The sequence below is a fragment of the Dama dama genome, chromosome 12 (assembly GCF_033118175.1).
Source record: "Dama dama isolate Ldn47 chromosome 12, ASM3311817v1, whole genome shotgun sequence".
Taxonomy (NCBI): domain Eukaryota; kingdom Metazoa; phylum Chordata; class Mammalia; order Artiodactyla; family Cervidae; genus Dama; species Dama dama.
The window spans coordinates 6,103,244-6,247,422 of NC_083692.1; the positions used below are offsets into that span (position 1 = coordinate 6,103,244).

General features: G+C 38.5%; 1 pseudogene; it reads left to right on the forward strand.

Annotated features, from left to right (window-relative positions):
• The first annotated feature begins 17,148 nt into the window (after positions 1 to 17,148).
• Positions 17,149 to 121,215, forward strand: LOC133065894 (ferritin light chain-like; annotated as a pseudogene).
• The last annotated feature ends 22,964 nt before the right edge of the window (positions 121,216 to 144,179 follow it).

Sequence of the window (144,179 nt, forward strand, 5' to 3'; positions counted from 1 at the left end):
GTGATTGCAGCCATGAAATTAAAAGATGCTTACTCCTTGGAAGGAATGTTATGACCAACCTAGATAGCATATTAAAAAGCAGAGACATTACTTTGCCAACAAAGATCCATGTACTCAAGACTATGGTTTTTCCAATGGTCATGTATGGATGTGAGAGTTGGACTGTGAAGAAAGCTGAGTGCCGAAGAATTGATGCTTTTGAACTATGTTGTTGGAGAAGACTCCTGGGAGTCCCTTGGACTGCAAGGAGATCCAACCAGTCCATCCTAAAGGAGATCAGTCCTGGGTGTTCATTGGAAGAACTGATGCTGAAGCTCAAACTCCAATACTTTGGCCACCTGATGCGAAGAGCTGACTCATTGGAAAAGACCCTGATGCTGGGAGGGATAGGGGGCAGGAGGAGAAGGGTACAACAGAGGATGATATGGCTGGATGGCACCACTGACTCGATGGAGATGAGTTTGAGTGAACTCCAGGAGTTGGTTAAGGACAGGGAGGCCTGGTGGTGCTGCAGTTCATGGGGTCACAAAGAGTCGGACACAACTGAGTGATTGAACTGAACTAAACCATCTAGCCGGGGCTTCTCCTTTGTTCTTATATGTGGGGTATCTTTTTTTGGTGCGACCCATCATTCTCCAATCAATGGTTGTTCAGCAGTGAGTTGTAGTTTTGGAGTTCTTTCAGGAGAAGATGAGCAGATGTCTTTCTACTCCGCCATCTTGTAGAAAAGATTATATTTTAGGAGAGAGCAACTACTTCCTAACCCATTCTGTAAGTCTAGAATTACCCTAATGTAAGAAAGAGACAAAAGATTCAAGAAAAGAAAACTATAGACCAATATCTCATGTGAGGACAGATACAAAAGTCCTCAACAAATCATTAGTATATAAAATTAACATATAAGATCCAATGTTGTATAAAAATATATACCATTACTTTTTCAACAAAGATCCGTCTAGTCAAGGGTATGGTTTTTCCAGTAGTCTTGTATAGATATGAGAGTTGGACTATAAAGAAAACTGAATGCTGAAGAATTGATGCTTTTGAACTGTAGTGTTGGAGAAGACTCTTGAGAGTCCCTTGGACTGCAAGAAGATCCAACCAGTCCATCCTTAGGAATATCAGTCCTGGGTGTTCATTGGAAGGACTGATGTTGAAGCTGAAATTCCAATATTTTGGCCACCTGATGCAAAGAGCTGACTCATTTGAAAAGATGCTGAGAAAGATTGAGGGCAGGAGGAGAAGGGGACAACAGAGGGTGGGATGGTTGGACAGCATCACCAACTCAATGGACATGAATTTGGGTAAACTCTGGGAGTTGGTGATAAACAGAGAGGCCTGGCCTGCTGCGGTTCATGGGGTTGCAAAGAGTCAGACACGACTGAGCAACTGAACTGAACTGAAGCAAGTGTAATTTGTTCCAGCTATGTAAGACTGGTTCAACATTCAAAAATCAGTTATTGCAATTCATTGTATCAACAAACTAAAGAATAATCACGTGATCATATCAATAAATATGGAAGCAACTTTTGGCCAAATCTTGCGCTCATGACTAAATATCTCAGTACAATAAGAATAGAGGGGAATTTCCTTAAGTTGGTTAAAAAAAAAAAAAAAAAAAACTACCCAAAAAGTCTATAGTTCACATTATACTCAGTGGTGAGGTACTTGACGTTTCTCACTAAGATCAGGTAAAAGACAAGAATGCTCCTTCTTACCACTTCTTTTCAAAATTGTACTGGGAATTTTTACTAATGCATTAAGGTAAGAAAAGGAAATAAAAACCATACAGATTGGGAAGGAAGAAAAAAAAGTGTCTTTGTCCAGAGATGACAACGTGGTCTATGTAGAAAATCTAAGAGGATAAGCAACAAAGTAATCTCTTGCAACTATTAAGTATTTATACTAAGTTGTATGATAAAGATTAATATACAAAAGTCAGTTCGTTTCCCATATTCTAGAAATAAGCAAGAGAAATTTGCACATGAAACACAGTACTATGTATAATAAATGCCACCAAAATAAAAACACTTTCCTATATACAGTGTCAAGAGAAGGAGAGGACAAGCCACAGACTGAGAGAATAATAATTGCAAAATATATATCTGATAAAGAACTGATGCAAAATGTACAGATAACTCTTAAACCTCAACAATAGAAAACCAACAACCCCACCAAATTATTGGTCAAAATCCTTAGCAGACACTCCACCATGGAAGATATACAAATGACAAATAAGCATATGAGTAAATGCTCAACATCATATCTTATTAGGGAAATGCATATTGAAACAAGATAGTACTATACACCTTTTTTGTATGTGTGTTTTCAGTCATTCAGTCGTGTCTGGCTCTTCATGACTCCATGGACTGTAGCCCTCCAGACTCCTCTGTGCATGGAATTTTCCAGGCAAGAATACTAGAGTGGATTGTCATTTTCTCCTCCAGTAGATCTTCCCAACCCAGGCATTGAACCCCCGTCTCTTGTGTCTTCTGTACTGTCAGGAAGATTCTTTACCACTGAGCCACTTGAGAAGTCCACACATGATTAGGTGATCAACATCTGGAACAGTGTCAACATCCAACACTGGTAAGGATCAGGAGAAGCAGAAACTCATGCCCTGCTGGTGGAAATGCAAAATTCTACAAACCACTTTGGAAGAGAGTTTGGCAGCTTCTAACAAAACTAAACAAGTCCACATATAATCCAGCAATTCCCATTATTTGGTATTTATTCCAGAGAGTTGAAAACATATGTCCATACAAAAACTTGCACACAGATGTTTATAGCAGTTTTGCTCATATGCCAGAATATAGAAGCCATCAAAATGTCTTTCAGTGGGTGAATGGATAAATGAACTCCTGTATACCTAGACAATGGAATGCTATTCAGCACTAAAGAGAAATGAGCTCTTAAGCAACACAAATACGTGGAGAAAACTTAAATGCTTATTATTACATGAAAGATGCCAATCTGAAAAGATGACATTCTGAATGACTCCAACTTTTACATTTCCTAAATCAGGCAAAACCATGGAAACAGGAAAAAAAAAAAAATAAGTGAATTCCAGGGGTTGGGAATTAAGTAGATAAATATGTAGAACAGGGAAGACTTTTAAAACATTGAAAATACTCTGTATCTGGTAGTGATGGATACATGGCATTATCCACTTGTCCAATCCATAGAATGTATAACACCAAAAGTCAGCCTTGATGTAAACTCTAGACTTGAGGTGATGATGATATGTTAATGTAGACCCATCGATGGTGAACAAATTAACCACTTGATAGGATATGCTAATATTCGGAGAGGCTATACATGTGTGGAAGGAGGCTTCCCAGGTGGCTTAGTGGTAAAGAATCTGCTTGCAAATTCAGGAGATGCAGGAGACATCTGATGCGAGTTCAATCCCTGGGTCAGGAAGATCCCTTGGAGGAGGAAATGGCAACCCACTCCAGTATTCTTGTCTGGAGGACCCTGGTGGGCTACAGTCCATGGGGTCACAAAGAGTTAGATATGACTGAGCAACTGAGCAGGCATGCAGTCATGTGTGTGTGGAGGCAAAATAGACACAGGGAAACACTATACCTTCCTTTCAGTATACTGTTTAGCCAAGACTGCTCTACTGCTCTGTAAAAATAAAGTCTTAATAAAAAGCTCTAGGCAAATGTCTCCTTGGCTAGAGTCAATATATATGTGACATGTGCTTGATTCTGAGTTATAACGAAACACAGGAAGTGCTCCTTGGCCGCTAGCTAAAGTCATTTCCTTCCCTTATTCTGCCTTTATTGTACTGGATAATATTAAGTTTCATGTGGTTAATGCTATCATGATCAATAGCAAAGTACCAATGACAAGAATAAATAGTATGTGCTTAGAAACTAAGAAATGGTTTGTTTCCTAATGGCTCAAAATGTTATCCCGCCAGATGGAGAATTTCATTGAGTTTTTGTTTCCCAGGAAATTTGGTAGAATTGAAAAAAGATCATGTGATGAAAGAGAAAGAAAAAAGGAAATGGAGAGCAGGTGAAAGAGTGCATACATTATTCAAAGAAGATTATTTTTCTCTGAACATGAATAACATCACTGATATTGTTTCTAAGGGTTATGCTACTGAATTTCCAACAGTTACTCGTCAGGGAGTCTGGATATTGGAGCAAATAGAGAAAAAGACTCCAATTCAAGTCACATGACTGCAAAGACTTATTTGGAACCTGATGCAATGGATGACCCAAGGTAAGACTGTGATCTGCCTCCTCAAGAGTGCTAGCAGGACAGATAGGTGGCTATTTGTTTTCACAAGCTTTTGTTTAAATAGATTGGTAGCCACCATTTAGACACACACAGACTGCTCACAGAATCATACTTTAAGTGTAACACAGGCGCGTTTTTCTCCTATATTCTCTATACAGCTTAAGTTCTCAAATGTGACAAATTACACACGTATGTTTCCTTCTCTCTGTTTCCTCAGACATATTCCCAGATCACTTCTCAAAAGGAGGAAGCATAGTATCACATTACAGGTGTTTCCAGTGAGTTCTGGTAGTACTGGGAGGGACAGATGTTGATAAGATGCAGATTTCTCTCCTGCCTATAAAACGTTAGTCACTCAGCCATGTCCAGCTGTTTCTGACCCCAAAGACTATAGCCCACCAGTCTCCTCTTTCCATGGAACTCTCCAGACAAGAATACTGGAGTGGGTTGCAATTCCCTTCTCCAGGGGACCTTCCCGATCCAGGGATCTAAGCCTGGGTCTTCCACACAGCAGGCAGATTCTGTACCATCTGAACCCCCAAAGAAGCCCTATGCTAGTGGTGAAATGTTTTGTTTCCACCCAATGGTGTTAGAGTATAAATTAGTGCATCAGTTAAAATTTTTGTTCATAATAGGAGAGAATGAAAAAAAAAAGTGTGCATTCTCAAGTACTTTTTTTCTTATTGCCCTCATTGCTCTGACACTTGTCATAATTTTGTTCAGAGTGAGTATGTATTAACTCTCCTGGTTTCCCTGGTGGCTCAGTGGTAAGGAATCCGCTTGTCAATGCAGGAAATGCAGGTTTGATCCCTGTGTCTAGAAGATCCCCTGAAGAAGGAAATGGCAACCCACTCCACTATTCTTCCCTGGAGAATCCCATGGGCAGGGAAGACTGGCGGGCTGTAGTCCTTGGGGTTGCAAATGAGTTGGACACAACTTAGCAACTACCCACAAAGAACAACTCCCACACATGAACACAACAGGTAGGTTCAAGTGTCTTAATCTGATCAACATTTGCAGTGCATATTTTCCTTTTCTTGCTTTCACTCTGATCAAATATTTTGAGGGTAATTCCTCTATGTTTTTGAATATATACAAGAATATGTTCTAAGTATGCTCCTCTGTCCAGGGAAAATCTCAGGCAAGAATACAAGAGCGGACTGCCATTTCCTTCTTCAGGGAATCTTCCTGACCCAGGGATTGAACCTGGGTCTCCTTCATTGAGGTGGATTCTTAACCAACTGACTCACCCTAGCTCTGTTCAAAGACATAGAAATCACCTATATGGGGACATTTATAAGTGGACACTTCTCCTCTAGCAGTGGGTAGATAAGAGGCCACTAAACTGATCTCTTTCCTGGATACTGATTAAGCCATTAGGGGGAGTGTTCTAGTCTCTAATATGAGACAACTATTGATAAATCCATCTAAGGTGCATATATTCTTCAGGTTCCATTTAATAAGAACTGTTTTGCGGCCCCTAAATCCTGCTTCCTCAGTGCACATCCTTCAAGTTACCACACAGAGGCGCCGGTCTCCTCAGCCTGTGTGTAAAGCCAACATTTTCAGGAGATTCATCTTCTCTCAAGCTTTCCTGTGTAATTTGTTCTCTTTACGTTCACGTCCTTTGTAATTGGTAACCTCTTCTACTTCTCCTGTGCATACTTATATTTTTAGACTAATTATTCTTAATTTAAAAACAAAGATCTAATTGCATTTATTCAATTTCTTAGAGTTATACAAATACCATGTTGCAATCAAAAGAGAAAATGAATGTTGTCTGTAATACTACTTATTTGTCTTAAATCTTAGAGCCTCAGGAAAACTTAGTCTGTTAGACCAGTCGTCCCCAAAGTTCTTCATTTTATACATGAAGAAACCAAAGCTCTTCAGTTTTAACATGAAAAACTGATATTAATCCATGTATTCTCATGCCAAACACAACTTCTCTTTGCATGAGACTTTGGTTCAGTTATCTACTTGAAGTTTGCGTCCTCTTTTTCAGCAATACAAAAATATTAAGTATTGAACAAGTTAAAGGTGAACAAAGAAACCATATGGTTCCTTCCCTAAGTGTACTCACAGTTGGTCTGATAGAAAAAATTTAAGAACCACACAAATAGGTATAAATCTACCTTTACGTTTGCTGCCCTGGAGTGTAAATACAAGTTGCAATGAGAGCCTATGTTAAGAGAATTTGACCCAGAGCATTAGACTGGAGAGGACTTTTCTAAAGAACTGAATTTTAAAAGGTGAGAATAATCAACTAGGCGAATAAAGAGGAAGAATATTTATTGTAGGGAAACTAGCCTACAAAGGTCATGCACAAAGATGGCCTGGACAGAGAAATGTAGGGTGGACAGTGAAGGGAACAAGAGGAGCAGGTGAATGTGGCTGTGGACACAAGAAAGAAGACACCGTGAAGCCAGTTGAAGGAGGTTTGCTTTATCCCAAAGGCAGCGGGGAACCGCGCCATCTCTGCAGCCACTGCCCTAAGCTCTCCCCAGCTTCTCTCACCCGAATATGCCTCAGTCCTCCTTGCTGCTTCCTCTTTGTGCCTCTCAAGGCCTGTTCTCAGCAGGAGCCAGAGGGCTTGATTAAACTCAGGTCAGATCTTGTTACTTGTCTGCTCATGGCCAGTTACTAACATCCTGCCTTTCCCAGAATAGCATCTGAAGTCCACCTTCTGGCCTTGATGCCTCTGATGACTGTGTCCGTAGCCACCTCTCCAGCCTCATCGCCCGACCCTCTTTTCCCTGGCTCTCCCTGCTGCAGCTAGAGTCCTGTGACTGTTCCAGAGCTTTGCAAGCCTGCCTTTGCCTCCGGGCTTTGGCACTTCTCACCCTCCAGACTGTCCTTCTCCCGGGTATGCACTTGGATTCTTCCCCCAAGTACACCGGTCTCTCTCAGATACACACTCGCCAGAGAGATTTTCCTTGAACTCTCTGCATAAAAGAGCTACCACTCCGTCCCCCTACTCTCCAACACCATCCTCTGCTTTACTTGTCTTCAGAGCACTTACTGCAACCTGGGCCATGATGTCGTTCTGTGTCTTTGCTTTGGCGGGCCTGTCCCAACTACAATGAAGTTCCTTTGAGAGCTGGAACTTGTTTACTGCTTTATTCCTAAGGGATGGGAAAGTGTCAAGTACATAGTAGGTGCTCAACAATGTTTCTTGAATTAATGAATAAATAAAAGGATGAATAAATAAAACACCGTGAGGGTTTTAAAATCACAATCATTTTGCCCCCCAGTTTCCAGTTTTTCTTCTGAATGAGAATGCTCAGTTGTATGCAGACGACATAGAGATATATTTCTGTCATCCATTCAGAGTCATTTCAAATCTGCTTATTTTCTATTTTCTAAAACTTCCTCTTAATACTCAGAAACCTTCTTCTTTAAATTCCCAATAACTCTGACAATCCAAACCAATAATTTATCAATGATTACCGACAGTCTTTTGTCCCTTCTAAGTAGTTCTCATCTGCGGAATACAAGAGCTAGTTATTTGAAAATTTTTATTTGAACTTCCTTTCCTTTTCTTTCATGTAAGATTGTCAATGCAATGCTATTTAGCAAGAGGTAAATACACCCTTGTCACAGCTTGTGATAAATATTATCATTCTTAAGTAAAAGATAGAGAAGGTAGTGAATAGTCATGAAAAAGCAGTCATTGGTTTTAGTTGAGGCATAACTTTTGTATGAAGGAATAGTGAAAATAGACATGGAAGGCTAAGTTGGACAGTTTGATGTTATGTTGAAAATTTAAAGATTTTTTTATGGTAATTAAGAGACATTAGTTATTGCAAGTCAATGACATGGTAATACTGACTCTAGAAAGAGATCTTGCAGTACTGTACGCTAATTGGTTAGAATACAAAGGGAAGCTTGTTGGTTTGAAGGCCATCAAAATAGGTCACGTTGAATGAGGACACTGACAATAAAAACAGAAAGAAATATATATATATATATATATATATTTTTTTTTTTTTTAATGGTCTGCACTTTTATTCAAGCATTTATTAACTGGGAAAAATGCTATACTGTGCTGGCTGTGAGTACTATGAAAATGAGCTGTGAGTTTCATGGACATACCATTAAAATCACTTCATTATCTACACTTTCTCTTTCAGTCCAAGAATTCCAGTTCTAATTTACAATGTCATGATGCATATTCATTAAGACTAACAAAAGTAATTTACATTTGCATAACATTTTGCAATTTAAAAATAGCCCTCATGTGCATTTTGTTCTTTGATTTCACAAGAATGTTGGAAAGTAAGCGGAGTTGTGAAATTCTCTTCAGTACTCAATGTGAAGGTATCAGGTCAGATCTGTTAAATCATTGGGCCAAGGTTACAGACCACTGTCTGTATATTCAGAATTGTGCCCATATATTCATATTCCAAACACAAAATAGTTTTCCTCAGAATGTCACTTCATATATTTTTCTAGTTTATATGGAAGTAGCTTTTTCTCTACTGAAAGTGAAAGTTCTGTTTGCTCAAGTGTGTTGGACTGTTTTGAGCCCATGGACTGTGACCCACCAGGCCGCTCCGTCCGTGGGATTCTCCAGGCAAGGATACTGCAGTGTGTTCCGATGCCCTTCTCCAGGGGATCTTCCCGACTCAGGGATTGAACCTGGGTCTTCTGCACTGCAGGCAGATTCTTTACCATCTGAGCCACCATGGAAGCCCTTCTCTAATGATTCCCCTTTAATTCTCTTCTGCAGAGTTTATAGTTTATTGCTTAATTTCAGTGCAATAGTTATTTTGTTTTTTTTTTTTTTTTGGATTTTTTTTTTATTAGTTGGAGGCTAATTACTTCACAACATTTCAGTGGGTTTTGTCATACATCGATATGAATCAGCCATAGAGTTACACGTATTCCCCATCCCGATCCCCCCTCCCACCTCCCTCTCCACCCAATTCCTCTGGGTCTTCCCAGTGCACCAGGCCCGAGCACTTGTCTCATGCATCCCACCTGGGCTGGTGATCTGTTTCACTATAGATAATATACATGCTGTTCTTTCGAAACATCCCACCCTCACCTTTTCCCACAGAGTTCAAAAGTCTGTTCTGTACTTCTGTGTCTCTTTTTCTGTTTTGCATATAGGGTTATCGTTACCATCCACTTATATATGGAATTTAGAAAGATGGTAACAATAGTTATTTTGTTATTGGATTTATGTTATAGTCAATATGCTGTGCTATTTTACTTTTGTGATAATTGTCAGAGTATAAATGCCAAATTAAAAAAAAAAAAACCAAGGAAACAAGCAATAACCTCTTAACACTTTAAAACTTCTGTTTCTGATCTTTTATTCAAAATAAAGGGAAATATATTTTAGAGATATATTTAATAAATACAATTATATCATCCTTTGGTTTAAACTTTTAAAGTGGAAGTTTAAGATCGCCTTAATTTAAGTTTGGATAAATATTTTAAATGTGTTATTTTGTTCAGAAAATGTTTATAATATGAAATGTTCAAAATTGAGTTAGGTGAAATAGTGAAATATCAAATTCTGGTGGAAAAATGGACTCTATGGGAGTAGGCGAAGATGGGATGTTCTGAGAGAACATCACTGAAACATGTATATTATCAAGTGTGAAACAGATCACCAGCCCAGGTTGGATGCATGAGACAAGTGCTTGGGGCTGGTGCACTGGGATGACCCAGAGGGATGGGATGGGAAGGGAGGTGGGAGGGAGGTTCAGAATGGGGAACACATGTAAATCCATGGCTGATTCATGTCAATGTATGGCAAAAACCACTACAATATTGTAAAGTAATTAGCCTCCAACTAATAAAAATAAATGGGAAAAAAAGTAATATAAAAAAAAAATTAAGCTAAAAGCTGTATTTGATAATTTTGGTCTGTGAGGATATAGTATTAACTAGCTTAGCAGAAAAGAAAATTGAACTCTGCATAGGACATGACTTGAATTTAAGATATTCTTGAAAGTAAGCATCAGTTCATCACCATAGTTTTGTGTGTATGTATGTGTGTTTTAAAGAAAGATTATACCTACCACCTGTATCTTGGTTTCTAAGTAGCATTTTCCAATAAAAGGAACCAGGACTCCTTGGAGAAATGGCAGAATCCAGGGCTGGTGATGGAAATATGCAAACATAGTCTTGAGAATAGACTTTTTGAAAAAGTTCTTTGAAATGATAGCAAAAAGGAATAACAGATAATGTTCTGATATTTTCACCAAAGAGTGTCTCTCTGAAGAACTTATCATTAAAAATGATATACTAAAAGAAACTGAGGCCTTCTCTCATAGCTCAGTGGGTAAAGAATCTGCTTGCAATGCAGGAGACCCAGGTTTGATTCCTGGGTCAGGAAGATCCCCTGGAGAAGGAAATTGCAGCCCACTCCAGTATCCTTTCCTAGAGAATCCCATGGACAGAGGAGCCCGTTGGGCTACAGTTCATGGGGTCATAAGAATTGGACATGACTTAGCAACTAAATCACCACCAGGGAAACTTGAAAATTTGAGCCATAAAAGAGAGAAATGCTCAAATAAACAGATGGTTGGGAACATACTGGGGTTTCCCTGGTGGCTCAGAGAGTAAAGAATCCACCAAGAATACTGAGGACTATGGTTTGAGCCCTCGGTCAGGAAGATCCCCTGGAGAAGGGAATGGCTACTCATTCCAATATTCATGCCTGGAGAATTCCATGGACAGAGGAGCCTGGCAGGCTGTAGTCCTAGGAGTTAATTGTCTGACTCTTTGTGACCCCGTGGACTAAGCCTGTCAGGCTATAACGGTGGTGTTATCTGCATATCTGAGGTTATTGATATTTCTCCCAGCAATCTTGATTCCAGCTTGTGCTTCCTCCAGCCCAGCATTTCTCATGATGTACTCTGCATATGAGTTAAATAAGCAGGGTGACAATATACAGCCTTGATGTACTCCTTTTCCTATTTGGAACCAGTCTGCTGTTCCCTGTCCAGTTGTAACTGTTGCTTCCTGACCTGCATACAGATTTCTCAAGAGGCAGGTCAGGTGGTCTGGTATTCCCATCTCTTTCAGAATTTTCCACAGCTTGTTGTGATCCACACAGTCAAAGTATTTGGCATAGTCAATATAGCAGAAATAGATGTTTGTTTTGAACTCTCTTGCTTTTTCGATGATCCAGCAGATGTAGGCAATTTGATCTCTGGTTTCTCTGCCTTTTCTAAAACCAGCTTGAACATCTGGAGGTTTACAGATCATCTACTATTGAAGCGTTGCTTGGAGAATTTAGAGCATGATTTTGCTAGCCTGTGAGAAGAGTGCAATTGTGCGGTAGTTTGAGCACTCTTTGGCATGGCCTTTCTTTGGGATTGGAAGGGAAACTGACCTTCTCCAGTCCTGTGGCCACTGCTGAGTTTTCCAAATTTGCTGGCATATTGAGTGCAGCACTTTAACAGCATCATCTTTTAGGATTTGAAATAGCTCAACTGGAATTAAATCACCTCCACTAGCTTTGTTCATAGTGATGCTTCCTAAGGCCCACTTGCCTTCACATTCCAGGATATCTGGCTCCAGGTGAGTGATCACACCATTGTGGTTATCTGGGTCATGAAGATCTTTTTTGTACAGTTCTTCTGTGTATTCTTGCCACTTCTTAATATCTTCTTAATATCTTCTGCTTCTGTTGGGTCCATACCTTTTCTCTCCTTTATTGAGCCCATCTTTTCATGAAATATCCCCTTGGTATCTCTAATTTTCTTGAAGAGATCCCTAGTCTTTCCCATTCTATTATTTTCCTCTATTTCTTTGCACTGATCTCTGAGGAAGGGGTGTGTGTGTGTGTGTGTGTGTGTGTGTGTGTGTTTTAACCTCTCCTTGCTATTCTTTGGAACTCAGCATTCAAATGGGTATATCTTACCTTTTCTCCATTGCTTTTTGCATCTCTTCTTTTCACAGCCTCCTCAGACAGCCAGTTTGCTTTTTTGCATTTCTTTCTTGGGGATGGTCTTTCTCCCTGTCTCCTGTACAATGTCAGGAACCTCCATCCATAGTTCATCAGGCACTCTGTCTATCAGACCTAGTCCCTTAAATCTATTTCTCACATCCACTGTATAATCATAAGGGATTTGATTTCGGTCATACCTGAATGGTCTAGTGGTTTTCCCCCACACTCTTCATTTTTAGTCTGAATTTGGCAATAAGGAGTTCATGATCTGAGCCACAGTCAGCTCCCAGTCTTTTTGCTGACTGTATAGAGCTTCTCCATCTTTTGCTGCAAAGAATGTAATCAATCTGATTTCGGTGTTGGCTATCAGGTGATGTCCATTTGTAGAGTTTTCTCTTGTGTTGTTGGAAGAGGGTGTTTGCTATGACCAGTGTGTTCTCTTGACAAAACTCTATTAGTGTTTGTCCTGCTTCATTCTGTACTTCAAGGCCAAATTTGCCTGTTACTCCAGGTGTTTCTTGACTTCCTAATTTTGCATTTCATCCCCTATACTGAAAAGGGCATCTTTTTTGTGTGTTAGTTCTAGAAGGTCCTGTAGGTCTTCATAGAATTGTTTAACTTCAGCTTCTTCAGCATTACTAGTCTGGGCTTAGACTTGGATTACCATGATATTTAATGGTTTGCCTTGGAAACGAATAGAGATCATTCTGTCGTTTTTGAGATTACATCCAAGTACTGCATTTCAGACTCTTTTGTTGACTATGACAGCTACTCCATTTCTTCTAAGGGATTCTTGCCCACAGTAGTAGATGTAAAGGTTATCTGAATTAAATTCACCCATTCCAGTCCATTTTAGTTTGCTGATTCCTGGAATGTCAATGTTCACTCTTGCCATCTCCTGTTTGACCACTTCCAATTTGTCTTGATTCATGGACCTGACATTCCAGGTTCCTATGCAATGTTGCTTTTTACAGCATCGGAATTTGCTTCTATCACCAGTCCCATCCACAGCTGGGTATTGTTTCTGCTTTGGCTCCATCAGTTCATTCTTTCTGTAGTTATTTCTCCATTGATCTCCAGCAGCCTATTGGGCACCTATGGACCTGGTGAGTTCATCTTTAAGTGTCCTATCTTTTTGTTTTTTGATACTGTTCTAGGGTTCTCAAGGCAAGAATACTGAAGTGGTCTGCCATTCCCTTCTCCAGTGGACCACATTCTGTCAGAACTCTCCACCATGACCCATCCGTCTTGCATGGCCCCACACGGCATGGCTTAGTTTCATCGAGTTAGTTCATTCACTTAGTTTATTGAATTGCGCAGTGCTGGAGTGGTGAGGGGTGAAGAGAAAATACCCCTCGTCCAAGGTCAGGAGCGGCAACTGAGAGGAGATACCCCATTTTCAAGGTAAGGAACAGTGGCTGCACTTTGCTGGTACAGCGGTGAAGAGATAGCCCACATCTAAGATAAGAGAAACCCCAGTAAGACAGTAGGGGCTGAGAGAGGGCATCAGAGGGCAGACAGGCTGAAACCACAATCACAGAAAAGTAGCCAATCTGATCACATGGACCACAGTCTCGTCTAAATCAATGAAACAGAATACCTATACCTGCCGAAGAGGAAATGTTAGAAGACTGCAAAAATCAAACTGGAGAAGATTCGTCAGATAACTAACCTGAATAGATGACTATTAGAATATGAAGATGATAAAGCACTTGGTTTTCACATAAATATTAAGACTAAGGACACTCCATCAGCCTATGTTGGATATCAGTCAAATGCTGAACATACCCCTTGCCATTCAGGGATGAGTAAACAGGATACAAGGCTGCACTAGGTCTTTGAAATGATAGTGAGCAGAAAGGAATAATAAATAGTGCCCTGATATTTCCACCAAAGAATATTTCTGTGAAAAACTTATCACTAAGCATGATTTACTAAGGGAAACTGATGAAAATTTGAGAGGATATAAGGGATTAAATTAGTATAAACATAATAATACCTCAGTTAAGAAAGACAATTGGAAGAGAAGCATTATTGTTAGGAAAAACGCCACGGGAGGAAAAAAGCCGCCTCTAAGGACCGGTGGTAAAGGCCTTTTATTAAGCGTCGCTCTCTCGGGCAGAACTCCCGGGGGTGGGTGAGTGAGGAGACAAAGGGAGTCTGCAAGGTATGAGGGGTGGGGAGGGGTTTTATAGTCCGGGCAGGCATCCAGGCCAGGTCTTTTCATATAAGGAAGAAAGCGCGGGCTACAGCGGTGGTCAGTGTCCGAGGGCTTTATGTTGGTACCTGATTGGGCCAGCCTGCAGGGGACCAGCCCCTGGAAGTTTAGCCAGCCTCCGGAATTTGCCTTGCAGCACTTTCCCGGGGGCATGCCCCGACCTTTCATCCCGGCCTTTTTGTTATAGGACAAGGGGCGCCGGTTCTCTCTGGCTATTTCCTGCTGAACGGGGGCGACGAGGGGTAGGGGCCAGCCGGGATGAAAGGTCAGCTTATGCAGGATTGTGAAGTGGGTCTATGTCTTTTTGACTGAGTCGAGTATAAGCTGTTAGGAGCATGGCCCGTCCAGTCGCAGCCCGCGCTATTTTTTGGACCCAGCGAAGAATAAGTTGGATGAGGCAGGGGCCTGTGGTGAGGCCCAGAACCAGCAGGAGTATAGGGCCTAGAAAAGGCAAGAGGTATGGGAGTAAACCATTGAGTCCAGTCCAGAGGGGGCTTTCTTGGAGCTGTCTGCGCCTTTGTTCCAGGCCTGGCGGTTGGGGCCGATAGGGGATGTGGAGATGCCAGTCAATGTCCAGGGCCGTAGCCACCTGCTGGGAGATCTGTGAGAGTATATTTCTTTTTTTTTTAAGAGAGGAGTAGGGCAGGAGGGGATGACCAGAAAGGAGTGGGCAAATAGGCAGGAATCTAATTGACAGGGTGGTGGTTGGGTTTGGAGCAGACATGAGGGTTGGCTGTCAATGCCCATAACCGAAACCTGGGAAGGACGTAAAGTGTCCCTGAAAGAGGGAAGGACCGAATAGGTAGCCCCCGCATTAACCAGACTTTACCCATTACCTGGAGCGTTACCCTGGGCTTGGCTTGGGTTATCGGGGTTCCCGAGTCTGGGCGATGTCAGCCATCGTCGAAGCTCAGCAGCTCGAAGGCCGGAGAAGGGCAGGAGGTCTCCCTGGGGTGCTCTGGTCTCCGGCCCCTAGAGGTCGGGGCCCGAGAGGCCTGGGGACAGTCACTAGCCCAGTGTCCTCGCTGTTTGCACAACGGGCACGGCTTGGAAGGAGGCTGTGGATTGGGGCACATCTTGGCCCAGTGTCCTTCTTGGCCGCACTTGAAGCAGGCCCCCGGAGGGGGGTTTTGGGACCCCAAGCCCGCCGCCAGGCGCAGGGCCACTATTAAGGCCTGGGTTTGTTGGTTTAGGAGGCTTGCCTGAAATTCGGCCTCTTGCTTGAGCCTTGCCTTTTGGCTGGCCTCAGCAGTTTCTTCACGGGCGTTATAAACTTTAAAGGCCATTTTTACCAGGTCTCGAATAGGGGTCTGAGGGCCGTCTTTGGCCTTGGCCAGCTTTTTTTGGATGTCAGGTGCGGATTGGGAGATAAAATGATTGGCCAAGGTAGCTGCCCCAGTGGGGGATTCAGGGGACAGTCTGGTGTATTGAACAAGGGCCTCAGTCAGCCGATCAAGAAACATGGCTGGGTTTTCGTCGGGCCCCTGAGTCACCTCATCTAGTTTGAGGAGGTTTACTATCTTATGGGAGGACGTTTCCATCCCATCGAGGAGACACTCTATCATATAGCGTACCCGCAGCTGGCCGCCACCCCCTTCCTGGTAGTTCCAATCAGGGTCGGCGTCAGGAACTGCCTGAGCTCCCGGGGGGCGCTCGGGGGAGGGGTTGGCACAGTGCCGCTGGTCGGCCTGAGCCCTGGCTGCCGTCCAAATGGCCTGCCTCTCTTCGGGGGTGGTGGTAGACCCCAGGATGACATATATGTCCTGCCATGTTAAGGCATAGGCGCGGGTCAGACCAGTAAACTGCTTAATGTGCTGAGTGGGGTTGGAGGAAAAGGATCCCAGCTTGGCCTCGATCTGTGCTAAGTCCTGGAGAGAGAAGGGGACATGGACCTGGGCTAGACCCTCAGCTCCGGCCACTTGTCGCAGGGGGAGTAGCGGGGCTGGGGGAGGGGAGGGGAGGCCCCTGGAGGGTTGCTATGGGAGCGAGTGTGGGAGCTAACCTGAGACGAGAAGGGAGTGACGGGGGGAAGGGGAGGATACAAGATAGGGTTAAGGGCCGGAGGATCCGGGGCCGTTGGTGAAGCCTCAGGGGCGGGAACAGGAGCAAAAGAGGCCGGAGTAGGGTTAGAGGGGGAGAGGTTAGGAGGGGCCGGAGAGGAGGGGGAGGGGCGAGAGCGCAATGCCCAAAAGGCCTGAACATAGGGGACCTCAGACCATTTTCCCATTCTCCGGCAGTAATTATCCAAATCACGGAGGACGTCAAAGTCTAGTGTCCCTGTGGCTGGCCATTGTGAGCCATTATCTAGGGAATACTGAGGCCAGGCCTGTGAGCACAGAAAAGTGAGCTGCTGGGGGCGGATATCTCTCTTTAGCCTTAGAGTCTGCAGGTTAGCCAGCAGGCACTCTAAGGGGGTGGAGTATTGGGGATCAGGTTTGGAGGCTGTCGATCCCATGGCGACCACGGGGCGTGGAGGCAACCCCCGCTGTCCGAACGTCTTCGGACGAGTCAAGGGGAGCCGGAGGTCCGTGTAGTCGTGGGGAACGTCTTCCTCACGACCGCAGGGACCCGGAAAGGCCGAAGCCGGAGGTCTACTCAGCCGCTGGGGACGTCTCCCCACCAGCTGGTGACCGGAAAGGCCGAAGCCGGAGGCCGAAGCCGGAGGTCTACTCAGCTGCTGGGGACGTCTCTCCACCAGCTGGTGACCGGGAGGGCCCAGTAAGTGCGCACTCGTTACGGGGCCCTAGGAGGTGGTCGTCAGGGAATGCAGGCCCCAAAGCCGAAGGGACTTAGTCCGTATCCTGCCGTCCGGGGGGTTGGTCAGCCGCCTGGGTCCGAGGCTTCCGCGGCGGTGGAGCTCGAGGGGGCCTCAACAGCAAGTGCCGGGGGCCCTCACCTCGGGCCCCACGTTGGGCGCCAGATGTTAGGAAAAACGCCGCGGGAGGAAAAAAGCCGCCTCTAAGGACCGGTGGTAAAGGCCTTTTATTAAGCGTTGCTCTCGGGCAGAACTCCCCGGGGGCTGGTGAGTGAGGAGACAAAGGGAGTCTGCAAGGTATGAGGGGTGGGGAGGGGTTTTATAGTCCGGGCAGGCATCCAGGCCAGGTCTTTTCATATAAGGAAGAAAGCGCAGGCTACCGCGGTGGTCAGTGTCCGAGGGCTTTATGTTGGTACCTGATTGGGCCAGCCTGCAGGGGACCAGCCCCTGGAAGTTTAGCCAGCCTCTGGAATTTGCCTTGCAGCACTTTCCCGGGGGCATGCCCCAACCTTTCAATTATGCAAAACTGTAATTGAAACGTATTTCTTTTTCCTGACCTAATGAAAAGACTGTGTCTAGATTTAAAGAATTAAAAAAAAAAAGATCATTAAATATTCAGTTCAGTTCAGTTCAGTCGCTCAGTCATGTCCAACTCTTTGCGACCCCATAGAATGCAGCATGCCATGCTTCCCTGTCCATCACCAACTCCTGGAGCTTACTCAAACTCATGTCCATTGAGTCAGAGATGCCATACAACCACCTCATCCTCTTTCGTCCCTTTCTCCTCTCGCCTTCAGTCTTTCCCAGCATCAGGGCTGCTGCAAAGGTAACAACATCAGTCTATAACCTGAAGATCCTTTTTTTAATTTTAATGGAAAAAAATATTTTTTGAGCATCAGTTAGTAAAACAGAATACCTACAAAGGAATCACATTCAGAAGAACAAAACTACAAATGTATAAAGCAGTATCTCTAGAATTTTGACAGATACAAGATAAAAGAAATCTATACACAACTAGTGATGTAGAAGGTGGCACAAATATTTAGAAAATAAATTATAGTTTCTGAGAAATGGTACTAGAAAATAGTCTCCTTGTAGCTGAGGTATGTATAAAAAATTAAGAATGCAAAATTCTTGGGATAGAGAGATAGTAATAATTTTGAAAATAATGAAGTACAAATTTTATGAAAGACAATATTTAAGTCAATGAATCAAAATAATTTAGTTATATTACTATTGATAAAGTAGCACTGAGACTTCAGGCAAAGCATTCATGTTTCTTATCTTCACTTTCTCCACTTGTAAAACATTGCTGTGTCTCAGATATGTCACTGAAAGCCACTAAAGATGTTGACTGTCCTCTCTTTTCTACATTACTTTTCTCAGCACAGTTACTTAGCCTGTAACTCTTCCTCCAAATTGTCACTCCAGGACTTCAGACTGTTGCTGTGCTTGATCTGAAATTTTCTAGCTAAGACAAGAATATTTCCATTGATCTCATTTGTATTCAAATGACAGAACACAGAATGAAAGCTATGAAATTTTCTTGATTTTCTGCAAATGAAGTTTCCTTCTACAAAGTCTTTAAAAATAGCTCTTCTAAGCTGAAAGCTGTATGGTGTATTCACCGCCTTCGATGACTGCCTTCTGCCTCACCACCAGCACCTCCTTAGTCTGCTGCTTTCTGAATGCAATGAAAAGAAGATTAAAAAAAAAAAAAAAGATCCTTGCTATTTTCATGCCTGTGTGCATCTGATGTTGAGAGGCTTCTTTCAAAAAAATATTCTTTAATAAATCAATTTAGAGAACATATGTCCATTCTTGTACAATTGGTGGGGACAGAAGCAAATTCAACAAAGAAAATCATGTGAATTCAACTCATAGCATTCTGACATGAAGTTCTTTATTGTCTAGAAAGATAATGCAAAATCTAGGTTGTTGACTGAGGCTCCATAGCTGTGAAAAGATGAATACTTAGTAAAAACTCCATAAATTTCAAGATCTTCATAGAATCAAGTGAAGGATTTAAGGAAAAAAAGGAATATGTCGTCTTTTGAAATAATTTCAAAAAGATATAGTGTTAGCACTCAATTATGTCCAACTCTTTGTGACCCTATGGACTATAGCCCATCGGGCTCCTCTATTCATGGAATTTTCCAGGCAAGAATACTGGAGTGGTAGCCATTCCTTTCTGCAGGGGATCTTCCTGACCCAAAAGTCAAATTTGGGTCTCCTGCATTGTAGGCACCTTCTTTACCTTCTGGGCCACCAGGGAACCCCACTCAAGAAGGTATAAACAACATTTATATGAAGAACCCAAAAGCATTCAGAGGTAATCAGGGAATTGGTAAAACACACTTTTTTTTCCCCCTACACATCTTTATTAATCTCTGAAACCAGTGCCAAGTACGCTCAGTTTTGACTTTATATAGTTGTGTCAGGGGAGGTTATAATTTCCTTGGTTCTGTCTCATTGATTGCAACAAAAAAATTGAAGTGATGGACCAGCGTTACAGCCCTCGGATGAACCAATGTTAAAGCTTTATGTTACAGCTCAGTTTTATTTAGAAAATAAAGGAAAATACATCTTTCAGGTTTGAGGGCATGATGACCCAAAAGACATGAAGAGAAGAGAGGCTTCTCTTTTTGTTTTTTCTCCTCCCCCTGGGCCTGCCCTATGTAAATTGGGCTAGCCAGGAGTGCTGTTAGTTTCACCTGAGTTCCCCACCCCAGTCCTCTGACCTTCCTTTGTTCTATTGTCACAGGCTTTCCCCTTCCTTGCCTTTTAGCCACCACCATTCTGGACTCCTTTTTCCTATTCTAACTACCTGACAGATACGTTTCTAATATTAATAGCAAATATTTTATTGAGTGTTTTTCTATATACTGAGATTCTTAGAAGTATTTTTAAGTATTAACTCATTTAATAATTTCATTAATCTTATGAAATAGATATTTTTCTTATAAGTCTCTTTTTGACACAGCTCTATAGATTAAGTCAAGCCCAGTGCCCCATAGGGTTAGTATGTGGTTAAACCTGAAGGCTGGAACTAGCTCTAGAGTATTATTAACACACCACTTCACTGCCATCCTGTAACATAATGGAGGATGCTATATAATTTCCCAGCTTCATTTTCCTTATTAATTTCATCTGTAAACTTGAAACTGGATGCCAAGATATGTAATTTTATTAATCTAGGTACTTCTAGCATCTTAAAACTTTAACTTCATCATTGCTATCTTTATCTTTCAGTATCCACTGACTTTTTAAAGCAAATGCATCATGTTTCCCCGAAATCTCAACAGATGAATCTATATGGCATGACTTCAGTTCCTATTTTAACTTGGAGGACAACCTTCACTAACTTCAGATCCTGTGAGGTATAGGTGAATATTTTCAAATTCCTCTTGCAAGCACCCATTTGATGGTATCAGTTGTGAATTCTCAATGGAGCAGGACATATAGAAAGGGGGAAGAGGTTGTATTTGTTTCACCAATCTGTAGAGGAATTGGGAGAAGCATAAGTTGGCAAATAATCCCATTGGTGCTGTTAATTGCCATTGATGCTTCAGATCTATCTTTCAAGGACAGCATATTGCACTGAAATTTTCTGGTGGAACCTCACCCTGGGTATGAGTGCTAGTCCCTTTAGTCAAAGGAATTGCCCTCCTCAGACCTTGGCTCCTTTGCAGGTCCTCATTTGTTGGTGATTGTTGGTCCAGGGCTGGTTGACAGCCTCTCAGAGGAGCAGTTTATGCTAACCAGCCACCACTGCTGAGTGGCCTGCACTCCCCTTTGTAGTGCGTAGATGATGCTCTTCCACGAATCAAACAGGAGCTCTCCGTGTGTCCGTATGGTGCATTGGTGCAAAACGTGCATCAGTGCCCATGTCTCCCAGCACCATTTCATCAGAGCATGGATGGGAAGTTATTCCTGACCTCTTATTTCCATGGAGATTGGAAGTGATTCAAAAGGAGAGCATACCACTTTGAACAGACAGTGATGAAGAGAAATTTAAGGATGAATGGATCTGCGCTTAATGAATTTCAGGTGGTAGATCCATCTGAAACTGTGCAAGTGTCTTCCGGGTCTATCAGGAAAAAAAAAAAAAAATTATTGAATATCAGCATGCTCCTTTCTGTTCCACTTCATAGGCTACTGAATGGCTAGGAATAACTTCCTTCCAAAGCTTTTGAGAAGGAAATGGCAACCGACTCCAGTATTCTTGCCTAGAGAATCCTGTGGACCAAAGAGCCTGGTGGGCTGCTGTCCATAGGGTCGCACAGAGTCGGGCACGACTGAGCGACTTCACACGTGTGCATGCATTGGAGAAGGAAATGGCAACCCACTCCAGTGTTCTTGCCTGGAGACTCCCAGGGACGGGGGAGCCTGGTGGGCTGCCATCTATGGGGTCGCACAGAGTCAGACACGACTGAAGCGACTTAGCAGCAGCAGCAAAGCTTTTGAAGCATATGTCAAAACAAGATTTACCAAAAATTAATTAATCTTTATTCAAAAAATACACATCAGGTAAAGTGTTAATTACATATCAGTTAAGAGCTTACACTTCAGTGGTGTGTATTTCTTTTACCTTAATTTTTACCAGTGCTTCCTAATTTAATTCAAGCTTCATTCATATGAGAGTTGACTTAAACACAAAAATATTTTAAAAGGGCAGCAAAGGATGAATGAGGCTAACCCACACTGAATAAAGAAAACTAAAAATGAGATGTGCAGATTTTTATTTGTAACACTAAAGCTATCAATAAAGCCACAAGCTAAACAGCAAGGAGAAAAACCCTATAGTTGCCTAAAAAGGCAGAGGAAATGGCCATATGCTGTTTGTTAACATACAAACTATGAGACTCAGTGGGAATCCAGAAAGAAGGGTAAAATAAATGAAACTTTAGTTAAACAGTGTTCTAACAAATAATCATCACTACATAACACTTAGCATTTGTATTATACTTACCTACTGGCAACCCACTCCAGTATTCTTGCCTGGAAAACCCCGTGGATGGAGGAGCACTGTGGGCTACAGTTCACATGGTCGCAAAGAGTCGGACACGACTGAGCTATTTCACTTTCACCAATCTCACTTCAGTCTTATTCTTTGGCTGTCCCAAGTTCGGTATCTAAACTTTCTCCATAAAAGCTTAAAATATAGATTCAAGTTGAGTAGCTCTCATTTAGAACCAAAGGATAATGATTTCTCTATCTGGCCAAATGATATTGACGTCTGGGCTCTATGAACACCTGCAAGGCAGCTACATTGCTGCTTTAGGAATGTGTTCATTAAGTACAAGATATGTTCTTTTCTTTTCATAGTATAATTGCTTTAAATGGTGTATTCATTTCTCCACAACAAAGTGAATCAGCTATATGCATAGATATACCCCTCCTCCCTCATAGGCCTCCCTTACACCCCCATCCCATTCAGTTCATTTCAGTTCAGTCACTCAGTCGTGTCCAACTCTTTGTGACCCCATGAACCGCAGCACTCCAGGCCTCCCTGTCCATCACCACCTCCTGAAGTCCACCCAAACTCATGTCCATTGAGTCAGTGATGCCATCCAACCATCTCATCCTCTGTCGTCCCCTTCTCCTCCTGCCCCCAATCCTTCCCAGCATCAGGGTCTTTTCCAGTGAGTCAGCTCTTTCCATCAGGTGGCCAAAGTATTGGAGTTTCAGCTTCAGCATCAGTCCTTCCAATGAACACCCAGGACTGATCTCCTTTAGGATGGACTGGTTGGATCTCCTTGCAGTCCAAGGGACTCTCAAGAGTCTTCTCCAACACCACAGTTCAAAAGCATCAATTCTTCGGTGCTCAGCTTTCTTTATAGTCCAACTCTCACATCCATACATGACCACTGGAAAAACCATAGCCTTGACTAGACGGACCTTTGTTGACAAAGTAATGTCTCTGCCTTTTAATTTGCAGTCTAAGTTGGTCATAACTTTCCTTCCAAGGAGTAAGCATCTTTTAATTTCATGGCTGAAGTCACCATCTGCAGTGATTTTGGAGCCCAGAAAAATCAAGTCAGCCACTGTTTCTACTATCTCCCCATCTATTTCCCATGAGGTAATGGGGCCAGATGCCATGATCTTAGTTTTCTGAATGTTGAGCTTCAAGCCAACTTTTTCACTCTCCTCTTTCACTTTTATCAAAAGGTTCTTTAGTTCTTTGTCACTTTCTGCCATAAGGGTGGTGTCATCTGCATGTCTGAGGTTATTGATATTTCTCCCGGCAATCTTGATTCCAGCTTGTGCTTAATCCAGCCAGCATTTCTCATGATGTACTCTGCACATAAGTTAAATAAGCAGGGTGACAATATACAGCCTTGATGTACTCCTTTTCCTTTGGAACCAATCTGTTGTTCTGTGTCCTATTGTAACTGTTGCTTCCTGACCTGCATACAGATTTCTCAAGAGGCAGGTCAGGTGGTCTGGTATTCCCATCTCTTTCAGAATTGTCCATGGTTTATTGTAATCCACACAGTCAAAGGCTTTGGCATAGTCAATAAAGCAGAAATAGATGTTTCTCAGGAACTCTCTTGTTTTTTTGATGATCCAGCGGATGTTGGCAATTTGATTTATGGTTCCTCTGCCTTTTCTAAAACCAGCTTGAGCATCTGAAAGTTCACAGTTCACGTATTGCTGCAACTTGGCTTGGAGAATTTTAAGCATTACTTTACTAGCGTGTGAGATGAGTGCAATTGTGCAGTCGTTTGAAGATTCTTTGGGATTGCATTTCTTTGGGGTTGGATGGGAAACTGAACTTTTCCAGTCCTGTGGCCACTGCCGAGTTTTCCAAATTTTCTGGCATATTGAGTGCAGTACTTTCACAATATCATCTTTCAGGATTTGAAATAGCTCAACTGGAATTCCATCACCTCTGCTAGCTTTGTTAGTATTGATGCTTCCTAAGGCCCACTTGACTTCACATTCCAGGATGTCTGGCTCTAGGTGAGTGATCACACCATTGTGATTGTCTGGGTCATGAAGATCTTTTTTGTACAGTTCTTCTGTGTATTCTGGCCACCTCTTCTTAATATCTCTGCTTCTGTTAGGTCCATAACATGTCTGTCCTTTATTGAGCCCATCTTTGCATGAAATGTTCCCTTGGTATCTTAGTCTTTCCCATTCTATTGTTTTCCTCTATTTCTTTGCATTGATGCACCCAGTATATTGTCTTTATTGGTTTCTCATTTCCTACTGAGAGAACAGAACTGGGAGGATTGCAGTCAAAATGGTCCCATGCTTTAACTTTGCTCACCTCTTTTGTAACATTTGAAAGTGAAAGTCATCAGTTGTGTCCTATGCTTTGCAATCCCAGGGACTATACAGTCCATGGAATTCTCCAGGCCAGAACACTGGAGTGGGTAGCCTTTCCCTTCTCCAGGGGATCTTCCCAACCCAAGGATTGAACCCAGGTCCCCACATTGCAAGTGGATTCTTTATCAGCTGAGCCACAAGGGAAGCCCGAGTGAAAGTGTTAGTCGCTCAGTCATGTGACCCCATAGACTGTAGCCTGCCGGTCTCCTCCATCCGTGGGATTTTCCAGGCAAGAACTCTGGAGTGGGTTGCCATTTCCTTCTCCAGGGGATCTTCCAGACACAGGGATTGAATCCAGGTCTCCCACATTGCATTCAGACTCTTTACCATCTGAGCCACCATGACAAACCTTTGTAAGATTTAGGTTGCTGCTGTTCAATGGCAGCCATCTATATTTGAACTGATTAAAATTAAAGGAAATTAAAGTTCAGTTACACCATCACACTAACCACAGTTAAAGTGTCCAGTAGTTACATGTGGCTGGTGTCTTACTGTATCAGGTAGCACAGACCTACAACCACTGCAGAGGGTTCTGTTGGAAACACTGGGCTTGGGGACAAACTTGTGTGTTGAGTAATACTTCTTATTAAAGAATTTGATGTTCTTTTCCTACAAAAAGACTCTGGAAAGTCAGTTTATGTAAGATTAGCTTTTTCTAGCCCTCCTTTCCTAATTCAATAATCTCCTTTAATCTTAGGAATTCCAGTTGAGCTATTTCAAATCCTGAGAGATGGTGCTGTGAAAGTGCTGCACTCAATATGCCAGCAAATTTGGAAACTTCAGCAGTGGCCACAGGACTGGAAAAGGTCAGTTTTCACTCCAATCCCAAAGAAAGGCAATGCCAAAGAGTGTTCAAACTACCACACAATTGCATTCATCTCACACACTAGTAAAGTAATGCTTAAAATTCTCCAAGCCAGGCTTCACCATTGCGTTAACTGTGAATTTCCAGATGTTCACATTGGATTTAGTAAATGCAGAGGAACCTGAGATCAAATTGCCAGCATCCATTGGATCATCGAGAAAGCAAGAGAGCTCCAGAAAAACATCTATTTCTGCTTTATTGACTATGCCAAAGCCTTAGACTGTGTGGAACGCAACAGACTGTGGAAAATTCTGAAAGAGATGGGAATACCAGACCACCTGACCTGCCTCTTGAGAAATCTGTATGCAGGTCAGGAAGCGAGTTAGAACTAGACAGGTAATGGCAAACTGATTTCAAATCAGGAAAGGAGTACGTCAAGTCTTTATATTGTCACCCTGCTTATTTAACTTATATGCAAACTGATTTCAAACCAGGAAAGGCGTACGTCAAGTCTTTATATTGTCAAACTGCTTATTTAACTTATATGCAGAGTACATAATGAGAAACGCCGGGCTGGATTAAGCACAAGCTGGAATCAAAATTGTCGGGAGAAATATCAATAACCTCAGATATGCAGATGACACCACCTTTTGGCAGAAAGTGAAGAAGAACTAAAGAGCCTCTTGATTAAAGTGAAAGAAGAGAGTAAAAACTTTGACTTAAAACTCAACATTCAGAAAACTAAGATCATGGCATCTGGTCCTATCACTTCATGGCAAATAGATGGAGAAACAATGGAAGCAGTGACAGACTTTGTTTCCTTGGGCTCCACAATCACTGCAGATGGTGACTTCAGCCATGAAATTAAAAGATGCTTACTCCTTGAAAGAAAAGCTATCACCAACCTAAACAGAATATTAAAAAGCAGAGACATTACTTTACCATCAAATGTCCATCTACTCAAAGCTGTGGTTTTTCCAATAGTCATGTATGTATGTGAGAGTTGGACTATAAAGAAAGCTGAGTGCCGAAGAATTGATACTTTTGAACTGTAGTGTTGGAGAAGACTCTTGAGAGTTCCTTGGATTGCAAGGAGATGAAACCTGTCAATCCTAAAGGGAATCAGTCCTAAATATTCATTGGAAGGACTGATGCTGAAGCTGAAACTCCAATATTTTGGCCACCTGATGGGAAAAACTGATTAACTGAAAAGACCCTGATGCTGGGAAAGATTGAGGCCAGGAGAAGGGGATGACAGAGGATTAGATGGTTGGATGGCATCACCAACTCAGTGGACATGATTTTGAGTAAACTCCAGGAGTTGGTGATGGACAGGGAAGCCTGGCGTGCTGCAGTCCATGGGGTTGTGAAGAGTCGGACATGACTGAGAGACTGAACGGAGCTGAATCTTACAATGATTTCATGTATTTAAGGGATTACTCACCACTTATGAGCTCACATGTATATCCTGTAGCCCTTAAGTACTTCTGCACTAATGCCATCACAAGCAATAAGATGCTACTGCAAATAACACTACCATTTTCTCACTGTAAGATCAGTTAAAAGAAGATGATTTCACAATGGGCAAAGAGAGCAAGGTATAGGACATCATGCAGAATAAAATCATTTGTGTCCTTAAACTGCAAGATTTTTCCCCTCATCCTATTTCAGGATCAAGCTTTGAGGACTTTCAGACTGATCCAAGATGTACATGTTAGTTGCTCAGTTGTGTCCAGCTCTTTGAAACCCCATGGACTGTAGCCTGCTGGGCTCCTCTGTCCATGAAATTCTCCAGGCAAGAATACTGGATTGCGTTGCCATTTCCTTCTCCAGAGGATCTTCCCAACCCAGGGCTTGAGCCTGGGTCTCTTGCATTGCAGGCAGATGCTTTACCATCTGACTTACTAGGATAACATCCTTCAACTATATGTAGAATCAGTTTTGAGATCATTTCCTGGATATAGAATATACTGTTACTCAAAAGCTAGTTACCTAGCATGTCACCTGGATATTTATTACGTTCTGGGTGGAGTGAGTAAACATCCTGAGATTCCAAATATGCTCCTTTCCTTTGTTCTATTCAATTGAGCACATTGTTCTGGACCCACTATCAACTCTAATCTAGTAGTTTGGTTTTGTGTGCAGGTGTGTATGTGGGGAGTAGGATGGTCTTTCTCTACCTGAATGAGCAGCAAAATTATGCATGTTGTATGTATAAACCAGTGCTCACTTGCAAGATTACAAGCTCTAAGGGGCAGATGTATGGCAATTAGACAGACTTGATTGCTTAAACAGAGGTCATTAATGTCCTTCATTCTCCTAGAACCCCAGCTCCTGTACCTGCTTGGCCATGAGAGATGCCAGGTAAGTACTGAAAGAGTGAATGGGCAAAGATGTTCTTAACCTGGATATCTATTTATAGTATGCCTCCTCTCAGCTCCAGCCTTTTCACGAGACTTAGAAAATGTTTGTGTTTCAAATCACCATCTTTCTTCTTAACTTCAGAGCCTTCATTAAACAAACATATCGCCAATCTAAATCATTAAAAATCTCAACCAAGCTTCATCCTCAAGATGAACTTTTATATATCAAAAGATTCTTCTCAGGGGAAATGGTCATTCTAACTTTTGTGCACTTCTCTTCCATATCATACGTCTCTATTAGAATTTGTCACACTGGAATGAAATGTTTTCTTTACAGGTCCATATCCACAATTTTCACATCCAAAGAATAGGATGAATCAAACATAACTAGCTTTTTATTTGGCTTGTATTACATCAGTTACGTTGCTTGCATACACAACTTAATTCCACCTTCTGCCCACTTTCTAGGCAATATATAACTATCCATAATATTTCAAATAAAAAAGTTCAGATGCAAAGAGACTAAGTCTCTTGCTCAAATAAGAACTGATGGAGTCATGGTTCATACATGAAACTCCTGATTCTAAAGGCCACTTTTTTTTTTTTTCCATTTTGGCATTCCTAAGATCGTACAAAGCCCCTAATAGGACTTAATATTTAATAAATAAGTAGAGCAAACAATGACCGAACAAAAGCAATCTTATAGAAATCATTTACTTCTTATACCAAATAGTAGCCAACCGTGTGTGTGTGTGTTGCATGTACGGGCTTCCTCGGTGGCAGCAGTGGAAAAGAACTCTGCTGCCGACATAGGAGACATAGGAGATATGGGTTTGATCCCTGGGTGGGGAAGATCCCCTGGAGGAGGGCATGGCCACCCACTCCAGTGTTCTTGCCTGGAGAAGCCCATGGACAGAAGAGCCTGGAGGGCTATAGTCCATAGGGTTGCAAATAGTTGGACACAAAGGAAGCAACTTGGCATGCACACACACATATGTGTGTGTGTGGATGGGCATGTGTGTAAGTTGGGATTATAAAAAATTGAGGATAATAAGGACTTTTCTATCACTTTGATACAGAAACAGAAACATCTGGCAAACAAAAATATCTCCACACATTTGCAGGCTCTAAAATGTTCAGAGTTTGAGCGGTCACTGTTCCTCTTTATCTTTCTTAATTCTCCTTTTCCAACAACTGACAGTAGAAAACTATTCCATATAGTATTGTATCCCAAATGCCATATTTTATTACTTATTTTTTCATCCTAGATCAGTTCTCACTTGGGTGCCTATTACGCTGATATTGATCTCTCATAGTTAATTTGAGGAGTAACAAACAGTCTTTGCTACTCAGAGTAATTCACTAATCCTGCTTAGGATGTAACCAGAGCTACTACATAAACTCCAAAGACACTAAGAGAAAGGGGAACAGTGGATGTTGGTTTGTCTTTAAATTTAGAAATTGCCTCAGTGGTCACTGTATATGAAAGTAGCTAATCCAGTTCAAGGTTACTCTCAGAATATGTGCATGGAATGGGACCTGGGTTTACAGAGATAACATGATTCTTTGATTATACAATGACCAACTGTTTCTGTGCAGAAATGTTTGAGTTAGCTGAAGCTATTGAGTGAATTTGTCCACAGAAAGTCACTAACAGTGATGTCAGAACCCAGAAACATACAGTGAAGTGACTCCAAAATTTTATTTGAGAATCTGTTTAAATCCCCAACTCAAATCATGTTGAGTATCACCAAAAAATTAGCAAAAAGTACACTTTTATTCTAATTAAAGTTTTATTTTAGATTAGGAGTAAAAAAAAAAAAATAAAAGATGACTCTTTAGAAGTTTGAATACATAAAACATAAGGTTTTATTATCCCAAAGAGAGACATTCTATTATGCAGATACATTAATTCAGTTGCTGGTGTGAAGACTTTAAATAGAAATAAAGTTGAAATAAGGAGTTTCATGTTGAGAGACTGCTGAGTAAAATAATGAGCTATTTAGTATGGTTATGTGTCTATATATGCATGTACAGGGAGATATACATATGAAATCTGTGTACATATGTATAATATATATGTAATGCATATATGTAAATTGAGGGGTAGGAAGGACAAATCATTGGCTTCACAAAAATATGAACATCTTTATATGATGAGATCTCTAATCTATTTGGGTAAATGTGCACATTTTGGAGAAATACATCTTGAACTTTTTTTTTTGTCCTGTTCAAAAATCTAAGAAGTTTTTAAGCCTTGAAATATTAGAACCACACTAGAACAGGTATCTGTCATGTTCTTCTTGACCACTTGATATATTTGAGCAACCTTCCTATGTTTGGGGAAATTTACACATTTAAGTAATCCACACCTCTTCAAATTAGAAACCAAATGCATTTCTCTCATGTCCTCTCCAGCTATCTGGACCCAGACGTGACAGAAATTCGCCCAATTAGACTGTTCTTCAAAGAGTGGAGCAGAGTCCCCTCTAACAAGGGTGGTGGCAGAGGCAGACTGTTTGTGGGTGACAATGGTCAGGGTTCCAACAATCCCATCCAGGTCCCAGCACAGTGGTGGGGGCAGGTGCAGTGGGGTGCAGTGGGGTCTCTAACATGGGAGTCCCACATTATAATTTGGGTATTGTTTCTGCTGTACCAACTAGAGATGCTGTGAGTGTCCTTATATTTCATGTAAATCCCTTTTGTCTTAAACTAGAATGTGCTTTGAGGCTTCCCAGGTGGCTCAGTGGTAAAGAATCTGCCTGTCGATGCCGGAGATACAGGAGACGTGGGTTCGATCTCTAGGTCAGGAAGATCCTGTGGAGGAGGAATTGGCAATCCATTCACATATTCTTGCCTGGGAAATCACATTGACAGAGGAGCCTGGTGGGCTACAGTCCATGGGGTTGAAAAGAGTGGGACACAACTGAGCTTTCAGGCAGGCGGGCAGGCAAGAGTAGGTCCTACCATTTGCTTCTAAGAACATTTGCTTACTGCCTGGACACGTGTACTTTCTGCCCTCCCTAAAGACTCTGCCTAGAACTTCTCTCTTTTTTTTGCCTCGCCACCAACTTTTCTCTTTTCTGTCTCTCTAAGCAGCACTCTGCATAATGCTAACCCCATCTTAAAATGTTTCTGTCTTAACCACACTTCTGTATCCAGCTTTTTACTTCACTATCTCTTTTGTTTTTCAGCAAACTCCTGAAAGTTTTATAGATACTCACTCTCTTCAATGTATTTCCTCCCATTTTCTCTTGAATTCACTTCAATCAGGTGTTTGCACTGGGATTGCTCTTTTCAAAATCCCTGGTAACCTCCACATCACAGAGTTGACCTGTTCATTATGAAGCCATCTTCAGTTCTTCCCCTGCTCCACCTATAAGCACCATGCAATAAAGCTGATTGCTCTTTCCTCTTCGAATATTTCCTTAGCTGCCAGGACCGCATGTGCTCCTAGATGTCCTCCTACTGTTTTATTTCTCTGTTTTCATTTTCCCCTCTTAGACCCCTACAACGTGGAGTGCTCCAGGACTCAGTCCTTGTGTCTCTTTTCTTCCATGGCTACACTCAACTGACCTCATTGCCTTAGACCCTAGCAAGCTCATCCTTTTCTCCTTGAATTGCAGACTTGCATAGCTATCTGCCCATTTGACATGCCCATCTGGAGGTCTAACAGATATTTCAAATATAATATGCCCCAAATTGAACTTCTGATCTCCTTCAATCCCTGTAACCCTAATTCCTTTCCATGTTCCCCATCTCAGTAACAAGCAATTCAATTCTTTCAATTGCTTAGGTCAAAATACGAGATTCCTGTTTGGTTCTTTTATTTTCTCCACGGATCGTACCAATGCATTAGGAAATGCTGTCCACTCTACCTTCAGAATATGTCCAGGCTGTGACTAATAATCCCCATTCACCTCTACATTTACCTGTCTGTTTTAAATCATTAGCATCATTTCTTTGTTTTATTGCAATAGCCTCCTAACATTTCTATTCTTAATTCTTTCCCCCTTTCCATAATCTTTTCTCAATAATGCAGCACAGTAATTCTTAAATGTAAGTGAAAGCATATTATATCTCTCCTCATAAGTTTTCAAAGCCCAAGTCCTTACAATTACCCATTTTCTCAAATACTTTGTGGCTTCATTACATTTCTGACCTCATCATCTCAGTCACTTGAGTCAAAACAGGTTGACTTTGCTCTTCCTACAACACTTTGGCTTCCCTGCTAGCTCACTTGGTAAAGAATATGCCTGCAATGCAGGAGACCCCAATTCGATTCCTGGTTGGGAAGATCCACTGGAGAAGGGATAGACTACCCACTCCAGTATTCTTGGGCTTCCCTTGTGGCTCAACTGGTAAAGAATCTGCCTGCAATGCGAGAGGCCTGGGTTTGATCCCTGGATTGGGAAGATCCCCTGGAGAAGGGAAAGGCTACCCACTCCAGTATTCTGGCCTGAAGAATTCCATGGACTGTATAGTCTATGGGGTCGCAAAGAGTCAGACACGACTGAGTGACTCACTTTTCATAATACGTGGGACATACCTTCACCTTAGGGACCCTGGCATGCTGTTTCTTTGATCTCTTATCTCTTCTCCCAGACATTAGAATGCTTGTCAACTCATTCCTCTAATATTTTTACATAAATTCCTCTTTCTCAATGAATCTTTATGGCCATAGAGAGTGAAGTTGCTCAGTCATGTCCGACTCTTTGCGACCCCATGGACTGTAGCCCACCAGGCTCCTCCGACCATGGGATTTTCCAGGCAAGAGTACTGGAGTGGGTTGCCATTTCCTTCTCCAGGGGATCTTCCCAACCTAGGGACTTAACCTGGGTCTCCTGCATTGCAGGCAGATGCTTTATCATCTGAGCCACCAGGGAAGCTCTTTATGGTCATCTTAACTCAAATTAGAAACATTTTCTATAACTATCATATCATTACTTAGTACCTATCACAACCCAATATGCTACTGTCTACTTCCACTACTATATGGCTCCTTAGGAATTTTCTGATAGCTGTCACACAACAGGTACTGAGAGTGAGCAATTCATTTGAGGTTGTTGAAACTTATCCAGGCAAAATGACACAGTAGGACATACCAGCTCAATAAGTACTTGTTGAATGAAAGAATGAGAAGTATAAGTGTGCACTCCGCCTAAATCCTACAACTGTAGGGTATGTAGCCTGGAGTTTTGTGGATGGAAAAATCATCCTGAAATGAATGGATAAAACCACATCAAATGATATGAAGGAAAAATGCACAATGACTACCAAGTGCTATGTAAGAGAAATCTCAAAACAGATAACAACTCTTATTCGCTCCACACCCTCAGGTCATATCCGTAATTCTATTATGAAGGATAATTGCTTATAAGATGTTATCCTTTTGAGTGACAGCAAATTTGTAAAAACTCTGACTACAACAGTAAAATGTACACAGTGTTGATATTCAGCTACATCATTACTAAATGACAGGAAATAATGGTCATAAGTAAATGACAACAGAATTTCAACATTGCTGACCTAAATTATTCTGCCAATTAGTAGCCGTGTCTGGTTTCAGCCATTAGCTCAAATCCATCCGTTAGTCATGAATCTTAGTGGCGTACACAAGTAGTCTCGTGTGACCATTGTAAGCTCATATAATTATTCTAGCACGTCCCTGGTGAAGAGCTAACTGCTGGAGTTCCTGTTACTGCCAGAGAAGCCTCCTTCTGTCCTTCTAGATTCTTCTCCACAATTCTGTCTTGTTAAGTACATAGAAGGATGGATCCTGCAGTTGCAGGTCTCAGATATCTTTGCTGGCTGTTTTCCGTTTGGTGCTATTCACAGAAAGCAGTAGTGTGACAGAGCGAGGTGAGGAAAGTCAGGGAAAATCATTTCTTCCTTGTTCTCTTCCGAAACCAAAGTTCCGGATGCATCTTTGGCAGTAGCTGTATTCTCACAAGACTGTAGCATCATCTTCCGAACGTTCTATTCTCCCCAGACTCCAGTAATTCTATTTCCTCCCTTTGTCTCTTCAGCTTTTAGGTGCTGACTACTTGCCTCTTTTGCTAATTCCTTGGTTCTTCACCAACTTTTGTTGGTCCTCGTAATGCTACCTGCATCTCTATAAAGTGGGCTTTTATTAATGTTTCTATTGTTTGCATGGAAAAAAACATGATAAATCTTTATTTTGCTTTCTATCACTAATATATTTTATCCTTTACCCCCATATGTTGTTTATTCCCTGAGTCATGTCCGACTCTTTGTGACCCCATAAACTGCAGCACACCAGGCTTCCCAGTCCTTCACTGTCTCCCAGAGTTTGTTCAAATCACATCCACTGAGTCAGTGATGCCCTCCTGTCATCTGATCCTCTGTTACCCACTTCTCCTCTTGCCCTTAATCTTCCCCAGAATCAGGGTCTTTTCCAATGAGTCACCTCTTTGCATCAAGTGGTCAAAGTATTGGAGCTTCAGCTTCAGCATCAGTCTTTTCAGTGAATATTCAAGGTTGATTTCCCTTGGGATTGACTGGTTTGATTTCCTTGCAGTCCAAGAGACTCTCAAGAGTCTTCTCCAGCACCACAACTCAAAAGCATCGATTCTTCGGCACTCAGCCTCTTTTGTGGTCCAACACTCACATTTGTACATAACTCCCAGAAAAGTCAGAGCTTTGACTCGAAGTGTATAATGGCATTTATTCTGGCCACAGGAATTAGATTGATTAGTGTTAAATGAACTGCAATGCACAAAACAAAACAAAATCCTAGATGAATTACCAGAAATAGGTGTGTGAGGTGGCAGGAAACTAGTCAACATGAAAACTTATCTGAAAATGAAATTGTCAACAATTGTCAAGTGTTTCAAACAGAGCAACAAAAGCAGCATTATGCTGGAAGAAAGCAGTAGTAGAAACTGGCCCAACAAAGATCAGGAAAATTGCAGTGCTAAGAAACTATGAAAAGGTAAATTTTGCATTGATCATTGTTTCTATAAAAAGTAGTGGGCAATAATGCATTGCTTTCTGAGAGCCCAGTAAGCATCGAATAAAAGGACATTAAATATTCACACTAGTATCTATGAAATATGCTTTCACATGATGCTTGTCATTTGCTTTTGTCATAGGTTCATCCAAAGTTATTAATATTTAAAGTTGCACCAAACTTTTTTATATGTAGTGCATTTTTAGTCTCTGATTTATATAACACTTTTCTTCATAGAGCCATTATATCCTCATTTTCCAATTCAATTGTGCTTATGGTCAAATATAGCAAGCAATATATGTGTGTGCATTCAATATATATAATGTTATATAAGTTTTTCTTGATTATTTATATAACAAGAAATAATATATATTTCCTGAAAATTTTCAGTGGTTCAGATGGCAACTGCAGGTTGACTTCGAATATGGAATATCAATTACATCACAGGAAGACTGTATGTTTCAAAATCATCTCTAAATAAGCAATCATTCTGAAACAAACAGCCTAATCTGTATGAACTCCCATTCTATGTACACTTAACTTACATAAAGTCCACTATATATGCTTTGCAAATAGAGATGGAGAGAAAATAAAAGTTTAAATCATGCAAGTCGTTCCACCACCTGTTCTGTCTTCCTGAGTAAGGCTGGGTTCAGGATGCCAGTTTGACTTCCTTTAATACACCTTAGCCTTCTCACCATTTAAAGGGAGAAAATCTTAACTACCTTAAAAGGCTTGCAGTGCTTAAGACACATGTATTTTTTCATGTTACTCTAATCTTAATATAGATACTATGTCTAATGTTAGATCCATGAAACAATGATCTAATACATAATGAAAGAAAAACTTCTTCGTTGGACTCACTGAACTGTCAGCCTCCAACAAGATATTCTAGGGGATATCCCAAAGGTAATTTCACAAATATGTGACGGTTATCTTGGCACTGACTTTAGATGCCTAATCTCCAGTGTTACCGCATTTTACCCAGTCCAGAATCTCCATGACATACTTGGCAGTTACTACAACCCTTCAACTCAAGTTCTCCATTGCCCTGTGTCATATGGAGGAAAGATTTAGGCACAGGTGGATAGGTTATTGGGAAGAAAATTGTAAAACAGTGAAGGCGAAAAATTACAACGTGTGTTGGAGAATGCTTATTTCTTTGCATTGTTAAAATCCTAAAAGATGATGCTCTTAAAATGCTGCACTCAATATATCAGCAAAATTGGAAAACCCAGCAATTTCCAGGCCACAGGACTGAAAAAAGTTAATCTTCACCCTAATTCCCAAGAAGGGCAGTACTAAAGAACATTCAAACTACTGGACAATTGTGCTCACTTCCCATGCTAGTAAGGGTATGCACAGAATCCTCCAAGCTAGCCTTCAGCAGTGCTTGAATTGAGAACTTCCAGATTTACAAGCTGGGTTTAGAAAAAGCAGAGGAACCAGAAATCAAATTGCCAACATTTACTAGATCATAGAGAAATACAGGGAATTTCAGAAAAACATCTATTCTGTTTCATTGACTATGCTAAAGTATTTGAGTATGTGGATCATAACAAACTATGGAAAACTCTCAAAGAAATGGGAATAATAGACCATCTTATCTGTCTCCTAAGAAACCTGTATGCTATCAAGAAGCAATAGTTAGAACCTTATGTGGAATAGCTGACTGGTTCAAAACTGAGAAAGGGATCCGACAGAGTTGTATACTGTCACCTTATTTACTTAACTTATATGCAGAGCACATCATATGAAATGCTGGGCTGAATGAGTTACAGGCTGGAATCAAGATTTCTGGGAGAAATATCAGCAACCTCAGATATGCAGATGATACCACTCTAATAATAATAGAAAGTGAAGAGGCACTAAACAGCTCCTTGATGAGGGTGAGAGAACAGTGTGAAAAAGCTAGCTTAAAATTCATTATTAAAAAAAAAAAAAAAAAAAAAACTAAATAGAAAGCCCAGAGATAAATCCACGTACCTATGGACACCTTACCTTCGACGAAGGAGGCAAGAATATACAATGGAAAAAAGACAACCTCTTTAACAAGTGATGCTGGGAAAACTGGTCAACCACTTGTAAAAGAGTGAAACTAGAACACTTTCTAACACCATACACAAAAATAAACTCAAAATGGATTAAAGATCTAAATGTAAAATCAGAAACTATAAAACTCCTAGAGGAGAACATAGGCAAGACACGCTCCGACATAAATCACAGCAAGATCCTCTATGACCCACCTCCCAGAATATTGGAAATAAAAGAAAAAATAAATGGGACCTAGTTAAACTTAAAAGCTTTTGCACAGCAAAAGAAACTATAAGCAAGGTGAAAAGACAGCCTTCAGAATGGGAGAAAATAATAGCAAATGAAGCAACAGACAAAGGATTAATCTCAAAAATATACAAGCAACTCCCGCAGCTCAATTCCAGAAAAATAAATGACCCAATCAAAAAATGGGCCAAAGAACTAAACAGACATTTCTCCAAAGAAGACATATAGATGGCTAATAAACACATGAAAAGATGCTCAGCATCACTCATTATCAGAGAAATGCAAATCAAAACCTCAATGAGGTACCATTACACACCAGTCAGGATGGCTGCTATCCAAAAGTCTACAAGCAATAAATGCTGGAGAGGGTGTGGAGAAAAGGGAACCCTCTTACACTGTTGGTGGGAATGCAAACTAGTACAGCCGCTATGGAGAACAGTGTGGAGATTCCTTAAAAAACTGGAACTAGAACTGCCATATGACCCAGCAATCGCACTGCTGGGCATACACACCGAGGAAACTAGATCTGAAAGAGACACGTGCACCCCAATGTTCATCACAGTGCTGTTTATAATAGCCAGGACATGGAAGCAACCTAGATGCCCATCAGCAGACGAATGGATAAGGAAGCTGTGGTGCATATACACTATGGAATATTACTCAGCCATTAAAAAGAATTCATTTGAATCAGTTCTAATGAGATGGATGAAACTGGAGCCAATTATACAGAGTGAAGTAAGCCAGAAAGATAAAGAACATTACAGCATACTAACACATATATATGGAATTTAGAAAGATGGTAACGATAACCCTATATGAAAAACAGATAAAGAGACACAGATGTACAGAACAGACTTTTAGACTCTGAGGGAGAAGGCGAGGGTGGGATGTTCTGAGAGAACAGTATTGAAACAAGTATACTATCAAGGGTGAAACAGATCACCAGCCCAGGTTGGATGCATGAGACAAGTGCTCGGGGCTGGTGCACTGGGAAGACCCAGAGGGATGGGATGGGGAGGGAGGCAGGAGGGGGAATCAGGATGGGAAATACATCTAAATCCATGGCTGATTCATGTCAATGTATGGCAAAAACCACTATAATTAAAAAAAAAAACAAAAAACTAACATCATTACATCTGGTCCCATCACTTCATGACAAATGTAAGGGTAAAATGTTGAAGCAATGACAGCTTTCCTCTTCTTGGGCTCTAAAATCACTGCAGATGGTGACTGCAGCCATGAAATTAGAAGACAGTTGCTTTTTGGAAGGAAAACTATTACCAACCAGTGAAGTGAAAGTCACTCAGCTATGTGTGACTCTTTGCGACCCCATGGACTATACAGTCCACAGAATTCTCCAGGCCACAATACTGGAGTGGGTAGTCTTTCCTTTCTCCAGGCATCTTCCCAACCTAGGGATCGAACCCAGGTCTCCCGCACTGCAGGCAGATTCTTTACCAGCTGAGCCACAAGGGACGCCCCAAACATGCTATAAACCTAGCAGCATATTAAAAAGCAAAGACATCATTTTGCCAACAAAGGTTCATCTAGTCAAAGCTATGGTCTTTTCAGTAGTCCTATATGGATGTGAAAGTTGAACCATAAAGAAGGCTGAGCAGTGAAGAACTGATGCTTTCAAACTGTGGTGCTGGCAAAGACTCTTGAGAGTCCCTTGGACTGCAAGGAGATCAAACCAGTCCATCCTAAAGGAAATCAGTCCTGGATATTCACTAGAAGAGCTGACACTGAAGCTGAAGCTCCAATACTTTGGCCACCTGATGCAAATAGCTGACTTATTGGAAAAGTCCTTGATTTTGAGAAAGATTGAAAGCAGGAGAAGAGAGCGGTAGACAAGATGGTTGGATGACATCACTGGTTCAGTAGGCATGAGCTTGGGCAAACTGATGAAGGACTGACAGGGAGGGCCTGGCACACTGCAGTTCATGGGTTCACAAACAGTTGGGCAGGACTTTATTCTCAGAATAAAGCATCTGAGTGGAAACTCTATATTGCTAGTGCCATTGCATGTTCTATTTAGGACTAATGTTTGGCACATAGTAGGCACTCACTTAATGTCATGCTTAAAAGGAAAAATTGAATGTCTAGATTATTCCATCCACACGTTTCACAACTTTCAGCTGCCAGACAAGGAACTTTTGCCTATGGAGATCATTTACCTGTTCTTTTATGATATAGCCAGGGGAAATTTTAGAATTATACTCTAATGCTGTATGAAAAAAATTAACAGATTGAATTGGTTACAAATAATTGAAAGGTAACTTTCCCAGTATCTTCAAGGGTCAGCCAACCTAGATATTTCTTACTCAGTCCATAATGTGAACCATATTCCTCCACAGAAGCATCACTTTTGTTTTCTGTTTTTTTAATCCTCCCCATCTCACTTGAGAAAAAAGAGTGTGTATGGCATGGAGGATATAAAACAACTAAGATGTTCTTTCCTTGGGAATTTCTTATTCTGATTTATGGCTCAAGAAAGTAGAACACCCATTTCACACCACCACCTACCACTCCTTTTATATTTTCCCAGAGTCACTAAATTGTGGTAGCTAAACCTTGAGAAAAAAATGAAGCAAAAGATTGGTTTTCGTAAAAAAAAAATATTTTTAATATTTTCCCTTCATTTTGCTACTTCATTTGAATAAAAAAATAATGTCCACTTTTTGATATGGCATTGTATTGTGATACCACAAGGAATAAATTAAACAGATATAATGCATACTAATTAATTCTTCCTGAGAATGTTGGTTTTCCTGTATAAGCATAGGAAAACCTTAGGCATATTTTTATTATTATCTCTTTTTTTTATAACTATGGTACACACATGAATATGAACTATCTATATAAATCAGAAACTGTTTTATGAAGATAATTAGTTAAACTATTAATACTTTTACCACAAATACTATGCCAGCACACAAGGACAGATAAAGAGATTTAAAAGTGTCTTACCCTCAAAATGTACTTATTTTTTCCTCCATAAATTAGGTGACTCAAATGCTTTTAGTTTCTCAAACAGCCTCCATCACCAGCACTCCCACACAAATTTTCTGAATCAGGGAGACAAGATTTTCACGTATGTTGGTGTTTTATCTTGTTTTCTGTATCTGCTATACTTTCTTTCAGTTTACAAGTTTATGCTATTGGGACATTCTTGTTTCATGCTTGACTTCGTCAGAATTACATCTGTCTTATAAACCCTGGAATGTGAAGTCAAGTGGGCCTTAGAAAGCATCACTATGAACAAAGCTAGTGAATGTGATGGAATTCCAGTTGAGCTATTTCAAATCCTGAAAGATGATGCTGTGAAAGTGCTGCACTCAATATGCCAGCAAATTTGGAAAACTCAGCAGTGGCCACAGGACTGGAAAAGGTCAGTTTTCATTCTAATCCCAAAGAAAGGCAACCCCAAAGAATGCTCAAACTACTGCACAATTGCACTCATCTCACACGCAAGTAAGATAATACTCAAAATTCTCCAAGCCAGGCTTCAGCAATACTTGAACCAATAACTTCCAGATATTCAAGCTGGTTTTAGAAAATGCAGAGGAACCAGAGATCAAATTGCCAATATTCGCTGGATCATCAAAAAAACAAGAGAGTTCCTGAGAAACATCTATTTCTGCTTTATTGACTATGCCAAAGCCTTCGACTGTGTGGATCACAATAAATTGTGGAAAATTCTGAAGGAGATGGGAATACCAGACCACCTGACCTGCTTCTTGAGAAACCTGTATGCAGGTCAGGAAGCAACAGTTAGAACTGGACATGGAACAACAGACTGGTTCCAAATAGGAAAAGGAGTACATCAAGGCTGTATGTTGTCACCCTGCTTTTTTAACTTATATGCAGAGTACATCATGAGAAACGCTGGGCTGGAGGAAGCACAAGCTGGAATCAAGATTGCCAGGAGAAATATCAATAACCTCAGATATGCAGAGGACACCACCCTTATGGCAGAAAGTGAAGAGGAACTAAAAAGCCTATTGGTGAAAGTGAAAGAGGAGAGTGAAAAAGTTGGCTTAAAGCTTAACATTTAGAAAACTAAGATCATGGCATCTGGTCCCATCACCTGAGGAGAAATAGATGGGGAGACAGTGGAAACAGTGTCAGATTTTATTTTTTGAGGCTCCACAATCACTGCAGATGGTGACTGCAGCCATGAAGTTAAAAGATGCTTACTCCTTGGAAGGAAAGTTATGACCAACCTAGATAGCATATTAAAAAGCAGAGACATTGCTTTGCCAACAAAGGTCCATCTAGTCAAGGCTATGGTTTTTCCAGTGGTCATGTGTGGATGTGAGAGTTGGACTGTGAAGAAAGCTGAGCACTGAAAAATTGATGTTTTTGAACTGTCGTATTGGAGAAGACTCTTGAGAGTCCCTTGGACTGCAAGGGATCCAACCAGTCCATCCTAGAGGAGATCAGTCCTGGGTGTTTCATTGGAAGGACTGATGCTGAAGCTGAAACTCCAATACTTTGGCCACCTAATGCGAAGAGTTGACTCATTGGAAAAGACCCTGATGCTGGGAGGGATTGGGGGCAGGAGGAGAAGGGGATGACAGAGGATGAGAGTGCTGGATGGCATCACTGACTCGATGGGCATGAGTTTCGGTAAACTCCGGGAGTTAGTGATGGACAGGGAGGCCTGGCGTGCTGTGATTCATGGGGTTGCAAAGAGTTGGACACGACTAAGCGACTGAACTGAACTGAACTATAATGGGTGTGAAGAGTCTATTGATGGGTAGCGTTTTATTTGATGCCAAAGATGTTTGTGACCACCTCATATACAGAATAGCATCTGTAAGAGAAAGGGAAGTGTGAAAAAAGCAAATTTCTCTTTCAGAAGCTCCAACTGTCTCTTTCTCTGTCTTCCCGAACTCCCGTGGGCTTTCTTAGCCACCGTATGAAACACACCATCACAATCATCTCATGGCAGGAAGACACATTCAAGGAAACAAATACCATCTTGATAGCCTCCATTGTCAAATGGCGAGCTTAAGGTGAGCAGTGTGCTCAAGTTTTCCCTTTTACTTTATTCTTTTTTTAAACTAAGTCAAAGGCACATATTTGTCAAGTGTGCATTACAAAGACTGAATACAGAAAAAATAAAGTGAGAATTAGCTTCACTGTCTTATCAACTTCCCAGCTTTTATTAAAATAAGAAAAGATGACAAATAATAGATTATTTACACCAAATTGGGGGTGGGAATCAATGGCGCCTTCTACTTAAAGAAATATTACCAACTATGGATAAATTTATATATATATATATAGCAAATGGTACTAGGAAAACTGAACAGCTACATGTGAAAAAATGGAATTAGAATAGCAAATGGTACTAGGAAAACTGAACAGCTACATGTGAAAAAATGGAATTAGAACATTCTCTAACACCATATACAAAAAAGAAACTCAAAATGGATTAAAGACCTAAATTTAGGACAGATTACCATAAAACTTCCAAGAAAGACATAGGCAAAACATTCTGACATTAATTGAACAATACTTTTTTTGGCTCTGTCTCCTAAAGATAAGGAAATAAAAGCAAAAATATACAAATGGGACCTTATGAAACTTAAAAGGAAGCTTTCTCACAGCAAAGGAAACCACTGATAAAACAAAAAGACAACTCCTTGAATGGGAGAAAATATTTGTAAATGACGTGACCAATAAAGAATTAATATTCAACATATATAAACAGCTCATACATCTGAATGTCAAAAAATAAAAACTCAGTTAAAAACTGAGCAGAAGACCTGAACATTTTTCCAACAAGGAAATGCAGAGGGCAAACAGACACATGAAAAATCCTAAACATTGCTAATTATCAGGGAAATGCAAGTCAAAACCACAATGAGATACCATCTCACACCTGTCCAAATGACTATTGTCAAAAATGACACAAATTAACATTGGCAAGATGTGGAAAAAAGGGAACCTTCGTACATTGTTAGTGGGAAAGCAAATTGCTGCAGCTGCTGTGGAAAACTGTAAGAAGCTTTTCATAAAACTTTAAGTAGAACTACTAGCTGCTGTTCAGTGCTTAGTCACTCAGTTGTGTCCCCAAATCTTTGAGACCCCGTGGATCATGGCTTGCCAGGCTCCTCTGTCCATGGGGATTCTCCAGGAAAGAATACTGGAGTGGGTTGCCATGCCCCCTCCTCAGAACTTTGTTTGTCCCAGCAAGTCCACTCCTGGGTATACATCTTCTCCAGAAAAGAATGGGAAAAATTAGAGATCTCTTCAAGAAAATTAGAGATACCAAGGGAATATTTCATGCAAAGATGATGAGCACAATCAAGAACAGAAATAAAGAGTTGGACACGAGTGGGCGACTGAACTGAACTGAATGTTCATGACAGTATTATTCACAACTGCTAAGACATGGAAGCAACCTAAGTGTCCATCAATAGATAAATCGAGAAAAGGTGGTACATATACTATGGAATACTAGTTTGCCATGAAAACAACAGAATTTTGCTATTTAGAGCAACATTGATGGGCTTGGAAGGCATTATGATAAGTGAAATGAGTCAAAGAAGGACACATTCTATATCATATCACTCATACACAGAATTTAAAAAATACAACAAACTAATGAATATAAAAAAAAGAAACACATTCAGAGATATAAAGAGCATACTAGTAGTTACCACGTAGTAGGGCGGGCAAAAACCGTCCACCAGGCTCCTCTGTCAACAGATTTTCCAGGCAAGAACATTGAGGGAGTTGCCTTTCCCTTCTCCAAGGAAGTTTCCCGACCCAGGGATTGAACCTCTGCTCTCTGGCATTGCAGGCCTATTCTTTACTTTCTGAGCCACTGGGGAAGCATCAGGGCATTAATTACTAAAACATTTTCCAATACGAAGTTTTTATAAGAGAAATGGTAATTGAGTTTACTCATGTCAATATATTCAAGAAAATATTCAGAAATGAGCTTTTCCCCAAGAAAGTTCTATTCTATTTATTCTATCCGTTGCTTTGATCTTCTGTTAGATTGTTTGGGAAGAGAAAGTCCATCCAGGCCCAAAGAAACCGACCTGATCATAAGGTTCCTCGTTTTTATTATTACTATTATTCTTTTCCTTTTGTAACTTTAGGCTTCATGCTGTGCCTATTAGTGATTGCTTGGAAGAAAAACTTTCCTGAGAAACAAAGTTTTCTAAGAACAGAATCCAATTTCTTTTTTTATTCTATCTCTCAAGATACAACAGCCATTAAATCGACCTATTGACATCAGAAACTTTCTGCACCTTGGAATCAGCTCTTTCATTGCTCCTTGCCATCCCACATCTTATTCTTTTACACCAAGAAACAGGTTGAGCAATGGTTTTGAACTGATTTTTTATGTTTCTTTACTTGGGAAGATTGATTACTTTCAGCTCTTATATAATTGCATTTTTTGCATGTGAAAGAAATTGTCATTAGTAAAGGGAGAGAGATGAATACACTGCTATCGGGAAATAAGATACAAGAGAAATAGCACTTCATTTTAATTTTGTCTTTTGTTTTAGTTTGTCTCTTAGATCTAGTTTGATCAGGAGCAAGTTGTTTAGGAATGTCACATAATGTTTTTGAATTTATTAAGGCTAGTGGTAAAGAACCCGCCTGCCAATGCAGAAGACCTAAGAGATGTGGGTTCAATACCTGGGTCAGGAAGATCCCCTCAAAGAGGAAACAGCAACCCACTCCAGTGTTCTTGCCTGGAGAATCCCATGGACAGAGGAGCCTGGCAGGGTACAGTCCATGGGTTTGCAAAGAGTCGGACATGACTTAAGTAACTGAGCACATGCATACAAAGTAATTAGCCTCCAATTAAGAAAAAAAGACACATGGAAAAAAAAATTAAAAGCAGTACTAGTGAGAAAAATTCTATTCAAATATCCTAGACTGAAAAATTATAATATGGGTAGGGAAATTGCAAATGAAGCAGCTAGGACAGTGATATGACACAGATTTATCTATGACATAGACTTATTAATCCATTGATTGATTCATTAGTTTATCAAATACTTCTTGAGCACATACTATAGTTCAGGTATTTTAATGTTTTGCTGCAAAAACCCTTAGTAGGCAACCAGTGCAATAGGGAGAGTAAAAAGTCAGTGTTTGAAGAATAATACGTAGGTTGATTAATTAAATCATCCATTCCTTCCTTCCAAAAATGTCTCCTGAATTTCCTGCAGTAGTCACATATGTGTATCAGGCATGTATTGAGTTTTGCAGAGATTGTTGATGGAGTGCACAGAGAATACACTGAAATCACCCTGAAATCGTGGAAGGAGAAATCACTTAGAAATCCAAGGATACCAAGTTTTCCTCCAACTTGCACAGGGCCTGAAGCTTATGCAAGTGAGGAAAATAGACTTTTTAAGAAAAAATGCAGTATTAAGTCCATGAGTAAATATTTATTCCAACTATAAAATCACAACTGCAACAACAAATTACACATTTTGAAATGTTTGCATATTATGCAAATATATTATAAAATGTCTTAAAAGCCCCATCCTAGCTGTATGAATTGACTTATTGACATTCTGCTGTAATATTTCCTTACTTCAATCTGATCATATTTTCTTTGAATAACTCTTCACATGACATTTCTCTATAGAGATAAGAGAAAGATGCTTTATTCTCTTCTCTTGCATGATCAAGGTTTAATTTGTTTTCTCTTTAAATTGATGATTCAGAAAAATTACTTTAGGTTTAATAACTCATTATGGATAATGCAAAAAATATTTTAAGTTTGATTTAAAATTTGGTGAAATCCCTTAAATTTCTTTCACATAGGAGTTCTAAGAGTTCCTAGCATTTCAAGGTTTCCTGTACAATGGCTGGAATTAAATGTCACTTAAATTATTGCCATTCATTAATTAATCTATTTGTTCTTGATGTCTCTGCCATCACAATTTATTTTACGTTTTCTTTGTTGATATCTGTGTTTAGTGTAAATCTCCTTCTGCCTAGCTTCCAAAAATGCTCATCCACACATCAGACCAAGCACTTTAGAAGTGTGATGGAGGACCTGAAGGAAAAAGAGAAAGTACTTTAAACAGATTATGGTTCACCCAGCTTAATTTTGCGGATTTTACATAAACATAGAAATACAATGTCATGGTCCTGCCAAGGCCTGAGAAGAAAACCATGAAAAGTAAAAGTGTTATGAAGATTTGCCTCGGGTTCGGAATTGTCACAGTCATTGAAGTGGAATGTGTAGGGGTTTAAACTAACACAATGGCAAGGATGGTACATATTTGAGGAATATGAAGGAAGCAAAATCTAAAATGTATTGCATCATGAAGATGAATGTCCTTTTTTCACACCTGGTGATATCTCCTTTTTTCCTCTTACTTATCACTAATTTATATAATTATGGGTTTGTACATAGCTGCAGCAGGTGAGTGCAAAGGATGCAGTTTCATGTACCGAGAAGTGGCTGGAGATGAGAAATTGCAATCTAAGCAAGTCCTGGAGCCAGAAAGTAAACAGGAAAGTCAGGTGGATATCATTCAAATTAAGACTGCACTCTATGGCTGCAATAAACGGTGTAAACACATAAACACAATTCAATGGGCTAAAGAGGTTTCCTGAAACCAGAAGAGTTGATACTTGATCCTTCCAAGGAGGAACTGGAAATGAAGCAAGAGATCATGAAGTTTGAGCCAAATTATAACATACTCCAAAGATTTGGCCATGGGGCAAAAATAGAGAAAATTTGTGGAGAGAAAATAAATGCAAGATTTCATCAGATGCTCAAAAGGATATATTCCTCAAGGAAGATTACTGGTGGAAGCTTCTATTTATGACAATATTGAAGATTAGATTCTTCTCAGTGAAGTGCTAAAATACTGATGAAATTTAAAATAAATACTAAAATGCATTGCTGTCTTGGCTCAGGAGGCAATGTGTCTGTGTGTGTGTTAGTCGCTCAGTCCTGTCTGACTCTTTACAACCCCACGGACTGTAGCCTGCCAAGCTCCTCTGTCCATGAAATTCTCCAGGCAAGAATACTGGAATGGGTGGCCATTCCCTTCTTTACGGGATCTTCCTGACCCCTGACTCAAACCCGGGTCTCCTGCATCAATGGACAGGATCAAAGTGAAAGCTAGAATATGTTTATCCCCACAATTATTTTTGTGGACCACTGGACTGAGTCCTAGAAAATTTGAAATTGTACCTTCTCTGTGCTTCAGCAATCCCACTCCAAGGTATTTCATTTCATTTATTCTAAAGTTTTTAAAGTTTTAAAGTTTTTAAAGTTATTTCATTTATTCTAAAGTTTTTAAAGTTTAATAGTCCTGAAATTGAAATGTACTGTCAGAGTCAATAAGAAAACATTATATTGTTCTACTGAAACCTTTTGTTTTCTTGTGCAAAATAATGGTATGTATCTTACTCCTGATAGCATCTTAGACTTGAAATATGACATAAATTCTAGAGAAACTCTGATATGTGTGCATTTGACAGAGTATATTAGAATAGTCATTGAAAATTTTTTGCATAACAAAACCTGGGAATGATCCAATTGCCCATGGATGACAAAAACAATGAATGCATGTGGCATATTCAAGGTAACAGATATGGATGCTCTGTATGTGTACACATCAACTTGGATAAATTCAAAATATCTAGTCTTCAAAAGAAGCAAGACACAGAATAATAGAATATTTCACTAAATGAAGTAAATCGTTAAAGGCAAATCACACACACACGCGGCTCCTGAAGTAGAAATGGCGACCCACTCCAGTAAACTTGCCGGGAAAGTCCACGGACAGCGGAGCCTTGAGGGCTGCAGTCCATGGGGTCACAAAGAGTCAGACACGACTGAGCATGCATGTGCACATGCACACACAACACATACATGGATGGCAGCACTGTAAACATAAAGAAGAAAGTTATTAGCAAGACAATCCAGGGAGGTCACACAGAGTGCTTCTGAGTTCCTGGCAGTTATCTCTTTCTGAAGCTGGGTGGCATGCAGATTGATTTATGCACTTTGATATATTCAAAAATACATTCAGGTGATTAATATATTCTTTTCTATATATACTATATTTCACATGAAACTCAAAATACTATTTAAATGATATAAACTTAAAGAAATATGGCTTCATCTTCTCATCAATTTCATGGACAAAGAGCAAGAAGCCTGATGCAGAATCCGACCGTAATAAAACAGATATTCCTAACAATTTAGAACACATGCGCATAACTGGACCACATAGTGCATTGAAGGCTCATAATGATTTTGCACTGTTGGCAAGATAGTCATAAATTACCATGTCCATTTGAAAATTAGAAAGCAGCCATACCATTCATATTTTAGAAGCCTCAGTTTCCTTTATTGATTAGTGGAAGAGCTGGAATAAAATGCACCTCCTCTGGCCATAAGCCCAAATTCCACAGCTCTGCACAGCTCTTGGGTAAAGAGGCCTAAAATGATATTGGCAGATTTGGACACAAAATACAGAACATCGTCTGCTGGCTGGGTTGCCAATGGTTAAAGTAGGAGCCACTGTCTATTGCATTTCATTTTCGTGCAGCAGTAACTATTGCGTTATTATCTCCAGTTTTGTCTGGATTATGGTGTGATTATAGATAAATTAAATGCAATTGAAATTCTGTCACTTGCAACAGAAGCACAATGAGTTTCTACTATAACCTCCAGGGTATAATGCCTGGAAGGGGATACTCCTAATAAAACATCAGCTCTAGGCTTCCAGTTGGGACAATATATACTTCAATTCCTGTTAAGATATGAGAGAACTTGGTAACTGCCGGGAGAATACAACTGACACATTTTAATGACTATAAAGAAAAATTCTTGCTTTTATGGGCTTTTTCAAGAATGGGCAGGCTGAGATTGATGCCCTGAGAGATATGACATATGGATAAAAGTAGAATAGTAGAAAGAGATTGATTAAAGATTTTGGCATGGAAATATAAGCAAGCAGCCAGGCTTTGGGTTACCTGTCCTAAGCACAGCCGTTTAATCTCAGGGAGCCACACAGAAAGTAATGCTGAGTAAATTTTCCATTAAATTTATGTAAATAATGGGAAGAAATCCAGGGGGATGAGATGCTAAATGGTGAATGAATGAGGTAAAAATACACACTGATCAAATAATAAGAAGCAAAAACATTAATGTGGGGCAGTCCCCAAAAAAGCTTTTTATAAAATTTGTTACTATAAATGATTAGGTTTCAAAATTTTCATGTGACAAAAAGAATATATACAATCCTTACAGGGCAGAGTAGGAAGGTCAATAGTTTGTAGCTTAAAAAGATCTATTAAAAGGGCACACAGTAGTGTGGATCCTGCAAACTCTAGCCCTTTGTGTGCTTACGCTTTCAGCTACTGGCGAGCATCTGGGCAAAGAATTCATGTGACTAAATGGATCCCTTCTAATGTTATTTGATCTTTAAGGGTGTGATATTTCTAACATTTCTAGTGCTTATTTCATTCATTTAATAATGCCAATTAATTTCCCCTTGAGGCATTCCTTTTAGACTTTCAGCCATATAAATCAATGCTCCTAAGTTTTAGATCCATCTCTAAAAATGAGGGGACAGCTAGTGTTTTTCTGGATCCTAAGTAAAAAACCGGCAACAAAATATTGACTTCTTATCATTCTGCTCTCAAATTCTTAAAAGTGTTTCTCGCTTTAAATGTGACAAATAAAGCACTTTCAGCCACCCAGAGCATCTCTCTTCTTGATGCAGGTTTGTTGATGCGCTGGGAATCCCTGTTGCACTTTTCCAATGATAGAACGGGGACCACACCGATGTACAGCACCTGCTTTGCTCTGTTGTATTTAAAAGCGTGAAGGCGCCCTCCCTGAATCCCAAGGGGTTTGTAAGTATTAATGAGAGCCGGGATGTCTTTGGACATCAGCGTATAATTACACAGCTCATTGTTATGATGGCAATTGTGAAGACTATTTACTGACACTCTCAAAAGAGGCTTATGGGATTTCAGGGCTAATTTAACTTGACCTTCACTTTATTACACTGTCAACCACATTTTGACCCTTATCTGTAGGTAGTTCATTGGTATTCCAGCACGCCTGCTGTAAGTTAGGATTATAAAAAATGGAGGGTTTAAAATGCAGATGCAAAACATGGATAGCAGGAACAGTGCAGCCACTTCTGAAATCGTTTGGTAGTTCCTCAAAAGATTTAACATGGACTTTCTATATGAGCCAGTGGTTCCACTGCTAGACATTTACACAGGATAAATAAAAACATATTCACAAAATAATGGAGATTCACAGCAGAAATATGCATAGTAGTCAAAAAGTGGAAACTATTCAAATGCCCCCATCAACTGAGGAAAAAAGAGAGAAATGTGACATATTCATACAGGGGATTGTTACTGGGCAAGAGAAAGGATTAAGGTATTGATACACACTACAACATGGATGAATCTTGAAAACATAATGCAAAGTGAAAGATGTCAGTGACAAAAGGATGCATATTGTATCATTCCATTTATATGAAATGTCCGAGTAGCAATTATATAGGGCTTCTCAGATGGCATAGTGGTAAAGAATCCATCTGCCAATGCAGGAGACAAAAGAGACAAGGGTTTGATCCCCGGGTCAGGAAGATCCCCTAGAGTAGGAAATGGGAACACATTCCAGTATTCTTGCCTGAAAAATTCCAAGGGTAGAGGAGCCTTGCAGGCCACATTCCATGGGCTCACAAAGAGTTGGACACGATTGAGCAATTGAGCACATGCGTGTGCACATGTGCATGCGCACACACGCACACACGCAGGTAATTATATAGAGACCAAAATGAGAGTTATGGTTGATTATGGTTGAGGGTGGGGGCCTGCCTGCTAATGGGTACAGAATTTCTTTTCAGAGGTGATAAAAATATTCTACATTAGATTGTTATAATGTTCACGTAACTTTAAATAAACTAAAAAAAATACACATTTAAATGGGTAAATTTTATGGTGTGTGAATCTCAACTTTAAAATGTTTTCAAATGTGGATAGCAGAGTGCAGACATCAATAGGGACGTTTGTAGCAGCAAATGTTCCTTTGGTTGTATCTGTTCTTCTCAGATAAGCTTCACACTAAATGAATCTAAGAATGCATGTATTTATCCCATGTTTCTAATTAGCTGTGAGATTCACCTTAGTAAGGGAGGCATTGTTCAACACTGTCACTGATTCTTTTAAAAATACCCATCATAAACTTTGGGGAACAATTCATTTTACAAAAGCAGATATATATGTCAGCAAAATGTTCTGTATTTTTTAGTACTTTTACTGCATAGACAGATGTCTGTTCATGGGTTAGCAAACTCTGGGGAAAGGGCTATTTCTTTTCATTCAGGACATGACAGATTTTATCCATTGGCTTATATCAATGCTATCTTTTGAGGGACTGTGTTTTATTACTATTAGATAATAGAGTTTCTTTTCTGTTTCTTCCATTCTGACCCCACTTCCTCTGAGTTTTACTGCTGGCCAACAGCGGTCTCTATAGTTTTAAAACTAGTATACTGCGAGTCAGCACAGCTTCATGTCCTTGCTACAGAGCTTTCCAGGAAATTCAGTTTTCTCTAGTTCTTTATTGACCCAGCTCTATCTTTCAGAATAACAAGAAAATAAAATTGAGTGTAGGGCCAGAGGTTTCAAAGACACAGACACAGAAACCTTCTGAATTTTCTACTTAGGTTTTGAAAATAAAACTTAAGAATAGGGAGTAATAACTATGATCTTCTCGGAACACAACTAATAAAATAACTTCTTATTACGGGAGCACAGGAGCTGACCCTTGAGAAAGACAGGTGGGCCTGCGATGTCTGGAAACACCTTTTTTTTTTCTCTCTTTTCCTTTAAAATAATTTTATTATTAGCTACGACTTAAACCATATACAATCTAGTTGCATGAATTTTCACTCAGTACCCTCAAACTTGCAGTTGCTAACTGGCATCAGCAATAGTAATCAAATTAGGTCTAACTTTCTTTTTATTTAATGGTCATTCCTTCTATTTTAAACTTTTTACTAACCTATTTGTACATATTAGTGAATGAAAATGGCCTATGTGAGGTATAAGAAGTCAAAGTATAGAATTAACTGCTCAGCAATAAAAGGCATTTCTCTATTTTCCCTAGAGGTTATTATTCTACTCTGAGGTTTAGAAAGTAAAAATTCCATACTTTTGTTTCATTGAGCAAGAGACCAAATTGTAGTGACCTCTGTATTATGGTATCAACTGGTATAGATTCCAAGATTGTTTATAAGCATTCTTTCCTCCCCGCTGCCTACACCCTCCCAGAGGACCTCGCATGCACACTTTTGCCTTGTGACTTGCAGAACTTCCCCGTGAAGAAGCACTCGTCTCTGTCCCATTAACATTAGGCCTGTCCACGTGACTGGCGTTGGCCCATGTAATGAGCAGTAACTGACGTGTGCATAGGAATCTCATGGTTCTGCCATTTCTCTGTTCTCTCTGATACTAGAATTATGAACTACAAGGGACTATGTTAATATTTCTAGAGAAGAGAACCAGAACCTAATCAAGGGGCATCCCACACTCTCATGGCTGAAAGCCCTTCAAATATCTGCACAAGATTTCAGAATTGCTTTAGACCAGGGGTTGCCATGCACCTCCCATTACCCAGCTTTCTAAACAGGAATGTTAATTGTACATATTCTGCTCTTTATCCACGACAGAGTATGTTTTCTGGGGGAGGGAACAGATAATTTACATTTGCTCAGATGCTTAGTCCTGTTAGACTCTTTGCAACCCCTTGGATGGTAGCCCGCCAGGCCTCTCTGTCCATGGGATTCTCCAGGCCACACTCTCCTCCAGATCTTTCCAATGCAGGGAGCAATACTGCCTCTCTTGTATCCCCCACATTGGCAGGTGGAGTCTTTACCACTAGTGCCACCTGAAAGTGACAGTCATTGAGTCGTGTCTGACTCTCTGTGACCCCGTGTTCAATAGTCCACGTAATTCTCCAGGCCAGAATACTGGAATGGGTAGCTGTTCCATTCTCCAGGAGATCTTCGCAACCCAGGGATCGAATGCAGGTCTCCTGCATTGCGGGCAGATTCTTCACCATCTGAGCTACCAGGGGATCCCAGTGCCACCTGGGAAGCCTGAACTTTACCTTTAGAGCTCATCACTTTTTGCATCAACAGAAGCCTATCTGCATGCCATATAGAAAAGGCCACAAGATTCCAAACTTTGACCCTAATACTGTGATTGGGTGAGCTCTTTGGAATGCTTTATTTTAAGATTAAGTGAGAGCATTTTATGTCCAGAAGGGAAGGGATCTTTGCGAAAAAAAAAATGGTGGATTTCATTATTACCATTTCCTATTACCTCTGTCCTTCCTGTGAGAGGATAATTAATATACTTCTGGGCTTGGCAAGAAAGACCAGACATAAGGGCAAGGCATTTTATTTAGGAATGGGTGCTGGAAACATCGAGTCTTTAAATCTCATCTGTGCAACCCATTTAAAAAGAAATAGCTGTCAATTATTTCCCTTACTCCCTTTCTGATAAAATCTAGGGAGAGAGGGATTATAAAACTAACCTGAAGATAACCATTTGGGGGTTAGTAGATGTAGGAAAAGCAGGGGACAAAAGTGAATTCTGTGATAGCCTTTTGGTGCTTTGACTTGATCCATGAGGATCAGCTAGAGGACATGAGCTCAAGGACTGTAATTACATTAGGGTATTTTTTGTTTGTTTGCTTTTAATTATGACCCGAACACTGCAGAACAGCGACTCCACTGTGTGCCATTTCTCTTATTATTTGCACAGGAATAAAGCTCCCGAAAGACTTCCCTGGTGGCTCAGAGGGTAAAGCATCTGCCTACAATGTGGGAGACCCGGGTTCAATCCGTGGGTTGGGAAGATCTCCTGGAGAAGGAAATGGCAATCCACTCCAGTATTCCTGCCTGGAAAATCCCATGGGCAGAGGAACCTGGTAGGCTACAGTCCATGGGGTCACAAAGAGTCGGACATGACTGAGAGACTTAACTTGACTTGAAAGCTCCTGAAGTTCTTGGTCAGATCATTCCAAGCCTTGGAAGGTCCAGTTGTGTTGTGGCCAGCGGCCACCAAGGTGAGTCTCTTTGTAGTTATAACTGTGGCAGGAAGAAGGGTTACAGTGTTTGAGGACTACATCTTCAAACTCTCAAACAGAAAAGGGCTTTTCTTCTTAGGAAGTTTGTCAAGCAAACTAAACTCCTCTCCCAGCCCTTAACTCTACTTGACAAATTCTATTAAAATAAATAAAGTGTAGATGGTTTTTGTTCTCTATTGCTCTTGCTTTGTGTATTTGTCTCTGTGTGAATTCACTGTATCACAGTAACTCTTATGCTCCAAATATTTAAAGTAATTAAATATTCAAAATGTGTCTTGTCACTCATAATATAGTTGCTGCCTGTGTTCTTTTAGCACCTGGAATACTTCCCACTCTCTCTGATAAGATTTCTCCTCATCTTTCCAAACACATATTAGAAGTCTCCTTCTCTTAGGAACCATACCTAATTCCCACAGGAGTGGAATACCCCAGGAGATAAAATCCCCCAGACTCTGTAACAAACTATTATCAAACTGTTCAACACACTACATTTTATATTAAATTAAAAAAAATAGTGTGTAATTGCTTTACTATATTGTGTTATTTTCTGCTGAATAGCAAAGTGAATCAACTATGTGCTCAGTCACTCAGTCATGTCCAACCCTTTGCTACAACCCTGTGGTTGGGAGCCCACCAGTCTCCTCTTGTCCGTGGAATTCTTCAGGCACGAGGACTGGAGTAGGTTGCCATTTTCCTCCTCCAGGGGATCTTCCTAACCCAGGGATAGAAACCATGTTTCCTGCATTGGCAGGCAGATTCTTCACCACTAGTGCCACCTGGGAATCAACCATACACATACTAGTATATATACATATATACTATGTACACATATATACACATGCATATATGTGTCTACATATATATGTGTGTGTCTACATATAATATGTAGACACATATACAACCATACATACTCTTTTTTGTATATATGTATACTAGTATATACATGTATACACTGGTATACACATGTATATATGTATACATATATGTATGGTTGAATGCGTGTATATATATACACATACATACAACCATACACACACTCTGTCTTCGATTTCCTTTCCCATTTAGGTCACCAGAGAGCATTATAGTGGAAACCTCCTAGAAGGCAGAAATGGTGTTGTTTGTGTTTGTTTTTAATTTGTATAATTCTGGTACTCAGCATGCTCAGGTACCTACAAGCATTTAGTGTATGTATTTTCAGAAATACTCCTACAATAAGAATTATCTTGAAGTGTAATACTTCAGAATTAAGACAACCAATAGGAAGGCAAGAGGAGGTTTAAAAGTTAGACTTAAGGTGCAAAATAGATTGTCATCAAATACTAAGTATGGTTAAAAAGATTTTTCACAAGCTATTTTAGTACTGCAGGATTTAAGAATGAGAAAGTTATTGAAGACATGAAGATGTCCTGAGCTGGCTTTCTGGGTGCTGATGAAGCATTTATAACTTAATGAAGGACACTGCAGCTCCTCCAACCAAAACTCCCAGGCCAGCCAAGAAGAAGAAAATGATCTGAAAACACAATGATCAGGAAATAAGAAAAGATCTTTTCCAGACTGAACACACAGTTTAAGCTGTAAGAGGATTTAAGACACGACTAAACTCCATTGTCTCAAAAGGAGATTTTCAAATACCTAATTAATTTTTCATTTGTTTTATAACCCCAGCAGATGTTGCTTAAAAAAAAAAAAAAAAAAGGATCAGCTCATTGCTAAGGTGCAAAAGGAAAAAATTTCTTTTGTTACATTTTGAAAGAATATACTTGAAATGACATCGAAAATGTCTGACTTTTGTAATCCAGGATGTCTTGGTTATTCCACCTCAATATATCTTGATTTAAATATAAATAGAGATAAGATATTTACAACAAATTTTTTTAGGGAGAGAAATGGACGTATTATCAGAGTGAATTTCTATTGTGTTGTTCCCTGGTGACTCAGACAGTGAAGAATCTGCCTGCAATGCAAGAGATTGGGTTCAATCCTTGGGTTGGGAAGATCCTGTGGAGAAGGAAATGGCAGCCAATTCTAGCATTCTGGCCTGGATAATTCCATGACAGAGGAGCCTGGTGGGCTATAGTCCATGTGGTCACAAAGAGTCAGATATGATTGAGCAACTAACATTTTCACTTTGTTCATTCTCCAGACAGTTAGGCTCAGATGAATACTTTTAATAACCACAGTATTTGTATTTTACACTTACTAATTATCAAAGAAAGAATTAGATAAAGTGGCCCTGAGCTTAAAGGAACTGGATAAAAAGAAACAGTGAGAGACAGATGAAATATGACTAAGATATGGCTTTGACAACAACCTCCAAGGATCTCTGATTATCTTTTTAGCACCACACCCTGAAGTCATAAGCTTAGTGATTTGTCATATATAATTGTTACCATTTTATTTCTTCTGGAAAATCAGTGGTTGAGAACCCTCTGTATATGTCTCACCCTAGCATGGTGAATGTATGTGAAATAGTCAACATCTCCTCATTCTAAAGTCTCTTCATGGAAAACTTAATTTGACTCATAATCTTGGAGACGGGAGTCTATGACACTATATTACCTACTCCCTGTCCCCTTCCTTCATCTGACCAATTTGCCCAGGGAAAAAGGAACTTGACATGGACTTTTAACCCAGGGAGTCTGAGTCAAGCTGACAATTCAGACCAGAAGTAGCTAGCTATCTGTGGTCTCTGGATGACCCTTGATGATTTGAGGCCCTGGGAAATAAAAGTAACTGGGGCCGCCAGGTGAAGCCATAAAAGTACAGAGGAAGTTGGTCTGGAGACAGTAGGAATAAACACCAACTTCACAGCCAATGACACGCCAGCTGCCGTGACCAGCTCCTCCCAGCCTTGAGCATTTTCTCTGTCCTTGTGAAATCTCTCTGACCTTTCAATAAACTCCCATTTTCCCCTTAATCTATTTTTGAATTGGTTTTAAAAAAGTGAAAGTGTTAGTCGCTCAGTAGTGTCTGACTCCGGGATACCATGGACTGTAGCCTGCCAGGCTCCTCTGTCCATGGGGTTCTCGAGGCAAGAATACTGGAGTGGGTAGCTGTCCCCTTTTCCAGGGGGTTTTCCTGACCCAGGGATCAAACCCAGGTCTTCATAGCAGGCAGGTTCTTTACTATCTCAGCCATTCTGTTTTAATCTCTAATTTTTTGATAAAATAATAGCCAAACACACCAAACTTAGGGTCTTTTTTTTTTCTTAAAAAAACATCTCCAGGGGAACCTGTTTATACTAAAATTCAAAAATTTGAGACAGCTCATTAGATCCTTAGATTTTTTGAAATTAGAGAGTTACATGACAAGGAAGGATGTCAAGGAAATAAATTTTCAAATGTAAGCCTTGAGACAGGGAGTATGCTGGATCCTTGTACATAATCAATATAATTTAGTTGTCACAATTATATAACAGTTAAGATCACCATCCTTAAGTTTTTCAGAAGAGAATATTGAGGTTCTGAGGTATTAGGTGGCTTTCTTTTGAATCTAGAATTGTCAAATTAGAAACTGATGCTGCACTCTAAAGCACCTTATAATGTTAAGCAAAAGATATCTCATGTTAATACATAAAAAATTGATTTGTGCATACTAGGGACCAAGACATTGAACTTTATTTCTAAAACCTGATGACCCCTTAGGTCATCAATAGAATAAACTAGACTTTGTTGCTTTTATTTTATATATTTCTAAAGATGTCCTTTATGATTATAGATACCACTTGAGTATTCATTTCCCCCTAAATATCTAATTATTTTCCTCTGAGTATTGGATGTGAATGGTCCCCAAACAAAATCCCAAGAGCTTATTTTTCCCTGACAGCCATGAAAGACATACATAGAAAGTCCTATTTACTACTATAATTGTTTTCAAAGCCTAGTGTCTAACAGCTTCTAGAAGCCAGTTCTCTTCTGAGCAATAAATATAATCCCAAATTACTCTGGGAATGCAACCCAAAATTAGTTATGCTGTTTGACTCCATTTCAGCCACTTATTCAGGACTAACTCGAAGGAAGGGACATTTATAAGTTTTTCTTTTATGAAATACCCATATCATCAAATACCACAAATTAAGATTAGATAGCTAAAACCCACATCATAGGGATTATAAATTATTTCTGGCTTTTGTGGGCTACATGCCTGAAATCATATGCTGTCTAAAAACTGTTCTTAACTGTTTCTTATGAGTGATATATTTATATACTTCCATGAATATGGATCCTTGTAAGAATTCTGAGTATCACTCATCCTAAGCAGCTAAACCCTCACCTGATGGGGTAGAATTTAAAATGTGATGGCTTGAGAAGAAAGTAATACTTTAAGGATTCAAATTTGCCTAGTTGGGATTCTCATTCCTCTTTCTAGAACATTTAAATGTGTTTTTAAGATGATGCCAATGACAAGTAAATAGGCATTCTGTGGCAGACGCTTCATGGTCTACTGAAGATCATTGTAAAAAGACCCTCAGTAGTAAAGCTGACCCCTGGGGAGGACATAGGTATATTTGCATGAAGTCTAATTAGCCTCTTAGGAGGCAGGAAATGCTTTCTCTGGTCATTTCCCTTTTGAGGTACAGTATTATTCGAATCTTTCTTGTGAAATGGGATGCTTCCTGATGTTTTTTTTTTTTTTTTTTTTTAATAGAGAAGAATTAAAGAAAAAAAGAAAAGAAAAACTGGAGAAATTTTGCTCTAGGAATGCTGTTTGAATTTGAGATAGGAACTAAAAATGCTGGTTGTTACAAATAATAGTTGCCTATTTTATCTGTCATTAAGATCTTCATAGCTTAACTGAATTCCTTTTTAATTTTTAAATTTATTTTTAATTGTGGAGGATAATTGTTTTAAATGTGTCATTTCTGCTGCACAACAGTGTGAATCAGCTCTCAGTATACATCCCTCCCCCTGGAGCCTCTCTCTCCCACATCTCAGCCCTCCAGGGCATCCCCGAACATGGAGGAACTGAGCAGCTTGCATCACACAGCAGCTTCCCAGCAGCTGTCTGTCTCACGCATGGTAGTGCATATATGGTGCTGCTTTCCTGCCCCTTGGCCCCATCCTCTCCTTCCTCCTCTGTGTCCACAAGTCTGCTCTCTATTCCTGAGTCTCTACTCCTGCCCTGCAAATATGTTCATCATACCATTCTTCTAGATTTCATATACATGCAGTATATTTGTTATTTTTTTTTTTTCTTTCTGGTTTACTTCACTCTGTATAGCAGGCTCTAGGTTCATCCACCTCACTTTAACTGACTCAAATTCATTCCATTTTATGGAAGGTTTACTCTACATTCCAAGCAAAGATTTTAACATTAAAAATAAATTGCACATTTGATCATAACCATGTCTGTTGGCTCATTTATCTCATCTTTTAGGATTCCATGAGTCATTTTTCATTAGTTTAAATAAGGTATATTCGGATATATAACCAGGTCCCAGCTCCTTAAGTGATGAAACATTTTTCATTAATGAAGGCAATTATAATATTCTAAAAGTCACATCTGATGTTAACACAGTGACAAAATAATTCTGAAGGTTTTACTCTACTGAGTTAAATATAAGATAAATGAGGAAAGTTAGTGAGATAGTAGGGAAAATCAGTTCAGTTCAGCCGCTCAGTCGTGTCCGACTCTTTGCGACCCCATGAACCGCAGCACACCAGGCCTCCCTGACCATCACCAACTCCCTGAGTCCACCCAAACCCATGTCTATTGAGTCAGTGATGTCATCCAACCATCTCATCCTCTGTCGTCACCTTCTCCTCTTGCCCTCAATTTTCCCAGCATCATGGTCTTTTCAAATGATACAGCTCTCCGCATCAGGTGGCCAAAGTTTTGAAGTTTCATCTTCAGCATCAGTCCTTCCAATGAACACCCAGGACTGATCTCCTTTAGGATGGACTGGTTGGATTTCCTCGCAGTCCAAGGGACTCTTGAGAGTCTTCTCCAACACCACCATTCAAAAGCATAGAATCTTCTGTGCTCAGCTTTCTTTATGGTCCAACTTTCACATTCATACATGACCACTGGAAAAACCAAAGCCTTGACTAGATAGACCTTTGTTGGCAAAGTAATGTCTCTGCCTTTTAATATGCTGTCTAGGCTGGTCATAACTTTCCTTCCAAGGAGCAAACATCTTTTAATTTCATGGCTGCAATCACCATCTGCAGTGATTTTGGAGCCCAAAAAAAAAAAAAAAAAAAAAAAAAGCCAGCCACTGTTTCCACTGTTTCCCCATCTATTTGCCATTAAGTGATGGGACCAGATGCCATGATCTTAGTTTTCTGAATGTTGAGCTTTAAGCCAACTTTTTCACTCTCCTCTTTCACTTTCATCAAGAGGCTCTTTAGTTCTTCTTCACTTTCTGCCATAAGGGTGGTGTCCTCTGCATATCTGAGGTTATTGATATTTCTCGCATCAATCCTGATTCCAGCTTGTGCTTCCTCCAGCCCAGCGTTTCTCATGATATACTCTGCATATAAGTTAAATAAGCTGGGTGAAAATATACAGACTCGAGGAACTCCTTTTCCTATTTGGAACCAGTCTGTTGTTTCATGTCCAGTTCTAACTGTTGCTTCCTACATGCATACAGGTTTCTCAAGAAGCAGGTCAGGTGGTCTGATATGCCCATCTCTTTCAGAATTTTCCACAGTTTATTGTGATCCACACAATCAAAGGCTTTGGCATAGTCAATAAAACAGAAATAGATTTTTTTTCTTTTTTTTAACTCTCTTGCTTTTTCGGTGATCCAGCGGATGTTGGCAACTTGATCTCTGGTTCCTCTGCCTTTTCTAAAACCAGCTTGAACATCTGGAAGCTTACAGTTCATGTATTGCTGAAACCTGGCTTGGAGAATTTTGAGCATTACTTTACTAGCATGTGAGATGAGTGCGATTGTGTGGTAGTTTGAGCATTCTTTCGCATTACCTTTCTTCGGGATTGGAATGAAAACTGACCTTTTCCAGTCCTGTGGCCACTGCTGAGTTTTCCAAATTTGCTGGCATATTGAGTGCAACACTTTCACAGCATCATCTTTTAGGATTTGACATAGCTCAACTGGAATTCCATCACCTCCACTAGCTTTGTTAGTATTGATGCTTCCTAAGGCCCACGTGACTTCACATTCCAGGATGTCCGGCTCTAGGTGAGTGTGAGCGATCACACCTTCATGATTATCTGGATCGTGAAGATCTTTTTTGTACAGTTATTCTGTGTATTCTTGCCACCTCTTCTTAATATCTTCTGCTTCTGTTAGGTCCATACCATTTCTGTCCTTTATTGAGCCCATCTTTGCATGAAATGTTCCCTTGGTATCTATAATTTTCTTGAAGAGATCTCTAGTCTTTCCCATTCTATTGTTTTTCTCTATTTATTTGCATTGATCACTAAGGAAGGCTTTCTCATTTCTCCTTGCTATTCTTTGGAACTCTGCATTCAAATGGGTATATCTTTTCTTTTCTTCTTACCTTTCACCTATCTTCTTTTCACAATTTTTTTTTTCATCCTAAAAAAGATGTCTTTTTTATTATAGGGGACTGGAATGCAAAAGTAGGAAGTCAAGAAAAACCTGGAATAACAGGCAAATTTGGCCTTGGAGTACAGAATGAAGAAGGGCAAAGGCTAACAGAGTTCTGCCACTAGAATTCACTGGTCATAGCAAACACCCTCTTCCAACAACACAAAAGAAGACTCTACACATGGACATCATCAGATGGTCTACACCAAAATCCGATTAATTATATCCTTTGCAGCCAAAGATAGAGAAGCTCTATACAGTCAGCAAAATCAAGACCAGTACCTGACTATGGCTCAGATCATGAACTCCTTATTGCCAAATCAGAATTAAATTGAAGAAAGTGCGGAAAACCACTAGACCATTCATGTATAACCTAAATCAAATCCCTTATGACTATACAGTGGACATGAGAAATAGATTTAAGGGACTAAATCTGATAGACAGAGTGCCTGATGAGCTATGGATGGGGATTTATGACATTTTACAGAAGACAGGGAGCAAACCATCCCCAAGAAAAAATAGGAAAAATACTTAGTATCTTGTTCATATAATAGTATATAAATATGTTTGATCAGGCATGATTGTAAGGGAATGTACATATTAATAGCTTGAAAGGCAATAGATATCTATATTTACAAGTGAAAAATTGATTGAAGAATATTTCTTCAAATGATCAACAGAAAAAACAGGAAAATTAGGGTAAAAGATGTGTGTTCAATATAAGAAAGATAACAATAGAACCACATCATGTTTTTCATAAATAGCAATATCCTTCTATTAGATTGTTTTGAAGACTGCAAGTGACATCAGTAAGATGACACACCTATCTGATGACCTCAGTAAGATGACAGACAGTCTGAAACGAATGTCCCCCAAAATAACAACAGAAGCAGTGAAAAAACAACTGCAAACTGACGGAAAGAGCTTTGGTAAAGCTTCCCTCCAACAAATTGCTTTATGCAAAATACACACACACATTCTACTAAAGTATTTGGTAGACTCTCTTGCATCTTTTGCATATAAATACATAAAAGAGGCATATAAAAATATGAAAGGCTAAGTAATTTTCTCAAAGGCAAAACTTCAGATCATTTTATATGCTTATCTATACACATACAATGCAATATCATATATTTACATATGCCCATATATATATATATAGTAGGTTTATACATAGCCAAACTTCTTTTATGATGAACATAATGACTTGCATTTAAGAAAAACTGGCTTTTATTATGGAAAATAGATGGGTAATAATACCTATTTGGCTTGTTGACTTTAAAAAATATTCACAGCCTTTAAGTTGAGAGTTATGTTTTATTTGGCAAGAAACTTTAGTACTTCTGGCCCAAGGGACAGCATCGCAAATAATCCTGAGAGAACTGCTCTGAGGAGGTGATGGGATGGAGGCTTGAGGTTATACAGAAGTTTTGCAACAAAGAACAGGTAGTCTGAACACTGGAAGATTATTGTTAATTTAAGAAAAGAATCCCAGGGACAGGGGAGCCTGGTGGGCTGCCATCTACGGGGTTGCACAGAGTCGGACACGACTGAAGTGACTTAGCAGCAGCAGCAGATGTAAAGTTAAGGAATTTAGTGCTTTTCTATGTATGGAAAGATGCAAGAGTCTGGGCTTACTGAAATCATCCCTTTGATATGCACCTCAGCTATCTAGGCCCAGTATCCTTGTATTTTCACATCCTGAGTTTCCTCAGGGCTCATCACAGAGAGTGGCTGCAGTCTAGTGGTCTCTAGAGGGTAGGCATTATTTTCCTTCCTGAGTTCCCTCAGGGCTCACTGGCTCAGATTGGAGGGCTGCAGTCACTGATGACCGTGACAGACTTTGTTTACTGATATGGAAGGACATGTTTCAATTTTCAGGCTGAAAAACAATATATGCAAAATACCTTGTAGACTGTTTACCCAAGGTTCAGTTCAGTTCAGTTCAGTTGCTCAGTCGTGTCTGACTCTTTGCGACTCCATGAATCGCAGCACGCCAGGCCTCCCTGTCCATCACCAACTCCCAGAGTTTACTCAAGCTCATATCCATCGAGTTGGTGATGCCACCCAGCCATCTCATCCTCTGCGTCCCCTCCTCCTCCTGCCCCCAATCCCTCCCAGCATCAGAGACCTGCAAATTCTCTTTCTTTATCATTACTTGTACTACTGGGTAGCTATTATGTGCCTACTCTCATGTCTGAGTTTTTGGCCTGGTTCTCACTTCCCTACTCTGATTTGTAATACTCTCCTTCAGTCTTTCTGTCCATTTTAATTTGTCATTTCATCTGTTAAAATGCTTCCTCCTTCACAGGCTTTTTCTGACTGCTGTATCCCTCAGCACATGCAGGTTGAGTCAGTATCATGCTTAATAAAAATGTTTTTGTTTGCTGTTATTTCCTTAGTCAGATTAAAGTTCTTTGAAGTATAAATATGCTTTATGTCTTTGGTTTTGCTTTGATTTGCTTGTCAACACATTAAAGATAGTGCCACTAGGTACAAAGCAAGTACAGTTCAGTCGATATTGTTCTTATGCAATGACTGAGCGCTGATGTTCCTTTCCAGAAAGTTGGATAGATGGATAGACAGATAGATAGATTTTGTAAAGACAGCCCAAAGAATTAATTCTTTTACAATTGCATTTTGTCAATGAATACCACCAATGAAAAGCATGACCATTTTCAGGGATTTAAAATTCACACTTTCCTCTATCAAATGCACTCTTTTACACTGATAAATTTGATCAAAATAAACCATCTGCAGAGTTTGCTGATCTGAAAACTGATGGAGAGGGGGTGTTATGGAAATATTTGGAAAGTCATTCATCACACTGACTGAAGCCTGCAGGAGTAAACTTTCACAGGCTCCTGAGACAAATGGAAAGAGGATAGAACGCAGATGACTCGGGAACATCTGAGTAGCGTGCAGGGCCCACTGGGGCCCACTTGGACCAGGGTCAGTGCTGTGGCTCTCCAAGGAGAGACAATACACACAGAAAGAGCAGGAATCCTTTGTCGTTATCACTTCCTCAAAGACTTGGAATCTCTGCATTTTCATCTGTAAGAAACAATGCTTTCCTGGCCAACATAATTTGTATTTAATTTTTTAAAAAATATTTCTATCCCTTAGCTCACAGCAACTAACATTCAAAGCTGTTCTTAAGGTATCTGCGGTGACAGAACTGAGGTATGAGTTGAAGTATAAGAGTTGTGGAAATGAGAATGTGTGGATTAGAACGGTTGGGCCATCAATATGGTTCCATGAGAGGCTCTCAGGCAAGCTCAAAACAGCATCTTTGTTTTTCATAGATAAATCGTTACTGGGTAGAACTCATAGGCTTCTGCTTTTATGGAGGATAAGAAAGGGAGAAGCTGAATCCACAGCTCATCAATATCAAAGGGCGTCTAAAACTTTCTGTGCTTTGCATCAGCCTAGAAGAGATATTTCAGAGAAGGCAATGGCACCCCACTCCAGTACACTTGCCTGGAAAATCCCATGGACGGAGGAGCCTGGTGGGCTGCAGTCCATGGGTCACTAAAAGTCGGACACAACTGAGTGACTTCACTTCCACTTTTCACTTTCATGCACTGGAGAAGGAAATGGCAACCCACTCCAGTGTTCTTGCCTGGAGAATCCCAGGGACCACGGAGTCTGGTGGGCTGCCGTCTCTGGGGTCGCACAGAGTAGGACATGACTGAAGCGACAGCAGCAGCAGCAGCAGCAGCAAGAGAGATATTTAATTTGCTTAAAATAAAGAAGCTCAAAGAAAAAAAAAAAAGAGGCAATGCCCCCTCAACATTGCTATATTTGTTCATGGAGTATTGGATGGGCAGAATGCTCTTAATTGCAGATTATAAGAAAGTTTGCAATTTTTTTTTTTTTTTTTTTAGAAAGGAGGAATAATTGACATAGTGTCAGAAAATAGCTTTGGCACATCAATTATCAGAACAAAAATATATGTATATGGTTACCTAATGATGCCGTCAATTACCAAGCTTCCTTTCATCTCTCTGTTCTGTAATTCTGTTTTTCTCACCTAAGACAGCTTCTCTCTGTGGTTGTAAGTCAGCTGCAGTCACAACCAAAGCTATTGGCATCTTCATTCAGGTCCAATAGAAACAAAAGTTTTCTTTTCCTAATTGTCAAAAAGTCTTGACCTACACACAGGTTAGATAAGCCTCTTCTTATCCTCCTCTGAACCAATTATTGGGGTATTAGTTTTAGTTTTCAAGTCCTCAGATCTCTCTATATCTTTTGTTTCCTCCATAATAGCACTTATGAAATGCATTTGTAATCTATGTAATCTATGTCTTTCCACAATGTCTAGCATAGCATCTGGTACTCAGTGTATATGAACCAAAATTTGACAAGTGAATGAATGAGTGAATTAATGAATTAACAAATGAATGGATGCAAGCAAATATAAATATGTGCCTTAAATAATGGCAGACTAGGACTAGAAGCATGATATCTGAAGTCTTTTGGATTCCAAAATGGCACTATTTCCTTGACACTTCACACAAATAAATGTGTTGTAATGAATTGTTTATCAATGTTGTAAACAAGCAGTTTCTGAAAAATAATTGAGATGTAAAAGGGCACGTAATTCATCTCCCAGTGTCAGAAGGAGTGTCAAGAGGTAATTCTTGTTTTATCAATCATTAATTTCAGTCAGCAATTTTTGTTTGATTTCCACGAATTCTCTGTTCTGGAATTTATCACTAGGTGTTGATGGTCAAACTTTTTAGCTCCCACTTTGTCTTACAAGAAAAAAAAATGTAGATTTTTTTTTTTTTTTTTTTTAATTCAGGTATAGTTCCTGTGAAATACTGTGTTAGTTTCTACTATACAACAAAGTGAATCAGCTACGTATGCTTGCGTGCTAAGTTGCCACAGACCTGTCCAACTCTTTATGATGCTATGGACTACAGTCTACCAGGCTCCTCTGTCCGTGGGGTTTTTCAGGCAAGAATAGTGGAGTGGGTTGCCGTGCCCTTCTCCAGAGGATCTTCCTGACCCAGAGATCTAACCCACATCTCTTAAGTCTCCTGCATTGCTAAGTGGGTTCTTTACCACTAGCGCCACCTAGGAAGTCCATTATCTCCTCCTTCTTGGACCTCCCTTCCACTGCCCCCCATCCCACCCATCTAGGTCATCACAGAGCAACTGACTGAGCTCCCTGCTCTGAACAGACTCCCACTAGAGTGAAGTACGTCAAAACGAGAAAACCACATATATACTAATAGATGTGGAGTCTAAAAAAATGGTACAGATGACTATATATACAGCGATAGAGATGCAGACATGGAGAACAGGCCTGTGGACACGGGGTAGGGGAAGGGGAGTAATGTGAATTAGGAGGTTGTGATTGACATATATATCCTACCATGTGTAAAGAGATTATGGTTTTGTTCTGAGTTAAGTTCTTTCAGGATGATTGTTCAACCCACTCCAGGATTCTTGCCTGGAGAATCCCATGGACAGAGGAGCCTGGTGGGCTACAGTCTATAAGGTCACAAAGAGTCAGACACGACTGAAGTGATTGGCATGCAAGATAATTATTCATGTTTTTTGGCTAAGCATTTGTGGTTCTCATCTAGAGGTGACTGCCTCCTTCTTCCTCAGGGGCATTTGTAATATCTGGAGGTGCTTCTGGTTCAGAACTTGGGGGAAGGGCATGCGGCTAGCGTTTAGCGAGCAGAGGCCAGAGGTGTGGTTAAATACCCTACAAGGCACAGAACAGTCTCACCTAGATGTCAACAGTGCCAAAGTGGGGACCTTCTGGTTTGATGTACTATTATTCTTTGCCTAATAATATTAATGCATTTTTATTTATTTTTAAGAAGTGATGATAAATTTAAACAAGAGGACAAGAAGGTAAATTTTAGAGCAGACTGAGAAAAAAAAATATTGGTCTGAATGAATACACTGTTCATGAACATGAGTGTTTTTTTTTTTTTTTTTTTTTAATAGAGTGATAGGGAGATTGGAAATATCTTTCAATCACAAAACTTTCTCCACATTGGACTTTCATTATACTTCAACCTATAATATTATTATAATAAATGGAGTTGTGTCCCTTCACAATTCCTATGTGGAGGTCCTAACTCCAGAACCTCAGAATATGCTTTTATTTGGAGTCAGGGTTTTTTTTAAGGATGTAATCAAGTTAAAATAAGTTTATTAGGGTGCTTTCCAATACAATATGACTTCCCCTTATAAAAAGGGGACATTTGGACTCACAGACACACACAGAGGGAAAACAATGTGAGGGAATACAGAGAAAAGACAGCCCTCTACAAGCTAAGAAGAGAGCCTTGTAACAGATTCTTTGTTCAGAGGCCTCAGAATGAATAAACTCTATTGACATTTTGATTTGGGCCTTCTAACCTCCAAATCTGTGAGATAATATTTTTCTGTTGTTTAAGCCAGGCAGTCTGTGGTATCTCGCTAAGTCAGGCCAAACAGTAACAAAATTATCAAGGCATTCTTTTACATAAAAGCTTCAACCTCAGGATTCTTTTGTTAAAATGAGAATATTTTTCAGTGGGAAACATGTCATTATCAGTCATTAATGTCTTTGTGACAGGTTGTCTATTGGATTGTTTTTAATGCAATTAATACCTAGAAGGTAATGAATATTAGGTATTGCAAAGAAGGGGGGAATCCTGTGAAATGTTAAAGGATGAGTTCAGAAACAGGAAGACGGAAGAGGGATGCTACCAAAAGAAAGTCACAGGGAGAAGCTTGCCCTGAGTGAAAGAGGAGGGACAATGGCGAAGGAAAACATGGACCATTTCTGAGGTACCACTTGAGAAGCATCAGGTGAGGAGGGAGGAAGAATATGATCTTTGCTATTAAACTTGAGTTTAAATCCTTGTTCTGCCGCTTGTTAAGTATGTAAGTCTACATTAAGTTCCTTAATCTTTCAGATTTTTGACATTAGAGTGGAAGTAATGGTGTTTGGTGTAAGACTGAACTCCACTAGGTAGAGTGCCTTTGGCCCATGGTGCTTTTAGGGGCCAATGAACATGTCATAAGAAAAAAACAGGGAAAGAAACCTTGGACATTCAGGTAAAAAAATATTGAAATATATTAATATATTTGCCTTTATACCAACACAAACATAAATTATATTATATTTTATTTTTTATTTTTTTATTTATTTTTATTAGTTGGAGGCTAATTACTTTACAATATTGCAGTGGGTTTTGTCGTACATTGACATGAATCAGCCATGGATTTACATATATTCCCCATCCCAATCCCCCCTCCCACCTCCCTCTCTACCCGATCCCTCTGGGTCTTCCCAGTGTACCAGGCCTGAGCACTTGTCTCATGCATCCCACCTGGGCTGGTGATCTATTTCACTATGGATAATATACATGTTTTGATGCTGTTCTCTCGAAACATCCCACCCTTGTCTTCTCCCACAGAGTCCAAAAGTCTGTTCTGTACATCTGTGTCTCTTTTTCTGTTTTGCATATAGGGTTATCATTACCATCTTTCTAAATTCCATATATATGTGTTAGTATGCTGTAATGTTCTTTATCTTTCTGGCTTACTTCACTCTGTATAATGGGCTCCAGTTTCATCCATCTCATTAGAACTGATTCAAATGAATTCTTTTTAATGGCTGAGTAATATTCCATGGAGTATATGTACCACAGCTTCCTTATCCATTCGTCTGCTGATGGGCATCTAGGTTGCTTCCATGTCCTGGCTATTATAAACAGTGCTGCGATGAACATTGGGGTGCACGTGTCTCTTTCAGATCTGGTTTCCTCAGTGTGTATGCCCAGGAGTGGGATTGCTGGGTCATATGGCAGTTCTATTTCCAGTTTTTTAAGGAATCTCCACACTGTTCTCCATAGTGGCTGTACTAGTTTGCATTCCCACCAACAGTGTACGAGGGTTCCCTTTTCTCCATACCCTCTCCAGCATTTATTGCTTGTAGACTTTAGGATAGCAGCCATCCTGACTGGCGTGTAATGGTACCTCATTGTGGTTTTGATTTGCATTTCTCTGATAATGAGTGATGTTGAGCATCTTTTCATATGTTTGTTAGCCATCTGTATGTCTTCTTTGGAGAAATGTCTGTTTAGTTCTTTGGCCCATTTTTTGATTGGGTCATTTATTTTTCTGGAATTGAGCTGCAGGAGTTGCTTGTATATGACCAGATGGCTTCACAGCTGAATTCTACCAAAAATTTAGAGAAGAGCTAACACCTATCTTACTCAAACTCTTCCAGAAAATTGCAGAAGAAGGTAAACTTCCAAACTCATTCTATGAGGCCACCATCACCCTAATTCCAAAACCAGACAAAGATGCCACAAAAAAAGAAAACTACAGGCCAATATCACTGATGAACATAGATGCAAAAATCCTTAACAAAATTCTAGCAAAAGGAATCCAGCAACATATTAAAAAAATCATACACCATGACCAAGTGGGCTTTATCCCAGGAATGCAAGGAGTCTTTAATATCCACAAATCAATCACTGTAATACACCACATTAACAAATTGAAAGATAAAAACCATATGATTATCTCAATAAATGCAGAGAAAGCCTTTGACAAAATTCAACACCCATTTATGATTAAAACTCTCCAGAAAGCAGGAATAGAAGGAACATACCTCAACATAATAAAGCTGTATATGACAAACCCACAGCAAGCATCACCCTCAATGGAGAAAAATTGAAAGCTTTTCCCCTGAAATCAGGAACAAGACAAGGGTACCCACTCTCATCACTAGTATTCAACATAGTGTTGGAAGTTTTGGCCACAGCAATCAGAGCAGAAAAAGAAGTAAAAGGAATCCAGATAGGAAAAGAAGAAGTGAAACTCTCACTGTTTGCAGATGACATGATCCTCTACATAGAAAACCCTAAAGACTCTACCAGAAAATTACTACAGCTAATCAACAAATATAGTAAAGTTGCAGGATATAAAATTAACACACAGAAATCCCTTGCATTCCTATACACTAACAATGAGAAAACAGAAAGAGAAATTAAGGAAACAATACCATTCACCATTGCAACAAAAAGAATAAAATACTTAGGAGTATATCTACCTAAAGAAACAAAAGACCTATACATAGAAAACTATAAAACACTGATGAAAGAAATCAAAGAGGACACAAACAGATGGAGAAACATACCGTGTTCATGGATTGGAAGAATCAATATTGTCAAAATGGCTATACTACCCAAAGCAATCTATAGATTCAATGCAATCCCTATTAAGCTACCAATGGTATTTTTCACAGAACTAGACCAAAGAATTTCATAATTTGTATGGAAATACAAAAAAACTTGAATAGCCACAGTAATCTTGAGAAAGAAGAAGGGAACTGGAGGAATCAACCTGTCTGACTTCAGACTCTACTACAAAGCCACAGTCATCAAGACAGTATGGTACTGGCACAAAGACAGAAATATAGATCGATGGAACAGAATAGAAAGCCCAGAGATAAATCCATGAACCTATGGACACCTTATCTTTGACAAAGGAGGCAAGGATATACAATGGGAAAAAGACAACCTCTTTAACAAGTGGTGCTGGGAAAACTGGTCAACCACTTGTAAAAGAATGAAACTAGAACACTTTCTAACACCATACACAAAAATAAACTCAAAATGGATTAAAGATCTAAATGTAAGACCAGAAACTATAAAACTCCTAGAGGAGAACATAAGCAAAATACTCTCCAACATAAATTACAGCAGGATCCTCTATGACCCACCTCCCAGAATATTGGAAATAAAAGCAAAAATAAGCAAATGGGACCTAATGAAACTTAAAAGCTTTTGCACAACAAAGGAAACTATAAGCAAGGTGAAAAGACAGCCCTCAGATTGGGAGAAAATAATAGCAAATGAAGCAAGAGACAAAGGATTAATTTCAAAAATATACCAACACAAACATAAAATATGTTTTAAAATCATGTTTTGGTGAAAGAGGCCCCTGGAAGTTATAATATACCCCTGATTTGGTGGGAGGGAAACTGGGTCAGATACAATCCTATCCTATCCCACCTTCCAATGCTGGGGTTCCATCCCTGGCTAAGATCCCACATGAATCACAGCCAAAATTCAAAAACATTAAACAGAAACAATATTGTAACAAATTAAAGACTTTAAAAATGATCCACATCACAAAAAAAAAAAAAAAATCTTAAAAAAAGATCCTATTTTAGAAGATGCCAACTTCTTGGTACACACTAGAATGAAGGTCTGAGTTTGTCCTTCCTTTTTAATTTCTGTGTACTTTGTATGTATTTTTCATCTGCTCTTGTTATCAACTGTGGCTTCTCATGTACTAGGCATTATTTTAAGAGACTTACTTATAAAAAAGATTATTAATATTACCCTTTTTTAACAAATGTGAAAACTGAAATATGAGAAATTCAAGTAAATTTCCCACACTTGCATATTCTGTAAGTAGCGACTCTGGACTTTGAACTCGGAAATTGAAAGTCCTTAATTTGTACTTTTAGAACTTAATTAGGCAAGGCCCAGTGATACCTGATGTTTAACCTGCTCTCAAAGCCCCATTGGCATTTTCCTACTGAAAATGTTTCCCTGTTCAGATTCAATTTTCAAACTCAGATGGGGGTGTACCTAGTAGATATGGATTACTTCTGGTTCAATTATTCACACAGACCTTGTTAAAATATTATCAAGAGGCCACAGAACACAGTTGTGAGACACACATGTTCTGTGGTCATAGACTGTAAACATACCATACGATCCACCATCTGCATTGCATCAACTCTTCTGCTCTGGCTATTGATAACATCACCAGGACTGGCTCCATCACTGTATGCCTTAGGAAGGCCACGTTGGACATAGGGCTTGTCACACATCTGGATTGTTATATCACACGATCAACTGTGAAGCCAAACAACAGTATCACAAACCAGTCATTACTATATGTGAAATGATTTTTTGTGCCAAAGAACTCCATTTTTTCCAGATGTGTCATCCAGGCACCTTGAGAACTGAATTTAATTATGTGTTTAAAATGTGACCCCCTAAATTAAAGCTGCTTCATCTTGGGCCCAAATTCCAGATAAACAAAGTGCATTAACATGGGATGGTTTGTTTTCTTATGGAGTAAGCACAGTTTTGAATTGGGTTTGGTTTAGATGTAAACCTGACCAAAGTTAGTTATAAGAACCGTGGAGTCATGATTTAAGAGCTAAGAGTTACGTCCTGAGAGTTTGTTATATGCCAGACTCTGTGCTGAGAAGCTTGTATGGAAATAATCCATCCAATTTTCACAGAAATCTCAAAAAGTAGGTAATTAACTTGTTTTCATATTGGAAACTGAGCTACAAACTGAAATAAATAATTTTTCCAGGCTCAAGTACCTCTAAGCTAGCAGCATCTGGATGCAAACCCGTGTCCAGACCCCAAATCTGCCATTTTTAACCACTAAAGCCATATTGCTTACACAGTACCATGTTCTTCCTTTTCCTCTTCTTTTCCTCTCTCCCTTTATTCCTCCTCATCTCTTTCCTTCTACTTCTTCACATAAAATAACAGAAATTAAAAAAAAAAAATGCCTCAAATATGACATCACTGAAAGGATGAATGTGATACCATCGGAATCTTGAATATGACATCAGTGAGAAAAATAAACATGCTTTATTTTGGCATTAAAATGATAACCAAGACTTGCAACTGAAGGGAGGGGGGAGGAACTAAAATCTGAACAGGCCCAGGTCTGTCTTAGAACTTCAATGACTAAGGACTAATTAATTTTGGTTCAGGAATTGTTTGGAAGTTTTAGGTAAAATTTTCAACTAGAAATCTGTGAAATCTAGGAACATCTAAGCTAATACTTGTCCACTCAGTTTAAGCTATGACTTTAAATGTTTTTGTATGAATGCTGCAAATATGGATAACAATATTGTAAACACCTTCATTGAGGGATAATCACATTAAATCTAAATAGTTACTCAATTCTGAGCATTCCTTGTTTAGGAGAAAACAAACAAAAAAACAACATATGACATTACTTGGAAATGGCTCAAATCGTCACTTTTAAATTAAAAATGGGAAGTAATATTTGTACTCCCATGTTACTAGCACCACTATTCACAAATGCTAAGAGGTGGTCACAACCCAAATGTCCGCTCATGAATGAATGAAGAAAGAAAATGTGGTTTATACCCACAGAGGGATATTTTTCAGCCTTGAAAGAGAGAGAACGCCACAAGCTACAACATGAATGAAATTTGAGACACTATTTTAAGTGAAATAAATATGTCACAAAAAAACAAATACTGTATGATAACACCTCTTTGAGTTTTCTTAAAGTAGTCATATTAATAAAAGCAGACCGCAGAATACTGGTTACTAGAGGCCAAGAGGAAGGGGGAGGGGAGTGCTTATTGGCTATAATTTTAGATATATAAGATGCGAATGTCTGGAGCTCTGTCTCACAATAATTTGAATATACTTCACAGTACTGAAATGCACACTTAATAATGGCTAAGATGGTTTAAAAAAAAATAAAACAAAACTGGAGGTGGAGTAAGTGACAATCTTCCACCGAAAAAGAGATTATGAAGGAGGATAATCATATACATATGAACTGAGCTTTTGATATTTTTAATGTCTTTGAAATACAGTTTCATGGTTGTTTGAGATTGCATTTAGAAACTAACCTGAACTTCTCAGGTTACTTCTCAGTCTCCCAAACCACCCTCCCAGAGGCTAGCTAAATCCACATAGTAATGGCATGCTCATGACAAGAGGAGCAAGACTTCTGATAAAAATATAACAAATAAGCCATCGGAAGTACTGGAGACATCTGTCTTCTCTCCTCCAGCCAACACTCGTAATGGTAAAGGCAAATTTTATGCTCTGAATCCAAAAGTGAGGAAATTAAGCTTTCAGAAATGTAAATGTTCATTACTTCATACTCTCTCAGGATATGATTTTTTTCTTCAAATCAAATGGAAAGAATAATGAATTTCTTCAGCTTGATGTACATAGCATTTGTGAGATTGATTGTCAATTTGGAATTATGAAGTTTACGAAATTTCCTAAACACTCACAGTTGGGCTGTGTGCTAGCAGGTTCATGATTTTTTTTTTTTTTTTTTAAGAAAAAACAGTCTTTTGCATTTTTGCTTCAGCATTCATGCTGGCCTGTTTATTGCCTACCATACATAATGAAGATCAAAAATGGGAAATTTACCAGTTGTATGCTTTGATCAGAAAGTTCACACAGTTTTGCAATGCATTAATCTGAGAGGAGAGAAAGAGAGCCAAGAGATGGAGCTATTCATTTCTAGACTACCTCAAATTGGGAAGAATTCCAGATCCAGTTAACCTAAAGGACTGTCTTGCACAACTCTTATATTAAAATAAACAAGATTAAAAGTCTATTGTGACACAAGTAAATCCATTAGTTAGTAACTTTCTATCCAAAAAAGTTAAAAAATAAATTTGATTTTAACAAAAAATATTCCCATCTTTGAATGATGTAAAACATTTGGCATAAATATGAAGAACACAATTTTTCTTTTTCCAAATATAGCTTTTCATTTTTAAAAATTATTATTAACTTTTAAATGGGAAATCATATTTTCACATTGATTAACAGTAGCCATATTTTACAATTATGTAGATAATGAGGTCATGAGCAGTGACCCAGAAAATGGATAGGAGACTCTGTTCCAAACTAATGTTAATAGTATTTCCATGTTTTGATAAACAAGAAATAAAAGACTTTGGAACTAATGATGACAGATCTTTGATGTTAATTAATCAAATCTCCTCAAAATAGAGTTCAGCAGGTGGAAATAATGACCTGTTAATTGTCTCCTGTTTATTACTCTTTGGAGATATAAATCCAGACACTGCACTCATTTTACAGTATTTACTAAGAAGCAAGCAATAAATAAATCAGAAGCATGGATGTTGTCATGGCAACAATATTTGTGTTTGCTTTCAGAGACAATACAAATAGTACAAAATAACAATTTCCCCTTTGAATTAAAATATCTGTTGTCTAGGTACATGGATTTGCTTTTAATAAAAGATTAATTTTCTTTTGTTTGTGTTAATATGGTTAAGGTACTATGAAACAGAGAAAGAACTTTTTTTTTTTTTCAGGAGGAAAAAGAATGTCGGTATGAATCCCAACAGGAAGACAATGGGTGCCTTTGAAAGTTTAGATTTGGTGAGAAATATTTTGATACACCTTAGAGTAGCTCTCCCTCTTTCTCTCTCTCTCTCTCACACACACACACACACACACCCACACCCACTGTCTCTTCCTCCCTTCATCCATCCCTTTTGTTGGGAGATCTTCCTCTCTAACACCTTATTCTCCTGCTCCGATCGAGATTGGATGCTTACTGATTGAATGGCACACTTGCTTGCATGCTTGCCTATTTGCTCAGTCTTTGCGAGCCTGTAGACTGTAGCCCCCCAGGCTCCTCTGTCCATGGGGTTTTTCAGGCAAGAAACACTGGAGAGATTTCCATTTACTCCTCCAGGGGACCTTGCTGACTAGGGACTGATCCCAGGTCTCTTGCATCTCCTGCATTAGCAGGTAGAGTCTTTACCGCCGCTCCACCCGGGGAGCCCATGTACAAACGCTCATCTCGTATTTCAGTTAGCGACCTTTTATGTTCCCTGAATAACCTATCTTCCTGTCTATTGGTTTGACTCATTTTTCAGAACCAGAACCTTTAGAAACTTTTTAAGAAAAGATATTTGGGTTGAATTATAAAGAAATGTTTTCTGTATGAAAATGTTTTGGTTTTAACATGCTTAGGTAGGTATGTTATCCTCCTCCCCTGAATCATGATACGCATATAAGATCTTCTGTGATTTGCAGATCTCTCAAAAGTTTGGCATCCTGTTTTGCTCTTTTTTGGAGGCTTTTCCATTTTTCCAGAGGAAAATATTTCTGTAATCTGCCTGGAGTTTTCTGAATGACAGAAGACACTGGAAGCATAAGTCCCCATTCAGGGTGCTGACTCGTTCAGCCCCCCTTTTCTTCTCTGTCGTTCTGACATCTGCTTTTTTACATTCAGTGCGTCCAAGTGCCTATCATCTTAGGTTTTATTTCTCCACTCAAACGAACAAAAACAAAACTAGTGTCTTTCTAAGGTGGGTAGGCAAGAAGTACCCACCTAATTTCTGAAGTTTTTGTGTGTTGGGGAGACTTGAGCAATAGATCATGGCACATCCTTGAACTCATTCCTGAGTTCTCTTCAATGAATCTCTTCTATAGTTGCTTGTGCTGGGTCTTCAGAGCTCACAAACTTTCTTTGATTCTCTGAGTCAACATGCCTCTGCACACACTGATTCCAATTTCCTCTTCTTTATTAAGTCAAACAACATGATTCCTATGTTTGACTTCCATCCTCGGAAAACTGTTGATATCTCTCATTACTGCTGTCACATTCTCTGTTCTCTTTCTGTTTGCATGTTTATGCATTTAAGATTTCTTATTTTTTTCATTGGGGAGTTTCTCAGAGGAGCTAAGATCATCAGCTGTATTTAAACTGCCACATTTTATTCCTGTTTTAAAATATCATTCCCTGCTAAGTTAGAAAAAAAGCCACAGAAATTCTAACTACATCTCTTCTAATGTTACTGTGTCAGGAAGGAAGCGGTTCCTGTGCTAATATAGGGTTCAGGGTGAATGACCCTAAAAAAAATGGCTATCCTTAAATACCTATAGTAGAGATTTTTAGAAGTGGCAAACAATGGATAGAATGCCTGCTAATTAAACTGTTTACAAAATCAAGTGACTATTCTGAGCTTCTTGATATCTGGGTTAGAATGTGAAAGAATGCATGTAAAGCAATTATATATGATGAGGCATGTTACCTACAAATTTAGGTTTACATAGTGAACTATTTTCCAAGAGTCTAGGTAAGCAGATACCAGTGATGGTGGGGTCAATGAGCAGGGGGTAGTTTAGTTTGAGATTAGATCACAAGGTGAGTTGAGAAAAGGCTGAAAGTAAAGAGTGGAGATTCTGGATAAGGGGATCTAGGCAGAAAAAGGTTGAAAATCATGGTTGTTGTGCTAAGTTGCCAAGTTGTCAAGTTGTGTCTGACTCTTTGTGACCCCATGGACTGCAGCACTCCAGGCCTGTTTCTCCCCAACCATCTCCTGGTGTTTGCCCAAGTTCGTGTCCATTGCATCGGTGATGCCATCCAACCATCTCATCCTCTGTCAGCCTCTTTTCCTTCCGCCTCCAATCTTTCCCAACACCAGGGTCTTTTCCTTTGAGTCAGCTGTTCGCTTCAGGTGGCCAAAATATTGCCGCTCCAGTTTTAACTTTAGACCTTCCAATGAGTATTCAGGGTTGATTGCCTTTAGGATTGACTGGTTTGATCTCTTTGCTATCCCAGGGATTCTCAGCACCACAGTTCAAAAGCATCAATTCTTTCCCTCTCTGCCTTCTTTGTGACCCAACTCTCACAACTGTATGTGACTACTGGAAAGACCGTAGGGTTGACTATATGGACCTTTGTTGGCAAACTGATGTCTTTCCTTTTTAACATACTGTCTAGGTTTGTTATAGCTTTCCTGCCAAGAAGCAGTCTTCAGATTTCACCATCTGCAGTAAAGATCATGGTAGATCTGTGAAAACAATGTAGATGGAATCAGTAAAATCTGCTGCTGTAAGGCAGCAGAAATCATGTTGGAGGGTGGTCATGGCCTCACTACTTGAAAGAACATCTTCATTAATTAAATGCAAGGAGCAGTGTTGTTGAATAGGTAGATACACAGTATTGAAGTGTCTGAGCTTCCTTGATGGCTTAGAGGTAAAAAATCTACCTGCCAATCCAAGAGGCACGGGTTCGATCCCTGGGTTGGGAAGGTCTCTTGGAGAATAAAATGGCTATCCACTCCAGAATTCTTGCCTGGAAAATCTCATGGACAGAAAATGAAAGAAAGTGAAGTGGCGAGGGAGGAGCCAAGATGGCGGAGGAGTAGGACGGGGAGACCACTTTCTCTCCTACAAATTCATCAAAAGAATAACTGAATGCAGAACAAACTTCACAAAACAACTTCTGATCGCTAGCTGAGGTCATCAGGCGCCCAGAAAAGCAGCCCATTGTCTTCGGAAGGAGGTAGGACAAAATATAAAAGATAAAAAGTGAGACAAAAGAGCTAAGGACGGAGATCCGTCCCGGGAAGGGAGTCTTAGGCGGCATTGCTTGGAGTAGGGTCCGGGCCTGAGTGCCCTGAGGACAATCAGAGGGAGCTTCTAGGAGTTGCCAACTTGAACTGTGGGAGACCAAAAGAGAGAGAGAAAATTAACCGGCCCGAACACACTGCCGGCCGTTCGCAGAACAAAGAGACCGAGAGGGTCCAGAGAGGAGCTCGCAGGCTGCGGACCGGCCCAGCCCCGCCGGAGGCAGGAGGCAGGGGGGAGGGGAAGGTCGCGGCGACACACAGGGCGCAGGCACCCGACCGGCGCGGGCGGGGACTGGGGCTGGGACGCGGAGGGCAGAAGGCGCGCGCACCCGACTGGCGCCAGCGGAAACTGAGACTGGGTCCGCGGAGGGGAGGGGGCGCGCCACACCTGGGGAGAGTGCGCCCACGGAGCCCCTGGCTGCCTGGACCGCTCTGACGGGGAAGGCACAGAGAGCAGGCGCAGCTTTTCCTTCCGCGCTTTTGTGGAACACCGGAGGGCTGGAACCTCGCGCAGCGCGGGGCGTGCTCCATATAGAACAGCCGGGAGCCTGAGCGGCGCAGACGGAGAGAGCAGCGTCAGCCCCTCCCTGCAGCCCCAGCCCATCCCCGCGGTGCAAGCCCGTCCCCACAGAGCGACGGAACTAGCTACCTGAATAAGAGTCCACCTCCGCCCGCCTGTGTCAGGGCGGAAATGAGGCTCTGAAGAGACGGGCAAACAGAAGCCAAATAAACAAAGGGAACCGCCTCAGAAGGGACTGGTGCAACAGACTAAAATCCCTCTAGAAAACACCGACGACACCGGAAGGGGCCTGTAGATATCGAGAAGTGTAAGCTGGAACGAGGAGCTATCTGAAACTGAGCCGAACCCACACTGACCACAACAGCTCCAGAGAAACTCCTAGATATAATATTACTTTTTCTCTTTTTTTTCTTTTTTTTATTTTTTCTTATTATTTTTTTCTTTTTTATTTTTTCTCTTTTATTTTCCTTTAAAATCCCCTATTACTCCTCCATTACTCCTTAACTTTCATTTCCATAGATTTTTACGATTTTTTTAATTAGGGAAAAAAAAAAATTTTTTTTCTTTCTTTTTTTTTTTCTTTTCTTTTTCTTTTTTTTCTCTTTTTTTTCTTTCCTTTTTCTCTTCTATTTTCTATTTTTCTTTTTCTCTTATTTCTTTTAAAGTCCTCTAGTACTCCTCTACTACTCCTTAATTTTCATTTTCAATACACTATAACCTTACAAAAAAAAAAAAAAAAGAGAGAGAAGCCCTATTTTTAAACCAAAGATTATTCTCTCCCAATCTTGAGTCTCTGTTTTCTACCTCAGAACACCTCTATTTCCTCCTTTCCCCTTCTCTTCCCAATCCAATTCTGTGAATCTTTGTAGGTGACTGGGCTACGGAGAACACTCTGGGAACAGACAGCTGCATAGATCTGTCTCTCTCCTCTTGAGTCCCCCTTTTTCTCCTCCTGCTCATCTCTATCTCCCTCCTCCCTCTCCTCTTCTTCATGTAACTCTGTGAACCTCTCTGGGTGTCCCTAACGGGGGAGAATCTTTTCGCCATTAACCTAGAAGTTTTCTTATCAGTGCTGTATAGTTGGAGAAGTCCTGAGACTACAGGAAGAATAAAACTGAAATCCAGAGGCAGGAGACTTAAGCCCAAAACCTGAGAACACCAGAAAACTCCTGACTACATGAAACTTTAAGTAATAAGTGACCGTCCAAAAGCCTCAATACCTACACTGAAACCAACCACCACCCAAGAGCCAATAAGTTTTAGAGCAAGACATACCACGCAAATTCTCCAGCAATGCAGGAACATAGCCGTGAACATCAACATACAGTCTGCCCAAGGACACACCTAACACATAGACCCATCTCAAAACTCATTACTGGGCACTCCATTGCTCTCCAAAGAGAAGAAATCAAATTCCATGCACCAGAACACTGACGCAAACTTCCCTAACCAGGAAACCTTGACAAGCCAATCGTCTAACCCTACCCACGGGGTAAATCCTCCACAATAAAAAGGAACCACAGACCTCCAGAATACAGAAAGCCCACTCCAGACACAGCAATCTAAACAAGATGAAAAGGCAGAGAAATACCCAACAGGTAAAGGAACATGAAAAATGCCCACCAAGTCAAACAAAAGAGGGGGAGATAGGGAATCTACCTGAAAAAGAATTTAGAATAATGATAATAAAAATGATCCAAAATCTTGAAAACAAAATGGAGTTACAGATAAATAGCCTGGAGACAAAGACTGAAAAGACACAAGAAATGTTTAATAAAGACCTAGAAGAAATAAAAAAGAGTCAATTAAAAATGAATAATGCAATGAATGAGATCAAAAACACTTTGGAGGGAACCAAGAGTAGACTAACAGAAGCAGAAGATAGGATAAGTGAGATAGAAGATAAAATGGTGGAAATAAATGAAGCAGAGAGGAAAAAAGAAAAAAGGATCAAAAGAAATGAGGACAACCTCAGGGACCTCTGGGACAATGTGAAATGCCCCAACATTCGAATCATAGGAATTCCAGAAGAAGAAGACAAAAAGAAAGGCCATGAGAAAATACTCGAGGAGATAATAGCTGAAAACTTCCCTAAAATGGGGAAGGAAATAGCCACCCAAGTCCAAGAAGCCCAGAGAGTCCCAAACAGGATAAACCCAAGGCGAAACACCCCAAGACACATATTAATCAAATTAACAAAGATCAAACACAAAGAACAAATATTAAAAGCAACAAGGGAGAAACAACAAATAACACACAAAGGGATCCCCATAAGGATAACAGCTGATCTATCAATAGAAACCCTCCAGGCCAGAAGGGAATGGCAGGACGTACTGAAAGTAATGAAAGAGAATAACCTACAACCTAGATTACTGTATACAACAAGGATCTCATTCAGATATGAAGGAGAATTCAAAAGCTTTACAGATAAGCAAAAGCTGAGAGAATTCAGCACCACCAAACCAGCTCTTCAACAAATGCTAAAGGATCTTCTCTAGACAGGAAATGCAGAAAGGTTGTATAAACGTGAACCCAAAACAACAAAGTAAATGGCAACGGGACCACACCTATCAATAATTACCCTAAATGTAAATGGGTTGAATGCCCCAACCAAAAGACAAAGATTGGCTGAATGGATACAAAAACAAGACCCCTATATATGCTGTCTACAAGAGACCCACCTCAAAGCAAGAGACACATACAGACTAAAAGTGAAGGGCTGGAAAAAAATATTTCATGCAAACGGAGACCAAAAGAAAGCAGGAGTCGCAATACTCATATCAGATAAAATAGACTTTCAAATAAAGGATGTGAAAAGAGACAAAGAAGGACACTATATAATGATCAAAGGATCAATCCAAGAAGAAGATATAACAATTATAAATATATATGCACCCAACATAGGAGCACCGCAATATGTGCGGCAAACACTAACGAGTATGAAAGAGGAAATTAATAGTAACACAATAATAGTGGGAGACTTTAATACCCCACTCACAACTATGGATAGATCAACTAAACAGAAAATTAACAAGGAAACACAAACCTTAAATGACACAATGGACCAGCTAGACCTAATTGATATCTATAGGACATTTCACCCCAATATAATCAACTTCACCTTTTTCTCAAGTGCACACGGAACCTTCTCCAGAATAGATCACATCCTGGGCCATAAATCTGGTCTTGGAAAATTCAAAATAATTGAAATCATTCCAGTCATCTTTTCTGACCACAGTGCAGTAAGATTAGATCTCAATTACAGGAAAAAAATTGTTAAAACTTCAAACATATGGAGGCTAAATAACACGCTTCTGAATAACCAACAAATCATAGAAGAAATCAAAAAAGAAATCAAAATATGTATAGAAATGAATGAAAATGAAAACACAACAACCCAAAACCTATGGGACACTGTAAAAGCAGTGCTAAGGGGAAGGTTCATAGCATTACAGGCTTACCTCAAGAAACAAGAAAAAAACCAAATAAATAACCTAACTCTACACCTAAAGCAATTAGATAAGGAAGAAATGAAGAACCCCAGGGTTAGCAGAAGGAAAGAAATCTTAAAAATCAGGGCAGAAATAAATGCAAAAGAAACTAAAGAGACCATAGCAAAAATCAACAAAGCTAAAAGCTGGTTTTTTGAAAAAATAAACAAAATTGACAAGCCATTAGCAAGACTCATTAAGAAACAAAGAGAGAAGAACCAAATTAACAAAATTAGAAATGAAAATGGAGAGATCACAACAGACAACACTGAAATACAAAGGATCATAAGAGACTACTACCAGCAGCTCTATGCCAATAAAATGGACAACTTGGAAGAAATGGACAAATTCTTAGAAAAGTATAACTTTCCAAAGCTGAACCAGGAAGAAATAGAAGATCTTAACAGACCCATCACAAGCAAGGAAATCGAAACTGTAATCAAAAATCTTCCAGCAAACAAAAGCCCAGGACCAGATGGCTTCACAGCTGAATTCTACCAAAAATTTAGAGAAGAGCTAACACCTATCTTACTCAAACTCTTCCAGAAAATTGCAGATGAAGGTAAGCTTACAAACTCATTCTATGAGGCCACCATCACCCTAATTCCAAAACCAGACAAAGATGTCACAAAAAAAGAAAACTACAGGCCAATATCACTGATGAACATAGATGCAAAAATCCTTAACAAAATTCTACCAAACAGAATCCAACAACATATTAAAAAAATCATACACCATGACCAAGTGGGCTTTATCCCAGGAATGCAAGGAGTCTTTAATATCTGCAAATCAATCAATGTAATACACCACATTAACAAATTGAAAGATAAAAACCATATGATTCTCTCAATAGATGCAGAGAAAGCCTTTGACAAAATTCAACACCCATTTATGATTATAACTCTCCAGAAAGCAGGAATAGAAGGAACATACCTCAACATAATAAAAGCTATATATGACAAACCCACAGCAAACATCACCTTCAATGGTGAAAAATTGAAGGCATTTCCCCTGAAATCAGGAACAAGACAAGGGTGCCCACTCTCACCACTACTATTCAACATAGTGTTGGAAGTTCTGGCCACAGCAATCAGAGCAGAAAAAGAAGTAAAAGGAATTAGAAAACCCTAAAGACTCTACCAGAAAATTACTACAGCTAATCAATGAATATAGTAAAGTTGCAGGATATAAAATTAACACACAGAAATCCCTTGCATTCCTATATACTAACAATGAAAAAACAGAAAGAGAAATTAAAGAAACAATACCATTCACCATTGCAACAAAAAGAATAAAATACTTAGGAGTATATCTACCTAAAGAAACAAAAGACCTATACATAGAAAACTATAAAACACTGATGAAAGAAATCAAAGAGGACACAAACAGATGGAGAAACATACCGTGTTCATGGATTGGAAGAATTAATATTGTCAAAATGGCTATTCTACCCAAAGCAGTCTATAGATTCAATGCAATCCCTATCAAGCTACCAACGGTATTTTTCACAGAACTAGACCAAAGAATTTCACAATTTGTATGGAAATACAAAAAACCTCGAATATCCAAAGTAATCTTGAGAAAGAAGAATGGAACTGGAGGAATCAACCTGCCTGACTTCAGACTCTACTACAAAGCCACAGTCATCAAGACAGTATGGTACTGGCACAAAGACAGAAATATAGATCAATGGAACAGAATAGAAAGCCCAGAGATAAATCCACGGACCTATGGACACCTTATCTTTGACAAAGGAGGCAAGGATATACAATGGAAAAAAGACAACCTCTTTAACAAGTGGTGCTGGGAAAACTGGTCAACCACTTGTAAAAGAATGAAACTAGAACACTTTCTAACACCATACACAAAAATAAACTCAAAGTGGATTAAAGATCTAAACGTAAGACCAGAAACTATAAAACTCCTAGAGGAGAACATAGGCAAAACACTCTCCGACATAAATCACAGCAAGATCCTCTATGACCCACCTCCCAGAATATTGGAAATAAAAGCAAAACTAAACAAATGGGACCTGATGAAACTTAAAAGCTTTTGCACTACAAAGGAAACTATAATAAGGTGAAAAGACAGCCCTCAGATTGGGAGAAAATAATAGCAAATGAAGAAACAGACAAAGGATTAATCTCAAAAATATACAAGCAACTCCTGAAGCTTAATTCCAGAAAAATAAATGACCCAATCAAAAAGTGGGCCAAAGAACTAAACAGACATTTCTCCAAAGAAGACATACAGATGGCTAACAAACACATGAAAAGATGCTCAACATCACTCATTATTAGAGAAATGCAAATCAAAACCACAATGAGGTACCATTACACACCAGTCAGGATGGCTGCTATCCAAAAGTCTACAAGCAATAAATGCTGGAGAGGGTGTGGAGAAAAGGGAACCCTCTTACACTGTTGGTGGGAATGCAAACTAGTACAGCTGCTATGGAAAACAGTGTGGAGATTTCTTAAAAAACTGGAAATAGAACTGCCATATGACCCAGCAATCCCACTTCTGGGCATACACACTGAGGAAACCAGATCTGAAAGAGACACGTGCACCCCAATGTTCATCGCAGCACTGTTTATAATAGCCAGGACATGGAAGCAACCTAGATGCCCATCAGCAGATGAATGGATAAGGAAGCTGTGGTACATATACACCATGGAATATTACTCAGCCGTTAAAAAGAATTCATTTGAACCAGTCCTAATGAAATGGATGAAACTGGAGCCCCTTATACAGAGTGAAGTAAGCCAGAAAGATAAAGAACATTACAGCATACTAACACATATATATGGAATTTAGAAAGATGGTAATGATAACCCTATATGCAAAACAGAAAAAGAGGCACAGAAATACAGACCAGACTTTTGAACTCTGTGGGAGAATGTGAGGGTGGGATATTTCAAAAGAACAGCATGTATACTATCTATGTTGAAACAGATCACCAGCCCAGGTGGGATGCATGAGACAAGTGCTCGGGCCTGGTGCACTGGGAAGACCCAGAGGAATCGGGTGGAGAGGGAGGTGGGAGGGGGGATCGGGATGAGGAATATGTGTAAATCTATGGCTGATTCATATCAATGTATGACAAAAAAAAATAATAATAATAAAAATAATAAATAAAAGCAATACAAAAAAAAAAAAAAAAAGAAAGTGAAGTGGCTCAGGTGTGTCCAACTCTTTATGACCCCATGGACTGTAGCCTACCATGCTCCTCTGTCCATGGGATCCTATGGACTTGTAGCCCACCACACTCAACCACCCATGGACAGAGACTTGCAAATTTACAGTCCTTGGAGTCACAAAAACTTGGACATGACTTAGCAACAAAATAACAACAGCAATTGGAATGTCTGCCTACACTTAATTCTCAGCTCTCTCACACACCAGCCTTTGCGAATTTTGAATTATGTAACTGTTGCTGAATCAGTTTCTTCATTTGTAGGATGAATGTGATAATAGTATATAACTAATAAAGTTGTCTGGATTAAATGAGATACAGTGCAGAAGGCATTTAGCTTGGGGTAAAACATAATAAGGAGCTTAGTAAACTCTGACTGCAGTTAATGAGCTGTTTCTATGCATGCTCATAAATTCTGGTTTCTCTTCTCTTACAGGTGCCCCCACCCCATCATCCTCTCCACTTGTACAAGTGAATTTCACATCACCAAGTCCTGCTTGGCTGAAACAATGAGAGCTATGTTTCTTTGTGATCTTTCAAGTTGTACTGAGGGTTTCATTATCCAAGTCAATATTTTATAACTGAAACTTAGAAATTTTTGAGTATGTTTTATTTGCTTCACCCCTTATGCTTACTTAGATGTGCATCTTTCATATTGCATTAATGTTTAATTCAAATTCAAATATTAATTTTACTTATGCTACCTTTGTTTTTTTTCTATGTAGGCCTATATGACATATATAAATAAAATCACATTAAGCTTTAAAATACTTCAAAATATATCCTCTTCTATGAGGTCTTCCTGTAACTACAATTCCATCTTTTGAATCCTAACCAAATATATTTCCACTTTATTGATTATAGCATACATATCACATCATTGACTTATTCTATGTGCACAATTCAATGATTTTTGAGAAGTTCAGGGTGTTGCCAGGCAACAGCACAATCTAGCTATAGAACCTTTCTGTCACTCCAAAAGGAAATCATTAGCACACACTCTGTTCCCACCCCTGGTCCTGGGCAGCCACCAGCCCACTTTCTTTTCATATGCATTTGTCTTTTCTGAACATTTTCTATAAATTGACCACTTCATATAGTAAGTGATGTTTTACAGCTGAGTTTTTTCATTGATGTATTTTTGGGGAGGTTTATCAAGTAGAAGCATATACTAGGACTTTGTTCTTTAATTACTGAAAAGTATCCCAGTGTATGGACACATCATTGTGTTTATCCATTCACTGACTGATTGACATTGCACATTTTTGCTAAAGTGAGTTCTATGATGAATTTTCATATATTAGTATTTGTGATACATATTTTCATTCCTCTTGGGGGGACATCTATGAATCCCAACATTTGCATAACTCTCTTATACCATGTATTGTATTCTATTTTGATATGATTTGGGGTGTCCATTTTTTACTTATGCCAGCCCCTTAACTAAGGTGATCTCCTATGTCCATTTTTCATCAATTTTAAAAAATATAAGATGCTCTTGAATCACTATATCCATTCCCAAAATATAGCTGTAATGTGTACTTGAGTGACTTAAAATATCTTTATCTCCAATTTTCTTTTCACGTATTAACCTATGTAGTCCAGTTTGGGGGAATATGTATTAGAATATTAAGTAAAGCATAATATTTTATGCAACAGAATATTAATATTATGTTTTAAAAATATTTTGTACAATCACAATGTAAAAAGCATTGTCATCTCTAGGAAGTAAATGACACTCATATCAGGTTTTTGTTTTTTTTTCCAGTGGGTTTTGTCATACATTGATATGAATCAGCCATGGATTTACATGTATTCCCAATCCCGATCCCCCCTCCCACCTCCCTCTCCACCCGATTCCTCTGGGTCTTCCCAGTGCAGCAGGCCGGAGCACTTGTCTCGTGCATCCCACCTGGGCTGGTGATCTGTTTCACCATAGATAGTATACATGCTGTTCTTTTGAAATATCCCACCCTCACATTCTCCCACAAAGTTCAAAAGTCTGGTCTGTATTTCTGTGTCTCTTTTTCTGTTCTGCATATAGGGTTATCGTTATCACCTTTCTAAATTCCATATACATGTGTCAGTATGCTGTAATGTTCTTTATCTTTCTGGCTTACTTCACTCTGTATAAGGGGCTCCAGCTTCATCCATCTCATTAGGACTGGTTCAAATGAATTCTTTTTAATGGCTGAGTAATATTCCATGGTGTATATGTACCACAGCTTCCTTATCCATTCATCTGCTGATGGGCATCTAGGTTGCTTCCATGTCCTGGCTATTATAAACAGTGCTGCGATGAACATTGGGGTGCACGTGTCTCTTTCAGATCTGGTTTCCTCAGTGTGTATGCCCAGAAGTGGGATCGCTGGGTCATATGGTAGTTCTATTTCCAGTTTTTTAAGACATCTCCACACTGTTTTCCATAGCGGCTGTACTAGTTTGCATTCCCACCAACAGTGTAAGAGGGTTCCCTTTTCTCCACACCCTCTCCAGCATTTATTGCTTGTAGACTTTTGGATAGCAGCCATCCTGACTGGTGTGTAATGGTACCTCATTGTCGTTTTGATTTGCATTTCTCTAATAATGAGTGATGTTGAGCATCTTTTCATGTGTTTGTTAGCCATCTGTATGTCTTCTTTGGAGAAATGTCTGTTTAGTTCTTTGGCCCATTTTTTGATTGGGTCATTTATTTTTCTGGAATTGAGCTGCAGGAGTTGCTTGTATATTTTTGAGATTAATCCTTTGTCTGTTTCTTCATTTGCTATTATTTTCTCCCAATCTGAGGGCTGTCTTTTCACCTTACTTATAGTTTATTACTAGAGCTAATCAATGAATATAGTAAAGTTGCAGGATATAAAATTAACACACAGAAATCCCTTGCATTCCTATATACTAACAATGAAAAAACAGACAGAGAAATTAAGGAAACAATACCATTCACCATTGCAACAAAAAGAATAAAATACTTAGGAGTATATCTACCTAAAGAAACAAAGGACCTATACATAGAAAACTATAAAACACTGATGAAAGAAATCAAAGAGAACACAAACAGATGGAGAAACATACCGTGTTCATGGATTGGAAGAATTAATATTGTCAAAATGGCTATTCTACCCAAAGCAGTCTATAGATTCAATGCAATCCCTATCAAGCTACCAACGGTATTGTTCACAGAACTAGACCAAAGAATTTCACAATTTGTATGGAAATACAAAAAACCTCGAATAGCCAAAGTAATCTTGAGAAAGAAGAATGGAGCTGGAGGAATCAACCTGCCTGACTTCAGACTCTACTACAAAGCCACAGTCATCAAGACAGTATGGTACTGGCACAAAGACAGAAATATAGATCAATGGAACAGAATAGAAAGCCCAGAGATTAATCCACGAACCTATGGACACCTTATCTTTGACAAAGGAGGCAAGGATATACAATGGAAAAAAGACAACCTCTTTAACAAGTGGTGCTGGGAAAACTGGTCAACCACTTGTAAAAGAATGAAACTAGAACACTTTCTAACACCATACACAAAAATAAACTCAAAATGGATTAAAGATCTAAATGTAAGACCAGAAACTATAAAACTCCTAGAGGAGAACATAGGCAAAACACTCTCCGACATAAATCACAGCAAGATCCTCTATGACCCACCTCCCAGAATATTGGAAATAAAAGCAAAACTAAACAAATGGGACCTAATGAAACTCATATCAGTTTTATAGTGAAATTGTTTATTTGAAAATTACTTTAAAATTAGTTTAAAATACTTTCAAACCCTTTCCATTTCCTGTCACCTTATTTCTGCTTACACTGTCATTTACAAAGAATTCTACTGAAGCAAAAATAATTAATAAACATAGTATATTTATACCATCTCAAGTGAGGTAAATGAGCTATTTCTTTAAACGGTTATCTGCTCTTTGCTATTGATTTATTTTTTTATTTTAATTATTCAAAAAAGTAATTCAAGACTGAAACATTTTATTAAAAGTGGCAACAGATTTAAACTCAGTGGTGTTCTTGCCTTTTTCTTTATATAAAATGGGAAAAAAAGTTATTTTTAACGGCAATTGTGTGCAAATTTGGGGTTGGTGGAGTTGGCGGAAACCTCCATTATATAAAAATAAAGCATACCTGGTTGGGATATTAGAAAGGTTGTAATTTTGACTTTCGGTTCTCACTTACAGTTTATGACTTGAACACTTTAAAGGAAATTACAGCTTGAAGTCCACAAGATGCACTTCATTTTCTGTTCTTTAAACTTGAGGGTGAAGGGAGAGCCAATTTCATGGCAAGGAACCTAAAGTTTAAGACTGATGCTTGGGAATACAATTACAAGGTACATGATTTTAAGAAAAGAACCTATAGGATTTCTTCAGTTTTGCTTCCTGCCTATTTTCCATCTTTGCTTTCTCAGTCCTTTATTTTATAGTTTTCACCAATTTAAGTTGAAATTAGAAAGAATCCATTTCGATTTGCAGGCATTGTGTATCAGATTAAAGAGAAAACTGCAATGCATAGTCTAATTTTTTTAACCATGAAATTAGATAGCCTAAAACTGGAACTGATTTTACTCCATCCTATAAAGTATTTTTATGAGTAATATTTGCAGAACAGCTACTCATTAGAGAGAGAGGGGAAAAACTGCTGGTTCTAATTATACTGATATTTACAAGTGGTTGATGTGTAGCTTAGGGCTGTGTGTGTGTGTGTGTGTGTGTGTGTGTGCGCGTGCGCGCGCGCGCTCAGTTGTGTCTGATTCTCCGCAACCCCGTGGCCTGTAGCCCACCAGGCTCCTCAATCCATAGGATTTTCTACACAAGAATACGCCAGAGGGTTGCCACGTCTTTCTCCATGCGCTCTTCTCCACCAGGGCCTGGGCCCACATCTCTTGTGTCTCCTTCGTTGCTAGGGGTATTCTTTATCACTGTGCCACCTGGGAAACCCAGTTTAGGGCTTTGCTGTAGCCCACTTTTTTAAAACTGTAAAGTTAAATGAAAACCCTATTATTTTATTTTCTTTCTACTCTTTGAATGATAACTTTGTTTTCCTAAAGAGAACCAGTAACCCTGAGATGTTAGAGACCCAATAGTACCTATCAGGTTGTGAATCGGAATATAGATATTATTGAGGCCAGTATCAGAAAATATATTCTTTGAAAAGTTGAGATTAGAATTTCTCCCTCTGTATAGACATTTATATATCTTTACATACAGGGAAGATCTAAATATTTATTCCATGTCATAATCCTATCTGATATTTGATTACTAATTAACAGACCTCCCTTTAAATTCTTCTTGGAATGAAAATCTAACTAGATCTTCAGAATTTCTCAAAAAATATGTTATCAACAATATAGAAATATGGACTTGCACACACTGATTATGACAGTGTAAATTAATATAATCTTTATGTAAAGTAATCAAAGAATTTGCATATTTGTATTAAAATTTGAAACATATTCTGGGAATCTATCCAAATAGATAATTGAAAACAAATTTTAAACAGCTCCTATCTATAAATATGTTTAATGCAGTATCATCTATTTTGAAAATATATGAAAAAATTTAAATATTTCAAAATGTAAGTGTGATTTGCTAATGTATAGTACATTTATTTAATATCCTGGAGTGATGCACTATATAAACAATATAAATAAGATTTAATGATACATAGAAATGTCTTATGTTAATGTTAAGTAAAACAGTAGAATGTAAAACTAGATTTACAATATAATTGCAAGTTCACAGGAAGATGAATGAAGGAGAAGTCAAAAATGTGGCTGAATTCTGGTTTTATTATACTGGTTTGAATATGACTCATTTGATTTATTCATATACCTGCTTTTAATGCATTCATCATACACATACCTGTTCTGTTTATTGTTGAACATGGAAAAAAAATTACTTATTTAATTAGTTCAAAGTTGACTTTCAAAACCCTCTCTATTCAATTATTCTTCTTCTCCTTTTGATTCATTCTCAAGAAGATTACTTCGCTTTCTGGGTCATTTTCGGGTGTTAAAAAGGCCAGTTCAGTCCACTAACACAAGCACCAGTTCCTTCTGGACCTTACCTTCTGTTTCTCTTTGGAAGTTGATTTTTATCCTTTAATATCATTTGTAGGAAACAGGTATTTTAGTGAGCAAACTGTTTTCCTGAATTCTGTGAGCCCCTCAAGCAAATTAGCTGAACACGGCAGGGGCTTACAGGAGCTCTGGTTTATAGGAAGTTAGTCGGAGGCACAGGAGATAATCTGGACTCACTGTTGGCGTCAAAGTGGACAGAGGAGGTGCCTTTGGGGCTGAGCCTTAATCCGATGTTTTCTCCAGGTAGATGGTATTACGTTTGTAGGACCCCCCAGCTGGGGTCACGGAATTGCTTATTGTGTGAAAACCCCACACATCTGACATCAGTGGTGTAGTAGGCTGCATTTACAGAATATTTGAGTAGAGGAGACAGCAGGTAGGGTGTTTTCCCTTTCATATCGTGAAATGTTACAAGCTAAAAACATTACATCTACTGCTGCTCCCTTTTATTTTCCGTGCCCTAGTTCCCTAGGGCTGCTGATAATGAAATGAGCTAGGCTCGTTACTAGACCCAAGGGAAATAGCAGAGAATTATACCCTGGATTGGGAAATTTGCCAGAGAAATAAGAAGTTTTCCTTGTTTCTTACATAGGTAAAACATGTAAGTGCTCACAAACAGAACTTAAAGGATAAATTAAATTTTTGAAGAGTTTATCTGAGCTATCATGGATTTACATTAGCAGTGTCAAACCAGAGTTGGTTAGGAGTGCTCCACGGAAAGGAGCTTGGGTGAGGGTTTTTATGAAGGAGACAAGGAAACAAGGTAAGTAAACTATTTGATTGTCTATAGCTTAAGTGATAGCATTATTTAGGAAAGTCTACGTGGCTATGATTGGTTTTCTTCTTAATCTTGAGGGATTTACAGGATTTTGCTTTGCTTATGTAACCATTCAAGGCATTAGAGCCATCCCAGTCTAACATCTCATTGTTTGGGTATTTTAAAAGACACTATTTTATTTACCTTGAAGTTCAATTTTATTACCACTGGAGCCTGTCCTATTTTCATGCTGATGTTAATTTAAAATGAGGTGTAAACATGCCCCTTTAGTTCTTCTAATTTGAAAAAAAATTTTTTTTTTTTTTTTCCCCAAGTCTTTCCAAGACTTCCCTGCAAAAACATCACAAAACTTTCCTCCCACCTAGGGTATTTGGCAGGTCACTTTTTCAAGGCAGAGCACACCGTTTCCAAAACATTGCTGCCATTTTTTTGTTTTTTTCCTTTGACTTTAGTCTTTCCCTGTCTCCATTTTTGGCCACCTTGCTTTCTATTAGATTTTTTTCATCCTGCCATCAATATGTTATACATTGATTTTTCATCTTTGTGACTTGTTTATTACTTTTAATATTTTGTCTTATTTGTTTATTTTTTTTTTTGTGACTCCTAGAATTTTCACCACACACACTTGTATCATCTGTGAATAGAAACAATTTTACTTCTGTTTTTCCAGTTTGGATAGCTTTACTTCTTTGTCTTTCCTGAGTGCATTGTCTAGAATTCTCAGTACAGTATTGAATAACATTGATGAGAGTGGAGTTCCTGGCCTTGCTCCTGACCTTAAGAGGGGAACATTCATGGTCACCATTAAGGGTGTGTTAAATGCCCTTTATCAGGTGGAATGATTTTTCATTTATTCCTAGCTTGTTGAGAGTTGCCTTTGTTATTTTAATTATCTTTAATTATCTTAGTTATCTTCTTTCTTATCCCCTGATTTCTTTACTTTTGTTCATTTTCTCATTTCCCTCTATTTTCCTCCTAGATTACTCCTTATAATACTAATGTAATGAATTATAAAGTTGAAAGGGTATCTCACACTTTTAAAACTAGCATACAATTTATTTTCTATACTTACAGGCCCAGGATGGAAAAATGTTAAGTCATAGAGATAGATAAAAATTATAATCTAGTTGTTAAATAAGTATTGAGTTGGCCAAAAAGTTCTTTCAGGTCTTCCATGTCATATGGAAAAACTTGAGCGAACTTTTGGCCAACCCAATTCTTCCCATTGGCTTGGGAAAATATTCATTATTTTAATCAATATGAAATGATAAAATACTTATTAAAAGACTCTACATCTTTAACATAATACTAATTTTTTTCATAATTCTTTACATATGTCTAAGACAAATCAACAAGAGAATGTCAGCTGATTCAGTCTTCAACTTGTATATAAACATCTGAATCTATTTATTTCTTCTCTTCCAACTGAATGTATGGATTTTTTTTGGTTGCCATAAATTATTTAATCACTTATAAGGTTCATGATTCCATTTGTATTGTTTTGTGAGTTCATGAAGAAGATATGCATCTATTAGTTGGCCTTGGCAACAGCTATTATATATACATTCATATGAGAGGGTTTTACTTATACAATTATGTTAGGTTGTGTGGTAAAATGAATTTGATGCATATAATTAAAAGCCCAATCAGTTGAATTTGTGTCCATCAAAACGGAAGTTACCCTGAGCAGATCTGACTTGATCAGTTGAGGTCTCTGTTGATCTCTTACTGACTTGGAAGAAAGTAAAGAGCCATATTTCAAGACTAAGGGGGCATGTGCCAAAACCCTGAAGGAGGATTCTAGGAGCTAAGAGTATCCCCAAACAAGAGCCAACAAGAAAGTAGGAACCTTAACCACAGAACTACAAAGAAATAAACTCTGCCAAGAACCAGTGGTCTTGGAAGAAAGCCCCAAACTTCAGGCAATATCATATTCCCAGCTGAAACCTTGATCTCAGCCTGATGACACCCTTAACAGAGAACACAGCAGAGCCATGTGTTGCTACTCCAACTTCTTCTCTGCCTTTCTAATGTGATAATCGTGCTCTGCATATATTGTGAATTTACAAAGCACACGTTAAGGATTTTGACACCATCTCAAATTCCAAGCGAAACTGCAGCATTGATTTTCTATATATTTCTCTTTATTTTTTCCCATTCCCTATTTTACTTATCTCTGCTTTTATCTTTGGGCTTCCTTGGAGGATCAACAGTAAAGAATCCACCTGCCAATGCAGGAAACATAGGTTCAGTCCCTGGTGAGGAAGATCTCCTGGAGAAGGAAATGGCAACCCACTCTGGCATTCTTGCCTGAGAAAGCACATGCACAGAGGAGTCTGTTGGGCTATAGAAGAGTCTATAAAGAGTCAGACATGACTTAGTGGCTAAACAACAAAAACAACAACTTTAATCTTTGTTATTTCCTACTTTTGATTGCTTTCAGTTTGGTTTAATCTTGTTTTTCTAGTTTTTTTTTTGTTTGTTTGTTTTGTTTGTTTTTTTAGGTTGGAAGTTTAGGTTACTAATTTGTGAACAATTTTTTTTTTTTTTTTTTTTTTTTACTTTTAAATGCAGGTTGCAGCAGATAAAAAATTCCCTCTGAGAATTGATGTCCCTGCTTTCTACAAGTCTTGATATGTGGTATTTTTATTTAATTTCATGGCAAATTATTTTCTTATTTCTTTGTGAGTTCCTCTTCCACCCATCGATCATTTAGGAGTGAGTTGTTTAACTTCCAAATAATTTGCATTTCCAAAACTTTCTTCTGTATATCTCTCCAATTTGATTTCACTGTAATAGGAGAGTGTACTTTACAGGATCAAAATGTATTTAAATTTGCAGAAGCTTGTTTTATGTCCTAGAATATGTCCTATCTTAGAGAATATTTCATATGTGCTTGAAACGTATGTGTATTCTGCTGTAGTTGAGTAGGGTAGTCCACAAATATCTACTATTTCTAGTTGACTTGCAACATTCTCAGGTTTCTTTCTTTCTTTTATTTTTTCTTCTTTTGATATTGCCCCTCCAATTACTAAAAGTAGTTTAATAAGTCTCTAACTCTTATTGAGTTATATATTTCTCCTGTCAATTCAGTGTTTGCTTCATATATTTGGGGGCTGTTTTACAATGAATATACTTTTACAAAAATGTTATGTCTTCTGGATGGAGTGACACTTTATCAATATCATTAGCCTTCCTTTAATCCTTTAAGCATGGTATCCTTTAGTTCCTTTAACATATGTATTAAAATGCTTTGAAACCTTTGCATAGTCTATCATCTCATCCACTTCAAAATGATTTTTATTTTATCTCCATTCACTACCCAGATGTATCAGTTATACTTTCTAATCTCTTTAGATGACTCAAATGTAATGTTGAAAACTGATCATTTTAGATAATACATTAAGAAATAGCTATCTTCTCATCCACCCCCACCAGAGGCTGCTGCTAATGTTTGCTTAATCATCTGTTTACTTTAGAACTTGGCTGAACTGATTCTGTGAAATCCCACTGCCACCCCCAAAATGTGCAACCTTCAGTATCCCTACTCAGATTTCCTCCTTGCTTTTACCTTTTAATTTAGATGCGTAGGGATTTCTCCTATGTCCCCATAGTCCACTTAGGGATCAAAGGTTGTGCTTAAGTCCCGTAGTCAGTCAGATATTTACCTATTAGCATCACATATATATATATATATGTGGCTTGTACTTAAGTTTACATGAGTTTATGTGTTTATTTATGTTTTGCATTTAGCTAGGAACTTTTAGGTTGCATGTGTCCTCTGTGATCTCTCCAGAGAGTCTATAGCCTTGGGCATTCATGCATTCTTCCAGAACTACAAGGATGTGTGTAATTTTATTTTTGAACCTGATTTTCTGAAAGTTACTTTTGAGTCAGAGTAGTTCATGCAGTCAGTATTTGATTTAAGCCTCCCGAAGCTTCTGCCCTGTCTTAATTGATCTGTGTGTTCCTTCTTGGGTAATGCTGTAAAATCTGACCCAGGCCCTGATGTGATTGCTCCTGAGGCGGTGCTGCTGCTGCTGTTAAGTCACTTCAGTCGTGTCCGACTCTGTGTGACCCCATACACGGCAGCCCAACAGGCTCTGCCATCCCTGGGATTCTCCAGGCAAGAATACTGGAGTGGGTTGCCATTTCCTTCTCCAGTGCATAAAAGTGAAAAATGAAAGTGAAGTTGCTCAGTCGTGTCTGACTCTTAGTGACCCCATGGACTGCAGCCTACCAGGCTCCTCCGTCCATGGGACTTTCCAGGCAGGAGTACTGGAGTGGGGTGCCATTGCCTGCAGCTCATCACAAATGTGCAGTCTTCCAGATCCAGAGCTCCTTGTGATCTCAGAAGGGCTCTTGTTTGTGTCTTTTCTTGGTTCTCTACTAAGCTTCCTACTATTCTACCATCTTTTTGACATTAAGAAGCTATCATTTATGGTGTGGAGAATACTTTTGAGAGTCCCTTGGACAGCAAGGAGATCAAACCAGTCAATCCTAAAGGAAATCAACCCTGAATATTCATTGGAAGGACTGATGCTGAGGCTGAAGCTGAAGCTCCAATACTTTGGCCACTTGATTCAAAGAGCTTGCTCATTGGAAAAGACCCTGATACTGGAAAAGATTGAGGGCAGGAGGAGAAGGGGGTGGCAGGAGATGAGATGGTTGGATGGCATCACTCAGTCAATGGACATGAGTTTGAGCAAGCTCCGGGATAAAGTGAAGGACAGGGAAGCCTGGCGTGCTGCGGTCCATGCGGTTGCAAAGAATCAGACATGACTTAGCAATTGAAAGCAACAACAAAGATCTCTGTTACTTTCAGCAGCGCCCTTAGGTTTGACATTCTCCATTCTTGTTCTAAATGAATCCTTAGGCACAATTCTGAAGCTCTTTATTCCGAAGGACCTCCTTTCACTCTAGTCAAAATCTTTAGGTCAGTGTTTGGAGCTGGGGCCAAAGCAGAACCTGCTTTGCCTGGAGTGATATCCTTGCCCTTAGGGGTTTGAGTGAGTAGGAACTCAGTATTATTGGTCTGTAACTCCTAAAATAAAGTTTCCACCCTCTAAGGGGGAATGGATAAAAAAGGGGTTTATCACTGGGGGCTAGGAAAGCAAGACAGTGAAGGCACAACACTCTGCCCTTTCTGGTGTGAAACTGAAATCTCAAATTTAGATCTGAGAGAACCTAAACCTTCTCTCTTCTTGGCTGTACATGCCATGGGTACGGGCCACATAGTATGAAGCTGAGCTGAGCAGCAGATTAGAGATTAGGTTATTTTACTGTTTTTACCAAGATTTAGTAGATTTTATTGAATGAATGTTTCTCCATTTAGATAATCTGTACTCTAAGTGATGGATTTATAACATCTTCACCATTTAAACTGTTGATTTTGGTATGTAGCTGGTCTGCCAAGTTTCTTACTTAGAAGTACCCCATTCTGAATTTTTTTTAAAGTGTTGTTTAAGAGACTTATGGGCTAGCCATTTCAGTTTTCTCCATTGCTCTTCCAAATGCTTTCCCTCACATGCATCAATGCAGCCACTTCACTGCAATCTGCTGTATGTTATTCTTCCCTAGGCCACTTTGGAAAGCTGAATCTTTACTACACTCACAACTTCTAACCCCTCACCAGAGTCCGTCACTTATAATCTATGAGTGTGTCTTCTCTTGTCTTCATGGCTGTGAAATGAAAGTCTTTCAGTCAGCTCTGACTCTTTGTGACCCCATGGACCCCATGTGACCCCATGGACTAGTCTGGTCAGACTAGTCAGTCTAGTCTACTCAGACCAGAATACTGGAGTGAGTAGTTGTTCCCTTCTCTAGGGCATCTTCCCAGGCCTGGGATCGAACCCTGGTCTCCCAAATTGCAGGTGGATTCTTTACCAACTGAGCCACCAGGGAAGTCCAGGAATGCTGGAGTAGGGGGGCCTATCCCTTCTCTGGGGAGCCTGTCCCTTCTCTGGGAGGCCTGTCCCTTCTCTGGGGGGCCTGTCCCTTCTCTGGGGGGCCTGTCCCTTCTCTGGGGGCCCTATCCCTTCTCGGGAAGATCTTCCTGATCTTCTCTGGCAGAATCACACCAGGGTCCCCTGCACTTCAGGCAGGTTCTGTACCAGCTGAGCTACCGGGGAAACCCATTATCTAACCCAGCCATGGCCATGTGGACCGCACAACCTCCAATTTTCCTGATTATCTTTTCTATCTTTTCTCTTTTTACTGATTTATAATTGTTTCCCAGTGATGCGCCCATTTCTGGTCTACAGCAAAGTGAGTCAGTCACACACAGGAAGACATTCCACTATAAAAATATTCTTCACCATTATGATTTATTAGGATATTGAATATAGTTCCCTGTGCTATACAGTAGAAATTTGTCTTTTATCAGTCCTATGTATGATAGTTGACATCTGCTAACCCTGAATTCCCAGGCCTTCTTTCCCTTAATCTTTCCCTGTTGACAACCATAAGACAGTTCTCTATGTCTATTAGTCTGTTTCTGTCTTGTGGATAAGTTCATTTGTGCCATATTTCAGATTCCACATATAAGTGATATTATATGGCATTTGTCTGTCTCTTTTGACTTACTTCACGTATATAAGATAATCTCTAATTGCATCTATGTTGCTGCAAATGACATCATTTTATTCATTTTTATGGCTGAATAGTATTCATTGTATATATGTACCATATCTTCTTTTATTAATTCATCTGTTGAATGGACAATTAAATAACTATACTATCAACATAGGGTTGCATCTATCTTTTTGAATGACTTTTGGCGGGGGGGAATTTGTATGTGTTTAGAATGGGATTGTTGGATCATATGGTAATTCTATTTTTAGTTTTCTGAGGAATATCCATACTGTTTTCCATAGTCATACACCAACTCACATTCCTACCAACAGTGTAGGAGGTTTCCCTTTTCCCTTTTCTCTACATCTTCTCCAGAGCATGTAATTTGTAGACGTTTTAATGATGGCCATTTTGATGATTTTGAGGTGGTACCTCATTGCACTTTTGATTTGCATTTCTATAATAGTTAGTGATTTTGAGCATTTTTTTATATGCCTACTGATCATCTATATATCTTCTCTGGAGAAATTTCTGTTAAGGTCTTCAGCCTATTTTTCATTTGGGTCATTTGTTGTTGTTGAGCTGTATGAGCTATTTATATACATTACAGATTAAACTACCTTTTGACTTAGGTATAGTAGTGAAGATTCAGATCATATAAGCTCTTTACACAAGTTTATTACTTTCTTCAAAGTCTCTAACCTACAAAAGAAGAATGACTACTCAGAGTTTTTAAGTTCCTCTCTCCATAGGCTTCTCTCCCAAGTGTAACCTGCCACTGGACTCTCAATTGCTTGATTAAAATGAACCTTTCACATATTTTTACCTCACTTCTGCCAGCTATTAAAAAGGTATTGGCATATTTTTCTCATAAGAATCTTCTTACATACTCTCCATGAATTCCTCCAGATCCATCTCTACTTGGCCATGTTCTTTTCAATAGTGTTTTTTTTTTTTTTTTTTTTAAATGTATTTTCATGTCTTTGTAAGAAGTTGAGTATGTTTTATATATTTACTCTTTAATGTCTGTGTTATAATTTAAAACAGCTTGTTTTTTCCCTTAAGACTTTTAGCATGCCATGGGTATAATTATATATGGGCTTTCTTGTGTCTAATTTACAATTAGCAGTGCTATGATATACATTAAGTTGATAGTTCAGTTTTAGTAGAAGACCAAAGTAAGGCACAGTGGCAAAAATAAGGCAACGGTGCTGTGCTACTTCTCAGAAATAGTTTGGCTTCTAATATTTGGAAACTCCATTATATCAAACAAAGTTGGTATACTGTTTTAGAAGATCTGAATCTAGTCTTTGCATAGCTCGTTTCAAATTTAAATTAACAACATTGTATGGAAGACTTACGCATGCACTGCGCTTGGTTGTTTCACTTTAATCACGTCACTTAATGTCTTTGGGCCGATATTTCCACATCTGCTAAATTAAAAAAAAAAAATGGGAACAGGGATTTTTAAAGGTCTCCTCTGTGTTAAAATACTCTCCTTTCTGTACTCTAGAAAGTCACTGATTATGGTTGACTGTAATTGACTTGCTGATGTCAGAACCTGGCTTAGTTGATAGTGGGAAGGTTGTCACGGCCAAGTCCTAGCCCTGTGGTTGAGTGCCCTTGGGAGCTGGCCATATTTGAAAGTTTACAGTATGACTTGCTCATAAGTGGCTATCCCATCTCTTGGGGCAGGCAGGACTTCACTGTCAGCAACTTTCTCTTCTCTTGATATGTAAGCTGATTTTGTATTTCAAGAATTCCAGAAAGTTTAAAAAAGTTCTGATCCAGCATATTCTACACTATTCAAAGAGAGCTCATAAGTATGCTTTAACTTTTTAATACATTACAATTTGCTTATCTCATCCCATCCCCTTCTTCCACCACACACAACCTTTTTAATATATCCGAGACTGCTATTATGCAGCTTGAAATTAGGGGTGGGGGGGTGGTCAAGGAGACCAGAGCCAAAAGCAACACCAATGCTAATAATGGATTCCAATTTGTCAAGTCCATGTAACCATTCGCCAAACAATGTTTTAAATGATTGAAAGAGCCCAGTGTGTATTATGGACCAGTTCCCGAGCTATGTTCACTTACACACTGACAAGTTATGTGGATTTTCACATACTAATTTACAAACTCACCAAGAATGAATGAAAGGATATATGTATCTTTTCATTCTTTACAAGCAAATTATAGAATTCTTTTCCTTGACAGCAGGGCTTGGTAACCACATCAAGCTAAAACTTATCTACCACATGAGTCTCCCTATCGGGTTACACTGAAAACGTTCTCCCTATAACACTCAATAAACAGGCTCACATGTGTACCGTAAACTTTGTTATATGTGCCAGGCTGACAAACACCAGAGGAGGCCTGTGGGAGGTTTTTCAGCCCCAAGTCACTTGCTCATAGTTCAGTAGGAGGATGAATAAGGGTGTTTGGGGAGGAGTATTAATAATTCAACAATGCCTTTTTTTTTTTTTTTTTTGCCCATGAGTCTCATAATGCTCTGCCAGTTTGAGCTATAAGGTGAGAAACCAGGAATTACAACTGGCAACCTCATTTGAGCAGGTATTGAGTGAACTGTGTATGGTTCATTCCTTACTGGGATAGGGAATTTGTTATCACATGCAAGTTGCTTTGTTACGTACAGAACTTATAAGACTTAAAATCACTTTTTAAAGAAGACTTCTATTTTCATTCATCTCGCACATAGATAGTGGGAATAAGCATTATGTAGCTCCCCAGAAGTCATCTACGGATGTGAGAGTGGGATCATAAAGAAAGCTGGGTGCCAAAAAATTGCTGCTTTCAAACTGTGGTGCTGGAGAAGACTCTTGAAATCCCCTTGGACATCAAACCAGTTGATCCTAAAGAAAATCAACCCTGACTATTCACTGGAAAGACTGATGCTGAGGCTGAAACTCCAAAACTTTGGCCACCTAATGAGAAGTGCTGACTCAGTAGAAAAGACCCTGATGCTGGGAAAGGCTGAAGCAAATAGAAGGGGCAGTAGAGGATAAGGTGGTTAGACAGCATCACTGACTCAAAGGACATGACATTGAGAAAACTCCAGGACATACTGGGGTGCTGCAGTCCAGGGGATCACAATGAATCGAACTTGACTTAGTGAATGAACAATAACAACAAGTTTCAGAATGAGGCTTCTGCTGAAATCATAAAAAGATTATGACTACTATGATAAAATTGCCTGGAAGCTGAGGTTTTCTGACCAATTTGGCATACCATCAAGTAATACAGTAATACCCCTAGAACCCTTAGGCTGAGATGATATAAGTATTACTTTCACACACTCTCCCAGCAACACCCTCTTCCAACACCCTCTTCCAACAACACAAGAGACAATTCTACACAAGGATATCACCAGATGGTTAATACTGAAAACAGATTGATTATATTCTTTGCATGCAAAGATGGAGGAGCTCTATACAGTCAGGAAAAATAAAACTGGGAGCTGACTGTGGCTCAGATCATGAGCTCCTTACTGCTAAATTCAGACTGAAATTGAAGAAAGTAGGGAAAACCACTAACCAATCAGGTATGACCTAAATCAAATCCCATACAATTATACAGTGGAAATTACAAATAGATTCAAGGGATTAGATCTGATAGACAGAATGCCTGAAGAACTATGGACGGAGGTTCGTGACATTGTACATGAGGTGGTGATCAAGACCATCCCCAAGAAAAAGAAACACAAAAAGGTGAAATGGTTCTCTAAGAAGGTATTCTAAATAGCTGAGAAAAGAAAAGAAGGTAAGAAAAGGAAAGACATAAGCATCTAAATGCAGAGTTTTGAAGAATAGCAAGGAGAGATAATAAAACCTTCCTCAGTGATCAGTGCAAAGAAATAGAGGAAAACAATAGAATGGGAAAGATCAGAGATCTCTTCAAGAAAATCAGAGACACCAAGGGAACATTTCACGCAAACATGGGCATAATAAAGGACAAAATTCTATGAACCTTACAGGAGCAGAGGATAGTCAGAAGAGGTGGCAAGAATACACAGAAGAACTATACAAAAAGATCATAATGACCTAGTGTGATACAAAGGTGTGCTCACTCACCTAGAGCCAGTCTTCCTAGAATGAGAAGTCAAGTGGGCCTGAGGAAGCATCACTATGAAAAAAACTAGTGGAGGTGATGGAACTCCAGTTGAACTATTTCAAATGCTAAAAGTTGATGCTGTGAAAGTGCTGTACTCAATATGCCAGCAATTTTGAAAAACTCAGCAGTGGCCACAAGACTGCAAAAAGGTTAGTTTTCATTCTAATCCAAAGAAAGGCAATGCCAACAAATGTTTAAACTACCACACAGTTGCACTCATCTCACATGCTAGCAAAGTAATGCTCAAAATTCTCCAAGCCTGGCTTCAGCAGTATGTGAATCGAGAACTTCCAGATGTTCAAGTTGGATTTAGAAAATGCAGAGGAACCAGAGATCAAATTGCCGACATATGTTGGCTCATAGAAAAATAAGAGAGTTCCAGAAAAATACCTACTTTTACTTTATTGACTATGCCAAGGCCTTTGACTGTGTGGATTACAACAAACTGTGGAAAATTCTTAGAGAGATGGGAATACCAAACCACCTGACCTGCCTCCTGAGAATTCAGTATGCAGGTCAAGAAGCAATAGTTAGAACTGGACAGGGAAAAACAGACTGGTTCCAAATTGGGAAAAGAGTATGTCAAGGCTGTATATTGGCACCTTGCTTATTTAACATATATGAAGAGTACATCATGAGAAATGCCAGACTGAATGAAGCACAAACTGGAATCAAGATTGCCAGAAATACCAATAACCTCAGATATGCAGATGATACCATCCTTATGGAAGAAAGTAAAGAACTAAAATGGCTCTTGGTGAAAGTGTAAGAGGAGATTTAAAAAGTTGGTTTAAAACTCAACATTCAGAAAACTAAGATCCTGGCCTGCAGTCCCATCACTTCATGGCAAATACATGGGGAAACAATGGTAATGGTGAGAGGCTATTTTGGGGGGGCTCCAAAATCACTACAGATGTGACTGTAGTCATGAAATTAAAAGACACTTGCTCCTTGGAAGGAAAGTTATGACCAACCTAGACAGCATATTAAAAAGCAGAGACATTACTTAACCAACAATGGTCCGTCTAGTTAAGGCCATGGTTTTTCCAGTAGTCATGTATGGATGTGAGAGTTGGACTATAAAGAAAGCTGAGCACCGAAGAATTGATGTTTTTGAACTGTGGTGTTGGAGAAGACTCTTGAGAGTCCCTTGGACTGCAAAGACATCCAACCAGTCCATCCTAAAGGAAATAAGTCCTGAATTTTCTTTGAAAAGACTGATGTTGAGCTGAAACTCCAATACTTTGGCCAGCTGATGCAAAGAACTGACTCATTGGAGAGGACCCTGATGCTGGGAAAGATTGAGGGCAGAAGGAGGAGGGAACAACAGAGGATAAGATGGTTGGATGGCATCACTGACTCAATGGACATGAGTTTGAGTAAACTCCGGGAGTTCGTGATGGACAGGGAGGCCTAGGGTGCTGCAGTCCATGAGGTTGCAAGAGTCAGACTCAACTGACTGACTCACCTGAATGGAACTGATGTGAAGAACTGACTCATTGGAAAAGACCCTGGTGATGGGAAAGGTTGAAGGCGGGAGGAGAAGGGGACGACAGAGGATGAGATGGATGGCATCACCAACTCGATATACATGAGTTTGAGCAAGCTCTGGGAGTTGGTGGACAGGAAAGCCTTGCATGCTGCAGTCTATGGGGTCGCAAAGTCAGACAAGACTGAGCGACTGAACTGAAGTGAGTTATTTCACAAGACATTTCTTGGGATAATAAGATATGAGATATAGTTCTTTTTTTTCATCATTATTATAAACAGTCAAAGATATGGTCTACCTCATTTCAGCAAGTATTCTCAAGCACCATTATTTGCAGGCACTCCAGTAGCTAGACACTAGATGTGATTTTGATATTAATAAGAAATCAGAATTTATGTGAAGACTGCTGTATGTAAGGGGACATTTTCAGCATGTAACCAGTATGATATCTTTTAATACTTTTGGTAATTTTGTGAGATAAATAATATTTCTTCTTTCACATATAAGGGAACTGAGACAGAGTATTGAATTGATATCTTTTTCATCATATAGCTAATATTTAAATGCAAGAAGATATCAAGTCTTTGAAATATATGTATTGTCAATATATGAAAAAATATACTATCATGTATAATATATATTGTGATGATACATATAATATAGTATGTGATATATACACATGTATATATATATGATGCATGCATCTTATTTATATACATCTTATGTTTATAAGATGTATATATATGAAATTATTTTGATATATAACATATAGAATAATATATGTATTTTTATACAAAATATTAAAAAGTCTATACATGTGATGAAAACAGAAATATGTACATATTAATATATGCAATACATATTCATTTTTATGTACTATATATATGCTATATTACATATATATTTGTATATACTCATGTATGTGTTACATATATATATATATATATATATGGAAGTAGAGAGAAAAATAGTTCATTGATGGAAGCAAGGATTTTTCATCTATATGGGATGGACATTTAAAAGGTAACATAAAGGAGACATTATTGATATATGGAGAAGAGTTAAATAAAAGTGAGTAGTGGGATAAACCAAACATGGTGAAGGAGAAGAAAAGCTTTAAGATAGAGGTGGAAGTGAGATCCTAAAATATCGTATTGAGTGTTCCAGCCACCTAGAAGCACCTGATGCCTCTGAAAATTTTCTCATGTCTCTCAACCGCCCAATAAAGACACCTGATTAAATTTTCATTTTCCACTTTAACAAGGAAGAGACTTTAGAATTGGTGAGCTCTCAGAGGCATCCAGACTGTACTCAATTCAAGGACAGAAGTGATTTATTCAAATTGCTTTGTGAGTATAGGTAGAAGGGGTTCTAAAGTAAAAGTTTGTTCTGTTGTTTACTTCTTGGGGTAACTGTATTTACACAAAAATGTGGCCAAAGCCATGAAATACTAATATACAGTAAGATTCCAAATGAGACGTGGGGATCATGGCATTTGAATCAGATGTCTGCAGCTTGTGAGGCGTTTGAGCATAGTGCAGATGGTCCTGCAGAAAGAGATTCAGGGGCTCTGATGAGGGTACCCAAATGGCTATCACAGCCTTGGAAATGGAAGCACAGCTGCAGACCAGGAGATGATCCAGGGGGTCTGTCTGAGAGTTAGTCCTTCTGTCATAGGTATTTCCAACAGTGGAGAACTATCTGGGGTACCTGTAATTAGATACAATTTCTTTTGGCATTAGCAGGACTCTTCCTCTGCTAAAGACAACCGTGAACCTTTGCTATGCTCTCTGTAATTGTAATTAATTAATATATCACTCCTAAAAGAAATCAGCCCTGAATATTCATTGGAAAGGACTGATGTTCAAGCTGAAGCTCCAATACTTTGGCCACCTGATATGAAGAACTAACTAACTGGAGAAAGACCTTGATGTTGGGAAGATTGAGGCAGAAGGAAAAGGGAATGACAGAGAATTAGACAGTTGGATGACATCACTGAATCAATGGACATGAGTTTGAGCAAACTCTGGGAGTTAGTGAAGGACATGGAAGCCTGCATACTGCAGTTCACAGAGTCACAAAAACTCAGACATGACTTAGTGATCAAACAACAGCAACAAATATATGCCCTTTCTAAATATTAATAATAGCCACTGTTGTGTGTTTCAACCCTGAAGTCAATGAAATTCTCCTTCAGCACGTGTCTGAATTCATCTTCTTTACTCCATAAAAGAGGATTTGATTTTATCAGTTACTACTACTGAGCAACTTTCTCTTTCACTTTTGCAGCAAGACTCAGTTGCAGTTCAGTAAGACTTTTAAGACAATCATTTATGCCCCATCTTCAAACTCTAGCTCTATGGCACTTGAGGAGTTAACACAGTGAGAAACTAAATTGCTCTGCTCCTTCCATTGTGAATTTAACACTGTCTCCAGGAGTGGGATATCACGGTCACCATCCATATGGTTGGTTGAGGGTATAGGATTCTAGCACACTCATTTTTTTCTCATACAACATTTGGGGGTCTGTAATTTTTCATTATTTTTCTCTATCATCTCCTACTGCTTTAGAATTCTTCATGATTTCTTTTTTTTTTTTTTTTTTCTATTTCTAAACTGGAAATCATTTTCTCTGGGTAGCATTCGTCATTTTTATCCATGTTCCACTGCCGAGAACTCAGTAACACAACCTCACTTATCCAGAAAAAGGAGAACAGGAAATAATTTGATTGTGTGCCTAAAAAAAAGAAAAATGAGTTTGTAATCTCTGCCCCCCAGAGTTTTGTATATTGGTGTGCTTAGGTAAGGCTGAGCAGGAAAACAGAGGTGGGAGCAAACAAAAACCACATACTGGGGCTTTTGATTCAGAAATAGTGATTCATTGATGAGTATATTTATGCTATATGTGTTACCAATTAGGATAATAATGAAATTAAAGAAGTGAGATGCTATTATGACATTTATATGGATAAGTTGCCTTGTTTAGAGCTGTTTCTCCCATATCTGTGACTGTTCTGGCATGCAATGGAAGCTTACAGAAAGTTGTTTAATGAATTTATGTATGTGTGTGCTCATTTAGTCATGTCTGATTCTTTGTGACCCCGTGGACTGTACCCTACCAGGTTTCTCTGTCCATGGATTTCCCAGCTAAGGATACTAAAGTGGGCTGCATTTCCTGCTTCAGGGGATCTTCCCAACCCTGGGATCAAACCCAAGGCTCTTGTGTCTTGGCAGACAGATTCTTTACCACTGCACCAGTGTATAGTACAAAGCTAACAAAATTAAAATAAAAGCCTACACGGACTAGTTATAACAAAGTAACATTATATGACATGTATGCTTATTACTTACCTGTATGTCTAATTACTTTGTACACAATAAAGATGAAGGGTTTGATTATATACTACACAAATTAACATACTGTAATTTTAATTTAATTGCACATAGCTAAAATATGCTCAGTTCTTTCCAATTTGACTGTAGACTACCCTGGGTTAGATAGCATATGGACAGAACACAGCAAAGCCAGCAGAGATTTAATTTACTACACACAGTGTCCTTTTGGGCCAGTTGCCTTGTACCTAAAAGTCATGAAACAGTACTATGTGAAAAGAGAGGCAGAAAATGACAAATTCAACTACTTACATATTCCTTGAAACTGGCCTGGGTGCCCTTCTTGTCTCTTTATGATCAATATGTCTTTTTCTTTTTTCCTCTTTTTGGTTGAAACTAACCATGTGGCTTAAGGGTTTTTTAGTTCCCCACCCAGGGGTTGAACCTGGCCCTGAGCAGTTAGGGTGCAGAGTTCTAACTGCAAGGAAATTTCTGCTGTGATAAACACTGGATGACAATGGAGTCATACAAAAATTGGCACAATTTAGTTTTCATAGCATAAAAAGTGCTTTGAAAGGAGACAGTTCTCGTGTTTAAAATATTCTGAAATTTCACAAACTTCATATTTTTCTACTTTCAAAAATACAATAGTTCTTATTCTGGTTAAATCAAATAGTTTGAGTACTGATTTTCCTTTTCCTTTTCAGGAAAGCTATCATAGTCCTGTCATGGTAACTGGGTAAGAGAATTAAGACATTTGCAGAGGTTAAGGAAGTTAAATGATCAAATGATATATAGTTGTCAAATGTCATATTTTGTATGACACAACTATATCATGACACAATTGTAACAAAATATATTTGCATATATTCAAGTAGATACATATATTTTTAAGCATGAACTATATAAAATTAATTATATTTGACAATTTTTTGCCTATAAAAATGATAATTCCACATGATCCAACCAAATACAGACACACACACAAATATACATACACACTCATTTTTCTGACACAACATATCTTTTTATCAACATTGGCCGGGACAGATGGATTCATTCAACTCAAATTAGTGGTAAAGGAAGACGGAATTTTAAAGTTAAATTAATTTTATGCTGACAGAACTCTTTTGAAGAACATGTTTCTGCTGAATTGCTGCAAGGACCAGATTCACTGTGTCCATAGTTATTTCTGACTGGTTATGTGTTTGGGGATTTTTTTTTTCTCCCTTTCTGTGTCGTTACTGAGAAGTACCACTAATGGTGCAGTAAATTTATCCAAACATTTCCATAATAACTGCTATTTGTTTGGAGATTTGTGATAGGTTTTTAGGGAAAAAATCCTTTACTTATTAGGTATCACCAAAATCTTTCCAAGTAATTTCTGAGACCTTTCAGACACATCTAGTTTCACTGTGAGGCAGAGAAAAGTTCAGCCAGCAGAGGAAACATTGTTTTCAAGCTTTGAGTTTGCTGATTAACTTCTTTTGAAGAAAACATTTTTGTGGGAAAAAAAAATATATTAACAAAATGTCACACAGGATTTCTAGGGCTGGTAGGAGACCCCAAGAAACTAAAACATTTTACATCAGTGTTCAAGTGGTAAAGAATTTGTGGGACACCCGCGTTTGATCCCTAGGTTGGGAAGATCCTCTGGAGAAGGGAATGACTACCCTCTCCAGTGCTCTTCTTGCCTGGAGAATCCCATGGTCAGAGGAGCCTGGCAGGTTACAGTCTATGGGGTTGCAAATAGTTGGACACGGCTAAGTGACTAACACTTTCACTTCATTTTTCATACTCCAGTAAGCTTTTTTTCTTCTTTTTAAAATTAAATTTAGAGGAAAAAAAATAAAGGAAGAGACTTTGCAATATCTTCATTGTTCCTCACATATGTGATTTCTGTTAAAATATCAGCAATAGATGAAGTGCTTGTGTCCCCCAAATCCATATGTTGAAGCCCTAATGGCCAAGGTGATGACATTTAGAAGTGGGGCCTCGGAGAGGTAATGAGGTCATGGGGTGGTGTCCCCTTGAATGGAATTAATGCACATATAGGAAAAGAGAAAGAGCGTGTCTCTCCTCCAGGTGAGAATACAGCCCCAAAGCAGCCAACTTGCAAGCTAGGAGGAAACCTCTCACCACACATTCAATCTGCTAGAGTCTTTCCAGCCTCCAGCATTGCGAGAAATAAATGTTTGTTGCCTCAGTCACCTAGCCTGTAGCATTCAGATATAGTGACCCAAACTAAGACAATTTCCCTTTGAATTTTATATACTCTCACTGCCTAAACTAAGAAGCACAGCCACGACTAAATGATCATCTGTGCAAACAGAATACATAAGTCAACAAAGGGAATGGTGGGAGATCATTGATTGATCATCTTCCTCAAGATTGATCACTTCAGCTTCATTATGTTCAATATTGTGATCCGCCTATGTAAGCACAATGTGAAAAATGCATTGCACCAAAGGCATGAACAGAAAAGCCAACAGGGTATTCTGAGAACTGTAAAATCTTCATGCACATTTTTGTTATCCTGTTTTTTTTGTTTTCAATGTTCTTACCAAGAATTTTTTTCCTACTTTATTCATTTTAAAAATTCCCACTTTAATTGTTTGTACCTATTGTGAAACATACTGATTGCAGTCTAGGACCCTTCTTTTGTTCTGACTCTTTTTACTATTCTATAGTTCCTGATCTCACAGGGTGCACTCTTAAACTTGAATCTTGTAGTAAATTTGACACTTCAAATTTACAAGTATACAAGTGAGATCTTGAAAAACAGAGCATTCTATAGCATGAATGACTAGCTCGTATTCTGTGCTCCAGTCCTTTAAACATTCTTTGCATACCCACTATTTTATCATCCCTTTATCATATTTTTCAGCCAACACGCTGACCCTGATAAACCAAGTCTCTGTCTGTTTTGTGTGTGCATCCAAGTAACGGAAGGTATTTCAATAACAGTCTATGAGCTTCATTTTAAAATTATAGCTACAAATCCCGTGTGCCTTCAACAGTGCCAATCAACATTACTAAAATTTCCTGATTAAGTGGTTCACCACATCACTGAGAAAATTATATTTTCTTTCACATCATCATCTCAAAACGTCAACAATTTATTTCATTATTGACAAAGTAGAAGCAAAGAAAGAAATTTCATAGTACCACCACTAAATATACCAGCATATAATCATCTGTCTTAGCACAGTTGGATTTTCCCTTCATCCCAATAAACAAACTATTATTATTTATATTAAAACCATGTTGTATTTGAAATTGGTATTCCATTCTTTCTTGTCAGCTCTAGGAACTGGTTATTCAAAGATCTCCTTTCTCAATGTATCTTATATATTATTCTTGCTTAAAGATCATTCTCTCTGGCCTAAAATACCTTAAACAAAACAAAGCAAAAACAAGCAAACAAAAAACAATGTCCATTGTCTCCAAGTAACCTCTAGTGCTTCTCCATATCCCTTTTCTTCTTTAGAGTAAAAATTACTGTAAGAGTTATATATAGTCATTATTTTCCCTTTATTTCCATTTGGTTTTTTCCACATCAAACCTGTCTCTCCTCCAAAACCATTCATGTCAAGGTGAAGTTGAGCTTCCATGTTAGCAAACACAATGGTCAATGTGAAATCTTTGTTCTAGACTTAATGTCAGTTGCACTAAATTTTCTTTTCACAGTTTCCAATTGATATAATCAGAAAATATAAAATCAAAATTGGACTTTTAATTTAAACTGCAATTTTAAAAATTGTATTGTTAAAATATGTCCAGTAATCTTTCTTTTTTTTTTTATTTCATTGTTGAACCAATGATAAATATTCTTTCATAAAACTAGTTCACTGAAACACTCAGTCCTTAGTGGATGAGGAATTCAAATTCCAAGCCTGAATGGGGCTTTTACTTCAGGAAGAAGTACATGTTTAACCATGGAGTTTTGCCTTACTCATGCGTGAGAGAAAAATCTCTGTCATCTATGTATTTATATCTATCTATCTATCTATATCTTGGGGATATTTGTTTTAATAGTAATGAGGCAAACAAATAGCTCCCTGAGAATGTTACTTTTTATTTCAAACCTGAGAAAAGGTTTTTATGCTTGTATATTATTTCTAATAAAAATTTAAATTGATTGAAATTATCTCTCCTGCTATTTAAAGCTTGTTAGCAAGAGCTAAACAAATTAATAAAAATGTTTAGAATCAAGGAACTTCTATTATATGTTCAGAAATCCCTGAGGCTAGAACACTGTGAATGAAGTTATTACATAATAAGTTTTATTTAAACTTTAAATAAATACACATTGGGATTCACTATTACCAATATAAATCCTATGTTTCAATCACTTATTTAAATTATTTTGTATCCTAATATAGGATTTCCTATTGCGCTCAATATATACTGTGTTTTTATCATTTAAGGTTGTGGATTTTCTCATGTTTTGAAAAATTTTGAAAACACAGAGATACACAATATATATGGATATATATAAAAAAACAACATAACTACCATGTAAATTTAAAGTCATGCTAATGTTTTATCATTATGATTTTAAGAAGCAATTACTTGTATATAAAATTTAAGTAGTTTTGGACTTCAACCAATGGAAATCTGACATGTTCACTGTATTTGGTAAATTACAGAGAACTTTTAGAAATTCACATAAAAATATTTTACCTCATACATGTTGCTATGTAACTTTTTTACTTAAATTATGCTTATGGCTCTTGTCTATTATTTCATCTAGTTCTTTAATAGTGCTGTTTTATATAAAACTGTATAGTTATCATCCTCCTAATGGATACTCAGTTTATTTCCGGGGTATCACTCTCTCAATGTTCCATTAAATTAAATACCAAAATAGGTTTTCAGAGATCTTATAATAAATAAGAGAAAAATGCTCAGCAATCAAAAATGTTAGAACAAAATGTTGAATGAAGCCATACTAGGCAAGTATGAATGAAAACAGGAGAATAACATTCTTGAAATCTATCAAACTAAATTTTAAAGCAAAATATATCACATGGAAAACAGAAATGTAATGCATAATAATAGTAAAAGAAACAATAGAACAAGACATGTCCATCATAAAGTAGTTTAGTTAATTATATATATATATATATATATATATTTACAATATAGTATAGAGGGAAGAGTATGCAAGTCATCAGATTTAACTGATCAATCAAGCAAACAAGTAGAAATATTGAAGATCTGAAAAATAGCATTAATAAATCCAAAGTGTTGCATACACAGGATACAGGATTGTACATTTTAAACACACATGGAATTTTTTTTTTGGCTTTTTTTTTTCATTTATTTTTATTAGTTGGAGGCTAATTACTTTACAATATTGTAGTGGTTTTTGCCATACCTTGACATGAATCAGCCATGGATTTACGTGTGTTCCCCATCCCGATTCCCCCTCCCACCTCCCTCTCCACCTGATCCCTCTGGGTCTTCCCAGTGCACCAGGCCCAAGCACTTGTCTCATGCATCCAACCTGGGCTGGTGATCTGTTTCACCCTTGGTAAAATACATGTTTCGATGCTGTTCTCTTGAAACATCCCACCCTCACCTTCTCCCACAGAGTCCAAATTCTGTTCTGTACATCTGTGTCTCTTTTTCTGTTTTGCATATAAGATTATCATTACCATCTTTCTAAATTCCATATATACACACATGGAATATTAAGGAAAGTAGAATACAGTTACAGTGATAAGGGAAATCTCAATGGCCATGAAAGAATCAAGTCATAGCAATGATATGTGCTGAGGTTCATGGGGTCGCAAAGAGTCGGACATGAGTGAGTAACCGAACTGAACTGAACTGAGGATGTTACAACTAAATCAGAAAGAAGTGTTTGGGGTGTACACATTTGTATACATAAGAAAGGCATATTAAATAAAACATTGTTTTTAAATATGTTCAAAAGGGGTCTAAGAAACAGAACACAATGGCAATGAAAATCTTATACATCATAATTCTGAGACAGTTGAGCCAGTGCTTAGAGAAATTTAGAAGTTTAAATATAGTTATTAAGAAATGGAAAAGATTACCCCACTCCTAGGATTACACCCTGAGGAAACAAAAATTGAAAGAGACACATGTATCCCATTGTTCATTGCAGCACTGTTTACAATAGCTAGAACATGGAAGCAATCTAGATGTCCATCGACAGATGAATGGATAAAGAGGTTGTGGTATATATGCAGAATGGAATATTACTCAGCCATAAAAAGGAACACATTTAAGTCAGTCTAATGGGGTGGATGAACCTAGAACCTATTATACAGAGTGAAGTGAGTCAGAAAGAGAAAGATAAATACTATATTCTAACACACATATCTGAAATCTAGAAAAATGGTATTGAATAATTTATTTACAGGGCAACAGTGGGGAAACAGGGATAAAGAATAGACTTATGGATATGGTGAGAGGGGAGGAGAGGGTGAGCTGTCTGGAAAGAGTAACATGGAAACTTACATCACCATATGTAAAATAGAGAGCTGTATATTTCAGGAAACTCAAGCAGGGGCCCTGCATCAACCTAGAGAGATGGGAGGGAGTTTCAGAAGGGAGGGGATATATGTACACCTATGGATGACTCATGTTGAGGTTTGACAGAAAATAGCAAAATTCTGTAAAGCGATTATCCTTCAATAAAAAATAAAATAATTAAAAAAAAAAGAAATGGAAAAGTGTCAGGAAGCATTTAACAAGAGGCTTCCTGTGTGCTGTATTGGATCTGTCAGGAACCCTCTGGCCCTTATTAATTCCTGAATATTCAGAAATTAAGAGGAGAGGCACGCCTTTCCCGGGGCTGAGGAATCCAGGCATTTCTCATTACAGTGATAAGTACCCTCTTCCTTTTTATGAACTATACAGTAAAAAGTGATTGCAACTCTCTCTTTGATAGGGTCATCTTATGTTTTGTAAGTCTGGAATTTTAATCCTTCTCTTTGCTGAGAATAACTACCTTGTAAGACAGTATATATGCCCAAAAACACCATGTTGATTAAAACACCTTTGCTCCATCAGAGCTTTGGTCCCTGTATCTGTCTGTCTTTCTTTCTTTCTCTTCTTCTCTTTCTCTTTCTCTCTCTATTTCTGGCTGATTCCCTGGAGCGCGGAAGCCGGCTGCGTAACCCAGGGAATATTAGCTTCTTTACTTCTTTCACTCACTCATCCTCGACTCCGGACCACCAGGTTCTGGTCCATTAAAGGAGCAACAGAAAAGATTAAAAATAAGCCAAGCATTTTCCCTGGAGGCAAATTCTCAGAGAAGAAAAACAAAAACAAACAACAAAGAAAAATGAAAAATTTAATAAAATAGATATCAAAGTAATAAGTTTAATCAAATTGAATTTGTTATTAAATGTACAAACTTACATTTCTAACAAGACTGATTATGAGAAGCTTTTACTACACGAGGAGCAGAAAGGGCTCTTTTTGATTTACATTCATTATAAAACAAGGCTAACATAAAATATTTTACATCCTAAGGAAATCTTTCAATGGATAACTTTATTATCAGGAACAGGGGAAGTACTTTCAGTCCCAGTGCTGCTATTTAACGCAGCACTAGAGGCTCTGGACAATGCTATTGAAAAACAAAAGAAATACTACTAATAGATATGTGCTGAATGGATACAGAAAAGATGCCATATTTGTAAATAGCCTATGATCATCTATTTTGAAAAATGAATATAATTAACAACACACCTGTTGGAACTTAGATATAATTCAGTAATTTTGTCAAAGAAACAATTAACCTTTAGAAAGTCAACACTTTCTTTTAATCATCAAACACCAATGAAGAAATATAGAAACAAGTTGGCATTTACAATATCTACAAACCAATGAACGTGAATAATTATCCAAGTGTACCCACATCTCTCTGGGGCTTCCCAGGCGGCTCAGTGGGTAAAGAATCCACCTACAATGCAGAAGACAAACGAGACACAGGTTCAGTCCCTGGGTCCTGAAGATTCCTTGGGGGAGGAAATGACAACCCACTCCATTATTTGTGCCTGGAGAATCCTATGGACAGAGGAGCCTGGCGGGCTACATTCCATAGGGTGGCAAAGAGTCAGACAGGGCTGAAGCTGCTAAGCATGCATGCACACACTCCTATCTTTATAAAGAAAAAATTTAAATCCCAACAAAGAGTGTTAAATGACTAAATGGAGAGATCACGCTTGCTCATGCATAGGACAGCTTAACTAACACAGTCGCTAATCTTCCCATTATATATATATATATATATATCTGTGATAAAATCAAAATAGCATTTGAATATTTTTAAAATACAAGTAAATTACACTAAACTGTGAAATGAGTAATAAAAATACACAAGCAACTGAATACATTTCACTAAGAAAACTGATGAATGAGGCTTGCCCTAGCAGATACTGATACTGTAAAAATGATATCAATAATAAACTTAAAACCATCATGTCTCTTGAAAATCATTAAGCAAGAAAATGGAATGTATAGATATCTCAGAGCTAGACTTTTATATAGAAATGAGAACTTACATGGTAAAAGTTGTTCCATGGATAATCAGGTAAAGAAAGATTGTTATGGAGACTGTTGAGAATATGATAAATAACATGGAGAAGAAAACCAACCAACCAAACCAACAAAAATAAAACTTGATCCTCGTCTACTAGCAAATGAAGAGCAGACAAGAATGAAGATGCAATTATGAAAATTAAAATTATAACATAAGTAAAATAAGTTATTGACAAAAAAAATATTTGTGAGTCAGGATTGGGTGGAAAAACTTCTTAGGTAAGAGTTCAAAATTACAAAAAATATAAGAAAAAGAGTTGGGAATAGCCTATTAGACCAAAATCAATATATGTATTCAATTATACAACAAAGTCATTAAATAATGAAATGGGGAAGGTATTTGCAATGCCTCAAATTGACTTTGTAAACTGAATCCTCATATATGTCCACAAGGGGACTCAAAGAAGTTCACTGGAATATTATTCATGGTGTAAAGCAACATCAGACAGAAGCTAAGATCAATGCAGTAAATGTTCCATAACAACAAGGATGAATCTTAAAAAAAAAAAAAAAAAACTAATGCAACATGATGCTGGAGATGATATTCCACTTAACATCAGTACAGAGCATAACAATATATATCTGCCTAGTACACAAATAGAATAATATGCATTGAAACCTTCAAAATGGTTCTTAAAAATAGAATGGTCAAAATATTTCCTGGGACAATCAGGGACTACATTAATATATATACATAGACTGACCATAACTTCAAGACTGTAGTGTTAATTATTCAGGAGTGATTCATTTGGTTCTCAAACATCAAAAGGTTTATTGGCATCCAATATTTAATAATTTAAAAACTTAGTTGATGTACACTTTATATTCAAAAACTCCATGTATTTAATATATGAAATTTGATGAGTTTGGACATATGCATACCTATGAAACCATTGACACAATCACAGTGATAGCCATATCTATCAACTCAAAAAGCTAAGTGTTTCTTTGTTTATTTTGAACTTTTGCTGTTATGTTATTGATTTGTCATTATGTTATTGTTTTTGAGTTGGGAGAACATAAAACATGAGATCTACCCTTTCCCCAAAATTTTATGTGCACAATAGAACATTGTAAACTATGCATCCTATGTTGTACACATTTCTAGATCTCATTCATCTTGCATAACTAAAATTTTATACCCAATGAACAACTCCTCATTTCTCCCTCCCTCCAGCCACTGGCAACTACTATTCTATTCTGTTTATTAAATGGAAGAAAGAGAGAGGTGATATTATATGTGAGGCAATTTGAGAAGATATAAGTTACTATTTTGGCCAGTAGGATAGATTTTATTCAGAAAATAAATAGATTTCAGGGAAATTAATTTTCCAGACACCATGCTTTTTGCCAGTCTAGTCACAAGGAAAGAATAGTTGCCAAGATGATGAGGAACAGGGCAAAATGCTTTGGAAGCCAGGTTAATACAGCTAGAGCAAAAAATGCTAGACTGAGGTGCACACAGGTAATGGAAGAGTGGACAGAAGTGATGCTTTCCCAAAACAATTTTATGTCTGCAGTTAAAGTTGTGTGTGTATGTGTGTATAGCTGTGAGTGTATGAAGTTATATGTATCTGTCATCTACGTATCTACCTATGTACCTATTTATACCATGTATCTATGACAATTTATCTTAATAAATAACACTGCCTTGCCCTTTCTTTTTGTCTTATGGGAAAACAACCCAATCAAGAAGTGGGCCAAAGAACTACATAGACACTTCTCCAAAGAAGACATGCAGATGACTAATAAAGACATGAAAAGATGCACAAAAATCACTCATTATTAGAGAAATTCAAATCAAAGCCACAATGAGGTATCATCTCAGACTGGTCAGAATGGCCACCATCAAAAAGTCTGCAAACAATAAATGCTGGGGAAGATGTGGAGAAAAAGGAACCCTCTTACACTGTTGGTGGGAATGCAAACTGGTACAGCCACTATGGAGAACAGTGTGGAGATTTCTTAAAAAACTGGAAAGAGAACTGCCATATGACCCAGCAATCCCACTGCTGGGCAAACACACTGAGGAAACCAGATCTGAAAGAGACACGTGCATCCCAATGTTCATTGCAGCACTGTTTACAATAGCCAGGACATGGAAGCAACCTAGATGTCCATTGGCAGATGAATGGATAAGGAAGCTGTGGTACATATACACCATGGAATATTACTCAGCCGTTAAAGGGACCATGTTTGAATCAGTTCTAAGGAGGTGGATGAAGCTATAGCCTATTATACAGAATGAAGTAAGTCAGAAAGAGAAACACCAATACAGTATATTAATGGACGTATATGGAATTTAGAAAGATGGTAACAATGATCCTTTATGCAAGGCAGCAAAAGAGACACAGATGTAAAGAACAGACTTTTGTACTCTGTGGGAGAAGGTGTGGGCAGGATGATTTGAGAGAACAGCATTGAAACATGTATATTACCATATGTGAAATAGGTGACCAGTGCAAGTTCAATGCATGAAGCAGCGCACTCACAGCCGCTGCTCTGGGACAACCCAGAAGGATGGGGTGGGGAGGGAATTGGAAGGGGGTTTCAGGACGGGGGCACACGTGCATCTGTGGCTGATTCCTGTCGATGTATGGCAAAACCCATCACAATATCGTAAAGTAATCATTCTCCAATTAAAATACATTAAGTATTAAAAAAAAAAACTCTGCTTTGGGTTTTTTGTTCTTGTATATCTAAAAAACAATGGAATCCAATTCCTAGGATGTGAGTTACAAACTAAACACAAGAGAAGTTTTCATAATGAAATCAGAGAAAAAAGTAACAAAACATTATTTTAGAAACATAGTTCCTTGAATGCTGTTTTTCAATATTTATAAAAAGCCTCTGCTTTGCATTGCTTTTGTGTTCTGAACACTGCTGAATCCTATTAAAAATGTATGTATATTGATGCATTTTATTTTCCACTGCCACTTATATGACCTCATTCATTGTAATTTATAAAATTCACAATGATATAATATGCCAAAATGCATAAAGTGAGCTAAATTGTATCTTTATCCAAACTGTAATTTCTTTTCCCAATTAAATAATTTTATTGAACAAAATACATGGAATAATTTATAAGCCAATAAAATTATAAGAATACAAAATGTGATCAGCATAATTATATAACTTCTTTGGAATACAGTCTCTAATATTTTCTAATCCATTGAGAATTACCAAAATTTACTTTCAGTTATAAAGGCTGATGTTTTAAATTTTCTGGTATGTTATATAAATGCTATTTAATACTTGGCCAACTTAAATAGCATCCCACTGAAATTTCATTCCTTGGAGGTTACCAGTGTGGACCACCAAACTCCAGAGAAACAAATGCTTCTGGCAGTGACATAGGCCCAACCCTTCCTCTCATATGCTGCCCCGTTAAGCATAAAGAGCATCACAAAAATGGACTGATTTCTAACTATAGGTAGAGCATTGGAATGTGAACATCTTTCACCCATCAGGTACCAGAAAAAAAGCAAAGATTTTTCTCTCAAATATCATGATTAAAAATTCATAACTGGTGGTCCTGCAAATCTGTCTAAAAACTCACTTGCTGGTCCTGTGACTCTGTCTCCTGTTTCACCAGTGCTTGGAGGGAACGCACCCAGCATGCCCCTTGCCCCAGTTTCTGACCACCCTCCAACATTTTGTCCAGTCGCAGCCTTCAGAATCAGTCACTCAGCGGTCCGTAATCACCTGGACTAGTCAACACCATTGGTTGACCTTAACCCCTTATAGCCGATTAACTGTGAACTCTCAGCTTCATCAGAATTATTCCATCGAGCTGGAAGCTGCCATCAGTCATGTGGTCAACATGCGTGGCTCCTATACCACCCTATCTCTGGGCTTCTATTTCAACCGTGACGATGTGGTTCTGCAGGTGTGGGCCACTTTTTCTGCGAATCGGCCAAGGAGCAGCAGGAAGACGGGCAGTGCCTCTTCAAACTGCAAAACCAGCACAGCAGCCGCGCCCTCTTACTGGATATGCAGAAGCCATCTCAAGATGTGTGGGGGTAAAACCCAGGACGCTACAGGAACCGCCCTTCCCGTGGAGAACCAGAACCATGCCCTTTTGGGTCTGCGTGGCCTGGGTTCTGCCGTGCAGTCCCCCACCTCTGTGACTCCTGGAGAGACACTTCCAAGATGAAGAGGGGAGTCTCATCAAGAAGATGGGTGACCTCTTCAGATGACTGACCTCCACAGTCTAGCTGGTCTTCAGGCTGGGTTGGGTGAATATTTCTTTGAAAGGCTCACCTTCAAGCACAGCTAGGAGCCTCTGAAGTCCAGTGGCCCTTGAGGAGCCCCCCTAATGTCAGGGCTTCTTCCTGAAGCCCCCCTCTGAAGCCACTAGGCAGCGTCTTAACACACCAGAGCCTTCTCCAAAATCTTGCACCAAATGAAAACAATAAAGCTTCTTTTATAGCAAAAAAAGAAAAACAAGTCCTTAAATCTTTTTGCTTAATTTTACTTGTGAAATGGACTTCTGTACTTATTTTTCAGATGTAGGAATGTGGTTTATCCATGTGTTTCCCAGGTGTCTCATTGGCAAAGAATTCACCTGCCAATGCAGAAATTCCAGGAGACTCTGGTATGATCCCTGGGTTGGGAAGATCCCTGGAGGAGAAAATGGCAAAATACTTCAATGTTCTTGGTGGTATAATCCCATGGACAGAAGAGCCTGGTGGGCTACAGTCCATGGGGTCCCAAAGAGTTACACACGACTGTGAGACTCTACACATACACACACAGGTGTTATCCATGGAGTTTGCCACGGGCATCGGAAAGACGGCGCACGAGCCCGTGGTTCTGGCCTCAGGTCTGTGTCTGATGTATTTTAATACTAAGCAATTTTTACTGTTCCATTCCTTTATGAAATGCTATTTATGGGCCTTTTGTCATTTATGAAATGATGAAATTAAAACAGATTGTGGATTCAATCGAAATTAAGGATTCACTGTACTTAACGATTAAGGGGTGAAGGAGACGTTGCCTTGATCGATTCAGAGGTGCTTTTTATATGTTTTCTATATCACGCTTGTTCATAAAATTTTGTTTTTCACATGCTCACATACATGAGTATATGAACACAGGAAAACATATATGTTTAGAATAGATAGTTTTATAAAAGGCATATGTTATATTTTTGGTAGAATGAGAGGAGAATTTCAAAAAGGACAATGCACTTGCATAAAAAAAAAATCACTTTCTCTTTAATCTGCTGTGAAATGAAAAATCATTCATAACATTAGTTTTTCAATATCAGGACAATTGATTTTGTATATAAATCTTTGACATGGCCTAACTAATTGTTGAAGTGGGGTTCCTTGAGCTTAGGAGTACATGAGCCACTTTTGGGTGTCCACAAAACCCTGATTCTGTCTGATGGGCTTCAGAAATTTGTACCTTAAATGTGATGTTTGGCATATGAAATATTTCAAGGTGAAAGAATTTGAGAAATAGCATGTACAAGAATGAAATTCTGACCATCCTCTGCAGCAGGTCATGAAATCTAGGAAGGAATTTCTAACCTTCTGTGAAGCAGGTGATAAAACCCTCATGTGAGAAGTGTCATCCCTAAACAGAGGAAAGGAACAGTCTTATTTCAGAAGGCAAAGGGTCACAGAGAGCTATCTGAACCAACAGGTACTAAGTTCCTTAACTCATACCCTTTGTCTTATTGCATCATTCCAGAACTTGCTGCTTATCAGCAAAACTAACATAAAAACACTCATTTTTAAGCCTGTTTTTTACTGTTTCTTAGCTTCTCCATTTCTTTTTTTTTAATTATTTTTTTTATTATTATTATTTTTTTTTGGTCATACATTGATATGAATCAGCCATAGATTTACACATATTCCCCATCCCGATCCCCCCTCCCACCTCCCTCTCCACCCAATTCCTCTGGGTCTTCCCAGTGCACCAGGTCCGAGCACTTGTCTCATGCATCCCACCTGGGCTGGTGATCTGTTTCACCATAGATAGTATACATGCTGTTCTTTTGAAATATCCCACCCTCACATTCTCCCACAGAGTTCAAAAGTCTGTTCTGTATTTCTGTGTCTCTTTTTCTGTTTTGCATATGGGGTTATCGTTACCATCTTTCTAAATTCCATATATATGTGTTAGTATGCTGTAATGTTCTTTATCTTTCTGGCTTACTTCACTCTGTATAAGGGGCTCCAGTTTCATCCATCTCATTAGGACTGGTTCAAATGAATTCTTTTTAACGGCTGAGTAATATTCCATGGTGTATATGTACCACAGCTTCCTTATCCATTCATCTGCTGATGGGCATCTAGGTTGCTTCCATGTTCTGGCTATTATAAACAGTGCTGTGATGAACATTGGGGTGCACGTGTCTCTTTCAGATCTGGTTTCCTCAGTGTGTATGCCCAGAAGTGGGATCGCTGGGTCATATGGTAGTTCTATTTCCAGGTTTTTAAGAAATCTCCACACTGTTTTTCATAGCGGCTGTACTAGTTTGCATTCCCACCAACAGTGTAAGAGGGTTCCCTTTTCTCCACACCCTCTCTAGCATTTATTGCTTGTAGACTTTTGGATAGCAGCCATCCTGACTGGCGTGTAATGGTACCTCATTGTGGTTTTGATTTGCATTTCTCTGATAATGAGTGAGGTTGAGCATCTTTTCATGTGTTTGTTAGCCATCTGTGTGTCTTCTTTGGAGAAATGTCTGTTTAGTTCTTTGGCCCATTTTTTGATTGGGTCATTTATTTTTCTGGAATTGAGCTGCAGGAGTTGCTTGTATATTTTTGAGATTAATCCTTTGTCTATTGCTTCATTTGCTATTATTTTCTCCCAATCTGAGGGCTGTCTTTTCACCTTACTTATAGTTTCCTTTGTAGTGCTAACAATGAAAAAACAGAAAGAGAAATTAAAGAAACAATACCATTCACCATTGCAACAAAAAGAATAAAATACTTAGGAGTATATCTACCTAAAGAAACAAAAGACCTATACATAGAAAACTATAAAACACTGATGAAAGAAATCAAAGAGGACACAAACAGATGGAGAAACATACCGTGTTCATGGATTGGAAGAATCAATATTGTCAAAATGGCTATTCTACCCAAAGCAATCTATAGATTCAATGCAATCCCTATCAAGTTACCAACGGTATTTTTCACAGAACTAGACCAAAGAATTTCACAATTTGTATGGAAATACAAAAAAACCTCGAATAGCCAAAGTAATCTTGAGAAAGAAGAATGGAACTGGAGGAATCAACCTGCCTGACTTCAGACTCTACTACAAAGCCACAGTCATCAAGACAGTATGGTACTGGCACAAAGACAGAAATATAGATCAATGGAACAGAATAGATAGCCCAGAGATAAATCCACGGACCTATGGACACCTTATCTTTGACAAAGGAGGCAAGGATATACAATGGAAAAGAAGACAACCTCTTCAGCAAGTGGTGCTGGGAAAACTGGTCAACCACTTGTAAAAGAATGAAACTAGAACACTTTCTAACACCATACACAAAAATAAACTCAAAATGGATTAAAGATCTAAATGTAAGACCAGAAACTACAAAACTCCTAGAGGAGAACATAGGCAAAACACTCTCTGACATAATTCACAGCAAGATCCTCTATGACCCATCTCCATTTCATTATAAAGTTTTCCATGTTACATAACATTTATATAAGAAAATTTACATTTTCCTCCTGTTAATCTATGTTTTGCTACAGGAATCTCAGTTGAGAAGTTAGAAGGAGAGAAGAAAAAGTTATGTTTTCTCCTCTAGAGTCTCAATCTCCAACTCAAACTTTCTGGGCAATCAGGTGACTGAAACTGCATGCTTTGCCACACCCATAAACACTACTTATCAAAATGTCTTCATGCTTATCTTTCATCCAAAGACTATTGCCTAGACTTAATTGCCAATATTGAATGCTTTCCAAATCAGCAAGTTGAATACATAAGCATGAATAATTATTTTTTGTTAGTATTCTTAATGAATAATATCAAACTGGAACGGAGGTGATAAGAAGCAAAGTGATCAGTGTCAATTAACGGGAAAAGGTAAGCTAATAAAGAAACTAATTAGCAATATACAGCTAATTCCCACAGAGAGGAGAGACCTGGAGGAAATCTTATGAGAAAGGTCACTTAATGGGGATACACCTGACTTCCACTTTGCCAGCTTTTACATAATCAAATGAACATCTCGCTTCTCAGTTTGCTTGGGTGTCAGGAAGCCAAAACCTTAAAACAGTTTTTAAAAGAGTCTCAGGATGGGGAGATGGTAAGGAAGGTATCAGGACTCTTTTATTAAAGAAAATACCTGTGTGTGCACTAAACATACACATGTAAACATACTAAGTATTGCCTTCCGAATGCCTTGATTTAGTGTGTCTGAATGAGAAAAGGCTCTAGGCCCAGAACATTTGAAATGTTTCTGTTTCCAAATGTCCTTAGACTCCCAATCTTTGCTGTGGAAATGAGATTTATCAGAGCAACTTACCTGCTTCCTGAAAAACCTGTATGCAGGTCAAGAAGCAACAGTTAGCACCAGACATGGAACAAAAGACTGGTTCAAAATTAGGAAAGGAGTACGTCATGGCTGTGTACTGCCACTCAACTTATTTAGCTTCTATGCAGAGTACATTATGCAAAACGCTGGGCTGGACAAAGCGCAAGCTGAAATCAGGATTGCTGGGAGAAATATCAATAACCTCAGATGCAGATAACACCATCCTATGGTAGAAAGAGAAGATAATCCAAAGAGCCTCTTGATGAAAGTGAAAGAAGAGAGTAAAAAAGTTGGCTTAAAACTCACCATTCAAAAAATGAGGATCATAGCATCTGGTCTCTTCACTTCATGAGAAATAGATGGGGGAAAACAATGAAAACAGTGACAGACTTTATTTTCTTGGGCTTCAGAAAATCACTGCAAAATGATGACTGTAGCCATGAAATTATAAGACACTTGCTTCGTGGGGGAAAAATGCTATGACAAACCTGGACATCATATTAAAAACAGAGACATTACTTTGCCAAGAAAGGTCTGTCTGGTTATGTTTTCTCCTCTAGAGTCTCAATCTCCAACTCAAACTTTTTCATTCTTTATTTATTCATTTTTTTGCATGTAATGGATCTTGTTCTTGTTCTACTGCCACTCTTTTCCATTTTCATTCTAGTGATTGGAGATTTTACACTATTTTTTCAATAAAATGATCATATTCATAATTTTATCAAGTATATTGAACTTATCTAAGTCTTGAATAAATTACTGATAGTCCAGGACCCCCCAAAGAAAACAAATTGTGTTAAAATATTTTATCCCTATTTACATGATATTTTTACCTACTTAAAATCATGTCTTATTAAACTCAATATTAATATTGTATAAGAAAATATTTATCTGAATTTATCTTCTTTTTTATTCAACATTGTTTTTTGATCTCTGATTGTCTTCATTTATAATTTTATTTTAAGTTCTCCTTGTGGTAACTTCCTGAAGCAATTCTCACCATTTTTATTTCATTTTTATTGTTTCAAAGTGTGCACTATTTTGGTAAAACAGTTAATTTTGCACAAGTCTGTAAATATTATCCCTCTGCATTGTGGAGTACAATTGCTGTCATTCTAATATTACTTTTTTAAATTCAGTTCCTTTTCATTCTTTCTAGCAACTTTTGATATGTTTTATTTGCCTTGATGTTCTATGGTTTCACAATATAAGCAGAAATACATGTATATTTTAATATTGTTTGGAATATTTTGTGCTTGTTGCATATGTAGATTCATGTGTTATATTAATTTTTAGCATTATCTCTTAAACTATTTCTTCTCCTGCAGTCTCTTTTTCTCCTCTTAAGCCTTCATCAAATATCAGACTTTATTTTGTCTTTCAGGTAGCTTTCTTCTATTAAATTTTTTCCACTTCATAAGCATTTTTAACACAAACTGCATACTTATATTAACAGACTCTTTAATATTGCTAATTTACTCTTCAAGTGTTTATATTCCTCTGCTTAACTCATCAGTTAAGTTTTAACAATTATATGTTCCATTTTCTTAAGTTCCCCTTTTAATGATTTTGTCTCCATTGCAAAGAGATTCTGTTTTTAAACTCATCCTTGTATTTGCATTTTTTTCCTAAAATTTTACATATCTGCAATTTGTTTTGAATCTTGACTCACATCTTGAGTTATCAACTAACAAAAATTTTTGTCTCTATTTTTCTTCTGAGTTACAAGTATAGTGGCTTGCCTTCTTATATATCTGGTAATCTTTGTAAAATCTTGCTTGTTATTAATCTGTGAGCATCTTGTGGATCTTTCTTGAAGAACATTTACCCCAAAGTGAATTTGCTTCTGACTGAGAGTATTCAGGGGACAAGTCCAGTTGAGGTCTACAGTGGCAGCCCACTCCAGTACTCTTGCCTGGAAAATCCCATGGACGGAGGAGCCTGGTAGGCGAGAGTCCATGGAGTTGCAAAGAGTCAGACACGACTGAGTGACTCCACTTCCACTTAACCTCTCTTAGGTGTTTTAGTGAAAAGTTAGAGCCTCAGAGTCAGCTCCTGATGTAGTTTCTATTTCAATAGCAATATCCCTTGCCACTATAATGTAATAGGAATGGACTTTAACCTACACTTCTACCTATCCAAGCTAGTTCTCTTTTCTTTACTTCTCTGAATCCCAGCTGCTCCTGTTCCTGTTTCTAGACTCAAATTCCTCAGTTCCCTGGGATACAGCATGGTTTGGAGCACTGGAATGCTTCACCCTCCCCAAATTTGTGCCAATAGCCCCTGCTTCTGCATTCACATTTATGTTGTGAGTCTAGTCATATCCTTAAAAGTAGATCACATCTGGGAGCTGGTTTTGAGAAGTAGAAGCACCAGTCAGAGTTCCTACACACTTACTATTAAAAAAGAAAGAAAGAAAGAAAGAAAAAAACTAATATTTCTCTTAAAGATGAGTAAAATGAAAAGAAACACAAAAAGCCCATGGGGTGGCAGGTCAGGGGAAGTCTGTATCATAAGGAAAGAAAAAGTATGCCTGTAGGATTTTCCTCCAGGATGAATAAATATAATTCAAAAACAGTGCTGCGGAGGTCAAGATAGACTAAAAGTTGGAGTAAGCAATTAACCATTAATCCTGGGACATGGAAAAGGCCTAACTCCTTCCACATTAAATATCTAGTGAACTCTATGGGTAGTGGTATCTCTATAATGCTGATGGAGGCTTTACCATATTGAAAATGTGGTTTTCTTTTTCAACCTGCTAGGGAAGAATGTTCATGAATATTTCTTTGTTTCTTCTCATTTTGGTTTAGAAGTAAGAGGTCACATTACCCAGCCTCTACTGATCAGAAATACTCATTTTGCCTTACCTACTCTAAAGGCAGCTAAAAATAACAGACTTCGATGTACCCCAAATACAAAGCTAACCACCTGCTTTAGTTTGATTTTAATCAAAATCTTCATAGCAATTTTTCAATTAGTAAAATAACTTTAAAATTAATGTGGACAGAAAAAGATATGAGGATAGCATAGGGGATTTGGGAATTGAAGAGTAACGACAGATAACTCTAATGGATCTAAATTTTTTAGATTAATTTTGTTGTTGTTCAGTCACTAAATTGTGTCCAGCTCTTTGTGATCCCGTGGGCTGCAGCATGCCACACTTCCCTGTCTTCCACTATCTCCCAGAGTTCGCTCAAACTAATGTCCATTGAGTCAATGATGCCATCCAACCATCTCATCCTCTGCCACCCCTTTCTCCTTTTGCCTTTAATCTTTCCCAGCATCAGGATCTTTTCCAAAGAATAAGCTCTTCATCAGGTGGCTGGAGAATTGGAGTTTCAGGTTCAGCAAAAGTCCTTCCAAAGGATATTCAAGGTTGATTTCCTTTAGGTTTGACTGGTTTGATCTCCTTGCTATCCAAGGGACTTTCAAGAGCCACCACAGTTCAAAATCATCAATTCTTTGGCTCTCACCTTTCTTTTTGGTCCAACTCTCATATACATACAAATGTTAAAAATATATTGGACTCAAAGTACAAGGGCAATAAAAATAACTTGTTGGGAAATTTATTCAATTTTATTGAATAAATAAATAGATGCAAAAAGTTATCCTGTTTCAATAAAGAAGGGAAAGATAATCTAATAAATAGACCTTTGCCAGTTAATCATTTAGAAAAGAATCAGTATAGATCTTTCTCTCCTACTTCATAAACCTAATATAACAGATTAACCACATGTTAGGTGAATTAAAATTTCACTCTAAAAGTGAAAATATCCAATTGGTTCATAGATAGGAAAAATTATGTAATATTATACTGAATGTCAGATGTATACAAATAATATTTAATAAGGTCAAAACATTTCAGCTCATAAAAGTCTTAAAATTGTGCCTCTGTAACATTACCAAACTAAAAATTTAAATATAAAAAAGTAGAAATAAATGCAATAAATTAAAATATATAAGATTAATGTATTATAAATAAAGTATACTACAGATTGATGTAAAACATTATAATCCACAGTTGTTTATTGCAAAACTTGAACAAATAATTAAAGAACAAATATGAAAAAAGTAAATATGAATAGCTAATACACATTGGGGAAAATATTAAGACTGACCAGTATCTTAAAAATGCAAATTTCTATTTTGAACCTCTTAAAACTATAAAGGCTCAGTAATAATATTATAGTATTTATATGTAATAATAATATATAAAGTTCATGTATTAATATACCTCATATATTAATATGGGCAATTAATGTAGAATAAGACTACATCTATATTCCTCTTAAGATGTGCATTCCATTTATAAAAAAATTCTATTTCTGTGACTCTAAAGAAGGTAATTTAAAATACAGAAAATCCTGATTTTCATGATAATTATAATTTTTAAAATAAAACCTTAGGATAAGGGAATCAGTTAACTGTAATATTTTAACTACACAATGGAATATTTGAGAGTAATTAAAGTTGTAAGAATTTGTAAATTGCATAATTCCCAAAAATTCTAGCAGGAAAAAAAAAAAGCAATATAAAGCATTTTATACACTGCAATCATATTGAAATGTATTAAGCATTTTGAGAAAATACATTAGTGGAAATTCATGAATTGAAGTAATGGATATAAACATTTATTTTCCTTATAAATTTTAGTATTTCTACATTTAGAAATTTATCATTGTATCTTTTGATTAGAAGATGAATAAGTTACTCAATTATTAAAGAGAGCTAAAGCTAAGAATAATATATTAGATATTGTTTGCAGCTTGAGAAAGAAAGGTCATCATCTTCCTATTTTTTCACCATTTTGCTCTTATTGTAGTCTAAAAATGTATCAGCTTATTCTAGAATTACATGATCCCAATAGATGCGCCTTAATCTTACAGCAAGTAGAGCGCAGTATTTTGTCATTTTGTTTTGATTTTGCTTCTACATTTTCTTGATTTGTTGAAAGAGTTATAAGAATTTGTACTTACTCATTAAGTTTTTTTAGTAATTTTCTAGTACATAATTTCTAATGCATATATTATAGATGCTATAGAGAAATATAAGAAACTCATTCTTCAGGAAGCTTGAACTCCATCTGAGCATGTTCTGGGAATTTGAGCACCGTGTAGTGGATGGTCAGAGAACAGCCATCTACAAAGTTGCAGGGAATTCAATAAAAGAGTTGTGGAATATAAAAGATGATAGAAGCTTCCCTCCACTTCCCCACCCAATGCAAGCCTGCCTTCTACAATGTTCTTGCCAGAAAGGATAAGTACAGGAATCCAATGTGATATAAAGAAGCCGATCACCTTGATGGAAGTTCTAAAAGTTAAATAAAGTTTTCCTCATGTCACTGGCATAGCTCCACACACTCTTCACATAAAAGGATAAATGTTTTAATATTCAAACATGGGGCAAAAATATTGAGAAATTATCTCCTGTGACATCTATTATTTCTTCTTAAATTTCTGAAGTTCCATATGACAGCTTGAATTCTCCGAACTTCATCCTGCCTTACCTTCCTTCTCTGCCAGCTTCCATATTTCCTTTTATCTTTTCAAGACCTGTGACCTCCCCCCCTTTCCTTAGAATTCCACTTCACTGCTCCTCTCCCTTATATCCCAAAATCCACTGACATGATACTTGTGCTTGCACCTCATTAAGAGAAGGTTTTGAGATTCTAGAAGGAACTCAACTCCAGCAAAATGTAAGAAATGATTTAAATTGGATATTTGCCTACCTTTTAAAAAAATTCTGGTGGTCCAGCTGTGACACATTTTCACTGTTCATTTTTTATCCATAATCCCATAGACATGCCTTTCTGTGGGAATGATTTTCACATACAGTATATCCAGAAACGTTCACTGTATCTCTTTTTTCCCAGGTCTGTTGACTTCCCCAAACTATTCTCCATGATCTGCCAGCAAAATACAGCACTACAAGGACGTTTTCTATAATGGTCTTGACAGGTTGTTTCCTGATATACTGGCAGTCTTTATAAGCAGAAATTCATTCTATTTCATTCCATAGCAAATGCCCACTTTTTATAGTCATTTTCTTTTTAGTTGGAATTAGAATCTAACATGCTACCCTACAACTTTCCATATAATTTGAGCTGCAAATTTTATAGAAATATGGATTGCATTTGCCACCTCTTTATTTAAGACACATTTGGTTATCTGAGGAAATAGCTCTCCCATCGCTAGCCCATAGTGTTCTTTTCTCTAAACTAAATAATCCCAGGATACTGAAGAATCTCACATTTTTCCATATTCCTTTTCTATTTCCCTGGATACTTCACAATAAAGGCTTGATTAAAACAGTAAATATAAAAAGCAATAGTCAGATAAATCTTGCTAGTATAGATAATAGTAGGACTTGGTCTATAATTAAGGGATGCTAGCATTTAATTCAAATGAAACCACAGTAAGTGACAGCTCTTTCATGTGGTTGCATGATCACAATGAGCAGAGTTGCCAGATTTAACAAACAAATATAAAGGACACCAGTTGCCTTTGAGTTTCAAATAAACAAGTGATTCTTTACTTTAAGTATGTTCCATGCCTGTTTTATTAAGTAAGATTATACATTAGTTAATCAGGGAAGTAGATGGGCAACCCCAGGTGAGCCAGTATAGACAGAGGAGATTAAAGGTTTATGTGATGGAAAGAAGAATTGTAAACAGCCATCCCTTACAAAAGAGGAATCAAACTGCCATTGGATGTTGGAAGTTTCAGAAACCCTAACTAATTCTTTCCCTTCCATTTTATTTGAAAATTGAGACAAGAAATCAACTTGGGATCAAAACAGGACTCGGAAGCTTCAAATTATACCATTGCCCAAATGGAGCTTACCTCTGACTGAACTGAAATTTTCTGAGCCTTTTAAGTGAAGTTATATTGGTCAAGAATCTTCTGATTGTAAAAGATAAAAATAAAAACAACCAAAGAATAGTCAAGTCAAATCAATTTTTTTTTAAAAAGGAACACATAAATGTATTCTATTGAAACACATAAAGAGATGCTCTGTCTGACTCCTTTGCGTTATCTCCTTTCTGTTTTATTTTTTCATATTATTAACATTAAAGCACGATTTCAGGAGAAGCTTTCTGTTTGCATTCTCTTCTTTCAGCAAGTTCAACAAAAGAAGGGCTGCTTCTTTCTAACTTTTCCAAGAAAGTCCCACGGTTGAATCTTATTGAAATAGCACTGATTCTTCACTTTCTCACACCTGAACTAGTTACTATGTCTAAGGGATAGAATAAGCTTATTAGCCAGGTTTAGCCTTGAAACAAGGTTGGAAGTGCCCCTTCCATTCTCATTCCCTTACCCATCCATCTTCTCAATACCCCCCCCCACCCACCCCCCAAGCTCATGGAGAGAGACTGAAGGATCAGTGGTCTCCAACATAAGCCAAAGGAGGAATCACAGATTCCTGGAGGATAACATTTACAAACATTCACTCTTGGGGCGACACTTAGCTGTCAACCTCACTTGCTGTTGCTTAGTCTCTAAGTCCCATCCAACTCTTTGCAACCCCTTAAAGTACAGCCTGCCTGGCTCTGCTGTTCATGGGATTTTTCCAGGCAAGAATACTGGAGTGAGTTGCTGTTTCCTTCTTGAGGGGATCTTTCCAACCCAGGGATCGAACCGGCGTCCCGTGCATTGGCAGGCAGATTCTTTACTGCCGAGCCACCAGGGAAACTTGAGTCAACGTCGTAGGCATGATATCTTTTGGATGTGTGGCGTGCAGAAGGATACACAGTCTGCTGACTCATATTATGTACCAGCAATTCGAGAAGTGTCCCAAATCTTGCCCGTTTGTAGTTAGTACGAGTGAGAAAACACTGTTTTCATAGCAATTAGTGGAACCCTTGCAAAATGTACTCAATTAAAGAGCTTTAAAGATATGGATGGGGTTCAGGTATGCCATCTCAAAAATCAGATGTGACTTTTGAGGAAAGGATTGGAGGAAGTAAAGGTTCTATTCATGACTATGCTGGCTCAAAGAAATTAAAAGTCCAGGTTAAACATATGTAAGTATTACTATTTTCAACAATAATTTAACCTAGGGAGAGTGAGAGAAAAATGAAACTCTAAACTTAGGTGTGAGCGCCAGACACAGCAAACTGAGGTAAAATCCTTGGGGAAAACAATATCCAAGGAACTATAGGAGCTTGGAGTGATGCCTAGCTCTTGACAAAGTGGTTAAATGTAGCCAGAAGCCCCTTAAAGTCTGAGAGGCCTGGGAGGGATCAAGTGACAGAGACCACAGGCATGAGAAGATTTGTTTTATATTAGAGACCAGATGTTTAATTATCTGACATTTCTAGTCATTTACTTAACTTGAGCCTCTCATAAGTCTCTTAAGGTGAATGATGGAGGCTAAACACCCATCCTATTAAAGTGAATGAGTAAAATCCTCATAGAGAGCTAGAATTAAGATTAGAGCTATCCATGAAGTTGATTCTCTGCTTTACAAAATAGAGTGATTTTTGCAGGTACCACTACTTTAGCACAAGTTTTAAGTATTAATCATTTAAATCATTCAAAGCTTTCATATTTGGATAGTTTTCCCTGCTCTCCCGGACAAGTTACCTGAGCATCTAAGTCTTCATCAGTGTATTAAGGATAATAATAATTAATTATGTTTCTAATGAAGATAAAGGGAAATTGTACAAAACCTTACTGTGAATTGTAATGCACTAATGACCAAGGAAGATCAGCAGAATTTCAATCTTCAAACTATTTGCATATGAAAATTTACCTTATTTTCTTTATTATATGAATTGATTTATGGATTCCGTGGTGGCTCGGATGGTAAAGAATATGCCTGCAATGCAGGAAACCTGGGTTCTATCCCTGGGTTGGAAAGATCGCCTGAAGGAGGGCAAGGCAGCTCACTCCAGTATTCTTGCCTGGAAAATCTTCATGGATAGAGGAGCCTGGTGGGCTACAGTCCATGGGGTCAGAAAGAGATGGACATGACTGAAAGGGTCTAGCATGCACCCATGTATAGCAGAGAGAGAATTCTGTCACGCTGAATAGAAAATTCACTCTTTTCCTCAGGGAAGATGACACTTGGTTATCTTGCTGAAGATCAAGTCTTCTCTGCATTTAGCAACAGGAGAGGCAAATGTTCTGTTGCTAATAATCTGTGGTCTAGTTTTCACAAGAAACAAAATTTCACGTTGAACAGCCATGGGGACCTTCCAATTAAGAAAAGATGGGCAGAATGTTTGTGGTCTACAGGGGTGGACAGTTGAGTACATGAAGACAGGGAGGCTTGGGAAGAATTGGGGAACCTTGGTGATGGGAAGGCTCAAGTGGGACATTGTTTTGAGATGAAAACATCTGTCTAGAAGATGCCAGAAAAAGTCTGGCTAAGAGAAAGCCTACTGGGAGGGTAACTGCTTGCATCCCAGAAGGTCTATTGCCTTGGAACCTTCACCAACTGACTGGGCTGTTTGCACATACGTGGAAAATTAATATCACCTGGATTAAGAAACTGAGCCATCAACCACCCAGCCCCTATGTGAGGACAGACGTCTAGCTGTTGGCACCAAACCTTCTTGTTGTCCAGCTGCTAGGTAGGAACGATGTAGAGCAATCTGTGACTTTTCCAGCTATCCCAAGGAGATGTCTTTTTACAACACTCTAGAATGACTATTCAGTCACCACACCCTCTGCCATGAGGTCTGTGAGTTTGCAAGGTAAGTAAACCTCTTACTACAATAAACACTATTTTTATTATTTTTAAAGATGAGTGGAAAGGTTTATTAGGATGTTGGAGCTAAGGGGAGTAACTTGAGGTAAGTTTAAACTTTGGTAATGAGTTCCCTGCCAACGGAAAGGAGATTTTTTATATACTCTCTTTACATTATAACAATCATATAATAAGAGATGCTTTTTACTAGTTCTACCATTTTGAAGCTCTGCATATTAGAAGAACTAAATATCATAATGAACAATTTCTGAAGGAACTGTTTCATAAAAGATTCAGAATATTCTTCATGTGGCACATTTTATAATCTCTATTCTTGATATGAAGCTAAGAGTATAATCATAAAATTGTAGGTCTAGTAAAGTATTTTGAAGGGAACTGAAAGAAAATGGCATTGAGTTATTGAAAAATCTGCTTTTTCAGGAAGCTTTAAGTCAGAACCTTTATTTTCATGAGAAAATTGAGTTAATATGTAAAACAACCAACAGAATACACAACTCACAAATTAAAGCTTATATACAAAATATGTATGTATGTATACACACATGCAAACACACACACATTTATCGTATGGTATACATGTTCTATAGAACAAAAGAAAGCTCTTTCTGCTTTTTCTTTGTTATTCATTGTATAACTTACCAATGTACCAAGTGTCCTTTATATCCCCAAATATATTGAGTGCCAACAAAAATGAAAGTGCCTTTTCACAGCTGAGACTTCCAGCAAGCAATAGCCAGTTATAGGTACTTTGGGGACTTTCTATGGCAGATTTGTTCTCCGTGAAACACTGGATACTGACATTTGAAATAAAGTGACATTCCTTCAGGTTTGTGGTGTCAAATAAGTATGCATTGAGTTGAGTCCAGGTTCCCATAGCTTTCATCACATTGCATGTAGTAGAGAAACTGGAACTGTGGAAAATTCACTTAAAGAAAAAAGAAACCAGAGAAATAGGGAATACTCTTATACCTAAGAGGAGTTTCATTTTCTCTCTTCTCCTCTCCACTACAGACTTGGATTCCAGCTGCTATATTATGGATAGAAAAACACCATCATGGACACACAATAGAAAAGGAGACGCCAAGCATCCGTGTGCCCACCCCTTCTGCTCTTGCAGGAAATTGATCATGATTACATGCATCTGATCTTAATGGATAGTCCCTGCTCTGAGCCCCAAGGAGAACGGCCAGAGAGGAGAGGAAAAAGCAACTCAAGACCCCTGCCAAAATGCCAAAATGCCCTGAGGAAGAAATTGCTTCCTTGGGTTAAATCTGTAAATGATTTTGGCCTTGTGTTTATGTGCAAAAAATAAGTCAATAGCTTATTTCTATTAATATCTATTCTGTTTATGCCACCAAATAGTGGTGGTATTCTCTCCAAAGTAAGTCACCAAATTTTCATTTCAAATGCTCAGAAAATTAACATTTTATAAAATTCCACTCAGATGATCATACACAAAAAATTGAAAATTCATCAAACATTCAAGAAAAACATAGACTACATAGAAATATCATTATGAAGTCAAGTTACATAAACCCATCAGCTAACCTGAGAAATGTTAGGCTCCTGGAAAATGAATTTTTCTTTCAAATGTGGGTTATGTTTATCAAATTAGGTGACTGCTATTTCTGTTAAAAAATATAGATAGAATAAGAATATTTATTATGAATTCGTCCCCCTAGGAACTAAACTAGATTTTTTTAGTTGTTTATAATATGTCTGGTTTTTATTTTGGCCACCTGGAGACACTGGGCAACCATGCTGATGTTACATGCTGCTTCACTATTCGCAGCTGTCCCCACCATGTTACCATCCCCACCACGTTACCATCCCCCACGTACGGCTTAACCCTATAAGTAGGGGTTGCTGTGTTGTTGTTTAGTAACTAAGTTGTGTACAAGACTCTTTAGTGACCCCATGGACTGAAGCCCATCAGGCTCCTGTTTATGAGATTTCCCAGGCAAGAATACTGCGGTGGGTTGCCACTTCCTTCTCCAGGGAATCTTCCTGTCCTAGGATCAAACCTATGTCTCCTGAATTGCAGGCAGATTTTTTACCACTGAGCCACCAGATAGGGGGCATAGTTTGATTAACACAGAGCTACAATTTGAGTCATTTGCCTTGAAACACTGAATAAATAAATGACATTCTTTAATAAAGGGAATTACTCATTTGCTAAGGAAAAAAGTGCAAATGAATGGCTATGAAAGAATATGTCTCTGGTTACAGTCTAGATAGAGTAGATTTTCAAAGCTTTTTAGTTTAGTTTTTTTTTTTTTCCTACATATTCTAGTAATAGGGATTGGGCTTTCTTTCTCATTCCCAGAGAAGTATTTTGGGAACCTGAAAGCAAGTCAGAGGGAGGATCCTTAGATGCAAATGTTCTGTTGGCAGCTGGGGGTTAGGAAGGCTATGACCCCCAAAAAGTTTCCTGCAGTGAGAAATGGATGAAGACTTTCCAGCAGCATTAATATTTGACATTCTTCTTAAAGCTGAGTACTGTTTATGCTCTAGTCTCCATCGCCTCTGAATGCTTACTGATATTTTTCTTATAAATTACAAGCTTATGTTCCTGGAACCTTGTGAGATAAGAGAAGGGGGTATAAAGCTTAGTTCTAAAGGTGATCAACAGCAAAGTTGGAGAAGACTGAGGAGGTAGGTACGCATGTATACACACAGTTTTCATTTGAAGTGGTTCTACATTGCATACTGTTCCTACAGTGGGGGCAGTATGGAGTCCTAACGGGCAAGGACACACCAGAAGCTGAACATGCAGACATTAGAGAGATAACTCCCAGCCTGACAATCTCCCCTATATCATTAAAAAAAAAAAAAACTTTAGATAATATTCTTTGGAAAAACCTGACCTCTTCCTATATATGCTCCTAAACTGAAAACATGTAGAGAAGTATCTCTCAAAGCACTGGTTCAAATTTCGGCCAGGAAACTGAAAGCATGTTTTGAGAAAGATCGCATTTTCTGATTTGGTCTTAGTGAAAGAGTTTGCATAGTCCATCACCAATTAATCATATGACTCATTTGCTTAGGAATATTTTGTTAAGAAGCAGTTAATGCATTCAGTGACTGTAGAGTTTTTCATAAAGAAAAGAGTCCTACTTTATGGATTAAGATGTTTATAAGAGAAAATGATGTTAACAGAGTGATAGATATTTTCACTGATAAGTAGATGGCTTTTATATATTTTGCCCTTCACTGGCATTCGGTCTGAAAGAATTTTTTCTTGCTCTGTGTCCTTAGAACTCTTTGATGCCATTAACTAAGAATGTTCAGATATTTTATCAACATAAATAAAGCTTTTTTTTTTTCTTTTTGCCAGACCAAAATTTCCAGTGAGGATTTAAGAAATTTGCTGAAGAAAAATTGATAGTTTCATTGTACTTTAATAGAATGCTACATTTCAAATAGAACAGTAGAGTATATAGGAAGTACAGCTCAATATAAGCAATTAATTATATTTGTTAATTAATTACTGATTCAGTGGACTTGAACTTGGGCTAACTCTGGAAGATGGTGAGGGACAGGGAAGCCTGGGGTCACAAAGAGTCAGACATGACTTGGGAACTGAACAACAACAAATATTAATTAATGTGGAGATTCATAAAATAACTTTTTGAATTTTGCTTTTAAAAAGTCAGATATTAAAAACCACCAACAGTACATCATATTTACACAGATTCATCTAACATATATCAGTTTCACAGATAAGTTTCCTGAAACTACAGTGATACATTGCCATGTGAATATATGTAAAAAAAAAATAATCTTTACAACACTTTGTCATAAATTTTCTTGCAAAATTTCATCTTTATATTTACTATAGCATTGAGTGTTACCAAGCTCACAGTAATTCTGTTAACTGTCATAATCCTCAAAAGCAATGAACTAGAAGTCTTGTTTATGCAGTAATTTCAACCTTTCTAGCCAGAGTTAGACAGCATCTCAAAATAAGCTTCCCCTTTTTGGTTAAACTAGCTCAAGTTTGCTTACATTGAGCATGCAAATTAATTGTCAGGATATGGGGAAATATTTATATCACCTAAATTTCTAAGGCTAATCAAAGAATGATGCATTAAGATTAAGAAAGCAGACATTCAACTAGGAGGGAAAAAATCTTTTTAAAATGACCAGCCTCTAAAAGAAGATACAGAGGGGAACTGAGGAGAATTCACATGAAGTCATTTCTACATTTGAAGTGGGTATTAAAGCAAAGCCTCTCTCAACTCATCCCACTCAAAGATATAATCCAACTTGGATCTGTGGGAAACATGTGGATATGAGCTGAAGCAAGTCAAAGAGAGGAGATACATATGGGGGTCTTTGCTGTCTTATCTACTAAAGAGCCTAGGAAACCTGAACTGCATGCAGGGCTACCTTCTTATGTAACTATTGAGAATGGCCTTTCCAGCCTCTCCAGGAGTTTTTAACCTGAAGCCACAGAGTGAAATTGATATCCAAGGCAAACATACACCCTTCAGTTCTGAAATGGCCTTTCTTGACTCCCCATTTTGTATATGCTATTTGTGCTGGATGGTTCTGATTTAACTGTTTGTTTTAAAAATGCTAGCCAATAAAGCAGGCATCTGAAGGCTTGACTGAGTCTGGAGGACTTTCTTCCAAAATGGCTAACTTTGATCACTAGCAAGTTGATACTGGCTATTGGCAGGAAGCTTCATTTCTTTGTTGTGTGTACCTCTCCACAGACTGTTTGAAAGTCCTTAAGGCAAGGGAGCTGGCTTTGATGGACGGCTTCCTATGGAATAATGATATGGTCAAGAGCAAGGTAGAAGTAACATTATCTTCTATGACCTAGCCTAGAAAGTCACACATCATAAATTCTGCAATATTTCCTTGATTGAACAGGTCAGTCATATGAACTGTGAAAGGGATAATCATGGTGCAAGTACCAGATGGTGAGAATTATTGTGGACCGTCTTGGAGCCTGGCTATTGCAGTGGGTTAACAGATCAGGTTTCCTTGATAAGTATGTGTGGAGGAAAGTTTTTCAAAGCAAGGACCCTCAACTCCATTCATACTCTCTTTTGTTAAATAAGTAGAACTTACTGCCTAATTTTGAATACAAAATATATATTATAGTATATAATAATATAATTTAACATATTAAAGTAGCATAATATTTATTTGGTCAGTAGGTCATTGTTGACCTTATGCTAGGCAAAGGTGGTAATTACTGAGTATATACTTATATTTGTGTCCTAATCCTCAGATAGCTTTGCTACAAAATAGGCACTATCCAACTCTGTCCAATTCATCAAACATTTTCTCTTAACTTCTTACTTTAACAAATAAAAATATAGATTGATTTGTAGTCCCTAGTTCCCACCCTCAAAAACAGCTCCTCACAAATATAAATAATTAGGTACATTTTCTGCTTATTGATTTGTTGTATATAGTGTGTGTGTGTGTGTGTGTGTGTGTGTGTGTGTATATATATATATAATGCTATTCTCAAAGGAATAATTCTCTTTCTTTTTATCTTATGCAGACCATAAAAGAAAGGTTGCTCAAGTATTGGGAATAAAATAGAAACAAGGGAACAAATCTTGGCAGTTTGGGGTTTCATTTTACATTTAACAGAAAAAAAAAATAGATATCTCTTTACATTTTGCAGAAAGAAGGCTAATGAAGAAGTCTGACTTGAGACCAGAAAACATATGCCTATGCCTTGTTCCTAAACTATCATTCATTGTATTTTTCAGGTGTGTGTGTGTGTGTGTGTGTGTGTGTGTATACAATTCTTAATTCTTTATCTTCCTTGTTCTGGGGAAGCAGCCTCTGTCTGAGTCAGGAATTTTGATTCCTTTGCAGTCAAGGTGGAGCATCTGGGAGTCAGTGGAGTCCCTAGGAAGTGATTTAAGGTTTCACTGTTTCTCAATTCCAACAAGAAAATGACAAAGCAAAAATAATATCAGTAACTATTAACTAGAGGTATATTCATAGGTAAAGAAAAATTATGACAGAAACTTTGTAATATTAAATTTCTGTGAAGATGATGACTGGTGATAGATGATACTTCATTGTAGTTTTGATGTGCATTTCTCTAAGAATCAGTGATGTGGAGCAAGTTTTCATATGCTCCTTGGCCATCTGTATGCCTTTCTTGGAGAAACGTCTATTTAGGTCTTCCACTTATGTTTTCATTGGGTTGTTTGTTTGCTGTTTGATATTGAGCTACATGAGATGTTTGTATTAATGCATTTTGGAGACTAGGATAAGATGGCTATATGTCATCATCAACTCAACGGACATGAGCATGAGCAAACTCCGGGAGACAGTGAAGGACAGAGAAGACAGGCGTGCTCCAAGTCCATGGGGTCACAAAGCGTTGGGCAGTGCTGAGTGACGGAACAACGAGCCCTGTCGTTGCTTCATTTGCAAATATTTTCTCCCACTCTGAGGACTGCCTTTTGTCTTGTCTATGGTTCCTCTGCTGCGGAAAAGCTTTTAAGTTTAATTAGGCCCTGTTTGTTAATTTTTGGCTTTATTTTTGTTATTTTGTTTTAATTTTGCTAGTATCTTTGGAGGTGGGTCAAAAAAGATCTTGCTGTGATTTATGTCAAAGAGTGTTTGCTTATGTTTTCCTCTAAGAGTTGTATAGTGTCCAGCCTTGCATTTAGGTGTTTAATTCATTGGGGTTAACATATAGACACTATTATGTATAAAACAGATAAGTAATTAAGTAATGAGAACCTACTGTATAGCACAGGGAATTCTACTCAATACTCCGTGGTGAACTAAACGGGAAGGAAATCCAAAAAGGATGATGTAAATGTATAAGTGGTTTACTCTGATGTACAGCAAAAAATAACACAGCATTTTAAAGCAAATATACTTCAATAAATTTAAAAAAAAATCCTGTGAAGATGTATTAGTCTTAGTTCTACAAATTTAACACATTCCCTATTGTCATTTAAAAAGCAAACAGGTTAAGTTAAACAAAAGCAAACTACACAAAAGCTAGCCATGCAAACGAATCTGCCTTAAAGATGTATGTTTTTGCAATTTTGCCAGGGACAGAGTTTTTAAATTTTCCCCAAAGTTGAAAATATACTGCATAACCACAATATTTCAAGCTCTAGGAGTGAACAAGACTAAATATAGTAACTGTGCTCTTCACTGAATACAATCTGGAATTAAATATGACATTTCTCCATAAAAGCCAGCATGTTTACATCATTTGTACTAGTAATTAGGTATGAATGATTGACATCCTATCACATCACAAAAGAGAAGTCGCCTTCAGTTCAGTCAGTTCAGTCGATCAGTCATGTCTGACTCTTTGCAACCCAAGGACTGCAGCAGCCAGGCTTCCCTGTCCATCACCAACTTCCTGAGCTTACTCAGTCTCATGTCCATTGAGTCGGTGATGCCATCCAACCATCTCATCCTCTGTTGCCCCTTCTCCATACACCTTCAATCTTTCCCAGCATCAGGGTCTTATCCAATGAGTTAGTTCTTCACATCAGGTGGCCAAAGTGCTGGAGCTTCAGCTTCAGCATCAGTCCTTCCAATGAATATTCAGAGTTGATTTCCTTTATGATTGACTAGCTTGATCTTCTTGCAGTCCAAGGGACTCTCAAGAGTCTTTTCCAACACCATAATTCAACAGTATTGAATCTTCAGCACTCAGCTTTCTTTATGGTCCAATCTTCACATGACTGCTGGAGAAACCTTAGCTTTGACTAGATGGACCTTTGTCAGCAAAGCAATCATCTCTTTTTCTCTCTTTTCATCTCTTTGTCTCTGCTTTTATGCTGTCTAGCTTTGACATAGCTTTTTTCCCAAGGAGCAACTGTCTTTTAATTTCCCAGCTGCAGTCACCATCTGCAGTGATTTTGGAGCCCAAGAAAATAAAGACTGTCACTGTTTCCATTGTTTCTCTTATATTTGCCATTATGTGACAGGACTGGATGTCATGGTCTTAAGTTTTTTGAATGTTGAGTTTTAAGCCAGCTTTTAAATGTTTTCTTTCACTTTTATCAATAGGCTCTTTCATTCCTCTTTGCTTTCTGACATAGGGTGGTGTCATCTGCATATCTGAGGTTATTGATATTTCTCCCCACAATCTTGATTCCAGCTTGTGCTTCACCCAGCCCAGCAATTCCCATTATGTACTCTGCATGTAATTTAAATAAAAACAGGGTGACAATATACAGCCTTGACATACTCCTTTTCTGATTTGGAACCAGTCTGTTGTTCCATGTCCAGTTCTAACTGTTGCTCTTGACCTGCATACAGAATTCTCAGGAGGCAGGTAAGGAAGTCTGGTATTCCCATCTTTTGAAGAATTTTCCACAGTTGTTATCCACACAGGCAAAGTGTTTGGCATGGTCAGTAAAGCAGATGATTTTCTAGAACTCTCTTGGGTTTTCTATGATCCAATAGATGTTGGCAATTTGATTTCTGGTTCTTCTGCCTTTTAAAATCCAGCTGGAAGTTCTCAGTTAAAGTACTGTTGAAGCCTTACTTGGAGTATTTTGATCATTACTTTGCTAGTTTGAGATGAGTGCAATTGTGCAGTAGTTTGAACATCCTTTGGCATTGCCCTTCTTTGGGATAAGAGTAAAGCTGACCTTTTCCTGTCCTGTGGCCACTGCTGAGTTTTCCAAATTTGCTGGCATATTGAGTGCAGCACTTTCTCAACATCATCTTTTAGGATTTGAAATAGCTCAATTGAAATTCCATTACCTCCACTAGCTTTGTTTGTAGTGATGCTTCGTAAGGCCCACGTGACTTTGCATTCCAGAATGTCTGGCTCTAGGTGAGTGATCACACCATCGTGATTATCTAGGCCATTAGGATCTTTTTTGTATGGTGGTGTTGATTTAGTCGCTAAGTTGTGTTGGACTCTTGCAACCCCATGGACTGTAGCCTGCCAGGCTCCTCTGTCCTTGGGATTCTCCAGGCAAGAGTACTGGAGTAGGTTGCCATTTCCTTCTCCAGGGGATCTTCCCGACCCAGGAACGGAACCCAGGTCT